The sequence below is a fragment of the Gymnoscopelus microlampas genome, assembly GCF_963454915.1.
Source record: "Gymnoscopelus microlampas genome assembly, chromosome: 6".
Classification (NCBI taxonomy): Eukaryota; Metazoa; Chordata; class Actinopteri; order Myctophiformes; family Myctophidae; genus Gymnoscopelus; species Gymnoscopelus microlampas.
In genome coordinates this window covers 32,397,703-32,541,881 of record NC_139943.1, presented here as the reverse complement: position 1 = coordinate 32,541,881, position 144,179 = coordinate 32,397,703, and the positions used below count along the sequence as shown (strand labels likewise).

At 41.8% G+C, this 144,179-nt stretch overlaps 1 protein-coding gene across 1 annotated transcript; it reads right to left on the bottom strand.

Moving 5' to 3' along the window:
• Positions 1-28,039: 28,039 nt before the first annotated feature.
• LOC311046656 (protein O-mannosyl-transferase TMTC2-like) lies at positions 28,040-142,793 on the bottom strand. The gene is made up of 12 exons (XM_084059137.1): positions 142,369-142,793; positions 91,785-92,361; positions 67,909-68,746; positions 65,651-65,765; positions 64,577-64,662; positions 61,517-61,701; positions 60,793-60,871; positions 56,746-56,867; positions 50,589-50,670; positions 49,102-49,216; positions 42,561-42,624; positions 28,040-32,676 (listed from the first exon to the last, which is right to left on the bottom strand). The coding sequence occupies exons 1-12, from the start codon at positions 142,449-142,451 to the stop codon at positions 32,494-32,496; spliced, it is 2,529 nt and encodes an 842-aa protein (XP_083915263.1). The 5' UTR covers positions 142,452-142,793; the 3' UTR covers positions 28,040-32,493.
• Positions 142,794-144,179: the final 1,386 nt, after the last annotated feature.

The window sequence follows — 144,179 nt, the reverse complement described above, 5'->3', positions numbered from 1 at the left end:
AAGTAACCACTTTAGCCCTATCATATACCTAGGCTATTTGAAAATAGCAGATCTACAAGCTCGCGGCGCATTGTGAGCTTGTAGATCTGCTATTTTCAAACATTTTAGTACTTTTACTTTTGGTACTTTAAAGGAGAATTCCGGTCATTTTAAGTGTTATGTTTGATGTGTGTCAAATCACTTACCAACGTAGAAATGAAAATCGCGTTACTCGACAGATCCCCCTGTCAACCCCCACCGTTGGCATGATACTCCTATCGTGGATAGCCCAAATTCGCCTATTTTAACAAATGCAAAGTCTGTTTTTTTGCTTCTAGTACTCATTGTTGAGTCCCATGATAATGTAACAGGCGCTAAAACTCCCGACAAGCTAACGGCTAATAACAGAACGAGCTAATGCTGGTTGCTGGTTTCTCTCCCGACCTGGCAACCTGGGGCTGCCATGCAGAGAGATAAGCAGCCCCAGCGTTAGCTCGTTCTGTTATTAGCCGTTAGCTTGTCGGGAGTTTTAGCGCCTGTTACGTTATCATGGGACTCCACAATGAGTACTAGGAGAAAAAAACAGACTTTACATTTGTTAAAATAGGCGAATTTGGGCTATCCACGATAGGAGTATCATGGCAACGGTGGGGGTTGACAGGGGGATCTGTCGAGTAACGCGATTTTCATTTCTACGTTGGTAAGTGATTTGACACACATCAAACATAACACTTAAAATGACCGGAATTCTCCTTTAAGCACATTTTGATACCAATACTTTTGCACTTTTATTCAAGTAAACTTCTACATTGCAGTATTGATACTTTTACTTTTACTAAAACATTTGAGTACTTTTTCCACCACTGGAATTCACTTTATTGAAATGATTTATGCCTGATTCAAACTTACTTTAGTAACTAAGTTAACTAAGGCTACTAGGTGTAAACATTTACTTTCTACAACATCAATATGTTAGTCTTTTAATGTACTGTATAGTTCAAAGCCATCTGCAACAGTGCAGCTGCATCTAAAGTCCCTTTCTCCACACCTTCTCGGAGGAAATGACACTCAGACATGTTACTGGGGTAGGACTTGAACCTGTGACTTTCTACTTACCAGGTAGCCACTCTACCCATTCAGCTATGGCTGTCTCTTTAGTCACAGGTTCAAGTCTTCCTCAAAAGGACCCCCAAATTGAGAGAGAGAGAGAGAGATAGATAGATAGATAGATAGATAGATAGATATATAGATATATAGATATATATATATATATATATATATATATATATATATATATATATATATATATATATATATATATATGAGGAAAAAAAAGAGTGTTCCAAATTTGGCAAGATGTTGGGTACACCTTGATACATTGTCAGAACCTGGACTTGCAACCTCCCGTATTATAGGCAGGCGCCATTACTCAGTGAGCCACTGAGCTTTTGTTTAACCCATTAAGACCGAAGACATCTGTTTCATTTTTACAGTTCTTTAGGCTATTCAAAAATAGCAGATCTACTACGAGCTCAGAGTAGATCTGCTATTTTTGTAAAATCGTGACAATCTGTGCAAATCTGTGCAAATATATGAATATATATATATATATATATATATATATATATATATATATATATATATATATATTTATTATTATTATTTTTTTTTTAAAAGCGTTAGGATTTAGAAAACATTTTTTTAATCGGCTAGAACAGCCAAATAGAATAGATTCATCACAAAAAACAGAGGATTTTTTTCCATAAACATTGAAACATCTAAGCTAAACTAAATAATTTGAACTGCATATTTTGATATGTATTTTGTTGCAGTAATTAAGGAAGTGAAGGGACAGTGGAAGTTACAGTGGTTCTTCTTTAATCTGAAGCATGTTTTAAACACCACACTTAAAAGCACTAAAGAAACATGTGGAAATGTGTGGAGGTGCCATAGGCAAGCGAGTTCTGACGTGGATACCTAGGCGACCTTGTAAAAGGCCAAAGCAGGTTCAAGTCCCGCCTAGGCACTGAAGCACATACTCATCGATGTACTCTGTTACCCCCGGTTTACGGGGATGCAGTACAGTGGGGCCGGGGAGCGGTTTAGCTCCCTGGTGTTTCCACGCAGTAAAACTAGGTGGTTATGGCAAAACAAATCACACCTATCTGAACTTTTATGTAACCAAGGTAACAATGACAATTAGGTGAGGTCACTTCCTGAACTGCACTCCTCCCACCTCACTGTACTCCTCCCACCTCACTGTACTCCTCCCACCTCACTGTACTCCTCCCACCTCACTGTTTGATGTCTGTGCTGCTGCCCTGTCTGCTGACTGCTGACTGCTGACTGCTGACTGCTGACTGCTGAGCTTTTCTATAACTAAGCTTTCATTTACGGGGCCGGACCTGTTTTATTGTCTCCTATTGTCCCTGTCGCTGTGAAACTGTGCACACACACTCCCTGGATACCACAGCAGAACCTCTGCCCCACATTTTTCAGATCAGCCCGTCATAGCGCCACCATGAGGCCGACTTTTGCAAAACACATTCTTTGCTAGTACTCCTACAGATTTTGTCCAAAAAACACGCACATCGGTACACAGTATCTCTATAGCCATGTGATCAACACGGATCTGTCTGATTTTCCATATTCCATCCTGATTGGATAAAATTGGCTTCCAAAGTTTACAGGATTGGTTCATTTTTAACAAAATGCCTCAAATCATGAACGCAGCATGCGATTTCCGTGAAATTTTCCACAGAGATTCCCACTTGGCCCAGGAAGAAATGCCACTTTAAAACGTTCAAATCAGCCTTATGGTGGCGCTGTAACAGGCCGATTCACGTTTTTAGCTATAACTGCACCGATCTGCGTGAAACTTTGCACGCACACTCCCTAGAGGCCAAGGAAAAACTTTTGCCCTGCATTTTTCACATATGCCTTTTAGAGCGCCACCAGGAGGCTGAGTTTTGTACATTTTTTGCTCTTACTCCTTCAGATTCTGCCCAAAAATCACGCAAATCGGTCCACAGTATCTCTTTAGTCATGTGATCAAGATGGATGTGTCCGATATTTCATATTCCATCCTACTTGGCTAACATTGGCTTCCAAAGTTTGCAGGATAGGTCCCTTTTGAACAAAATTCCTCAAATCATGAACGCAGTGTGCGATTTCCGTGAATTTTTGCACGCAAATTCCCACTAGCCGAGGAAGAAATGCCACCCTTTTTTCACATTGACTATATAATAGTCTCCATATATTGTATGGGTATGTTAGGTTTGTGACGCCTACCGTCCACCATCCACCCACAGAGAGATTTTTATTAAAAAAAGGATAAGGATAAGCAAACAAATAAATAATAATAAAAACATTTTTTTTATCAAGTAGCCTATAGACACATGATCTTTAACATGGTCTACTTAAATCCTATTCCAAAAGTAAAAAAAATAGCCAATTTACAAGCTCAATGCGTTATTTTTGAAAGTTTCTGAAAACTTTAGAAGATGTCCACCTATTATGATGTGCCCAAAATAAGGACTCCAGGTTGAAAGTTCGTAAAAATCAGGCCACATAATTGCCAATTTCGCTAAATGGTTCAAAGTTAAATAACAGCCGATATATCCGCCAGACTGATATATCAGTCAGGCTCTAGCCTACAGTATACTACAGTATCAACACTGACAGAGGCAATAATTAGACATTTTAATGTTTTATCCAGTTAGATTTTTTTTGTTTTATATGTGTGCCAGGTTTGTGCTTTAGTGTTTGGACTGGCTGGCTGGCTGGCAGTGGAGTGAACAAAATATGATGGAATATTTCAACATATGATTAGATTTGAAGTGAGAGCTTTCGGCGTGTGGCATGGATCGCAGGTAACCTGGCTCCATGCCACCACCGTCTGTGAACGTTCATTGGAAATGACAAACCAAGATGTGTTTTGGTTGCAAAGGCGAGAGGGTGTTTAAAAGCCACATCCTCGTTGGTGTACAGTTTCATCAATAAAGGAGGGCCCTTTCCTCGTCAGTCGTCACCTCTCTCGTAGCAAATTAACAAGCATTTCATTGACCCCGCAGTCTTTCAGATGGTTTTGACTTCTGGTATCAATAGAGACTTTGTTCGTTTCAGCCTGCATGTAGCATGATATAGAACAGAAGATCTTTCTGGTGTTTTCTACTTGTGTGACGAAGAGGTCTCTCTGGTCTCAACCTGCTTGCAGGGATGATTATAGCAAATCAGTTGTACTGAAGCAACTGAGTGCAGTTATGCATGCATGGAGACAATCAGGATTGTTTGAAATAGGACTGCTTTGTGAAATCACTCTAGGCCTGTGCCTTTGTTTTATAATGTGACGGAAGGAACTTGTGCGTGTGACTGGTGCAAACTTCAGAGATTTCATGCAGCTGTCTTAAGACTTTATTTAAGCTGCTTAAACAAATGGAGAAAAACATGCTGCGTTTGGCAAACAATGAATCAATCTATAGTTCTGTGTTAATTGTTTTCACAGCTCAGAATGTATTTCATCCAAATAAACACTTCATCAGTGTCGCACATCTAATCTAAGAGGTGCTCTGGACTTCTTCAACTTGATTTTTTAAAGTCAAATGGTTTGCATATGCTCAGGTTCCTATAGAAGCACAATCAAAGGTCTTATCAAGACTGTTGCCAGGTGAGGAACAGGTGAGATGTAAAAAACTGAAAAACTCATAAAAGAAAATGACTGATTTCACTTGAACGGTTTCCTATAAAGAAACACATCAGCCTACATGCATATCCTTTCATTGAATGCCCTACTAAGCGTATGGTTTCTAATGGCTGGATTAGTGTTCTTAAACTTAACTACATGTTTAAATAGTAGCCTAGCCATGGAATGAATATATTTGTGGCGCCGAAGGGGAGGTGCTAACCATCTTGTTGGTCTGAATTTATATACCCTGAGTAGAGCATCTGGATGTCCCAATTGGAAAACCACAGCAAACTAAACAACTCAGCTGACAATCAATCAATCGCTGTCCCTACAAAAGTAGAATATAGGGTGGGTGATGGCTGATAATCAGTCAAACCTGGCTTGTCAAACAAATTAGACTCTGAGCTGGGTGTGATGACCAATGCTGGGCAAACAAACACTATACTTGAAATTAATATTCACTACTTCTATACAGTATTCTGTTTCTGTGGCATACGTATAGTCCACACCTACTTCAGAGCACAGCCTGCTTCTGATTGTCTGCACAGCGGCAGTGGCAAAGTTGAACTTTTCTCAAAAAACGGAGAACGCTCCTCTCCATACAGATTTTTTTAACAGAATTCTTACTTGGCATTGCACACCCCCAAGTCATTTCATCTGTGACACGCACGGCAAGTTTGAGGTGAAACAGTCAGACCCGAGTGCCCTAGTTATGCCAGGTAGGCCTACCGTATAGACGCACGCACGCACGCACGCACGCACGCACGCACGCACGCACGCACGCACGCACGCACACACACACACACACGCACGTACACATGGCACACGCACGCACACACACACACACACAGAACCACATTGGAAATAACTTGTATTACACGTATGTGTATCCTGGGTTTAAATTGTATTGTGTTGAACTTCTATGATTCTTTCAATCAATCAATCAATCAACGCATTTTAAAAAAATGTATAGATAGATTATATTAATTACTTATATACACTTCTTGACCACTTTAACACTGAATTTTAATGCATGATTTTTAATAAACAAATGAAAATTGATGAGTTGAATATTTTAAAGAGTGCCATTTTTTTTACATCCCTACTTAATATGCAGCAGCACAAGTGGATTCCCTGACAGCAGATGTATTAGAGAAGGAAACATAGCCTAGCCTGTTGATATCAGGATGATCTTCTGCCTCCAGCATCTCCCTGGATCAGAACCAGGCCCATTGGTAGCTGTCCAAACCTCAGCACAGCCAGGTTTTCCATTGGAATTCATATCAGACCTGCCAGGGGCCCCCAGTACACTCTGGAACCCCTGGTGCTTGCTGTTCCACAGACGTTTTTTGCAAACGACGTCCTTCACTAGAGACCGAGGTACAACTAGAGGCGTCGCAATTCAGGGCAATTGCAAAGTGTGGTTGCGCCGTCGCCGGTCGCGGGTCGCTGCCGCCGGGACGCGAGAAATACGCCGGGAGGAATACCATCGGAGGCTGCGCCAATTATTACATTGTCACGTCACTCCTGAGATCACTTGCGTTTCATTTTGAGAGGATTGATCCCCCCCAAAATAATGTTTTTGCATCAAACGGTTACAATTTGTGCATTTGTGGCACCCCTATGGATCAAAGTGGAAATGCTTTTGCGTTAAGTAAACCACCCTTGACATGTGATTCAAATTTGGGATTGACCGAACGTTTCGTTTGTTATTCTTGGCCTTTTTTGTAAAACAGGCCCCTCCCGCTAACTTTGGAAGCCATTTACGGATCGGTAATGACTATCAAAATTCCGCTTGGAGATGTTTATCGCATGGGTTCAGAGATCGTGTGTAGGCTACCGATTCTTGTGAAATTTGGACAAAATATGTGGGAGGAGGAGCCAAAAGTGTGTTTTGAAGAAAATTCAAAATGGCGGAAAATCTATCCTGACGCAAATGGGCGGGGCCTATATGGGGAGTTGCGTCATGACCCAAGGAATCTAGGGAATTTTTTTTTTTGATTCTACGACCTACGGTTCAAGAGTTAAAGGCCAAAACGTAAAGTGGGCTTTTATAGCGCCACCATGAGTCTGCCTGGTATAATTCTTTTTAAAATAATTTTGCAATAATCTATGAACCTCCCCTCCCAGTCTTGTAACTCTAGCCCTTACGGTATCTGAGAAAAAAATACTTGAATTGGAGGTTTTTCATTTTACCATTAAAGTGGATGGGGAAATTTAATGCACTAATAAATCAATATCAATGAAACTATGTAACAAATCTCTTAGCAAAATGATAGCCATCGATTCCCGGTGAGGCCGGTCATTTTGACATATGGAACTAAATTGGGAGAAATAAATTGTGGGAGGAATAGCAGCCCGAAATAAAGTTTATCTATAAATAAATAAAGAATAAAGTTCATCTATAACAATAATAATAAGAACCTCTGTGGTGCAGTGGTTTAGATACAGGACTTGCAACCAGAAGGTTCCCAGTTCAAATTCAACCAGGACAATTTCCCAACTTTTATCTGACTCCTGTGGTCTGTATCTAATCTTTCAGTGAAAAGCCTGCAAGAGACCAGAGTAACTATGAACCATGGTGGAGCAGTGGATAGGATACAGGCCTTGCACACAGAAGGTTCTGAGTTCAAATCCAACAAGGAAAATTTTACAACTTTTACGTGGCTGTTTCACCTTTATCTAACCTTTCAATGAAGAACATGATGTGAACAGAATTAGGATGAATTACAGTGTTACAGTGGTGCAGTGATTGAGATACAGGACTTATAACCAGAAGGTTGCTGGTTCAAATCCAACAAGGGCATTTTTTGAACTTTTACCTGACTCCTGCACCTTTATCTAATCTTTTAGAGAAGAACACGCAAGTGAACAAGGTCAGTAAGAATCACTGTGGTGCAGTGGTTAAGATACAGGGCTTACAACCGGAAGGTTCCCAATTCAAATCCAACTTGGACATTTTTCCAACTTTTACCTGATTTGCCATTTCCAGGATTTGATTTCCAGGATTTGAGCCTTGAGTACCAAGACTCAAGACCCAAAAGAGTCTTGAGTTGGAGATATTTAACTTTAAGCGCCCAATGCGTTGTCAATGCGGCAATGGACATTTAAAAGCAGGCTTACAACTACATACTTACGCCTAGTAACCTCATTCATACTTTAAAATGTTCATCTTACTCTGGACATGTTTGCCTGAAAAGGAATCTTTGAAATGTTTAATAGTTTTAGAATTGTACTCCTTTAAAAGTTCAGAGATTTATAATGGAGGTCGATGGACGAATTTGGGACCTCAAAAAAACACTTTCACCTAGAAACTCCATTCACAGTTCAAAAATTCCACCTTACTGTGGACATGCATGCTTGAGATTTTTTCTTTTGAAATCATTTGTAGTTTTGGAGATATTTAACTTTAAGCGCCCCATTCATTGTCGATGCGGCAATGGACATTTAAAGGCAGGCTTACAACTACATACTTACGTCTAGTAACCTCATTAATACTTTAAAATGTTGATCTTACTCTGGACATGTTTGCCTGAAAAAGAATCTTTGAAATGTTGCATAGTTTTAGAATTGTACTCCTTTAAAAGTTCAGAGATTTAGAATGGAGGCGGATGGAAGGTTAGGGTTAGGGTATAGGGACCTCAAAAAAACACGTTCACCTAGAAACTCCATTCACAGTTCAAAAATTCCACCTTACTGTGGACATGCATGCTTGAGATTTTTTCTTTTGAAATCATTTGTAGTTTTGGAGATATTTAACTTTAAGCGCCCCATTCATTGTCGATGCGGCAATGGACATTTAAAGGCAGGCTTACAACTACATACTTACGTCTAGTAACCTCATTCATACTTTAAAATGTTGATCTTACTCTGGACATGTTTGCCTGAAAAGGAATCTTTGAAATGTTGCATAGTTTTAGAATTGTACTCCTTTAAAAGTTCAGAGATTTAGAATGGAGGCGGATGGAAGGTAAGGGTTAGGGTATAGGGACCTCAAAAAAACACGTTCACCTAGAAACTCCATTCACAGTTCAAAAATTCCACCTTACTGTGGACATGCATGCTTGAGATTTTTTCTTTTGAAATCATTTGTAGTTTTGGAGATATTTAACTTTAAGCGCCCCATTCATTGTCGATGCGGCAATGGACATTTAAAGGCAGGCTTACAACTACATACTTACGCCTAGTAACCTCATTCATACTTTAAAATATTCATCTTACTCTGGACATGTTTGCCTGAAAAGGAATCTTTGAAATGTTTAATAGTTTTAGAATTGTACTCCTTTAAAAGTTCAGAGATTTATAATGGAGGTCGATGGACGAATTTGGGACCTCAAAAAAACACTTTCACCTAGAAACTCCATTCACAGTTCAAAAATTCCACCTTACTGTGGACATGCATGCTTGAGATTTTTTCTTTTGAAATCATTTGTAGTTTTGGAGATATTTAACTTTAAGCGCCCCATTCATTGTCGATGCGGCAATGGACATTTAAAGGCAGGCTTACAACTACATACTTACGCCTAGTAACCTCATTCATACTTTAAAATGTTCATCTTACTCTGGACATGTTTGCCTGAAAAGGAATCTTTGAAATGTTGCATAGTTTTAGAATTGTACTCCTTTAAAAGTTCAGAGATTTAGAATGGAGGCGGATGGAAGGTTTTGGGACCTCAAAAAAACACTTTCACCTAGAAACTCCATTCACAGTTGAAAAATCCCCCCTTACTGTGGACATGCATCCTTGAGATGTTTTACCTTGTAAAGATTTGTAGTTTTTGAAATATTTAACTTTAAGCGCCTAATGCATTGTCAATGGCAATGGATATTTAAAGGGAAAAGGGTACAAAGTTTTGAAGGCTAAGTTAACAGAACAAGTCAGAACCTCTGTGGTGCAGTGGTTTAGTTACAGGACCTGCAACCAGAAGGTTACTGGTTCGAATCCAACCAGGACAGGTTTCCAACGAATACCTGACTCTTGCACCTTTATCTGATCTTTCACTGAACAGCGTGTAAGACACCATAGAAAGTATGTACCATGATGGAGCAGTGGTTAAGATTCAGGCCTTACACACTGAAGGTCCTGAGTTCAAATCTCGCAAGGACATCTTTCTAACTTTTACCTGGGGCTTTTACCTTTATATAATCTTTCAGACAAATTACGCGCAAGTCAACAGAACATGTAAGGACCTCTGTGGTGCAGTGGTTTAGATACAGGACTTGCAACCAGAAGATTCCTGGTTCAAATTCAACTGGCACACTTTTTTTTTTCCCCAAGACTCAAGACCCAAAAGAAGGTGAACTGACTGTAATGATTCAAAATGTCATATATAGAATAGAAACCCCATTCAAACTTTAAAATGTTCATCTTACTGTGGACATGTTTGCCTGAAAGGGAATCTTTGAAATGTTTAATAGTTTTAGAATTGTACTCCTTTAAAAGTTCAGAGATTTATAATGGAGGTCGATGGACGAATTTGGGACCTCAAAAAAACACTTTCACCTAGAAACTCCATTCACAGTTCAAAAATTCCACCTTACTGTGGACATGCATGCTTGCGATTTTTTCTTTTGAAATCATTTGTAGTTTTGGAGATATTTAACTTTAAGCGCCCCATTCATTGTCGATGCGGCAATGGACATTTAAAGGCAGGCTTACAACTAGTAACCTCATTCATACTTTAAAATGTTCATCTTACTCTGGACATGTTTGCCTGAAAAGGAATCTTTGAAATGTTGCATAGTTTTAGAATTGTACTCCTTTAAAAGTTCAGAGATTTAGAATGGAGGCGGATGGAAGGTTAGGGTTAGGGTATAGGGACCTCAAAAAAACACGTTCACCTAGAAACTCCATTCACAGTTCAAAAATTCCACCTTTCTGTGGACATGCATGCTTGAGATTTTTTCTTTTGAAATCATTTGCAGTTTTGGAGATATTTAACTTTAAGCGCCCCATTCATTGTCGATGCGGCAATGGACATTTAAAGGCAGGCTTACAACTACATACTTACGTCTAGTAACCTCATTCATACTTTAAAATGTTGATCTTACTCTGGACATGTTTGCCTGAAAAAGAATCTTTGAAATGTTGCATAGTTTTAGAATTGTACTCCTTTAAAAGTTCAGAGATTTAGAATGGAGGCGGATGGAAGGTTAGGGTTAGGGTATAGGGAACTCAAAAAAACACGTTCACCTAGAAACTCCATTCACAGTTCAAAAATTCCACCTTACTGTGGACATGCATGCTTGATATATTTTTTTTTTAAATCATTTGTAGTTTTGGAGATATTTAACTTTAAGCGCCCCATTCATTGTCGATGCGGCAATGGACATTTAAAGGCAGGCTTACAACTACATACTTACGTCTAGTAACCTCATTCATACTTTAAAATGTTGATCTTACTCTGGACATGTTTGCCTGAAAAGGAATCTTTGAAATGTTGCATAGTTTTAGAATTGTACTCCTTTAAAAGTTCAGAGATTTATAATGGAGGCGGATGGAAGGTTAGGGTTAGGGTATAGGGACCTCAAAAAAACACGTTCACCTAGAAACTCCATTCACAGTTCAAAAATTCCACCTTACTGTGGACATGCATGCTTGAGATGTTTTCTTTTGAAATCATTTGTAGTTTTGGAGATATTTAACTTTAAGCGCCCCATTCATTGTCGATGCGGCAATGGACATTTAAAGGCAGGCTTACAACTACATACTTACGTCTAGTAACCTCATTAATACTTTAAAATGTTGATCTTACTCTGGACATGTTTGCCTGAAAAAGAATCTTTGAAATGTTGCATAGTTTTAGAATTGTACTCCTTTAAAAGTTCAGAGATTTAGAATGGAGGCGGATGGAAGGTTAGGGTTAGGGTATAGGGACCTCAAAAAAACACGTTCACCTAGAAACTCCATTCACAGTTCAACAATTCCACCTTACTGTGGACATGCATGCTTGAGATTTTTTCTTTTGAAATCATTTGTAGTTTTGGAGATATTTAACTTTAAGCGCCCCATTCATTGTCGATGCGGCAATGGACATTTAAAGGCAGGCTTACAACTACATACTTACGTCTAGTAACCTCATTCATACTTTACAATGTTCATCTTACTGTGGACATGTTTGCCTGAAAAGGAATCTTTGAAATGTTGCATAGTTTTAGAATTGTACTCCTTTAAAAGTTCAGAGATTTATAATGGAGGCGGATGGAAGGTTTTGGGACCTCAAAAAAACACTTTCACCTAGAAACTCCATTCACAGTTCAAAAATTCCACCTTACTGTGGACATGCATGCTTGAGATTTTTTCTTTGAAATCATTTGTAGTTTTGGAGATATTTAACTTTAAGCGCCCAATACATTGTCAATGCGGTCAATGGCAATACATTTTTCCAACTTTTACCTGACTCTTGCACCTTTATCTAATCTTTCACAGAAGAATGTGCAAGAGACCTAAAAAAGTATTAACCATGGTGGAGCAGTGGTTAAGACACAGGCCTTGCACACAGATGGTCCTGAGTTCAAAACCAGCAAGGACATCTTTCCAACTTTTACCTGGGGCTTTTACCTTTATCTAATCTTTTAGTGAATACCACGCAAGTTAACAGAATAATAAGAACCTCTGTGGTGCAGTGGTTTAGATACAGGGCTTGCAACCAGAAGGTTCCCGGTTCAAATTCAACTAGGACAATTTCCCAACTTTTATCTGACTCCTGTGGTCTGTATCTAATCTTTCAGTGAACAGCCTGCAAGAGACCAGAGAAACTATGAACCATGGTGGAGCAGTGGATAGGATACAGGCCTTGCACACAGAATGTTCTGAGTTCAAATCCAACAAGGAATATTTTACAACTTTTACGTGGCTGTTTCACCTTTATCTAACCTTTCAATGAAGAATATGCATGTGAACAGAATTAGGATGAATTACAGTGGTGCAGTGATTGAGATACAGGACTTATAACCAGAAGGTTGCTGGTTCAAATCCAACAGGGGCATTTTTTGAACTTTTACCTGACTCCTGCACCTTTATCTAATCTTTTCGTGAAGAACACGCATGTGAACAAGCTCATAAGGAATCACTGTGGTGCAGTGGTTAAGATACAAGGCTTACAACCGGAATGTTCCCAGTTCAAATCCAACTTGGACATTTTTCCAACTTTTACCTGACTCTTATACCTTCAAATCCCACACATGCTGATTTGCCATTTCCAGGATTTGATTTACAGGATTTTAGTCTTGAGTCCCAAGACTCAAGACCCAAAAGAGTCTTGAGTCGAACCAATCACTCCCGCGGAGAAATCAAAATTCTCTTTTGGGCCTTGAGTCCCAATACTCAAGGCCCAAAAGAGAAATTTGATTTCTCCGCGGGAGTAATTGGTTCGACTCAAGACCCAAAAGAAGGTGAACTGACTGTAATGATTCAAAATGTCATATATAGAATAGAAACCCCATTCAAACTTTAAAATGTTCATCTTAACGTCGACATGTTTGCCTGAAAAGTAATCTTTGAAATGTTGCATAGTTTTAGAATTGTACTCCTTTAAAAGTTCAGAGATTTATAATGGAGGCGGATGGAAGGTTTTGGGACCTCAAAAAAACACTTTCACCTAGAAACTCCATTCAAAGTTAGAAAATTCCACCCTACTGTGGACATGCATGCTTGAGATTTTTTCTTTGAAATAATTTGTAGTTTTGGAGATAGTTAACTTTAAGCGCCCAATGCGTTGTCAATGCGGCAATGGACATTTAAAAGCAGGCTTACAAACTACATAATTACGCCTAGTAACCTCATCCATACTTTAAAATGTTCATCTTACTGTGGACATGTTTGCCTGAAAGGGAATCTTTGAAATGTTTAATAGTTTTAGAATTGTACTCCTTTAAAAGTTCAGGGATTTATAATGGAGGTCGATGGACGATTTTGGGACCTCAGAAAAACACTTTCACCTAGAAACTCCATTCACAGTTCAAAAATTCCACCCTACTGTGGACATGCATGCTTGAGATTTTTTCGTTGAAATCATTTGTAGTTTTGGAGATAGTTAACTTTAAGCGCCCAATGCGTTGTCAATGCGGCAATGGACATTTAAAAGCAGGCTTACAAACTACATACTTACGCCTAGTAACCTCATCCATACTTTAAAATGTTCATCTTACTGTGGACATGTTTGCCTGAAAAGGAATCTTTGAAATGTTGCATAGTTTTAGAATTGTACTCCTTTAAAAGTTCAGAGATTTATAATGGAGGCGGATGGAAGGTTTTGGGACCTCAAAAAAACACTTTCACCTAGAAACTCCATTCACAGTTCAAAAATTCCACCTTACTGTGGACATGCATGCTTGAGATTTTTTCTTTGAAATCATTTGTAGTTTTGGAGATATTTAACTTTAAGCGCCCAATACATTGTCAATGCGGCAAATGGACATTTAAAGGCAGGCTTACAACTACATACTTACGCCTAGTAACCTCATTCATACTTTAAAATGTTCATCTTACTGTGGACATGTTTGCCTGAAAAGGAATCTTTGAAATGTTGCATAGTTTTAGAATTGTACTCCTTTAAAAGTTCAGAGATTTATAATGGAGGCGGATGGAAGGTTAGGGTTAGGGTTAAGGGACCTAAAAAAAACACTTTCACCTAGAAACTCCATTTACAGTTCAAAAATTCCACCTTACTGTGGACATGCATGCTTGAGATTTTTGTCTTTGAAATCATTTGTAGTTTTGGAGATATTTAACTTTAAGCGCCCAATACATTGTCATGCGGCAAATGGACATTTAAAGGCAGGCTTACAACTACATACTTACGCCTAGTAACCTCATTCATACTTTAAAATGTTCATCTTACTGTGGACATGTTTGCCTGAAAAGGAATCTTTGAAATGTTGCATAGTTTTAGAATTGTACTCCTTTAAAAGTTCAGAGATTTATAATGGAGGCGGATGGAAGGTTTTGGGACCTCAAAAAAACACTTTCACCTAGAAACTCCATTCACAGTTCAAACATTCCACCTTAGTGTGGACATGCATGCTTGAGATGACATTTTTGACATTTTTAGTTTTGGAGATATTTAACTTTAAGCGCACCATAACTAGACGCGTCGCAATTCAGGGCAATTGCAGAGTGTGGTTGCGCCGACGCGAGTCGCGGGTCGCTGCCGTCGGGACTCGAGGAATACCGTCAGAGGCTGCGCCAATTACATTGTCACGTAACTCCTGAGATCACTTGCGTTTCATTTTGAGAGGATTGATCCCCCCAACATAAGGTTTTTGCATCAAAAGGTTACATTTTGAGCATTTGTGGCACCCCCTATGGATCAAAGTGGAAATGCTTTTGGGGATTTGTTGAGTAAACCACTCTTGACATTTGATTCAAATTTGTGATTGACCGAACATTTCGTTTGTGATTTGTGGCCCTTTTTGTAACTTTCGCTAACTTCCGTGGCGGAAAATGTGTCCTGACGCAAATGGGCGTGGTCTATATGGAGAATTGCTTTATGACCCAAGAAATCTAGGGAAAAAGGGATTTTTATTGTACAACCTACGGTTCAAGAGTTATATGCCAAAACGTAAAGTGGGCTGTTATAGCGCCACCATGAGGCCGAATGGTGTAATTATTGTTTTAATAATTTCGGACTAAATCATAAACCACCCCTCCAAGTCTTGTAACTCTAGCCCTTACGGTTTATGAGAAAAAAAATACTTGAATGGGAGTTTTTTCTTTTTCCCATTAAAGTGGATGGGGAAATTTAATGCACTAATAAATCAATATCAATTAAACTATGTAACCAATCTCTTAGCAAAATGGATGCACACAATTCCCGGTGAAGCCGGTCATTTTGACATATGGCACAAAATTGGGAAAAATAAACTGTGGGAGGAATAACGCGCCAAAATAAGTTTATCTAGAATAATAAAGTGGGACTATTACTATAGTCTGGTTGCCTTGTTAGGGCAACCACACTAATAAAGTGTATAGAGTGCAATAGTCTGGTTGCAACCACACTAACTAGACGCGTCACAATTCTGGGAAAATTGCAAAGTGTGGTCGCCGGTCGCGGACGCCGGGACTCGAGGGATACGGCGGGAGGAATATCGTCGGAGGCCGTGCGACGTGCCATTCGAATCGGGTGCCGATCGGATCCTGCCTTCGTGATACGTGCCGTTTTGATTTTAGGACATAGGCCCCTCCCACTAAATAAATAGGCACCTCCCACAAATGTAACGGGTCAATCATATTGTCACGTCACTCCTGATATCACTTTTATTTCATTTTGAGAGGAATGATCCCCCCAAAAATCTTGTTTTTGCATCAAACGGTTACGTTTTGTGCATTTGTGGCGCCCCCTATGGGTCAAAGTGGAAATGCTTTTGGGGATTGGTTGAGTAAACCACCCTCGATATGTGATTTAAATTTGGGATTGACCGGATGTTTCGTTCGTGATTTCTGGCATTTTTTGTAAAACGGGCCCCTCCCGCTAACTTTGGAAGCCAATTACAATCAAGATTCCGCTTGGAGATGTTCATCGCATGGGTCCAGAGTATGGCGATTTTTATGAAATTTGGATAAAATATGTGGGAGGAGGAGCTAAAAGTGTTTTGAAGAAAAATCCATGAGGCCACCTGGTATAATTACTTTTAAAATAATTTTGCAATAATCTATGAACCTCCCCTGCAAGTCTTGTAACTCTAGCCCTTACGGTTTCTGAGAAAAAAATACTTGAATTGGAGTTTTTTTATATTACCGTTAAAGTGGAAGGGGAAATTTAATGCACTAATAAATAAATATCAATTAAACTATGTAACCAATCTCTTAGCAAAATGATAGCACACGATTCCCGGTGAGGCCAGTCATTTTGACATATGGCACAAAATTGGGAAAAATAAACTGTGGGAGGAGTAGCGCGCCAAATTAAGTTTATCTAGAATAATAAAGTGTATAGAGTACTATAGTCTGGTTGCCCTGTTAGGGCAACCACACTAATAAATTGTATAGAGTACTATAGTCTGGTTGCCCTGTTAGGGCAACCACACTAATAACACCCAGCAGCACCCGATAACACCTTCTCTGCCCCAGACCGGAAGACCTGGTTTAGCTAGTGCAGTTGTTCTCAAACGTTTTCATGGCAGGAACGCCTAATTGAAAATATTTTGTGCCAGGGACCCCATAAAAGATAGTTGTTTTTAGAATCTTTCAAAGATTTTTGTGAGCACTAGCTCTTGTAAATTCAAACAGCAGATTTATAAGATAGGTTTAGACCCCCGTGGGTCCCCGGACCCCACTTTGAGAACCACTGAGCTACTGCAGTAAGCAAAGGCAGTGAGCAGAGCCAGGAGGTGTCAAAGCCAGCAGCTAAACCCAACTCTTTCTGAAACCAGACCTGTTTGTACCCTCCACACCCACACGCTTGGGTCCCGTTTCTGTGGATGTTTCCACAGTAATAAAGAACAGATTTCTTTGTAATTCTGACACCAGGCTACAATAATAATACAGACTCGAGTAGACTCATGTTCTCAAAAATGTTCACGTCAAGGTCCCCCAAATAGATACGTATTTTGCTGCGGACCCCCAGCTGATTTTTTTTCCAGGGACCCCCATAAGAGAACATTTGCTAAACAAAATCAGTATTATATAACATTCTTTCACATTTTTGAATAGCCTAAGTAAAAGTGCTTAAACATAATTTTTACCTCCTGGAACCCCATCAAGGACCTCTGGGGGTCCCCGGACCCCACTTTGAGAACCACTGGTGTATGGTATCCATGTTCCACATTTGCATGATGGATGATAGCAGCAGCTGAGTGGGACAGGCTGTCTTTGTTAATGGCTCTCTGAGGAACATAACCAGCCTCGTGCGCTAAGGATAAATAACAATCTGGGGGGCTCCGCTCTGGGGATGGGGGGGGTGATCAGTGGCACCTTGGTACGAAATAGCGAGAGACCCCTTTTGCATGGCGATGTGCTTAATTTAATGTGGAGTGAAGGCAGAGAGCCATAGAACGCGTGCTCTTAAAAATACCTCAAGATTTTCAAGATCGTGGCCTACATGTCAGAGTGTGTATGTTAGAAATGCATGATGAAAGGTTATGTAAGGCAGGGGTTCTCAGCCTTTCCTGAGCTCTGGACCACTAGCATATTTTGAACAATTCTCAAGGTGTGTGTGTGTGTGTGTATATATATATACACAGTGTATATATATATATATATATATATATATATATATATATATATATATATATATATATATATATATATATATATATATATATATATATATATATATATATATATATATATATATATATATATATATATATATATATATATATTTATATATATATTTATATATATATACATTGGGGGGGGGGGTATAAATGAGAGGGAGGGGAATATCATGTCAGTGACCACAAGACAGGTGGGAAAACAGCCCAGATGTGACCGGATGTTTAATGGTCTCCTTATCGCTCTGCACTGCATTTGTCTCCACACAAACAATAATAACGAGCTTCTAATCCCACCTGATAACACACATGTACACATACACGCACGCACAAACGTATGCACACACGCATACGCACACGCACGCACGCACGCACGCACGCACACACACACACACACACACACACACACACACACACACACACACACACACACACACTGTCTTGCAGTGAGGGGTCTGAATGGTGTTCCAGCTGTGTTGTTTTGACAGTACACACTGCAGGATGCTCACATCCCGTGTCTCTCTCTCTGGAACTAATCAATCTTGACGCACCGATATGCTCACAACACACCTGCTGTGTCTCTGACTGACACTCGGAACACACGCACAGTCGCACACACATGCTGCATACAATCACACAAAGTACTGCATGTTCATATAGGCTACGCCACTGTTTCCCAAACATGACCCCTTTTGGATCATGGTCATTCAGTATTTTTACCATCCTATTTATTTATTTATTTGTTTGTTAGTTTTTTTGTTTGTTTGTTTGTGTGTTTGTTCTTTTCCCCCAAAAACCTCAAGATGAAATATAAAATCTGAAATTGCTCCGGAAAACAAAGTGTAAATGTGTTTTGTATCTAAAAGCTCACAACGTGTTGCATTGTGAGGCGTTGTGAGTTTGTACAGTAGATCAGCTATTTTCACCATTTTTGAAAAAGGGCTACTAATTCATAATGTATTTTTTGTACATTTGGGTACCAGGGGAGACACAAAATTTCTCTTGTGGGTCTTGAGCTGAAAAAGTTTGGGAACACCTGGGCTTCGTACACCCCTGCACATTTATGTACACAGCGTGTAAGCATGCACACAGACGCGTCTGCACGCCATAATGTACTGACGCTGCAGTCAGCTCACACGGCCTCAGTGAGTTCCAAGAAGTGACTAAGTGCATCCTGTGGACAGAAAAGAGGGCGTCATTTCTTGAGAAGCACAGGTTCCATTTGCCAAAAATAAACCTCTAGGGTTTGGCCCTGCAAACCGTGGAACTGTCTCAAAGGTGGCCATTTTGGGCTAACTCTGTGCTGTGTCTCACAGCACCTATTTCATGTTAACATCGTAATACTGTACTGGCACACAAAGCTCATATTGTAGCAAAGTAGACCTGCAGGAAGCCCAGAAGCCTAAGGTCTCCATTGGCTATGGGGGATTCCCCTTTGAATGACCGGTAGTTGTTTGGGTTCCCATGCAAGAGACTAGGATTTGAATCCAGGTGGTTAGTTTGGGGGCTCGTCAGTGGGGTCGGTAAATGTATCTCTGCCCAAAGATCAGGATCTCCTTGTCCATGAGGGATTTCCCTTTGACTGAGAAGTATATTTAAAATGTTTTGGTTTCCCATGCTCGGGTCGCAGGTTCAAATCCAGGTGGTCAAGGAAGGTACAAAAAACTACCAAACAGAGACAATATTTCCTCAATTCGATAGTATAGTATCCCTTCTAACCTTCTATGGTGTCTGAGGAATAACTAGACTCCCATGGTGTAGTACAGTAAGTCAATACATTTATTTAATGTCAAAGCTGGAATACCATAACACACCAGAGAATCACATATCACATAATCTCAGCTTCAAAATTTTCACCAGACATTTTCTCGGCACATAGTTTGCGTATGTTTTAGTCACTAGGCTGCTATGAATGTTCCAAGCCAAATATGGAGTGAAAAAAGTGTTGATAGTGGGAAATAAGGTAACGGATGATGAAGTACTATCTGATTAAAGTATGTTTCCTGTGTTGTACCAGAGGTTCACAAACACACACTCAATTGCAATTGAGCACATGCAGTGTTTCCATTAAGGTGTACATATACTACTATAGATTTTATTAATGATATCATTTCGGCAGAGTTTTATAACGTTGCATGTCTATTGTAAATAAAGTCCTGCAGGGTAGTGAGTGAGAGTGTCATTATAATGAAATTATTGACTCGGAATGCTTCAATATACATACTGTAAGATTCATGATAGTGGAGGAAGAGGATTGCATTTTTCAAACTGATACTGTTGGCATCTAATGCTCAAACATGAAGTTTGACATGAAGTTGATCTGTCAGAAGTATTTGTCACTGTCATACTGTATATAGATGGACGGCCATGGATTGAGATTAAATCAATGTCGGTCTAAAATTAGACTAATCTGCAAAAAAAATAAAGAAAAGAAAAAACATGGAGAAATGTGCATAAAATAACTGAACTTTAGGTTAAATGCAAATGCTCGCCAGAGCTGATCAGTGTTCAGACCCTGCAACTAGTCGTCACTTCCCTATATCTACCACACTTGCCTTCACTCATTAGCCACTCCCCATTCACGATCAACTGCATCCACTACACCAGCCTCCACTCACCACAGCCAATGCTCGTTGCAATCAGTATAAATACACCTGCCATCTCTCGGCCAGTTGGTTCTGCTTCACAGCAGACCAAACATGGGTTGTGAATATTGCGCTTGTAGATCGGCTATTTCTGCATTTCATTGCTTACAATTCGTCATCCACCTCCACCCCAACCTCCTCTTTCCTTCTCGATTCTCGCTCTCCTTCCTTCCGTTTTTTTTAATTCTTTAGGAATCCAGGTGGGGCAGTGACAGAGCAGAGACGACCGACCGCCCCTAAGTAGAGCAACGATGGCCGTCAGCTCCTGAGACTACGCCCCCACCCTGAGTCTCGCCCTAACCTTGGGTTCCTCATCCCATTCCACATTCATCTCATTTCGTTTTAATAAACTGTTAAACTTAAGTAGAGGTGTGGTCTCTTACTAGTGAAAGTGTGTTTAGTCAGAATGCTATGCTGGCCATGTTCGATGGAGAAAATGGTTATGGGATGTTTTTTGGACTTCGTTTGAAACGTCCAATTCGCTTCGCAATTTGAAAACACGGAAACAGCTGTTTGTATGTGTGAGTGGAAATGATCGGATACAGTAGGCGGGATCTAAACCCAGACTGAACGGTAAGCAGAATGCTCTGTTTAAACTGCGGGCATACTGCTACTTATCAGTGTGACGTTGTCTTGTAAGCCGTCTATTTGATTGATGAATGGCCCAAGCAACACAGTTTACTGAGACCACCCCTCCCCCACCTGACAATGTTGTCAGCGCTCTGTCTGATACAATAGCCTAGTTCAATTATTAGATCAGTAGAAACTCTGCGCTTGAGTCAGTATTATATTACATAAAAATGGATAGCTTAATAAGAATCACATTCGCTATGTCTCTGAAACAGTGTTGACAGTACTTTAGAAGGGGTTTAGCTTGTTGCGAGCTGATATATATGACTGTGTCATTTCTTGTTTATTCATTATCTACAGGTATCTCCTCCACAGTATTGACTGTATCAACTCACATTGCATCACTGTACTGGCTAAACTAAACTAAGTTCATGTCGATTCATTTGAACGGACATAAGTAATCCCATCACACCTTTGGTAATCTATTGCGACAACCTTGGCCATGGCTAATTTTGTTATTCCAAAAGGTTTGGCAATTCTCTGCTCTGAGAAACAGATTTATTTAACTTTAGGGAAATACTGTCCACAAACGGTTAAGCAGATGGGTTTTAGTCATGGAGCTACAGTAAGTTTTGAGCCCAGCTTGTAAAGCATAGTGTATAGAGGTGTGCAGTTTTGCTATAGTGATTAAGAACTACAGAATGTGACTTATAAAACAAACATAACCTAGTATATTGATCTACTGTATAGAGGACAATTTACAATTTAGACATATAGCAGACGCTTTTATCCAGACCAACTTTACAAGTGTGAGATTGAAATAAGCTAAGCATGAACTCTAGTCAATAAACAACAAGGTAAATAGTCACATAAGTAGAGTGCAGAGAGAAGAATGTAAAGTCTATAAAAAACTAGGACACCAAGTAAACAATTAACCTAGCATCTGTCTAAACAACAAAATAACATTCTTAACAAATGTTGTGGTCAACAAAAAAACGAATCTACTGGATGTAATAAAACATGGCACGATCCATATTTCACCTTTCAACCTTTACACCGCACAACATTAATTTAGGCAGAAACTGAGTAGTAAAAGCTCTAGAATCACCTTCCTGGTGAACTTTGGTAACTTTGCTGAGGGATTCACAATGTTATTTTTATCCTCAGTTTTGACAGCAGTAGCTACAGAAGGCTATGGTAGTTATGAAAGAGATTGCATTGAACTGAAAGGCCAAAGAAAGGCAATTTCCTTTGTGATCATGAAAAGCCCTTGAAGAATGTGAAGCAGAGTCCTGAAGAGGCACTGTAGATGCCCCAGTGTAGAACCAAGCTTCTCCTATAAAATCCTCATTCGAATAGGCCTATGTCTTCTATCAAGTAATAACACATGTTATTGAGTCCAGAAGAGACGACTTATCAACTTCACGCACAGACATTCATTCTTAAGATACCAGCTGTTCACTCCCAGTGGTGGAAAGTACACTTACTCAAGTACTTACAGTAAGTACAACTTTGTGATACTTTTCTTGAGTATTTCCATTTTTCAATACTTTAAACTTCTACTCCACTACATCGCAGAGGGAAATATTGTACTTTTTATTCCACTGCAATTATTTGAAAACTTAAGTTACTAGTTAATTTGATTTTGATTATTATTACAAAACATACATTAACCACTTTAGCCTTATTTTGTGAGATTGTAGATCTGCTATTTTCAAAGATTTTTACACACTAGAGGTTCAGGCCGCTACACAGCCCTCACACCTACGTCGGACTGCTGATCCGACCAGCATGTCTGAGTCATAGTGTCGGGGGCTCTCTCAGAGTGCCCGTTGTACCCGTCTGTCTTAGTCTCTTTTGTGCCCATATATGGAGATGTCTGTTTCTGTTTTTCTACCTGTGACCCTTTTATGCCCATATACTGTATAGGAGATATCTGTATCTGTCAGAGAGACTGATGTCATCAGTATTTGCCCATATATTGGAATGCCCATATATGGGCATGTTGGTTGGATCGGTGGTTCTGGACAACAGGATATCCGAACTACTCGACGGCGGGCACCGCACTCCCTCGTGTCCTTGCCGCTGCACACACCGAGTTTGAAGTCATGGGCATAGCGGTCGGATCTGTAGCTCTGGACAACCGGATATCTGTATCTCTCAGTGTTTGTCCCTTTTATGCCCATATATAGAGATCGCTGATGTCATCAGTATATGACCATATATGGGCATGCCCCCTTTTGCGCCCATATATGGAGCTGTCAGTCAGAGTGACATCAGAGGTCCACCTGCCCGCCCACCGGCCAGCCGGCCCTCCCATTAGCCACTTAATATAATATTTTGATATCTTTTGGGGTGGAGGGGGGGAACTTGTGAAATGGGCTATTTACTACTTTTGATACTTTAGGTATATGCCAATACTCAATAACATTTTCAGGTACAGGACATTTACGTGTAACAGAGTATTCTACATTGTGGTAATGTGACTTTTACTTGAATACTTCTTCCACTGTTCAGTGTTCACTCCCAGTGCCTGGCTCATGCTGTTCAGATCAAAGCAGTGATAGATTGTGTGCACATACCACAAGAAATATTTACCTGATAACAACTGGCAGATTTGTTATATCACAACCTAATAAGAAAAAGACCGCCATGAGGAACCAGAAAGCTCATCTTTTCCAGCGTATGCTCCCGTGAATGTAAGAGGCAATATTATAACTTGATGAAGTAGGTCATGAAAATGGAAGACAGATGTTATTTGTTTCCCTGGTGCTGGACAGGGGGAATCCATGACTTAATGTGTAATGCAATGATAGAAATGTGCATATTTCAATATAAGAGCAGGAAATCAAGTTGCATGAGATGTGATCTTGTGCAAGGAAAAATATTGCAGTGAATGCAGAATTCAAAGCCCTGTTGTGGTCAAATCACTTAAAATATTGTATATCTCCGTTGATTCTGCAATGGCATGCATGCTGAAAGCAATTCACTTTCCTGTTTAGTCTGTTTTTCAAGGTATGCCACACACTAAGGCATACATTAAAATAGTGTGTGTGTGTGTGTGTGTGTGTGTGTGTGTGTGTGTGTGTGTGTGTGTGTGTGCGTGCGTGCGTGCGTGCGTGCGTGCGTGCGTGCGTGTATGATTTTGTCTTTATTTTGCCATTTATCATCTTTACATCTCTACCACGCAGTGGTTCTCAAACATTTTAAATTTGTCAAGATTTGTCCAAATGTTTTTGAAAATAACAAATCTACAAGTTCACAACGCGTCACAGATCGGCATTTTCAATTAGCTGAAGAATGAAACAGCGTTTAAGTCTTTTAAACTCGTCCTCATTTTGCCGCCTGGGGTCCCTGGACCCCACTTTGAGAACCACTGTTCTAACGTAGCTACCACATTATTATTATAATCAGAATCAGAATCAGAATCAGCTTTATTGTCACATCACAGGTTTAAAGAAGTAAAAAATTAAGAAATAATTTCGTAAGAAATTCATTTTCGTGCATATATCCCATCGTATCGTTATTCCCATTTAGAAAAAAAGAAAGGGAAGAAGAAGAAGGGTGGGGGGGGGGGCAAGGGGGAAAGGAGATCAAATAAGAGAACAAAAAAATCAAGCTATCTACATATTTACACACGTACCTGAGATATAATATAAAGGTGCCGTGAGCATAGCAGCAGATGTATACTGTGCTATAATGTGTTGATGGAGACAGAGGAGTGAGAAACTCATCAGATCTAGATTTATCACTATACCCTTCTAAGTCAGGCTGTATTAATGATGACTGACAAATTGACTGGGCTTCATAAACACTAAGTGTTGACAGATAAAGAGCCTAACAAGGACACATTATGATACAGGAAATATGACTGTGTGTTTAATAAACACTGACGTGTGTCTGCTTCTCTCCTCTCAGGAAGATTAGTGTGACACTTTTTTGGCAGAATTGAGATGGATTAACATTGTTGAATTAATTTGGAGACTTGAGTGGAAGGAGTGGGGAAGACATTAACCACATACAGTACAGTGTCCTTGACCTTGAGCAAGGAAGGAGTCAGCAGCAGTCTGCTGATGGAAGAGCTGCAGTTTTCAGAATCAGAATTTAATATAGCTATGTTTGTACATGTGAGGAATTTGTCTCACTGAGCAACATCATTGCATGAAACTATAATAAAATAATAGCAACAACTAGAAAAAGTGCTCCTCGAAGCAAAGGTCTCCCCGAGGTCAGGTAGGTTATTGTGGCCCCTGGTGGCGCTATAATAGGCCAATGTGAAAAGGATGCCATTCGTTCTTAGGCCTTTCACGGCAAGCAGGCACTAGTACTGCATTCATGATTTGAGGCATTTTGTTCCCAAAAATTGTTTTTCTAAATTAGACCTGCTGGTTGCGCTATAACAGGCTAATGTGAAAAGGGGGGCATTTATTCCTTGGCCTAGTGGGAATGTGCGTGCACAATTTCATGGAAATTGCATGCTGCTTTCATGAAATATTGGACAGATCCGTCATGATCACATGACTATAGAGATACCGATTTGCGTGATTTTGCGGACGGACAGGGTGCAAAACATACTCTCTCGCCATGCCTTTCGGCCTGGTGGAGACAACTAGAGATTTGCACTCCTCTGAGCACAAATCTCTGCCAGGATGGTATGCCTACCCAGGGCTGTGTCAGTCGTGGGGTGCAGCTGACAGCGCACGAGGAAGCTGCAAGGGGGGAAATAGAGTTTGTACCACAGATGGTGCAACTGAAATTGCTTTTGGCTCTGCGTTGTTCAAAGGCACCTCAATGTGTGATTCAAATTTGGGGCAGTTCCCAATGCTGCTTTCTGCTGAACCGAAACCCCAATCAACCTGTAGGAGTTACTAATGTAGCAAAAATATAACTCCATCTCTTGCCAGCTTCCCAACAATGAACATGGCTAATTGTGTTTACTGCATGGCCAACTAAGCCGGAGGCACTACAGAGGAATTGAACCACAGTTTCTAATGGTGGTGGACAGGAACTTTACCCCTGCGCCACCCGTATTCAATCATTGTAGTTGCAGTATTATTTACACAGAAGGTCATAGTATATACAGTATGCACTGCACTTTGTAACAGGCACACTAATAGTAAAACACAAGGAGAATGCTATAGTAATTGCTGTTTTTTTTCCTTTATTTCTTTTTTGCTTTTGATTAATTACTTATGTTGTCATTCTGCTTCACAGTGAGGCTGTATAGGAATGTCAGTGCTAGACAAATACTTAAGGAGAGGAATCATGAACATCCTGACCAAAATGTGTTTTTTTCTTGTAAAGTTTTATAGAGGAAAAACAGTCTTGGACAATGAAAGTCCATGTCGATGAAATTAACGACACTTTCGACACTTTCCAGTTGGGTCTTAAAACAACCGCTGGAAATCTAAACGACTCTTAGCCGCTAGGCTATCGCCATATGCATTGATGTATGATGTCAAAGTCCTCTATATGCCATAATGGTTAAAATAAGATAAGGCAAAAAACACCAACAGAGATAATTGAAAGCACACCAGCTCTGTAGCGTGACTCCGTGGCTACCAATCCAACTGGTTCCATCACTATTTGTCAAGATAAGGGAGGTATAGCCGTGTTAGAAAAAGCAAGATTCAAACTGAACTGGACAGCCTCTGAACATTCCAAGTAATGACCGCTGGGCACTGTGGTGAGCTCCCATCATGGAGCCAGACCTTCTAGAGCAGCGGCTCCCAAACCTTTTAGGTTGAGACCCCAAAAGAGAAATTTGATGTCTCCCCGGGGACCCAAATGTACAAAAATACATTATGAATGAACCATGTATACTGTAAGCCCTATTTAACAGTGAAAAAAAAACATCTGCAAGCTCACAGCACGTCGGAATGCAGTGCGTTGTGAGCTTGTAGATCTGCATTTTTTAATGTATGAATTTATTTATTTTCTTGGGAGATTATTTCTTCAAAATATTACAATTTCTTTCTTCATTTTCTATCTTTTTAAATAATACAGGACCCCCTGGAACCCCCTCAAAGACCACTGGGGGTCCCCGGCCCCACTTTGAGAACCACTGTTCTTAAGCATATGTGAGATACATCATGAGGCAGACTCCATCGTTCTCATGGAAGGGGTCTTTACTTGTCAGCAGGGTCTGAGTCGCGGGGGCAGGTTAGAATCAAGACACACCGACCAGATGTGAACACTGTGCTACTACCCGTTCCATATGGGAATATTTACAGCTTTTTTTCCCCCTTTTCTTTTTTAGGTTTCCCAAAGATGAAAGTGTTGGAGATCCGTTGGAGCAGATTTTATGACACGCTTTAGCAAATTTGCAGGGGGAAAACTTTAAAATGCCCTGTAAAACGTGCTCCACAGCGTGCACGGCCACCCCATTAAGTCTGATGTCCCACACCAATATGAGGGAATTGGACACATTGTAGAGTCAGTGAGTGTATGCAGTGGTGGAAAGTAACTAAGTACATTTAGTCAAGTACAATACAATACAATTTTGAAGTACTTTATTTAAAAATGTTCATACTTTATACTGCATCTATCTCAGAGGCAGATGTTGTACTTTTTACTCCACTACAGAGTTATTATTTTGGTATTACGGTGCTTCCCTGTCATCTATCGTGCTTCCTAAGGTTCCTCCTGTCATCTATGGTGCTTCCTATGGTGCCCCCCTGTAATCTATGGTGCTTCCTATGGTGCCTCCCTGTCATCTATGGTCAGGCACAGACTGGGCCTGTAAATCAGGCCGGGGGTGATACACCCTTCATCCAAATACTAGGCTACATGAACACGAACGCGCCTGCCACCCGCACTCCGGCCATCACTTTTCAATACTGCACAAAGTTTGGATACTGCTAAATGTTGAGGATCTAATATGACATGCATGAGGTCATATCATATGGAATGTCATCTTGATAAATGCATAGGGACAAAAACGAAAGCAGAACACCATCCATTTATTGTGGAAAAAAGCAAACATTGGGAAAGAAAACAAGTCGATTCTGGCACATTGTTCATTCTTATATTACAAAAAAGAGGAGCGGCTACAAATCTTGATAATTTATACAAATACAACAACTTTCAAAAATAAATTCTTTTAATTTAGTAAACTCTCTGTGAACACATTTCTGCAATAACCCACCACTTGAGATCCCTGAGCAGAGACACAGAGTGAAACACACATTTCTTCCCCCCCCCATCTTCACTCACGTAAGAACAATGATAAGTGTATGTAAACACTTTATACACAGGAGGATATCATCAGCATAGAGCAGTTTTTCCCAACCTTTTCTGGATCAGGGCCCACTTCGAAAATCTCGAAAGCATTCGCAGTCTACACATCTGATCACTTAATGGTCAGCTGGGCATTTTGAGCATGTTTATTTTAATAATCAATCAATTGATTATGTTCCAACATGGATCAACGAAAGTAACAGAGTATACTTTGTTATTATTTATCGGTTTCACAATGAGAACTCATGTATTGATGTTATTTTATAATACAAATCTGAAGGGTGAATTTTTGAGGGCCCACTTGCAATATCCTCATAGTCCACAGTGAGCCCCGGCCCACAGGTTGGGAATCGCTGGCATAGTGTACCAGAATCCTGACATCAAAACCACAACCCCTGCGTCATGAAGATTTTTTCCCATTCAAAAATCCCATAGATTTTTTTTTAAATCATGGGAATATAATAACGTTCCAAAAACAGAAAAATTACTCCTGGCTTTTTACTATGGTTGCGAAGAATCAACTGATTCGTACTCAGGCTTAGAAATGACCTAATAACATCTTTCATTGCTCATGCCTTAGGGCTTTACTATGTTTTTATCCTCTGTGATATTGTGTGTTGTTGTCATTTCAGGAAGTGCTGATGTGCCCTTTCGTTTCATCACCAAATAAATTCAATCAATCAATCAAGCCTCCCAGCGCCACTGGCGCTCATAAGCGACGTCACGTCCTGTTGCATTGGATATTTTCTTTCTGTAGGAGGGTAGCGTTGTCAATTCTCAGTTGTTTCATCAACCAAACAAAAATGTTAACACCCACTGTCATAATTTGTCATGAAATCTAAGGAATCTGTGGAGTGTTTTTGACAGGGTGTGGCGTGCTTCAGTGGAGAAAGTGATCTCCTACTGAAGCTTTCCAACGCTACTTCTGGGTATCACGCAGTATTAATTCAACTTTATCTTTCTCTTCTTTTTTTTTTTACACCGTTTTTATATTATGTGATTCTAAAAAAAAGTCTATGGTTTTGAAAGGGAAAAAAGTTGTGGTTTTTCATGTCTTTCTTCGGTCCTCTATAACCGTTGACTGCAGGGAGTGAAAGGTGTGATGGAGGAACAGGTTTTGTGACCATCTTAGTGTACATCCACAGTTATAGTGAGCACCATCGCCAAAATACAGATCAGTGTTGACTCACATCAGGACCAGTAACCATGACACCAGCCAGTAAACATTAACATCCGACTGTTTGTTCAAACAGCCAGTAATCACACAGATGCCCAGTTGTGTTGTGACTTCAACCAGTGGTTCACAAATGATCAATTTGTACACTCTCAGAGTAACAGACCGGTAAGGGTCCATTTGTTCCCTAACTACTATATATCAATCATTTCGAACCCCATCACGCACCCCTGGGGGTCCCTGGACGCCCCTTTGAGAACCACTGACTTAAACACACATTTAAATATCACGTACCGTGGTGTGGGAAATACTGACACGTTCCTTCTGTTGGTGAAAGAACAAGGCAACTATCATAATATTATCTCCATATAAAGCATATTGACCTTGGGAGCTAAGGGGAAGGTGCATGTGTACGAGAAAGGGAAATATAGCAAATCACTGCCTATATTCAGTCTTATTCTGTATCAGTATTTATGGGTAATGGGTATTGTGTACAATACATACAGTATAACCTTATTTTTCAGTCGTGAGAAGAGTGAGACGTGAGCACATCACATCAACTAAAGTTCTGTCACTATACACATGAAACACAGTGCCAGCTGTTTCTGTTGCCAATGTAACACAAAGAAATAACTTAAAACTAACAACACAGATAATCGGTGAGCGTTTTGTGTAATAACATGACAACATTTTTTTTTACTTTCACAAAATATATATCTTCTTCTTACGCGTGGAAAGGTGCTGTCGGACACTGCCCGTTAAGTTGATGACAGCAAACAATGTTAATGACACAGAATATTTACATCATGGAGCCATTGTTTGAAACTAATAGGAGAGGAGTGATGAGGTGGTGTTGTTTTTTTTATAAGAGGAAATACTTGACTTCAGTGGTTCCCAACCTTTTCTGGATCAGGGCCCACTTGGAAATCTTGAAAGCGTTCGCAGCCCACCCATCTGACCACATAATAGCCCAATGCATGTGTTAAATGGTCAGATGGGTGGGCCGCGTACATTATCAGATTATGTTTATTGTATGGATCAGTCAATCGATTGCGTTCCAACTTGGATCAATGGAACTAATGTAGTACACTTTAAGTTCCTATTTATCTGTATCACAATGAAGGTTTTCAAGGTTTTAAAGAAGAAATACTGTGACCGTTATATTATGAGTAAAATCATAGTGTTTTACCAATTATTTGGGGGCCCACTTGCGCCACAGGTTGGGAATCGCTGCTTCACTTCATCCAACACATTGGAACTTGCAGGGAACGGAGCTTCTGTTAGAAGCAACGAGCCTGGCTACTCTGCTGCTGCTTGATTTACCGATTAATGTACACGACGTTGCTATATATTAAGATTCATTTTATACAAACACAAAGAAAATGAACATTTAAAAAAACTGATGAGACATTTTAACAAATCCCTCAGCTGTTCCATGGAAGTGCTGTTGTTAGTTGATCCACAAGACGCACAAATGACGTTTCCATGACCACTGTGTAGAAGCAGGAAGTCATGGTGCCTGAGATGTACTCCATACCATTGCGTGAACAAGAATCCAGTTGAGACGTAACGGATTCCAGAGACACCGGCATGCTACACTGATGGAGATTCCGAGACAAACACTGAAACTAAATACATTAGCACAGTGGTTCTCAAACTTTTTAATATCAAGGATCCCCATAACTCTCAGAGTTACAGACCTGCGAGGATGTATTTGGGCTACCCTGAGGGTCCCTGGACCCCAGTTTGAGAACCACTGCATTAGCACTTCCTTTGAACAATACTGTGGCTTCCTGGCCCCCAAAAAACCTGACAAGGTTGCACTTTGAACAGCCGGTTGGTGTTGAAATGTGTAGTGGCTTCACCCATCTTAAGAAAAGTTCAACCAGTTGATTCCCTTTTTCTAATTTCTCCGAAGTTTTCAAAAAGCTCTGCTACATCTGGTTTACAATAATAGCGTTATTATTCATACTGTATCTCAATGATGCTTTCTACATCAGAGTTTGTGTAATCTCATTAGCAAAGAAAACAAACAAGTGAGCACCTGAAAAGAATACACAAACAAGTAAAAAGACAGTTTGGAAATGTCAAAATGTAACTGCATGGATTCCCCTTCATTGTGTCAAATTGGACAAAACAAACAAACAAACAAACAAAAAAGAACAACTCCGTTAATAAAACCATAACCACGATTCCCATCATGTACAGACTTCAGTGATTATAAGGCCTAATTCAGACCAAAGATTCGCAACGAGACGAAACCGTTTTAAGCCCGATTTATACTTTGTCGTACAACGGTATCACACGCTGAAAATAGTAGACCTTCAAGCTCACAACGCATCGCATCCGCGATGCATTGTGTATGTCTGCTAATTTCCGTCATGCGACGGAGCATAAATGTAACCATAGGACGCTGCAGTGAAAAATCACAGCAGTCTGAATTACACTTAAATTTTCATTAGATCAAGAGCTTCATTAAAATGGTTGGTGAAAACGCTTGTGCACTGACCTGCTTCTTAGTACGATGCTCTGGGATGTCATTCTATCCCCTCTCATTATTTTTCTTGCACAGGCCTCGAACAAATTCCAACCCTAAAATACGACTTTTAAGCCACGGTTGCTCATTTAAAACAAACCCGAATTTGCCACAATCCTTCATTGCTGTACCTATGGCCTCACTCCAGGTTTAAGTGCTCTATTTAAAATTTAAATTAAAACATGGTGCCTGTGAAAGCACACATTTCGGAGCGAATTGGAGAAAATCCAAATAGTGTGTGGTAATGTCAGTGGATCCTCAGAGGAGAGAGGCTGGCCTGAAGTGCAGGACTCTGCAGTCATTAGAAGAGCTGCTGCACAGTATATAGGCATGTCTCCCCTGAACAAACAATCTCCTTCATATCCATACATCCCCTCTGGTCAGGGGTGGCGTGGCGTGTCCTTTCCCCCGGCCTGGCACACAGATGGTGGGGCAGGTGGTACTGGGGAGCTCAGGGCGCTGTGGTGATCCTCAAGCCCTGCTTCTCCATGATGTTCCACAGCTTGCGCAGGTTGGACTGGGTGATGGCGTCGTCCGGCTTCAGCTGAAGCGCTCGAAGGTAATTGGCCTCCGCCTCGTGCAGTTTGCCGTTGAGGTGGAGGATGGCTCCGAGGTTCATCAGCGCTGCGGGGTACTGCGGACCACAGGACAGATAAGGGTCATTTTCAGAACTTACGTTACTCATTACATTGTAAAATGATCAATGGTGCATTTTTATAGCGCTTTTATCCAAAGCACTTTACATAGATGTTGCATTACATTCACATCGATGGCGGAGGAAACCATGCAAGGCACCAACCTGCTCATCGGGAGCAATTAGGGGTTCAGCGTCTTGCTCAAGGACACTTCGACACTAACTCTGGGGGAGCCCGGGATCGAACTGGGAACCTCACTGAGCCACTGCCGCCCCATTTATATGTCACAGGGAAATTGGAGAACCAGGGAAATTGAAAACGGTGCGCTCGTTTTTAGGCGCGGGGCTTCGGGGCGAGGCAGGGCTTTTCGAGGCAGGGTTTTTTACGCGAGGCTCGCGAGGAGGAGGAGTAGGAGGAGGAGGAGGACGCGGCGCCGCGAGGCAGAGCTTTGATGCGGGGCTTTGATGCGAGGCGGACCTGGCTTTTGTTGTTCCCCCCACATAGCAACCAGGAAGCTACGCTAGCGGAACGCTGAACACGCGTTCACACGTACACGCACGTGATAATAGTTATTGTCCATGACGGAGGCGCGCCGACTATGGCAGCTAAATCATTTTTATGCTTTCAATTTGGTTTATCAATAAACTAAATTGAAAGCATGAGCGCATGTGTGTGCGCACGTGCGTGTGTGTGTGTGTGTGTGGTCGGGGCCATATATGTTAGTGCACTGTGGTTGGGAAGCCTCGCGGCTTGCATTGCCCTCTAGTGTTGGTTCTACAGAATTGCCTTGGGGGGCGGTGAAAATGGCGCTCCTTCCAAGTGACGCGCTGTGAGCTTGTATATCTGTTATTTTTGATAGCCAACGTTTAAAATGTGGATAAAGGGGCTCAAATGATTGTGATGCTGTATTAACACATTTTGCTCGGGACCCCCTGGAACCCCCTCAAGGACCGCTGGGGGTCCTCCGGACCCCACTTTGGGAACCACTGGTATACACTGTATTAGTACGTGTCATGCTATCATAAGGGACCATGTCCAAAGAAATTGTTTTTGAGCTGCCACTGGCTTGGTGCCATGCATTTCTATGGTAAAGACGTGCTGGAGTGCTCCTCTTCCCAGTGCTGAGCATTGCGTTTCAGTATACTCTCAAGCATTTTTTGGCGGAGTGCCCTTGGCGCTTCAAGCAGAAAATAGTTCAACTTTTGGAGAGGGGCGCCCCTCATCACTGTCACGTTTGATCCTCCTGGCTGTGTCTGACAACCTGGTCATTTACAGTATGAGCTGACTTTGAATCGTTACCAAGACCATGAGTCCATGTCTACCGTTATTTCACCTAGGGCCTAGGCCAAGGGTTCCCAAACTTTTCAGGCCACCACCCCCCAAAATAATAATTATTTGAACTGGGGACCCCCCACCCTGACAAGCACTTGGAATTGTAGGCTATACATTTAGTTTGACTTGGTTCCGCAGATAAATGTTGTGAAAATAGCCGAACTACAAGCTCACAACGCCTCACACTGCCAGGCGTTGTGAGCTTTTAGTTAGGATATTTTCACAATGTTTGCCTGTTTTTTTTTTTTTTTTTTTTTTAAGATATTTTTTGGGCTTTTATGCCTTTATTTGGACAGGACAGTAGGCTGACAGCAAAGGTCGTCGGGAACGCGAGTTGAACCCGTGACACGCTGTCAAGCTGGATTACCAGCATGTGGTATGCGCCTGGACCACTAGTCCAGCAGACGCCCCGCCTGTTTCTTATGTAATATTTGACAATTTGGCCAATTTGGTATTAAAAAGGTCTTAAAAGCCATTAAATTACTTTAGAAATGTGCAGATACCCTGAATAAACTTATATTGTATGTTGGTTTGTTTACTGTTGAGTGAGAAAACAATGTTGCACATTAAAGATAATCATCTGGGGACCCCCCAAAATAATTTGGGGACCCCCCCTGGTCAAATTGATATGCATTAGGCAAAAGACTACGATTTTGTGCCAGGGACTGCCATAAGAGGAGATTTGTTTGAAATATTTTCAAGATTATTATATATTTTTCTAAATTCTTAGATTTTTCAACTAAATTATAAAATATCCTCGCAAAGCATTGTGAGCTTATAGAATAGCTATTCCTGAATAGCTGAACTATAAAATAGGGTTAATTGGTTAGACTGATTATTAACCAATTTCGCTGGGGACCCCCTGGAACCCCCTCAAGGACCCCACTTTGCTGTAGATTCACTGTGCCCTGATTTGACGAATAGTAGAAGAAAATAAAGCAAGGTAGTGACGTTCAGCAGTGATTTAGCTGCATAACAGACAGCAGGTCTTAACTGCTGAAATATGTAAAATAATTGCATGAAAAATTCCCATTTCTTCTCTTTTCTTTTTTTTTTTTTTTTACAACATACGGAGGCTGAGAATTCACATGCTGTGGATGAGTGAAGAGATGAATTATGTAAATGATACCATAAGTGCTTTTACAGTACAGTATGTGTGGACCCAGCAACACATTGGAATCATTGTGTTTTTTATGCTTCCAATTCCAAAGTGTTGCTGGATCCAGAGAGGCTGCATGATGAATGCAGTCACTGAAGCCATTCACTGTTAATGACATAACACTTCTATTTTAATTTTCAACTAAGTTAATTAAATACAGAAATAGGGAAATATTTTTGTCATTTCTGTAGGAAGGTGAAAAGGTCTTCTTTAAAAGCTCAATAATAGAAAGATTTCTGTTTTTTTGTACACAGCATGATTTCAACTAAACCAATTGCCACATGACCATTGTTCCCCAACTGTGGACAAAATATCAGCGCGGGTTAATTTCTTACATAAACCAACAGAATAAGTAGTCATTTTGGGACACTTGACATGAAACAGTGGCTGCAGTAGAGGATTGTTTCATGTAGAGGATTGTTTCATCTACTGAGACTATGCAGCATTCCTTGTGTGACATGCTATTGTTGGGGCTAGATGGTCAGATCCTCCAGACTGTGGGACAGTGTTTTTTGGGGGTCGTGGTCCTCTGTGTGTCCCTGCATCCTGTCGGGAGCCACAGATGTCTTTGAAGTGGTTCCTAGATTAGTACGAAACCCAAACCGGGACCTATAACCACTAAGCCCTATTTAAAAAATAGTGAAAATAGCCGATCAGCTCCTGCGACATGTGATCTTGTAGATCTGCTAGTGTTTTGCTAATTGGATTTTTGGCAACAGAACAAAACATGATAAACGTCCATGTAAGTGCTCAAAATAAGTATTATTATCTTAATTGTGGTGAAAACCAGGACAATTTGGTAATGATTGTTGATTGAATACATGCCACACTATATCCGGGAGTGGCCACATCGGATCCCCATTTTAGAAAAACCTGAGTAGACATTTACACTTTTAGGGTGCGGTCGCAAAAAACTTTGATTCTGCCTATATGCGGGCGGATTCTGCCAATGCTTTTCAATGGGGACGGAGCGGTTTGTTGCCATTCGAGGAATTCCGCCAAAAAACGCTCCGTTCCCATTGAAAAGCATTGGCAGTATCCGCCCGCATAGGCAGAATTAAAGTTCGGTGTGACCACACCCTTAGAGGGAAATTAACACTCAGGACATTGCTGTGTAGTAAAGCTGCTATTGCCTGATGATTTCACAATAAATGCAGGAGCTGTACTGAGAACATGCCAATTGCTGTGTTATGAATGTGGAATGATCAAAATGGGACCTTTTCCAATAATTGTGAATTTATATGGGGCCGTGCTCACTGTCACATGAAATGTCACATGATTATGGCATCTTGACATTTACCAGTGTAACACCAGTCTTCACTGCTCTTTAACCAATCATCAGTTCACTGTGTGCACAGTCTGCACAGTTTCTTTCTGTGCAGACAGGAAGAAAATGTCAGAACTGAGCTTGCAGATCTGCCATTTTTGCTAAATGTTAACTTATTTCCACAAAATGTTCACCTATTATGACATAGCCAGCACAGGGACGCTATCATTCTAGTGAATAATAAAAAAAGCACTCTTTATAATTTAACTTAATGAACGAATTAATAAATTAATAAATAAGCATGTGCATAGTAATAATATGCTATGATATGTAATAATAAGCTTGATTGAGCAGATGACTATTTGACCCATTCATGCATTATATTGTATATTTCATAGTGAAGGTTCAGTCATCAATATGGTACAAGGGAGTTCTCACGTAGCGAGAACATTCATCTTGCTTTCTCCACACAGAGAGCTGTGGCCGCGCTCTGTCCTGCCCCGGTCCACTCCCATCATCTCTGTTTTCACACTGTCAACTTTAGATGACTGATGCTCCATGCATGAGGATTTCAATGGGAAAAACTACGCACAATAGTGCTTCTCCTCTCATAGGGGAAATTAAATTGATTCATAAATCAAAACAGACTCTGCAGAATAATCCCCTTGTCTCTTAGAGGGAGGCCGTCCGTCCCTCAACACACATAACACAAATATATTCACTACAGATACCGTGGCCAAAGTAAAGGCTGACACCACCAATACTCCCTGTCTTGCTGACTGAGTTCAAGTGTGTTAAAGCATTTAATTGCTAGATGGAAAACCACTTGCCATTTCATCTTAAAGCAGGGTTCTAATGTAACCACAGACGTGCTCTCTCAGTCTCACACAGGCTGCATATCTACACTTAAACCTTTTCTGCGTGTTTGACTTAGTGTTCACAGGAGGAGCCAGGATTCCTGACTTCAGTCGTTAAGAGGCATTCTGGGACCATTTAAGTAATAAACTTCCATCTAGTTGACCTGTGATTGAGGGTCAAACCACAAAACAAGGTTCCAGAATACATTTTCCGAGGTGTTTTATTTTCCTTTTCTTTGTTTTAACCTTAGAAAAAATGCAACCCAAAAGTATAGACCAACATGTAGGGGTACGACTTTAAAAAAAAAACTAATCAAATTGAATAAAATAATTGATTTTAGAAAATGCAGGAAATAGTAGATGTACAAGCTAAAAATACGTACGCAATGCGAAATACTGTGAGCTTGTAGATCAGCTATTTATGCACGACACTGTTCTACAACGAAGAATAGTGTAGGGGTTAAGTAGTTAATCAGGCTAATTGATGTACAGTAGTCGCTGATAGAATTTAAAAAATATATATTTTGTGTTGATTCGTTGATATATTAAAATGTTTTAAACAAATATATATATATATATATATATATATATATATATATATATATATATATATATATATATATATATACATACATACATATGAACGTATTTGTGTGTATGTATGTATATACTGTGTATATATATATATATATATATATATATATATATATATATATATATATATATATATATGGTTTTGAGCCATATATGAATCATGTGTTATTGTTCCTTCAATGGCCTTGGAGAGGTTCCTAGCGTGTGTGAGGGGGTATTCCCCAGACATCACTAATAGGGCGACCCAAGGACACTGGTCTGCAGAGATATGCGGTTTAGCAGCCATGCAGTCCAGCCACAGAGGAACCTGATTCATCATGGATGGAGTCACTCTAACCACAAAGAACAAACAGCCTCATGGTGGCTGGCTACTGTTTCAGCACTCTGACACACAGAAGGTAACACCCTGCTCGCCATGGGAACATATAGCAGTGATTCTCAACCTTTTTCATTTCGAGGACCCCCAGTTTGATATGCATTAGGCCCAACTTGTCTTTTTCTCAGCGTTAATTTAACTCTTACATTACCGTCCGACGTCCGACCTAGTGTGGATAGGGTAGGTTATAACTACAAAATGACGTCAACACTAAGTTATTATGGGCAGTCTCAGAACCTTCGAAGGTTGCTCATGCACACCTAGATGTCTTTACTGTCCTAACTTCTTACAGTAAATACATCTGTTTCATCAGCACTGTTTCCCATGGCAGAAATATAGGTTGTCAAAGGGAAAATGCCTGTTAAAGAAATATACAGTATATACTGTATCTTGTACCTTTGTTAAATCTATCAAAAGTATGTTTAAATAATATCTCATCATTCCATCCAATTTAAGAAACCTTTTAAATGAATACACGTAGTGTAGGGACAAGCGTGAAATGAAATATTGACTGTTAAGGGCTTCTCATGCACCGAAAATAGCATACAGTATCTCCAAGCTCTGTAGATCAGGGTGCAACACTGGCATGCAACTAGATATAAATCCGGTTTTAAGATCAGTAACGTTAAATAGTATTATTATTAATATTATTATTGTTGTATATAAATGATATGGCTTCTTACTAAATCTATACATATTGTTGTGGGGAGGCGGGGTCCTTAAGGATTGAAATATGCTAGTATACCAGAGCTAAAAAAAAAGAAAAGAAACCTTGAGAAGCACTGATCTTGTCTATGTTTTATATCAAATGAATCTGCTATCAGATTTTTAGATTGCTGGCAAATGGATGGTGAAATAAATGTATTTGTGCACACAGCATGCTCTTTCTTTGTTTAGTTTCAGATCTTGTTTAGACTAGTAAAGGTCTTTGCACAAAACAGGTTCACATTTTTGTTAGGCTTTTTTTGTTTTTATCCATTGTCAAGGATATTGACCTACCAATCCTATACAAACTTACTGCAAATGCAGAGAAACTGCAACTATTACGGAGATAATTTTGACCAGACTGTCACAGTACAAAACATGAGCTTTAAAGTGCAAAATGTTTTTGGATGAAAGATACGGACTTGGCGTGCACAAGTCATAAAGCAGGCTTTATTATTACAGAATAGATGAGATGTGGTACAGACATTGTGTATAAACACATCTCTGGGGTGAATTTAGTTCGACTGTCTTGAAGAGACAAATGCAAACCATCTGTACTGCTTGTTAAGAGAGATGAATCAGGGATGGAAGTCAATGAGGGAGGCAGACCTTGGGTTCTTTGGCTTAACGAAGGGAAACACCATCGTGTTGCTAAACAAAGCTCTCTCTCAGATCCTCCGGAATCAATCAATTAGTTTATTTCAATCGTCTTTGAACAGTGCACATGAGACATTACACAGACTCATAGAGCATTGTTTTCAATATATATAGTCTACTCCGGTGGTTCTCAAAAATGTTCATGTCAAAGACCCCCAAATTAAATATGCATTTGGGCGCAGACCCCCATCTGAAAATATTTAGTGCCAGGGAACCCCGTACAAGATTTGTTGTTGTTAAAATGTTTCCAAAAATATTCAATATTTTATTTTATTTTACTTTTAGAAGATAGCAGATCTACAAGCTCACACCATTGTGAGCTTGTAGATCGGCTATTTTTAAATCGCAGACGTATATACTGTAGGGTTAAAGCGGTTAAACCTATTTTGATGCTATGCCCCTGGGGGTCCCTGAACCCCACTTTGAGAACCGCTGGTCTACTGTATTTTAACAGGAGAGGAGAGGGGAGGGGAACACATGTGGCGTGGAGCGTAGATTCCTTCTGCATAGGAATTCAACAGACTCCTGGTTTTCCTCTCAGCGCAGCTGTAGCAAAGCTTCAAAAGCTCTGCCCCCCCCCTTTCTCTCTCCGCCCATGTGGACCTCTCACCTCCCTCGTCTTGCTTTCCCTCCTCTACTCTCACAAGCTTCCAGCTTTCATTGCTCCACCCCACCCCACCCACCGCCCACCACCACCAGTCCAGTGTTCTCTTGTGAGGCTCAACTCAGTTATCACCCCCGTCGCTGCACTCTTCAACATTCTACTGCCTTTTCCTGCAACAGCTTTCATCTGCAACACTCAGCGTTCCTCAGTTTTTACCATTCTTGTCACTCCGTGACCCTCCAGCCTCCATACCCTTCCCAAAGCTGGCAAGTAGCAGTGGGGACGCAGCAAGATGTGAAGTATATTAGCCAGGCGTATAAAGGAACAGAGGCTATAAAACACAGGATTCACACACACAGGTTGGGTTATGGAATGACACGGTCGTAAGTCTACATAATGGCACAAAATAGACATTTAGGCGAAGCCTGTCTAATTGGAAGGGCAGGCGTTCATGCTACAGATGGTACACCTTGTGAGGAGCGACCGCTGTAGACCATGATGCATCTGATAGGATTTAGCTCCTCTGGTTAGGCGGAATAGGACTAAATAGGGCTGGGCAATTAACCGCAAATATATCAAAACTGACATTTAGAACCAAACCGAATAATCAAGAAGAAAGTTTTTTTTTTAAATACGTTTTTTTATGGATTTCTTAAAATAGACTAAATCGATTAACCACATAATGTGATATTATACTTGTCGATCTGCTACTCTTCACTTTTTTATAATTGTTCGTTAATCGTAATCGAGACAAATGTTTGAAATAATCGTGACATTGATTTGAAGTCATATCGCTTAGCCCTAGGACTACATCAGCAAATTCCTCAAATGGAGGCAATTGTCCGCTCGTTCCCGGAGATTAAATACAACAGTTTGATTGTATTGTGTTTTATTGTGTATCATGTGTCCAGATACACACCGGCCATTAATACTGAAAAGACTTCTTCTAATCAGAATAAAGGAACAAACAGAACAGCTGCAGGTCAAACATATTTTACTCCCAACCTCAGACCCCACTTCAACCAACACAAGTCCTGGCTGTCAAGAGTCCTGGAATACTGGCCGCTGTTCATTTCATTGCCAAAGCCCTGTGACTAAGTGTTATTATCATTATTCTTTTCAATCCACCCGCCCTCAAAATTGCCCTGGCCTCTCCTTTGAAGTCGCTGATGGATGCTGCACAAACAAACCTCTGCAGCTTAGAAAAAAAGTATAGGCCACGTCTCTCTGCGAACCCCACCGACAATGGCAGCCAGTGTGAGTAGATAGACAGGGGTAGTAATATGGAGGGGATGATTGGCCAGAAAAAGCACCCAGGTTGTGATTCCTTAAACCAGTGTTTCCCAGGATTACATAGACAATTGGCACTGGGTGTAAAAAATGGGTTTACAAAATCGTGGGATAAAAATTTAAGAAAAAAAACAAACAAAAAAACTGTGTTTCCCAACCCTGGGGTCCAGCAGGCCCCTTTTCGGGGGGTGCCATGGGGGGATAGGGGGCTGATGTCTGTTTGGAGGTTTGTTACACAAAATCATAACTTGCTTTCATCCACTTTTTCAAAAATAGCTCATCTACAAGCTCATGCTGTTTTCACTATTCGTCGTATGAGAAGTACAGTGTGTTTAAGTGTGTGTGTGTGTGTGTGTGTGTGTGTGTGTGTGTGTGTGTGTGTGTGTGTGTGTGTGTGTGTGTGTGTGTGTGTGTGTGTGTGTGTAAGTGTGTGTGTAAGTGTGTGTGTGTGTGTGTGTGTGGGGGGGGGGGGGTCTCAGCTTTTGTCAGGTGTAAGAAGGGGGGCCCCCAAGACAAAATGTTGGGAACCACTGCCTTAAAGGACCATACCGGTGGTCTGTCATGTTAAGCACATTGACTATGACTCACCCTACACTTGACATTACTGCCAAACACTTTACAAAGAATAACATAGTTTGTTTGCCATTGGATTCCATACATTTCAGTAGGGTATTAAAAAAAAAACTTGCAACTTGAGAGAAAAGATTCATTAAATGAAGAATAGTCTGACAAAACATAAACCGGGTTGGTATAGCGCCAACATGAGGCCGATAAAAGGGGGGGAGCGGTAATGACTTATTTGGCCTATAGGTTGCATATACAAAAAATATGGCACTGATCGGTCACGTGGTTTGCGAGATTAGCTCCAGAATCACGCACAAACAGACAGACAGACAGACAGACAGACAGACAGACAGACAGACAGACACAGAGGCAAAAACATAATCTACATCCCCGGGCCTTTGGCCTGGCGGAGATAATAAGTCCCTTCATGGTGAATAATAATAGGGCTGATTAGCCTGCAGGGGGCAGTAATACTCACATCAGGTCTCAGACTCGCTGCTTGTCCATAGTACTTCTCTGCGGCTTCGTTTAGACTGGCTTGCCTGCAAAGGGAAAACAGAGGAGGGGTGATCATCACTCATCTTTATTGCTCCAACTTCAGACAGGGCCTTGAGCCCTTGTGTTTACTGGGGCTCAGGGGTCACTGAGAAAATAAGGGTGAGCTGATGGCGCTGCAGGGAGAATGAGAGCCAATCCCAATTGGCTGTCCATCTCTCACACTAGAGGATTGGTTCTCAAACTTTGTAATTTCAAGGACCCCCATAACTCTGAGAGAGTACAAATGGAACCTAATGGACCTGTGGATCATTTGTATAAATGAGGACACATTACGGGATTTTGATGAGCAGCAGACTTTTGTTTTCCCTGACTCCTGACATCATTATATTGTTTTATTCCTGCTACTCCCGTATGGTCACGCACATTCAGTTTGCGCACAAGCAGATCTGTTTATTCAGCAGAACTGTGTTTGCTTCTCTTTCAAAATTGCCCAATGCATCATTTAAACAGACATTCACCAAGGTGCATGCATACCTAATTCATACATTCAGTAGGAGATGACACTCTGATTGGTTTAATTCATGTTATGCAGAACACAAATCTCTTGATTAATTAAGAGACTAAATACAACCCTTTTGTGCCTTGACCCTTGTTTTTCACCCAGATTATGCACCGTTTAACTAGCAAAAATGGAGTTGGACAGGAAAATGTAACTTGTGTCTGGTCTTCAGTCTGAGGAGTTGAGGATGTACAAGCAATATTTGACTCATACTGGAACAAAAAACAAACAAACAACCTTTACGCATAATCATGAAGTCGGGACCAGACAAGAGTGTGGAAAGGCAGAAATAGACAAAAAATATGTTACATAAGCCATACTGCAAGGTAAAGGGACAGCAGGACAAGCCTGCACAGATCCCTGGAGACCTGAAGTATTTAGTGCCTGTGGTCATAAAACCTGCAGTCAACACAAGAATGTTTTCCATTATACTTTGTTTGCATCTTTGTTCACAATTCACTGTTCTGCCTCCATTATTATGCTATACATTAAGCTGACTGTTCCCCTTGGCTTTCATGTTTATTAATACTTTGGTAAATCAGAAATGACCTTCACGACCTGCAGCTGCATGCATTTCACTGATGGTAACAATTGTCTCACTGCAAACAGTTTATCTTTGACAATGTCAAGGACAGAGTTGCGATGGCTGGCTGAGGGGCCCTTAGGGAGGGGCCCTTAGGTCCTATTGATGAAAGAGAGCAAGGCCTTCAGAACTGCAGGTTCATTAAGGTTGTCTCGACATATTAAGGGATCAGCATCCACGACAAAGGAGAAGCTTTCAATACAGGTCAACCAGATCACCGTAAATGCTGGCTTTGTATGTAATCGTTAGCATATGTCATGAATAAACGTCCTTGTATAGTCAATAGCTAGAATCAGTGTTTTCAAAAAAGTTTTTTTTATCATCGCCATGTATCTGCGATGATGATGAAGATTTACTATCTTATATTCGACACCTGGAGATTCTTTAGAGGCTTAAATATCAATCGGTAGTAAGCAAGTCCTCTATTTCAAATGCAGAAAAGCATGTGCAGAAACCACAGATATCCACAGCAGACATAAAACAAATTACTCCCAAGAAGTGACACATGATACTGTTGTTGCGTTTTCAAAACAAATGAGCCATTTAAGCTCCATATGTGGGCACATTTGCAGCCGAACCTCAATGCTATTGGCTGGTCAAGAGAAGCGTGTACGTGGATGCTTTACCCCTGAAGTCACAAGAGTTGGACAGAAGTAATACTATATATATATATGTGTATATGTGTATATGTGTATATGTGTGTATGTATGTATGTATGTATGTATGTATGTATGTATGTATGTATGTATGTATGTATGTATGTATGTATGTATGTATGTATGTATACATACATATACACATACATATACACATACATACATACATATATATATATATATATACATACACATATGTGTGTGTGTGTGTGTGTGTGTGTGTGTGTGTGTGTGTGTGTGTGTGTGTGTGTGTGTGTGTGTGTGTGTGTGTGTGTGTGTGAACTTCACCGATTTCTCTGATGTGCTTTCCACTTCTACACTATACATGACAGTTGGCATTTATTTACTTTATGTGTCTGTAAGTTCCATAAGTCCTTACTGAAAAATCTTTTCATGGTCAAAAACTAAACAAAAATCGAGATCATAAGAAGAATTCCTCTGGGGAGCATGAGTAAATTCGATGGCAATCTTTTGTTGTTGTTGTTTGGGAACAAAGTGTCAGACTAATTGGATGGAATGCCAATGTCATAGTTAGTGCTTTGCTGCTAGCAGAGATAAATATTTAAACATGAACTTGAGTTGCTGAATTTGTTGCTTTGACAGTGAAGTTCTTGTGTCCAGTGAAAGTACATATATATTCATTTTCAGAAATGAAATAATCTAACGTGAAAATATTATTCTCACATTTGAACCCACCATTCGCCTCACCAGTATCATCAGAGCTGCAACGCCTCCTATGAAAGTCTGAATGGGGGTAACTTTGCAAAAATAGCCGATCTGCAACTCATAACGGACACGATGTGAGCTTGCAGATGAGCCATTTTTGGCTAAGATATTTAGAGTAGAGCGACAACGGGAGGGGACCTAGTATAGAGCCCTTAGGAATATGGTCAACTAAGTATAGGGTGAGTAAGTGGTTAATGTGGTGGTTAAAGTGTAAAATGGACCCTTATAGGTCCTGCTTTTAAGTTAACCCGCTTTGACTGTGGCTAATGGGAACCCAGAGGACAATGAAATGCAGCAACATAAACCAGTGTCGGGGTGTGAACCCAGAGCTCTGGAGAAACAGCTGCAAGGAAAATTGCATGACTACAAGACGTTGCTGTTGGTCAGAAACCTTGTATCTCCATATTTCAACTCTTTATTTTATTTGTATTTTTTTCATAAATGAATGCCTTACTTCATTGTACAAGAGTGCAATGCAAAAGTAGCGGTAACACTTTACTTAAAGGTTGGTTCTATAATGCATTATAAGCTCAGTGGAACAGCACATTAAAACTACCATAACTTAGTTTGTTATAAGTTGTTATGCATAACTATAACCATTTATGACACTTACACTTGAAAGTGTTATGGAGCCTTACAAGTGCATTATAATGCATTATAAATGTGATTATAATACATTATAGACACAACCTTCAAGTAAGTGATGCCTGGTAGTTATAATGTGCTGTTCCGCTGAGCTTATAATGCATTATGACCAGCACTTATAATACTTCATAAACCTTGTTATAAGTTGTTATGCATGATTATAAACAATAATGCCTTATAAGCACATAAAATGCATTCTGAATGTGATTATAATGCATTATATACCGACCTTAATATACAGTCTTAACAAAATAGCTAAAGTAAAAAAGTAAAGTAAAGTGAAATTGGTTTAGTCTTTCCATTGGTTTTATAAATATTTAACGAACAAAAAGTGTCAACAAGAGCTTGTGATTAAATAAGAAGTTCCATATCCTGAAAAGCGACACTTTTGGATATACAAGGTTTGCACCCGACAGCAACGAAGAGCAGTGGGAGGACGAGACAGATGGAAAATAAAATAAGCATCTTGAGTGAATCAAAACAACTCCCTGGATGAAACGCACTCGACCGTATTTCAAATCAGCGACCCAGCCACCGTTCTTCCTGCCCTGACGTCTAGTAATCGCAGGATGCTTTATTAACCCCACAGCAGATGCACACACGCACAAATCATCGACAGCGTCGCTCAGGCCAGACGTTACTCAGGACATAATAATGCCTAAATGAGAAAACTGTATTTTAAAACAACAATCAGATATTTGCATGGCAGCTGGAGCTGTGCAATCTGCTGTCCAAACAGCAAGAAAAAGTACAGGGGAAAGAAAACCTTCTGAACAACAGCATTCACAATACTTGCAGGGGCAGGACTAAATTGCAAGAGATGCCATCAGTCTCTCTGGATTACTGCTGACATTACAAAGTTAGCCATTTTTTAATCATAGAGTTTGTGGTCTGCACAGACAGATTATGTAATCATCAGGGCTAAAATCATGACAGGCTACTATAATACACTTCACCAACGATGACATTAAAACCATGTCTTGGAAAGGAAGGGACAAACACAGATGAAGAGTCTGGAACTGGTCTTCTACGGTCTATTGATGCCCTTTTCTTGCTTTATGCGCATTTATGGACTGTGTGAAAAGTGTCATGACATCCTAGTCTATATTTTTCCGGCTCAAATGGATTTAAACCCTTAAAGGAAAGCATTAGAACGTTCCCTTGGGCTTTAACTCTGAGCCTGCCTTCCTTGTCCCACCTCTGGCCTACAGGCAAGACCCGCTTTGACATAATATGCTGATTGTTTAAAGAAGAGGGGGTGCAAGGAAGCAAACCTGTCAGTGACGAAAGGCCCCAAAGGGCAATAAGAGACGTTTTGCACATCTGAGGGGTCTCTGCCCCTCCTTTTAATCTCTCTCCTTCCCCCGTGCAGATTCACTTGCTTCCCCAACAACCCAGGGTCTTCCCGTGTCCGTGTCCAAGACAAACACATAAAGAACATGAGCTGCGAAGATGTGAGACCCCATGCCAGGCAGTGGAGAGGGGCCAGAGGCCTCTCTTTATCTGCCGGGGGGTCTGGAGCACTGGAAGGGGACTCTCTATAGCAGAGCTTCCCAACCTTTTCTGGATCAGGGCCCACTTGAAAATGTTGAAAGCATTCACGGCCCACCTATCTGACCACTTAACACAGCAGCCTTAATGGTCAGGTGGTAATTTTCAAGGTTTTACCATGACTCTTTATTTTAATGTTATAGTTTCTTTAAACCATTTACAAAATCCTATGCGGTCCGCAGGTTGAGAATCGCTGCTCTGTAGAGAAGATTGTGAATAGGAACAAACGGTGTTAGGAGGACAGGGAAATGCTGCAGCAACAACAACTACTACGACTACTCTACGACAGTGGTTCTCAACCAGTGGTCCGGGGACCACCAGTGGTCCTTGAGGGGGTTCCAGGTGGTCCCCAGCTAAATGATGGGAGAGTTGGTAGCCAAATGGACCCTTATGTAGATCTTTAACTCTTGAGAAGGTAAAATGAAACATTTGGTTTCATCTTACGCTCTCAAGAGTTAAATTATTGTTAAACATCTGCATTACTTAATTTACAAGAAGTCTACACAATTAGAGAATGTAGAAGAATTGTTATTTTGATCAAGTTTGCCTGTTATCTCTCCTATTGTACCAGCATCAATACAGCATGGAACTGGGGACAAAATCTTATCCAACGAAAACAAAACATTATAAGTCTTGGGTCGGAGAGGCTAAATCTAATCAAATGGTGGTCCGTGGCTCATATGCCATGATATGAAAAAGGTTGAAAACCACTGCTCTACGACCGCTATTACTACTACTACTATTACTACTACAACTTACTACTTAGAAAATAACCGATCTACAAGCTCACAAAAAGTGTTTAAACTGTTCCTCATTTTGCTGGGGGCCGCCTGGGGGTCCCCGGCCCACACTGTGAGAACCACCAGTCTAGTAGTAAACATACAAGACAGACACAAGACAGTCGTGGTTCAGGACACCGAATCAAGCTGTTTCCTCTCTACAGGCAGCTGATGTTCTGAAACTGTAAACCATCATCACATTTAAATTACGGAACGGCTCTCAATATAATCACATCGCCGCTGATTTGTCTTTCAGTCAGTCTGTGTGGCAGCGTGCTGTGAAGTGGTACATGGCCGTATGCGCACATTTCCACTCTTGGCCTCGTGTTCCCAAGGAACACAAGGGTTTGCGGGTTACAAGAAGCACTCATACTAAGACTTCCACTCAGCTGAACCTTGTTGTGATTTGGAAACAGACTTCCACAGAGGAGCCAGAAATAGCATGGTGAGAGAGATGGAGAGGAGGGAGGGATGAAGTATGAGAGAGCGAGAGAGACAGAGAGAGAGGGAGAGAGAAAACATACACGACCATGTGCAGTAGCAGCATTAACCAATAAACCCAATACTTTGTTGACCAGATTCCCAAGTGCTTCATACTAGGACCCTTATATCTTCGCTGAAAATAGCCGATCTACAAGCTGCAAATCGGCTATTTCCACTGAGCGGTAGCCCTAGAATAGGGCTGCTAGGGCAGACAAGCAGCTCCCTGGCAGCACTGCAGCATGAGGGGAGGATTACAAGGAACGTCCAGTAAATCATGGGCTGTGGAGTGCTGAAAGCCCCCAGGATAAAACGTACAGACAACAAACCTCCCTTCCTCAAGCTCTACCACCCTCCCCAACAACCCCCACCCAGGAAGGCATGGAAAACTGTGTGGCCCATCCATTTAATCTATTCTACACAATAGTCATCCATAATGTGTCTTTGTGCAGGTGCGGGAGGAGGCGAAGGAAGTTCGTACATTAGTTTTCTTAAAAGGAGAAACCTCTGGAGTTGGTCGGTGTCTCGTCAGATACACTCACCTGAGCATGTGGGCCGCGCTGAAGACCACATCAAACTCCCCGCCATCGAGGTGGGCCGCTTTCTCCGCCATCTCTGCCGCTTCCCGCGGCCGCGACTCTTCCAACAGAAACTGACCTGGCGGGGCCGAGGGGAGAGAACGACATCACTGTTAGTGATCCCTGGAGCATTGGTGGAAAGTAACAAGTACAGTACATTTACTCAAGTACAGTACTCAAGTACAATTTTGAGGTACTTTTAATTTCCATTTTTCGATACTTTATACTTTTGGTCCATAAAATATTGTACTTTTTATTACACTACAATTATTTGACATCTTTAGTTACTAGTTACTTTGCAGATTTAGATTGTAATAAAAAACACACATTAACCACCTAACGGCTATTTTATATTTCGGCTATTAGCCGATCTACTGAGTATTTCTACTTGTTGTAAATCAGAGTAGGTCTACTCCTTCCACCTCTGATCACCGTTCGAAATAATGCGGGATCCGCATGGAGGAGAGGAGGGAGTGTTGTCTTTGGCCCAGGTGGATGTGCAGCCTCGTCTGTCCTCGTAATGATTCAGTGAAACACTAGATATGAACGCTGTGCTCCATCGCTCCTTGACCATCACTCAACCCCCCATTTGTTCAAATTAGTTCATCTTGATAGGAATGTTTCTTTAAGGAGAATATGGCTTGGAATGTCTGAGGAAGGGCGTGGCTGGCTGTCATGGTGGACCTTTGTAGACCCTGCTAATGAGATGGGATTACGGAGCCCTTACAGGGCCCTGAACCCCGGGCAGACCTCTTGGAAAAGGCCAGGTTTAGAAAGGAATTAACACCGTGTTGATTTTGGTTAGCCTCACCACTGTACCAGGCTCCCAAACCAGCGAGCGAGACTAAGCATATTTTCCTTAATAACTGTGGATGAAATGGAAGCCGTGGCTGCAGGCCTTTAGACCGGAGAGAGAGACTTCAAACCGTGACTTCTGCACGCAGCAGCTCCACGTTACGGGTTGTACTGAGACTGGAGATACTCAACTTACAAGTTCTAATGGAATTGATTCTGACACATAAAAGTTATTCCTTGAATCGTATAGCAAAACATTCACCGACATTGATAAAAATGTTGGTTCCACTCATTTTACTGGTAAAATTGAATAAGAATTTCAACTTGGGTGATTTGCTGAACAGGAGGAAATGTTTCACTCAGACAGTCTGTGTATACATTTTATATTAACCGTGAAATTGTTTATCATCTAACATCATGGATCTTAAAGGATTCTTGTTGGTATTTATAGAAGTAGCTCTCATCAATGTTTTAGTCTATTTCTGAGCACAGCAAAAAGCATAAAGACAGATCGGCATAGGTAGATGCTTTTTAAACCAGTATATCTCAATCTGATAATCAGCTGTCACTAAATTATTGATTGCATCAATGCTATGTATATCCTGCACAAATGCAAAACATTAATAAAATTACTAAACACACTGATCAACACTTACCGTAATGCATGTAACAATTGCCTTTCGTTGGATCTAGTTGGATGGCTTTCAGAAAGTATTTTTCTGCTTCCGTCTTCTGCCCCTGAGAGACGAGAATCAGACATTTTGTCATTATTGTTTCAATAAGTTCTGCAGAATTCTCTCCACACAAAAATATCTCATTTACCTCACACATAAAGATGTTCTCCAAGGCACAGACCCTATCTAACATTAAATTATAATCTATAATCCATAAACCACAAACATGAGACACTGGTGGTATTCCTTCAACTTCATGTGTCTTCCTGTCAAAGTGTAAATGTCCTGCTGGTCAAGGCTGACTGGGCAGGACAAGCACTCATTCATTACACACAGTTTATATGTGTAGAAATAACAGTCCTACAGAATGCACCACAGACTGGCTGTGTGTGGCCTGACCGCAACGGGGAAAAGGAGAGAAGTCATGGAACTGGAGAAAAAAGGTAAAGAATAGATAGAGAACAGATGAGAGAGAAAGACCAGAGAGAATTAAATCTCCAAAACATTATCTCATATTGCTATGGAAAGACTGATGCACGTGCAACTGCAGATTGCCTGAATACATTCTATAATCAATTTAGTGATTCATTTCTTTCAATTCAGGCTTGAAATGACTATTTTCTACCCCTGGAGAAGTAAACCTGCCTTGATATTAATGCATTTACTTCATATTTACACACCACTTTCAGTTTTTACTTTTAAGTGAGGGATGCAGTGTGTGAAGATTCTAAATTTGTATTTAACTCCTATCTACTGCATAATGGGTCACATATGCTACCCACCTCCTTGTAGAAATCAATGCCTAGCGTATAGAGAAATGTTACACATTTTAAGCATGTTTGTGCACCAGCATCTACACCCTCACATGCTTAGTAAACATAAGCAGAGTTTGGAGCTTGTGTTAAAAAACAATATAGCCTAGAGAGGGACAGAGGTGGAGTGTCTCTGTCAGGCTGCCGAAGACAACGGTCTGTCAACAATAAAAGGTGTGCTGCTGCGCTATGACCGTGGCCATGATGTTTCATATCATCATATTATGTTTAGACTCAACATGACGAAACTATTCATAAGGTCAGTGTAACATTTGATGTGGTCAGTTATAGTTGATTAATGTATGTAAACTTACCACAGTAGGAATAGCGGTTACAGAAACATAACATAACCATGTGCATGCACGCAGCATGCATCAGATGTGTTCCGGTACTTAACGAGACAGCTGTCTACAAGCACCACAGACAGCTCTCTTATAAGGGGAGGGACACAGTAAAATGGTTGCATTGTAATGCACTTGACTGATCTCGGTAGAAAACAAAAAGATAACAAAATCCGGACTAGACCGGACTTGAGAGTCCCAGATCAGACTCGAGTACTACAGCCCTATTGTGTGTGCAGCAGTTTCTTTAACCTTTTTAGAGAAAGAGAGACACATTGCTCTGTCCTGGGAGAATGGAGGTATGTTGCATGTAGCTTGATGAGCGACAGCAGCAGACGGAAAGACAGTGGACTTCTAGGGGCTTTGCAGCTTGACCAATCACAGCTCAAAGAGATTAGAGCAACCGACCAGCATAGCCACCAGCTCGGGTTCACTACAACAGATCTAAACTCCAGCTGCGCATCAGGAGTCCTCTGATCAGCAATCAACTCCATTATAAAAGTTCATGTTTGATCGTATGATTAGTAAAGTAATGTAAAATGTTTTCTGAAAGATAATGCCTTACATGAATTATATATAAAAAGAAAATAACGGTAAAGAGTTGAACTACAATGCAATGCCATGGCTTTACAAAGAGAGGAAATAACCATTCCATATTACATGAGCTTGTTAAATAATGCTTAAACATAAAACAAATATCTCACTCTTTGAAGCACAGGGTTTCACCCAATAATCACAATCTAGCATAAATGACTGTATACTTCAGCAGGCACATTCATTTTCAAATGTCTTGGTTCAATGGCTTGACAATTTTCTAATGTAAATATTTGAGCGTGGGATGCCTTGATGCAAAGGAAAATCAAGCAAGTGTTAAATACGTACGAGCTGAAGGTGTCCAAGAGGCAGTAATAGCTCCAACCTGAAAGGCATCATTTCTATGTGTTTTCACACTCTACTTTGCGGATGGAGCAAAGTTTACATTTGCGGAGCAGCTGGATTTATAATAACATCAGCGCCATTTCTATTTACTCTACTTCAGCCAAGAGCGTTGGTGCATTGGAATGAGTTGCAGTTGTGAGTGGATTGATGATATGAATTACAACACGTCAGAGAATATTCATTGAGAATGTGGGTATAGGCTCCATGTTATGGTAGCTAACATAAAGTACTTGTTGGTGTGAATAACAGTGCTTTCTGCAACGTGGGTAAATCCACGTAATCATAGACAGTGGCTCTCCAAGTATGGTCCGGGGACCCCCTGGGGTCCTTAGCAAAACTTGTTTAACCACTTAAGCTCTAGCTAATTCTAAAATAGTGGAAAGAGATGATAAGCTACAATCGTATCGCACTGTGAGCTTGAAGAGATGCTATTTTTGAACAAATTTAGCCTATGACGTGCACAAGGGACACCAGGTTGAAAGATGTTAATGTCACTATAATATCACCAGCTAGGAGGTAATCCAATGAGAGAATGTACTGTATAACTATTCAGATCATAGAGACTGGCTGTAGAATTCAGTACAAAATGTAAACTACAGTATCAACCAAGATCTTCTCTTATGGGGTCCCTGGCAACAATATTTTCAAATTGGGGGTCCATGACATGAAAATGTTTGAGAAGCACAGAGAAACAAAATGTCAGTCCTCACACCCACATGCTGATTTAACAAAAACACTAAAACAATCAAATTTCCCAGAGCTCTATAACCACCCCCCCTCCACAACCCCCCACCACACACACACACACACACACACACACGCTGACAAGTGCAAAAAATAGAAAAATAAATCCAGGAATATTTCTTAAGACACAGCCTGTGTCCTGAGACATCAGTGTGGAGAGTAGACACATGATCCTCCTTTCACACACTGAGCTTATTGTTGGTGTGCGGTGGTTGACCCCCATGAATCTCCCAGCAACAATCTCCCGACACACTGCAGATGTATTCCTGGCTCCGTGGTGGTCGGCGTGGTGATTACTGTATGAATGTGGGGCCTGCGTCTTGTTAGCTGCAGGAGATGACATGTGAATGACGGAAACCAATAACACGAGCATCACTGCCGCTGTTCTGCGTCCATCACTGACCCCGGGGCGTAAAGCGAGAGGCCGGCACATCCCGAACCCCCTGGTGGGTCGGCGGAGGTGCGCCGGGGTCTGCGCCACATGGGGCCGGGGGTTACTGCGATACTAATCTCTGCACATAACCTGAGATTCACTCTCTCCACCCCCTTCCTTCATCTCACTCCTCAAAGAAACTTTTGTCAGCGATATATAACGCTGTTCTCCCCTCCTCAGCTACCAATGTACCTCCAGTGTGCCCTCCTGTCAACCTCCCTGTCACCCTGCTCCTGTGCTGTCTCTCCTAGCCCCCCCCCCCCCCTCCTCCTATCTCAATCTAAACCTTCCAGCATCATATTATCCTCATTCCACCTCCAGCCCACTTCTCCTGCTGGGATCTGAACCCAGTGACCCAGAGAGGGTTTGAAATCCTCGTCTTACACAGTGGAGACGGGATGGGAATTCAGAGGGAGTAGGTGGAGGTAGAGGTAGTAGTGGGGGGCCGGCGAGTAGAGAAGGGGGTGGTTTTTGATCAGGTCTAAATTCTACCAAGGCCTAACAACTTAAACACTCTAGACTTAGTATACTGGACCTGAGTTGGCTCTGTACTTGCATGTACCACTTTTTACCATCTACACCAAATCTCTTTGCCCCAAAATAGCTGATCTACAACTACAATGCCTCGCAACACGTAGCGTTGAGCTTATAGTTTGGCTATAGTTTGGCAAATGTTCCCCCCAGAATATGGATGCTGGGATTCAAGTGGTTATGCCTACTTTCTGCCGCATCCTACTACCCTGACACTCGACAGAAATGATGTCGACTGACAGCGTTGTGCAACCTAAGATCAATTCGCCTTAAGTCACAGTAGAAGGATCATAGATGTGACACATTTACATCCCCATAAATAGAACAGGCAGCAGCCTAAGGAGCTCAGGTTTTAACACAAACATTTAAAGGAAGTGAGCTAGTGAGGACACAGTTTTCACCCCTAAAACTTAGGCACAAAGTCACAAACTTGCGGACACATTTCACAATAACCCTCCACTCTTGAGTCTTAATACCTGAGGATAAAGAGTATTTTATGCTTGTCAAAGTAACTCTGATAGGGTTATCCTCTGGGATAGTGTCTAAAAACCCTCCTCCATCCATCACGTTGGGATATCTAGAGGGATTCACCACAGAAGGTTCAAACTCAGCTTTTCTCCCAAATCAATAACATCAACTTAAGTGAAATGAGTTTTTCTTTACGGTCCAGTGAGTGCTTTTCCTATTCATTACATCAAGTCAGAAAGCTTCTCTATAGTGGACTCTGTTGCATCCCACCACAACCACCCCAGAGTGTCTTCGCTGACAGAACTTCATTTCACAGAATCCCTCAAGTCCAGGGGCTTTTGTTCAGAAAACAATTCATGTCACCAAGGGACATTTATGTGTTAAAGGCTGCATTAAATATTCTTTAACCTGACCAAGACTCTTTTAGTACCAATGGAGAAATCAATTTGACATTGTTCTCTGGTCTAAGACAATTATAGACAAACACAAAGAAAATGTAAAGATATCCACAACCCATACTGAAGGTAGGGCCTATAGCGGCAGAATAGAGTTACAAAGAAAACAAAGACTTTCTGTTCACTAAACCAGTGTAGTACATGAAAGACTTTTAACATTCCAGACCCAGTGCTATTACAAAAAAACTCTGCTTTTCAGCAAAATGACCAATCATTAAAAAAAAGAAGAAACTTTCAGTTAAGTCGTATCCTTTAAATTTACTATCCACTGTAAAGTGCACGCATCAATTATGATGCCCGCCAACTCATGATTTAGGAGAGACTCTTTAAATGAAAAGGACTTGAAACGGACTCTGTTGCTGTAACAGAAATGAGAAGTGGCATGCAAAGGAAGGAGCTGGTCGTTTTCCTCAGTTCCTGAGTCCATCCTGGGTCTTTGAACATGTTTATGTCTTGACATAAAGTGTAGAGAGAGAGAGAGAGAGAGAGAGAGAGAGAGAGAGAGAGAGAGAGAGAGAGAGAGAGACAGAGAGAGAGAGAGAGAGAGCGAGAGAGACTTTCTACTGACCTTCTCCTGCCCAACCCTCCTCTCACATGTGGCACTCTGATCTCACCGTCTCCATTTAGATCTGACCTACACTCCTATCTGATCCACTGGGATCCTATCTGGTCTTCTAGTCCAGTGGTTCTCAAACTTTTTCATGTCAAGGACCCCCAAATTGATATGTATTTGGCCGCGGACCCCCATCTGAAAATGTTTTGTGCCAGGGACCCCCAGAAGAGAAGATTTTACTTTCAAGATTTAAAAAAAAATAGCAGATGTACAAGCCTGCAGCGTGGCACGAAGTGGCGTGCTGTGAGCTTGTACATCTGCTATTTTTAAATACCCACGGTAACACATTTTACTGGGGACCCCATGGAACCATTCAATTACAATTTAGGCGTTTAGTAGCCGCTCTTATCCAGAGCAAATTACAAGTGCAAAATTGGAATAAGCAGAATAAACATGAACTCTTGTGAGCATGGAGACATTTCTTCTGTAATGCCTTAAATTAATATTTTAAAAAGTATTCCAATCATGACCAAAATGGTTTTGTGATTCATGTACTAGGTGACAAAAGTTATACCCTCACAGAATACCCGACCGTTAACCCCACTGGGAAATCCTGCTGCAACAGATCAGGATCCGGTTCAAACAAACACAGCTGATCATACCTCCGTGTTGACTCAATAGCGCTGTCTCACCGAAATCAACCATGTTAAAACGTATATAGTTTGAGGACCGGGATCCCCCAGAGCATTACAATATCCTCTTTGCCTCTACACCAAAACTCTTAGTGAAAATAGTCATTCTACAAGAGAGAGCGAGAGAGACAGAGAGGGAGAGAGAGAGACAGAGAGGGAGTGTCATCTTACCGTGATGGCCAGCAGTTTGCCATAGGTGAGATGTGCTGGAATGTGGTCTGGCTTGGCTTTCAGTGACTCTTGGTACCAGTGCTCTGCCTCGGCTAGCTTGTTCAGTCTCATGTAGGCCTCTCCTGTGACAGGAAAGGAACGACTCAGGTCAGGGGTTAAAATGACCGTCCTATTGACCATCCTATTGTTTTACTGAGGCATTCAATTGACCTTTGACCCCAGCGGATTGTAAAGCTCAAACACAGTGTTTATCATTCAAAAGGCACAACAAAATCCAGAGTATCGGAGTGTGTAAAAATGTACCCGTTATGGGTCCATTCTGGGGGTCTGTTCTCCTTAAACTCGCTTTGACCGTAGAGGATTCCAAGGAGCGGGTTAAATTCGGCAAATTGCAAAGGCCCGTATTTGTTTTCGAATGTTTAGATCTCGCCCAGCAGAAGTGTCTTAGGAACAAAGATAGACGGCTCTCGATTACCAAAAGCAAACAGTTCACACGTGTTCAACAACGGACATATAAAAATAATCAGCACAGATGTTTGGGTTTCTGAGGTGTTTGAGAGAGTTCACAGGGAGGCTCACAGGAAAACATCAAGCGATTCAATCACAGATGTGATCACCACACTTCTCTGGTGTTGTGATGTGAAGCTGATGACACAAGTATCAACACTCTGGGAGCCCGATGCCATATTTTTGGATCCAAAGCGATCCTGATTTTGGAGAGTAGTAGACCACCGATTACTGATGATTACCGATATTTTGTACGAAAAAGTGCAAAATCATGAAATCACTCGGAAAAACTTGGATTGGATTTTTTTTTTGTATAAGCAAACAAAATTATAGAGAAAAAAAACTCATATTTGGATAGATGAAGTATATTACCTTCAATATATTAAAAGAACATCTAACTTTAATTACAGTGAACAAGAATACATGTAAATATAAAATACACATAAACTGAACTTATTGTCTAATTTAACTAACTCATTTATTTAATTTAACCAGCAGCCCTATTAAAAAAAAAATATATATATAGCAATCTAAAAGCTCCATCAATCACATTGCATAGCAACATGATGTGTTTTGAACTTGAAGGTCAGCAATTTCAATAATCTCCACGATGTTTCAAACATTAATCTGAAACCCTCCTCCTCCTCCTCCTCCTCTCACAGCATAGAAACTCTGCCTGCCAACACCTGAAACAACAATGACTTCCCTTTGATAGCCCTCCCTTACAGTCCTGCTATTACAAGAATTCCACAACATATAGGCCAGTAATTATAATAGGCACAACATTGCAAAAACAATATTTGAACGGTAATTAAGGAAGGGGCGACTAATGCACTGGGTACGTGACAAACGCATTAACATTTAACGTGAACTCGTAACACGGTTTATGAAGCCTAGTAGACCAGCAAATTAAACAATATTTCAGCTAGACTAGAGTGCACTCACACGAATTCTCAAGAGGATTAGGAGTGAGTGTTTCCCCGATAATAATCTTTGGTAAGCAACAGGTTGCCAGTGACTAATCACCATTTGCTGACCTATGGTGATGTGAAAACAACCGCCTTGCCTTATTATGAATGGCTGGTGGAACACTGTGTAATAATGTCTGTGAACACATGTCACACAGACATGTAAGTGGTGTCAAATTTAAATCCCCACTTCCTCTTTTGCTGGACAAGATTAGACTGATGATGACATCATTCAGGTCACAGCCAAGTCAAATATAACGGCCATTATTTGACCCGTAGGATGACATTGGTATCAGCAATCATGCAGTTGTGTCATGCAATTGTGTCCCAATTTTAACCTTTCAAATTTGGTTAAATAAAATCACGTTTATGTGTATTTTCATTTACTTGTTTACTTGTTCATTGAATAATTAAAGTTAACCTGAACTACTAGTTGGTTCAAATATTCAGTAATCAGCGGACTCTCCACAATCGGAATTGGCATCCGACCCATCTGGCACGGGTCGGGCTCTAATGATCACTCGGTGTGATTGTACAACGACAAAACCAGACGTTGGACTGTTCCGTTTAACCCTTAAGACCGAGAACACATTTGTGTCATTTTAGAATTTAACCATTATTTTACACTTTGGCTATACAAAAATAGCAGATATACAAGCTCATAGCGCGGCGTAGATCTGCAATTTTTTTTTAAATCAACATTTTGTGCAAATCTTTGAATATATATATTTTCAAAGCCAACATTTGTAACTAAAATCTTTGCTTCTGGGCGTCCCTGGAACTAAATATTTTGAGATGGGGGTCCGCGGCCAAATACATATAATTTGGGGGGTCCTTGACATGAAAAAGTTTGAAAACCACCGATATTATATGCGACATAATTGTTTCAGAAAACTGTTAGGATTTAGAAGACATTTTGTAGAACCGGCCTCAGGTCTTAACGGGTTAAGATGAGGCGTTGCTTCCCTCCACCTGATAACTGCTGATGGGGAATAAAGCAGACATACAGTACAGTATGCAGCCGTTTCACAGCGTTCCCATCAGAGCTCTGTATGAGAGGAGTAAAAACAGTGCTGTACAATTAGAAGTGACACCGACTCCCGGCGGGCCAAAAAAAACTCCCTCTGTAACAGAACACGGCCCACCAGAGAGTGCGGGAGATAGACCACCACCCAGCTCCTCTCCTGATGAATGGTTCTGCTCCTTGGATTCTGACAAACTCTGCACAGGAAGCAGTGGTGGTCTGTAATGAAGCACATTTACCTGGGTACTTGAGTACTTGAGTATCTATTTATATTTTTCTTTTGGTAAGCTTATGACTTTCCTCCACTACATTTCAAAGATAAATATTTATACTTTTGACTCTAGATTTCTAGGAAGGGACCCCAGGACACAAACGCAAGCGATGCGACGTGTTGTAGATCTGCTAGTTTCACTATTTTATTTTGTTTTTAATTATTTTGGAAAAGTTCTAAATTTAAACACAGCAATGCATTGATATTAAAAAGGAAATGCACTTTCGTACTTTTGAATAATTGAGTTTTAATTGTATTTATTTCTAAATTAAGCAAGCACTCCAGTACTTTAACTCAAGTACAAATTTGACTGAGCAACTTTCACTTGTAGTGGAGTTCTATTTGACCAGGAGTATCGATATCTTGACTCAAGTACATGGATTGAGTACTTTGTCCACCACAGGGTTGGAACGAGATATGAGCAGGTGTTGCAAACATGCAGTTCAGTGGAGAAAGCACGCTCTGCCGCTGCAAGAATCCCAGACCTCTGGTCAGAACGTCTCCCTTCCCACAGACAGAGCTGTGAAACCAGTTCACATCTGGTCGACATTTGGACATAATCTGAACACCTCTGTCAAACTGCATTTGCCTGCAAACTAGTGAGTCCCATTGTATAGGAGAACATAGAATACAACCTCCCACAACAGTGTTTGTGAATGTACTGTACGAGAGAGAGAGAGAGTCTGACATTTGAATGACATGATTCAGTGAGTGGAACTCGGGTCAGTTGAAATGGATATTGTTTTTAAAAATCAAAAAGTCAAAACTCTGCAGCTGTTTTCTCACAGCTGTCATGTGAGGTGTGAGATTATTCTTGTAGCGAGAGCAAATTAACTCTTAACACACTGCTGAAAGTTCAGCGCCTGGGGCAGAAACACTGTGTGGAATGGTATTGAAGGGCGCATATCTGTATATTTACATACATACATACATACATACATACATACATACATATATATATATATATATATATACATATATAGAGAGAGAGAGAGAGAGAGAGAGATCTGAACTTGCACACAGGCATTGACCATTGGCATATTAAGAGAGTGATGAAGCCATTTTTTTCACAGGCCGTTTTTGTGAACGGTCCTTGCAGACTATGGCATCGGTAGTCGTGCATGGTTACAGTCCCATAGCCTGGATGGACAGTGGGCGGACATGACGGGTATGGACTAGTTATTCTGCATTCAGAAGTAATTTAGCTTTTGTGTTTGCAGCCTTAGAGGTGGACAAACCAACACAACACAACACAACACAACACAAAAAGCACTTACCTATCATGTTGTAGAGGCTCTGAGGTGCAAATTGTCTTGGCATTTTCTGTATTGCTTCTTTATACACAGAGAGGGCCTCCTGCAAATGAAAAGCAAAGGAGAGGTCTTTCAATACAGAACAGAAAGAGGCTAGTTTCAACCCTGTACAGAACACTGACACTCACTGAATACACAGCGTGGAATCAGGGGGTCAGCTCTCTAAAAGGGTGGCTAATACAGAGCATGGAAGAAAGGTTCTATCCTCATTAGCTAGAGCAGTGCTTCTCAAACGTTTTCATGCCAAGGGAACCCATACTGAAAAGATGTTGTGGCCAGGACACCCATAAGAGAAAAAAGTTGTCCAAACTTGTTTAAAAAACAGCAGATCTCCAAGCTCCCAACACGTGTAGATAAAATGGGGCTTAAGTGTTTAAACTGTTCCTTATTTTGTTGGTGACCACCTGTGACCCCTTCAAGGACCCCTGGGCGTCCCCTGACCCTACTTTGAGAACAACTGAACTAGAGCAGTGTCACACGTGGCTTCTATAGAACAGAGGTCCTCTAACTAGGGGTCGAGACCCTGATTGGGGTCACGGGAGGGTGACAGTGGGGTCGCACAACTGAAAAAAGAGACAATTTTATGTCTTTTTTAAAAGCATGGAATGCATTTCCTTAATTATTTTACTCGTGACCCATAACAACATGGTTTCCAACCCGTGCATGTGCATGTGCATGTGACTGTTACCTCCTGGTGTCCCTGCTCGTGCAGCAGTTTGCCCAGGTTGTACAGACAGCTAGTGACGGAGCTCTTGTGCGCGTGCGGGTCCTTCAGGTTCTCGTCAGGAATGTCGGCACAGGTCAGGAAGGTGCGTTTGGCTTCATCCAGTCGACCCTGGTTCATGAGGATGATGCCTGTATTCAAGTAGGCCGCTGTGACAAGAACCAAAGAGAAAGACATCGTGAGGGGAAAGCCTGGAGTAATTACCATTTTTTATGAAGAATAAAAAGACCTTAAGAAATAGACGACAATAGTCCGGCAATGAGACTTTTCATACTGCATTTTGTTCAGACCAGGGGTCTTCAATGTTTTCAGGCCAAGGACCCCCTAGCTGAGAGAGAGATGAAGCAGGGACCCCCTCTATATTGTATACAATTTTTGAGTGGTGCCAACCACTCCTACATTTGACTTTGTCCGTGTGTCCGTATGTCCGTCCGTCCGTATGTCCGTCCGTATGTTTGAGCACGGCTGATTGGTCAAGCTTCACATGACACGTGACAATATGTTGTCACGTGTCACGTGACAACATACACAAGGATGCAACCAGTTACACTTTCAAAGGCACCACTCTCTTCACACTGGGTGTGATTTTTAAATTTAAAATTAAAATTTTGTTTCAGATAAACGTTTGCTGCTCTTTTTTCCCTCTACACCTATAACTCTTTGCCAAAAATAGCCGATCTACAAGCTCACAACGCCTCGCAGCGTGAGGCGTTGTGAGCTTGTAGATCTGCTATTTTTGGCTAAAGTTCTCCCCAGAAAAGGGATGCTAGGGTTCAAGTGGTTAATGTAAAAAAAAAAATCATATCATACAAAGATTTTGTGGACCCCCTGTAGTAACTCTGAGGACCCCTTGTTGAAGACCCCTGGTTTAGACCTTCACCAACATTCTGTGTCAAACTGTGGATCAACTCCACTCAACTCAACTTTATTGTTACATCACATGTTTACAGGTGGAAAGTTTCGAGAAAGGTGAGGTGAGATAGAGTAAGAAAGAAACAGACAAACAGATATCAAACTGGCAGTGTGAAATTTAGACGATATTTATGATCTATACATATCGTGCTTGGTAAAAATAGCAATGGGTTGATGCAGTAAATATAGCAGCAGATGCGATGACAGATGTAATAACAGATAACGTCACTGTTGGCTGTTTTGTTATTCATAAATGAATACCCTATTCTATACTTCATCGTATGACAGTGTCTTGGAAAAGTAGCGAAAATAGCCCATCTGCAAGCTCACAATTCATTGCGATGTAAAGCATTGTGAGCTTGTTGATGGACTATTTTCGGAAAAATGTATATGTATGTACTTTTCCTTTCTTTTTTTGCTGACATGGCCAAAATAGGGGTGCCAAGTGGTTAAGCCTGTCTGTGGGTTTTATAAATATTTAACGAAAGAAAAGTAACAAGTGACTAAATAATAACTCATTGGATCCATTAAATCACAGTTTTTTTTTTTACCATTTCCTGAAAACTAGCCATTGGACATTTAAGGTTTCAACCAGACTGAAACCTACTTTACACCACAAGTAATGATCAATAGAGTTCGAAAGGTAATTAGGCTCTGTGGACCTGGCTCTTGAAATGCTCTTGGTCAAGATTGACTAGTGGACAGGCTGTTAGAATAAATTGTCTTTTCCCAGTCAATCAATATGGAGGGATCTCTCACAGGACGATGATAAATATTCAAGAGGCAGACGGAGAAATTGCACCATGTCGAGTTTTGTGAAATGGAAGACAGACACCGTGTGAGCGACTGTCATCATAAATCTGACAAACAAGTCGTCTCCTTCCCACTGCTTCTTTCCCTCTGGGTTTACCTCTCAAAAACAAATGTACCTGTACATTTGTGAGATACGAATCCACTAACAACGCGTGGGAAATAGGGGAGCTAAAATAAACCCACAAAGAGAGAACAGCAGCTATTTCCAGCTCCAGCAGCCTGACACAAGGTTCTCTCTGCCCCGTGTGCCAACACTGTGAGGCGAATCGATGAAACTTTATCGCGAAGCGATGTGGCTTCTGCATTTTTAATAACCACACTCTGGTTTTGCACAAGCTAGCCGTCAATTAGGCAGTGAATAATGGTGCGACCTTGAAAGAAAGGTTCTCAATCGTCACGTTGCGATTCAGTCATTACCATTTCCAGGGCTGATTAATTAACCTCGTTATCAGCTCTGTAATGGATTGTATAATTGCACACTGAAAGAAAATTACAGCCTAACGGTGATCTCGTTCAGGTCTATAATTAATCTGAGTAGGCAATAAAGAGGAATTTAAGACGGTTCTGTTTATCTGTCATTGGTTGACACCCGGAACAACAGGGAGCTAATTTATTGCATGATAAGCTAGGACTGTGCATGATTTATATTCATCAGGGAATGACAGCTGATCATAATCACCTAGACTTTGCTCAAGGCAGCAGCGGCTCAGGAGATAAGAGTGGCTGCTTAGGAATTGTAAGGTTCCGGGTCCACCCCTGATTCCTCCTGGGTTAGTGTCGAAGTGTCCTTGAGCAAGATATTGAAACCTTGCTGCTCCCAATGAGCTGGTTCGTGCCTTGCATGGTTTCCTCCGCCGTTGGTGTTTGAATGTGTGTGCGTGTGCGTGTGCGTGTGCGTGTGCCTGTGCGTGTGTGTGTGTGTGTGTGTGTGTGTGTGTGTGTGTGTGAATGGGTGAATGTCATACATTGTAAAGCGGTTTGGATAAATATACCATTTACCATTTAAGGTACAGCAAGCCCACCATGCATTTGTATGGAACTTAACCCATTAAAACCGGGAACACATCTCTGTCATTTTAGATTATAGCTCAGCCCTCGGTGCTGAGCTACTGTATGAGCTTGTATATCTGCTATTTTTGAATAGCCAAAGTGTAAAATAATGGTTACAGCTAAAATCTAAAATTACACAGATGCGTTCCCGGATTGAATCGGTTAAGTTACTTGGACTTAAGTTCCCACCACCATCACCATAGCAATGGCATGTATTGTCAATAAAAAGAGGAGCTGTGCTGTACTTACAAGCCAGAGTTGGCCGGCTTCCAATGGCCAGCTTATAGTAGTGGAGCGCTTCAGAGAACTTCTTGTTCTCCTGCAGTAGCAAACCGCTGCATGGGAAAGACCAGAATACATTAAGTCATGGATATGCTAAAGCAGTGGTTCTCGAAACTTTTTAATTTCAAGGACCGGATAGTGTACAAATGGAACCAAAATGTACCGTAAGGGTCCATTAACACATTGGGTGCCAGGTTTTTTTTAAAACAGAGTACACTGAGTGCCAGGACTTTTTAACCATTTTTTAGGAGCCGAGATACAGGATTTTGAAGTCATAAGTTAACCAGAAAGTGGATTGGAGTCATAATCTTCGGAAAATGATATCTCCTGGTGCTTAGAAGGTAAAAAAAAAAAAAAAATTGGAAAAAAATGTTTTTGAAAAAAAATTTTTTTTTTCAAAAACCGTATATATACGGTTTTGGCACTCCGTGTAAGTATTGCAAAAGTTTGGCACCCAATGTGTTAAGTTCTATTTGTACACTCTCAGAGTTATTTTGAAACCCTCTCAATGAACCCTGAGGGTCCCTGGACCCCACTTTGAGAACCACTGTGCTACAGCTTCACATGCAATAGAACAGGTGTTCATGGCCTCTTTAAAGCAGTGCTTCGCAAACCTTTTTAATGTCAAGGTAAGGACTCCCAAACTGATATGTATTTGGCTGCATGGGGACCTCCATTTGAAAAGGGTTTAAGCCAGGGACCCCCATAAGAGAAGTTTTGTGAAGATTTGCAAACATGTATCGAAAATAGCAAATCTACTGCATTGTGATGCACTGTGACTCGTGAGCTTGTAGATCTGGTATATGACTGCCCATATTGGACTTTACAGTCCATTTACGCTACTTGTATTTCATTTTTGTTCAATTAACTGTTGCACCCCTATAAGGTGAATAATCGATAGTTGTAGCCCTAAATCAGAGCAAGCAAAATGTGTGTATGTATTTGTTTATGTTTTTAAAAGGGTTAGCCATGTTTCAGAACATAATTGTGTAATTACAAAGAAAGCGTGGAAAGGAGGATGGTCATAATGTAAACACTCACAGGTTATACAGCATGTCAGCCATGTTCCTGCGGTAATAGAGGGCATTCCTGTACGCCTGCTCTGCCTCCTCCATCTTGCCCTGGTTCTTCAGGACGTTACCCAGGTTACCCCATGCTGACATGGCAGGAAAAACAAAGGATCAGTCCAAGAGATTATGTGGAACATTTTCTCGAATAAAGACAGAAGTGCTGAGCACCGTGACGCAAGTGGGTGCTTTAATTCTTCATAGTTGTTGTTTTTTTGCCACATGCAATAGATTAAGAGGTTTGTTTTTCTACCGTGCCCAGAGGTCAACTAAGTATTAGTTTAAGTATAGAGGGTTTAAGTGGTTAAACACTGACATCTATAGAGAAATTAATACAGACAGGAAAATACACCACTAATATATAATCTTAGTAGAAGGAGGAGAATTGATGACATTTTAATATCTAGTTGTCAATAGCCATTTCTATGTCAAAGACACATCTTTATCGGCTAGCTTTTTAGCTTTGATAGTGATAGAGAAACTTGACTAAATCAATTATTTCATAGCGTCCAATATTATTATGCGTGGCAGGTATGTTAAACAGATCAATACTACTAACTTGACATAGACAGCCAGGATCAATCATACAAATGTGAATGAATAACTTGGACAAACTGCATGTAAATAAAAACAATGGCCCTCATTTATCAACGCGGTGCAGACCAAATAATGGGCGTACGGCGAGATCACCGCAACTTTCGGCATTTATCAATATATCCTGACGTTGGATTCGTCCTACCGTACGCTGAGATCTCAAGTCTGGTCGAGACCAGTTGTTGACGTTGGCTGCGCCCGTTTATTCCATGCGGAGCAGCATTGTCTGACTGTCTGACAGGCATTTGGACACATAATCCACTCCAAAATGTGTATATCTACACTAATAAATAATCGCTGTGAAAATATATAATTTTATAAACGAATTTAAACAAACTGCTTTAACAGTCATTCGGTTAAGCTTGCAGATCTGGCTGCATTGGCTATTTGAAAATAGCAGATCTACAAGCTCACAACAGGTCGCATCGCGACGCGTTGTGAGCTTGTAGATCTGCTATTTTCAAAATATACAAGCGCTTCTGTGAGAGAATTTTCGGGAGTCCCGACCACTCTTTCTTATTGGCTTTTCAATGACAAATGACGCTCGTTTTCCGACCTGAGGTTCGCTAGGATCGGCTGTATAGGATCCTTTGATAAATGTGACTTCGACGTTGGTGTACGGCCGAATATATGGAAAAATATAAGCTGTTTTTTACGCTCCGTTGATAAATGAGGGCCACTGTGTCTTCCTGTGTCTCCTGTGACAGTATCCACAAGTTTCCTAGGCTGTGTGGGCATCACTTCCTGTCGATTTCATTGGATATCATTGGATTTCATTGGATTTCATTGGATCAAATCGACAGGAAGTGATGCCCACACAGCCTAGGAAACTTGTGGATAGGGCAAAGATAAATTGTGACTTAACCCAGCTGTACCAACTAATGTAAAAAAGTAGGGATGTCCGATTTTATCGGCCTCCCGATATTATCGGCCGATATTAGCATAAAAATTGATATCGGGAAAATATCGGTATCGGTTTTTGAAAAAAAAAAAAATTTTTTTTTTTTTTTTTTTTTTTTTTTGCTTTATAAATAAGTTACAGGAGTTCTTACTGTATATGGGGTGTGTGATATTAAATTTGAACTTACCCTAATCACAATAATCCCCGCATATATCGGTATCGGTTGATATCGGTATCGGTAATTAAGAGTTGGACAATATCGGTATATCGGTTATCGGTAAAAAAGCCAATATCGGACAACCCTATAAAAAAGAGTGTTGATTTAAATCAGATCCTGATGGGGGTCTGTTTTTACACTCCCAGAGTTCTGCTTGAAAGTGTTGCTTACATGTGCTTAAAGGGTTATAATGTCCGCTTCACTCTTGAGCTCGACATCTGTGAAACTACAAAATTCTAACTGAAGGAGCACAGAGTTGAACCTGTGAATGTTTCTATGTTTGGAGTCAAGAAGCGAAGATTTTTTTTTTGAAAGTTCACACTGAATTATTCAGTGCTGAAACAGTCTGGAAGGACTGATGCACATTGTCACATCCAACAGAGGGAGAGGGAGAGGGAGAGGGAGAGAGAGAGAGAGAGAGGGAGAGAGAGAGAGAGATAGAGAGAGAGAGAGAGAGAGAGAGAGAGAGATGGAGAGAGAGACGCAGAGAGAGAGAGACAGAGAGAGAGATTGGCATTACCTTTAGCAGGATTGACATAAATCCCTGACTTGTAGAGCATCTCTTCATTCTGCCAGTCCTGGTTCCTCAGAACCGTTTTCACCCCGAACATGAGCACCAGGGCGGCACCACAGTACACCAACATGGCCCTGGACGACTTGCGCTGTACGCGGACGTACAGGCACCTCATGCCCACTGCCGCCAGCAAGCAGAAGCCCATGCTGGGGATGTACAGTACCCTCTCCGCTATCACAAAGCCCACGTAGAAAAACAGGTTGGTGGCGGGCAGGAAAGGGATTGCTAGCATGCCCAGCGAGAACAACGCCACCGTTTCGCTGGCAGGCAGTGGAGTCCTTGCCTCACAGGTGCCGTTTTGCACACCAGAACCGTGAGGTTCCACATGGGAGTCGTCCGCGTGCTCCCGGTCGCCGTGAGTGTAGCTGTGTCCGTTGGCGTTCCCGTTCTTCCCGTTGGCGACATGGTGCACTTTACCGTTGGTGTCCTTGTGTTTGGGCGCCTGGCGTATCCGGAGACCAAACCAAGCCAGGAGCAGGAACCCCAAATAAAAGGCCGCCGTGTGGAGGTTCCTCCAGTCCGCCAGGCCCCTGACGAGAGGCACAGCGTCCATGGACCAGTCAAAGCTGAGCGTGTCGGGACAGAGGAAGAGCCAGACGTTGGCGGCAGGCAGGTAGAGGAAGGTGAGCGTCCGGGTGAGGAGCGAGGGGGAGTCGGCCGCCGGGTTGTCCGAGTTGGAGAAGTTGGGAGGTTTGTTGCCCATCCAGTAGAGGCGAGCGGCCAGCAGAACAGCTCCCCAGGTCGCCAATAGCAACACACTCAGCAGCAGGTGGACATTCTTCCTCTGAAAGGCAGAGAAAACACAAAAACATGAGTCAAGCTTTCAAATCGACTGGAAAGGAAAGTGGAGCAAGGAAGGAAGAAAAACTAATAATATTATGAGAGCGTCAAGCCAAAGTCAGTTTTCTGGTTGGTTTGTGACGCTTGGAGTTTTGGGCTCTCTGCGTTTGATTTCCATCCAGACCGTGTAAGTAAATTGACCATAGGATTGAATGGAATGTTGATTTGTGACCTCACTTCAACTGGAACAACAACTCGAGAATGAAAACTGTTAGTGAATGGAAAAGGGGAAAACATAGCAGAATTATGTAACACAATCCGAAAACAAAAGCTGTGTTCATGCACAATTTAATCGACGAAGTGTTACTTAGTAGCTGCTTTGAGAGCTAATTCAGCGAGAGGGAAATGTAACAGCTTTTATAGTTTTGGCTGCAATGAGAGCTTTTTATGAACCAACTGAGTAGAAGAAAAAAGCTAAATGCCACAGTGACTATCTTTTATTAAAGCCAGAATGATCATTCATTGTGACTCAGTATTCATTGAGTGCCTGGGAACAAAGGTGACCTTCTTACATCATCATTTTCAATTAGTGTGCATAATTCTTCTGGCAGTACACCTGGTCTCCACAGGCTTATCAAAATAAACAAATACATGAGACCTTCAGCATCCAATTCATCATTTTACAGAGTTGATATTAAACACTTTCCACAATCCCACATGGAAATACTTGTGAAGTATTTATAGCGTGTTTGAATCTTTTATACACACACAAAAAAGGGAGGGGGGGAGAACAAAAACAAAACAAAAAACCTGGGCATATTCCCCAATGGAATACGTTCCACTATTAAGATCAACTGATGTTTCTTATAGTGTTTTTGTTGGAAAACCCAACTCCTGCTAAAAACCTTTATAGCTTCCTTTCTACAATATCTGGCTGATATTGTACATGCAGCGCAACATCCACTGGCGGCCTCACTGCCCTACAGCGCTGATTCATTTTCAAGGAAAGACTGACCTCATACCTGTGCCTTATTGACGCTGTAACATAGTGTTAATAGGGGTGCAACAGTTAATTAAACTAATTGATTGAATCGATTATTTAAAATGTATATATTTGAATAAAATAATCAATGATCAAAATTCTTGCCATATTCTTTGAATGCCACTTAGCATGGATCCATCTCTGAACACTAAGGGGGACTAAGCAGACCACATCTATGATCATACATTTCATAATAGCACTGGTTTGGGGGTGTACTATTGATGTCCTCCTGTGTCCATTGTAATTTTCAGTGGCAATTGAGTGTCTCATCCAATCAGGGTGCTTGGGTGGCGCAGTGGTAAAGTAAACCTGACCAACAAAGGCCGCAGAGGATTCGGATCCACCGTGGTGTATTCGGCTTTGTTGAGGTCTATACTATACGAACACAATTGGCCTGTGTTCGGGGGAGGGAAGCCGGACGGGGAAGGTGGTATTTGTCACTGCATGTACAGTACTCCTAAGGGCTGGGGCTCCTCACTGGCAGTAAGTGGCGGGTTACAGCCCCCAGGACCCGTTGAAACTGCTGGACTAAAGAGCAATTATACAACACTAGACCATACCCGTCGGGGGATATGAGCACCCACGCTTGTTTCACGCACATGATTTGGCAACCCGGGAGCCAGCGAACACAAAAACGCTAATAAACAGCTGAAAGCAGGCACACACTAGAACAGAGACCCCTCAACATGTGATTCCAATTTGGGGTTGCGGTTTTCATTCATGATATATGTTGTTTTTGGTAAGAAATAGCCCCCTCTACCCAGGCCAGTAAACCAACTATTAACATGTCCACCTTCATTTGTCTACTTCAACTTGAAAGCCATCAGTGTGACCTTGGTTGTATAATTTGATGTCCCAGGTCAAAACAAACAGGACTTCACCAGTGCCACTGAATATGAATTCCCAGAATGCGACACTCGCATCAAGACAATGTAAGCACTGGTGCCATGGTCTCTGTGAACCTTCCTGTCATGTGGACATTCAAAATGATTGATTTAAGACCAGCGTGTCAGTTCCAAGTCAAAGGCCAGAGGAGGAGGCTCATGGGTCACTGTGGAACAAACAAGCTTCACACAGACCAGTGAACGTACGCAGGTTAGCAGCACTGGGGTCAGATTTAAGGCCCACTTCCTGTGGAACAAAGGTTAATACCACGGCAATGCATCACTATTATTAGCAGTCAGTGACATGGTGGAATGTGACCTGTATGTTTTAGCTGAATGCTGGATCAGCCATCGAGCTGCTTCAAAGGATTTATTTTAGTCAAAAATAAACAGATGAACAAGGGGGATTAGAGCTCAATCATTTCATCAACCAATCCACCAGCAGGTCTGTCATCTGCATGAAATAGATTCTACTACACAGTTTAATACTAACCATGACCCCACCTTGAGATGTACTGTGGAGAAGGAGACACACCATGTATCACTTTAAGGAGCTTAGAAGCAAAGACTCTTTCGCAATGGATCTCTGGTGTACTGTTGGCTATTGACAGTAGTGACAGTAGCCAACGGTCATGACAACGGTAAATATGGAACAGGTTGATTTAATGGCGACCACAGGCACAGGCTGCTTGGGCGTGCCAGGTTACTGCTTGACCACAAAATGCATCATGGGAAATGTAGGAACACAGAGAAAGGCTCAAACAATTTGAGGTTGTGAAAGGGGAATTTTCTCTTGTGAAAATTTGTTGTATTGTCAACATCGTTTCTATAGACTATGGTAAACATCCACAGTGAACTGAAACCCACATCAACCGCATGCATGTCCCTTTAAGAAAGTTATAAATAAACCCCAAGGTGGTACGCTTTTACAAGCATTTTTTGGGGCGAAGTGACACTGAGCCAAAATGCACCAATGTGTTTCAGAATGAAGTAACTCTGCAGAAACAGTGTTGTATTACTTGAAATATGACAGGCATAAAATAAAAGACAAAGAAAGAGAAGATTTATGCTTTTCAGCAGATGTAAATCACGGAGAATCTTGGTGGTGATGGAATCAATTGCTCTAGCGCACAACTTCGCTATTGTATCCCCTCGGCCCACACTCGTCTGAACTGCATATGAACTCCTCAAACTAACACAAATCTCACCATGGTTTACACACGCTCAATCCATCCATAAAATGATTATAGCAGCACGGGGGAAAGCGATGTATCCTCTCCACTTCTGAATATAAACAAGTGGGCAGACGCTGCGAACAAGGACAGTGTGGACTCAGCAGTTCTGTGAGGCCTGCAGGCTGTTCGCCGGAGGCCGTGCCAGAGAGGTCAGTGGTGAGGTGTTAATACGTCCTGACCGCCGCTGCTGCAAGGGGATCCAGCGTTGGATTTACGAGGCTCGTCGACACAGGCTCCCACACCTCTACACACAAGGGGTTTAAGGAGACACCACCTCTGTGTTTAGGGAAGGGTTAGTGTTAGGTAGAACACTGTGCACAGGGGGGAGAGGTTGGACAACGGCACTTTTGAACAGGACTAGTTGTCCTAGACCAGGTGTTTGGGATGGGGTAGGCCTGTCACAGTTATTACATCATCGGCTGATCGCAATTATTCGAGATAATCGAAATATTTTCAAATATTTTTAAATATATTTAAAAAAAAAAATTGTAGATCTGCTATCCCCACTATTAAAAAGAAATTGAAAGTATATTAAATATGTCAGACATTTATTATTATTGTAAGTTTTGCTTACGAAGCCTAAAAGCCAAACAAAAATGTAATTTGCATTTATATGTTCCGATGTTCAAGGCCAAAAACACATAATCGTTAATCGCAATTATTTGTATGACAATTAATCGTCAAGTAAAACGTCATGATCGTGACAGTCCTAGGATGGGGTGGCCAGTCAACCCCCCCCCACACACACACACACTATGACACACCCCGTCTTTTGCCGAGCTGAGTTGCACAGCAAAAAAAAGGCCCGTAAAGGTCTGGGGTATTTTGAAGTGGGGTTTGTGCAGCACTGCCTAATGTAGGTACCCCCCCCCCCTTCCATTCCTTTGATTCTGCCAAGTAGATTTATCCCTGCTGTGATGAGACCACCCTCCAGTAGGCAGGTGTGTGTGGTTGTGTGTGTGTGTGTGTGTGTGTGTGTGTGTGTGTGTGTGTGTGTGTGTGTGTGTGTGTGTGTGTGTGTGTGTGTGTGTGTGTGTGTGTGTGTGTGTGTGTGTGTGTGGTGCGCGTATGGAAGTCCTTTCTGCATTGGACGCTGTTGAAGGCCAGTTGGCCTAGCGACAAACAAATATGTCACCCTGACTCTCTGCAGACGCGGCACGCAGTCCGACATCACCACCCTAACCGCATCCATATGTGAGCGTGCGTGCGTGTGTGAGTGTGCCCATTTTTTTTCTCCATCGTAACCCAATGCCTTTCGAACAGCGTCAACAATGTGAATCGATCCTTTGAGCACAGTTCAAATCACTCTGGTCCCTGGTCGCTCTCCACGCGATGGAGAAAACAATTAACAAAGCAAAGAAAGAAAAAAAAAGGAACCCGTCTAACCTAACAAGCAAGCGAGAAATGCTTCAGTCAGCTTTGGAAATATTCTAGGGGGTAAACTCAGTAACAGATAACATGAAGCTCCATCTCGATTATCTCTTGAGTAAACAAACACGTGCATCCTCCCCTAATATGCCTGCGGTTAAAATCTGTGCCTCTCAAAAGCTTAAGTTCAATTAATGGCAAGGCGAGGGCTCCCCGAGTGCTGCAGCTCTATTACACCCACAGCCAAGGCATTCCAGCTTTGTCTCTTTTGTGTATAATCCAGTTTAGCTTGAAATAAGTGGTTTAGCACAACCCCGTAGGAGGCATGAGGGCGGGTTTTTCTCTCCCTTTCCCTTTTTTGTGTCTCAGGCTCAATCAGTTCAGAACTGAAACAATTTAGCCTTTATGAGGCAAGCATGTGAAGAAAATATCCTTGGAGATGAAATGCAAAAACAGGCCAATTACGGACTCTCTGAATGTGCCTGTGCAAGTGCTTTTTCTCCTCGACACTTGGGTTGGAAATGAGCAGGCTGAAAATGCAATCTAAAAGGTTTTTGTTTTTTGTTTTTTTTTAACAGCAGCCGATGTTTTGTGAAAGACGTGGCGAGGTGAAATGAACCGGACTGCTTTCGCACGGTAATGAAATTAAGTTCAGGAGAAAAGGACTACTTTCTGTTCGCAAGTACAGGCCTTTTTGTGTGATAGCCTGATGCACACTACAGCGCCTTTTGAGAAAATGTCATCTCCTGTCATGCAATCTGGGAACCCATTCGGTAACAAAAAAGGAATATAATGTGTTGTTTTTGCCTCTGGGGGGGGGGGGCACCACCTCCTTTTTTGTGTAGAAACAGGAACGTGGTTTGGCTCCACCCCTTTCTTAGTCCAGTCTGGTGCTTCTGTATTTATACCTACTAACAACAACACTAAATGTTTAGGGCAGTGGTGCAGAATCTGTCTTGAGAGATTACATGTCATGTAACAAAACCTCTGTGAACAACTTCATACATTAAAGTAGAGAGTTAATAAAGAGTTAAATGAACACTCTGGATTTTACTGTGTACTGTAGCTACACTGTAGCCCTTCTCCACCTCTGCAGTGTATGTGATCTCCTCCTGTCCATTAGTGAAACATTTGGGCTGTGATCTCCCACTCTATCCGTTACTGACACATTTTGGCTGTGATCTCCCTCCCTATGTTAGTAGAGCATTTTGGCTGTGATCTTCCCCTATGCGTTAGTGAAGCATTTTAGCGTGTACAAACCTGATTGTTAGCAGGTGATACAAGATAAGAGCACAGCTTTTACACTTACAAACAAGGTGTTCTGGATTATCAATACCTGGGTCATGTTTAAAAAATATATAATGGTTTAACTAGTGTGTGACATTTTAGCTTTCTGAGAAGCCAAACAATCTTACTTTGTTCAAATCGGTGCTATCACATGTCCATACTCATATTGCTTCATGGAATAACGATGGATACTGGATGGTGCTGCGCGTCGAAAAAGAATGACGCTTCACCGGCGCGTTTCAATGTTGTAGCGCTCCTTTAGCAGCCCTGCTTCTACATTTCGGCGCTCTTCGTCATTTTCTTTTTTTTTTTCTCACGCCGTTTGGTGCCCCCCCCCCCCCAAGGTTGGTGCCCTGTGCTTCAGCACCTCAAGCCCGTTGGATAAGCCACCACTGCCCCGGCACCATGCATGGGGAGTCGGTGGACATCGTGGACACCTTGAGGTTTTACATTGACACACAGACGGTGCTCGATCCACTAGTAACATCCATTCCGAGGACTGTCACTTGCACAGATACTGTATTCTACAGTTATTGTCTCCGCCAGGCCGAAGGCATGGCGAGAGAGTATGTTTTACCCTCCGTCCGTCCGTCCGTCCGTCCGTCCGTGTGTGTGTCCGTCCGTCCTTCTGTCTGTTACCAGCTAATCTCCGCCACCGTTGCCCCAGTCGCTGTGAAACTGCACACACACACTCCCTCGATGCCACAGCAGAACCTCTGCCCCATTTTTCACATGGGCCTGTTATAGCGCCACCAGGAGGCCGATTTGTGCAAAACACATTTTTGGATATTACTCCTACAGATTTTATCCAAATATCACGCAAATCGGTACACAGTACCTCTATAGTCATGTGATCAAGACGGATCTGTCCGATATTTCATATTACATCCTGATTGGCTAAGGTTGGCTTCCAAAGTTGGTAGGATTGGCCCGTTTTGAACAAAATGTCTCAAATTATGAACGCAGCGTGTGATTTCCGTGAAAATTTGCACACACATTCCCACTAGGCCAAGGACGCAATGACCCCCTTTTCACATTGCCCTGTTATAGCGCCACCAGCAGGTCTAATTTAGCAAAACACATTTTTGCAACAAAATGCCTCAAATCATGAATGCACGCTCATTCCCACTAGGCAGAGGAAGAAATGCCACCCTTTTCACATTGTCCTATTATAGCGCCACCAGGAGGCCACAATAACGACGTGACCTGGCGGAGACCTGTGCTCCGAGGAGCACTTTTTCTAGTTAGTGTATTCTTTCCTCAATGACACTGTATACTGTGGTTACTGTACTGATGTATTTGAATTGATACTGAATTGATTGCGATTGTATTGATATTTTTTTCCTTCACTGATACTGTACAGTGCGGATATCTCTTCACTTTTTGCATGTTTGTTTTGTTTTTCATCTCTAGAATTATTCTTAGTCACTTTTCGATAACCTTATAGCTGTTTCCCCTGCGTGACCAATAAAGGTCAATCTATCTATCTAGATCTCTAGTAAACACTCACACAGAGCAATAGTGAACACAAGACTCTATAGTGTCTTCAGTGGCAGCATTTGATGCTCACAAAGATGACAGGCGAGAAGAGAGAAACTACTAGGACTACTTCAAGAGCTCAAACTATGCACACTAATTTTATGGCAACTTATAAAACCATCTAAAGAAGTGCTGTAAAGATACTATATGACGCTGTCATCACCTCTGTGTAGATCTACTCAGACCTATGACAGTGTGTGAACATAGAACATAGTTGACCCAAAGTCATGAGGGCCACCGCTGGGCTGTCACAGCAGCGTTTGCAGGCCCCATGGTAAGAGAGGTCACGTAGTCAAACCCCACAGAGGTCCTGTCTAGTGGAGGACATGATCAAAGCATTTAACCCGTGTGAACCCAGAGTCAGATGCTGTAGAAAGACAGGGGAAGAGAATATGTCTCAGAAACAGCAGAGATCCTGGAAACAAACCAGTGATGAACACAAGACCAACCAAACATGTATTGACTGTGAAACATTAAAGATAACGGAATTAAAAACATGTGCTTGCCAGTGGTTAGGGAGATGCCTGCGATGCTAAGAAACCCAGCATTCCTACACATGCTATTGGAGAATATAAATCTAAAAGCATACCGACACCACATTAATACAGGCTGCCTATCTGGATGAGAACCACAGACAAGTTAAATGTCTGCACTGATGTTTGGTGCAATCAATCCTTTCTACTTTAAAGGACCATACTAGCATCAATACATGTCATTGTCTATTCACAGATTATATCATACATAAACATAGACCATTTACATTTTTTGCCATACTCATTAAGACGTTCCGGAACTTAGCTTAAATGAGTCAATGTTTGGCTAAACATCACAGTGCAGAATTTCACTCGTAAATCAATCTTTTCTCAGGAGACTATTTTTGGCTTTTCGGACCAATCAGTGCTTTGACGGAAATATTCGGCAAAGTGAAATTCAGTGTGTTGGACTGCATCTCAAGCAAGTTTAATGTCTTTGCAAGTTGATTTTAATACTGTACTGAAATGACTGGAATCCAAAGGCAATTCCTATAAATTCAAACAAACCACGTTATGCTTTTCAAAATGGTCGTCAGTCATGTCAAGTATACCGAGAGTTGTAGTCAATGAACCAAACATGTCAGACCACGGGTGATCCTAACTGGGCTGATCCTCATGTCCTCCGGTGGAAAAACTATTAGATGGAACCTTAGGTGATGAGAATAAATAGTTCCTGCAAAGTTTTCCTTGAACAAGATGTCTTATGAAATGCCAGCTCATGTTCTGTTGGTCAACCAGAGCCACTGAACCAACAGAAGATCCATTATCCTCTGAGCTTCACTGAACATTCCAGCTCTTCCCGACCCAGTCGCTCGTCTCTCATTCTAACTCAGACTCTGTTTGATGCGCTGCCATTGGCTGTCAATCATCCATTCAGAAGAAACCATCCAACGACCACACACGCGCACGCACACACACACACACACACGCACACGCACACGCACACGCACACGCGCACACACACACACACACACACACACACACACACACAAAGTGAAATATCTTCTCTTAATGCTGATGCCAGATGACCCTGGTTTAGGAGTGTCTGCACAGCTCTTTTTTCTTCCTGTGCCATAATCAGCACACCATCCATTTTCTTCTCATCAGCAGCAATCAGCCATGGCAATCTGCAGTCCCTCAATGGAGGTGCAGGGAACACGCATCTCGTTCTCTGCAGTCAGAGGTTGGTTGCCTCCACAGGGGCTGAAATGTGAACTTAAGTAAAGAGGGATAAGTATGTAGGTGGGCAGGGAGGGAATCTGCTTTGTTGGAGCACGATCACTGCTGTCACAAGCCCTGATCAAGATCACTGCTGTCACAATGATCAAGGAGGCTCCCTGACACTGGCCTGAGGCCTAAAGAATATAAACAGCTAATCAATGGGAAATCCTCCAGCTTGCTGAGTTATGGCTGTAGCACGTTAACTTCAGTTCATATACTGTAGGATGTAATGAAAGAGCGAACAAGAACTTTTCATTACATTTTCCCAGAGTAATGAAAATATTTTGCCAAGGGAATGCCAATCAAGGGCCAATTCATTGTTTGATTTTTAAGAGTCGCTGCAGAGGAGCAATCTAATTGTTGAAGAATTTCTGCCTGCTCTTATTCATAATCTATGTGCTAGACCACCATCTGTCCACAGTCAAAGCAAGATCATTTTGAGCAACAATTTGAGAGCTACAGGCCAAGAATAATAACTCATAATACAATGTATCTTCCTTAGATGTAACAATTGACAACATATTCTCCACTGTGAAAAGGATTAAGCTGACCAAACAAAAAAGAACCTAACCACAATGTGAAACCAACATCTACACAAACCCTTACCATGAAAGAAAACCAGAAAAGGTCTTGAGTGCGCAGAAGTTCAAATACTTGATGAAGGTGATCTTTGGTACAGAAGTTCAACAAAACATAAAGATCCAAGGCACTTGTCAGGAAAAAGTATAAAGGCCTTCATTAATATGGCTATTTCATGGTGAAATTCTTCAAAATATGGACAATAAATGTGCAAGTTAAAACAGAACTGGGTTAGGCCTACATCCAATTCAGAGCAGCACAAACAGACTTCTTCAGGCCTTACCTAACAACATTGACATTTACGTTGGGACATATTTAGTGAGTGAAACCACAGCCGTATTTGTAGAGAGATGTCCAAACTCCATGGCTGTGACAAGATGCTGAATCAGGCATTATGGAGAATATGGTGGGAAAAGGGGTGGAGGAAAGGGGTTTGATACTAATTCAAAAATACATGAAATTCCCTGTATGCATTTACAATTTCAGAAACGCTGCATGTTCCGCTGTCCGGAATAGCTTTGTCCTGTCTAAAGGCTCTTGCACACTGAATCCGTTTTTACCCTCCGAAATGGTCTCACATGAACAAATAAATACAACCTCACGTCACATTTACAGAGAGAGAGAGAGAGAGAGAGAGAGAGAGAGAAACCTTTGCTGCTGTCATAAAGTATTCTGGTCATGTCTGACTCCTTTTCTTCAGTCTGTCAAGCTCCACGTGTTTCCATCCAACCTTGGACTTAAACCAGGGTCTAATAACTCAATTCTGTCCCCACACACCTCACGTATCTTGTTGTTGAGATTACCAATGAGTGTGGAGTTTAAGGGAAGAATTCTCACCTCAATGACATCACTGGGTTACAATATGTGAATGTGAAAACTACAACACTTACTTATGTTTTTTAGCCGCTAGCCTGTGACATTGTACTTCCTCACTGTGTTTACAGCAAAACAGCGACCTTGACTTCATAAAATATGAATCAGGTTGATGTAATACCGTATGGGCGTGGCCGGCCGATGCTTGCTCATGAAATGCATCATGAGAAACAAATAGAAAGGCACATATTCCGTCAATATGGAGTGTATAATCTGTACTACTATAGAAGAACACTGTTGATTACATCACGTGTTATACGTTCGCTGCACAGCGAGTAAACAGCTTGAACCTTTGATCAAGTAGGAAAAGGGATTTTAATCAACAGGAGTTTTAATGCTGTTGAAATTGCGGTTAACAGATCCCATTGTGGGTGTGGGGGGGGGGGGGGGGGGGGGTCTTTCCAGATGGTGTCCATGGTTACAACAGGCAGATTGTCCAGTGTGGCTTTGCTAAACCAGTGTGCTAATCACTCAAACGTGTCACAATGAGGAATGAGTGTGGCCAGAGTTGTCAGAGAGCTTGTAGAACTGCTATTTTCACAGAACGTTTGCCCCAGAATAGGAACGCGAGGGTTCATGTGGTTAATGAGCTCACTGCCCATGTGACTTACAATATTATACCTTTATGTAAATTGTGAGGCCCTCTAATGCAGCTATATGAAAAATGGAGTATGGTTAAGTGTCTCTTTCCCTCCCTCCCTCTCTTCTCTTTTAGTTGCTGAGTTGCAGGTTCTTGTGTCCTTAAACTTTCAGTCAACCATTTGGACCTCACCAATCAACCATACATTATTATATACTAGTCCATACCCGGGGATGTGTGCAGTCAAAGTATTAACAGACTTTGAGTTATGTGCTGTGCTGTACAGCAATAGTCCCAAACCTTTTTGGGCCCAAGAAGGACCCCATCCAATATATATATGGAGATGATATCCAAAGTGGCCTCTCGCTCTTAAAACACAGTGTGAGTGTACACGGCCCGTAAATGAAAGTCCTTTATAAGTTTGCAGCATTCTCTGTCTAACAGTGGCCGTGCACAGTTTGTCTGTCTAGCAACTGGCCGTGCGCGTTCATCCCATAGCTTAGGGGGCCGTAACCATGGCGATGATAGCTCCCATATGAATTCTGTTACATAAAAACGCTAATAAATAACTTACATTTTGGGAAAGTGAAAAACGGGCATCGCTGTTTGGTGCATATGCTAATGATCAATGCCCGTGTTCAAATTCAGATCAATTGGTCCAGCCACTGAGGAGAACCGTTTCCTGCTCTATACTCTACCTCAATCCTCTCTCTTCTCATGCAAACTAAAACATGACTGAGGGCACAAGAAAATAATATAATAATTCACCCACGTCTTTACACCTGTAAACCTGTGATGTGACAATAAAGTTGATTATGATTCGGATGGAGCATCACTGTGGTAGTCTATCCATGTGATGTAGAGATCTGTGTAGGAGAGTGAGGGAGAATCACTCAGTATTTCACAACTACAGCAGAAAGACTGAATCTTAATGGAGATTAGTATTATAGCTTCTGCTCTGTTTGCAATTTCACTGCTAAACTATCATTTCCCAAGAGTATCCTCTCAAGAGGCATTATGCCACACTATTTAATTTTCCTTGTTTTCATTTCCATAGAGCTGTTTTAAATAGTGAGTGGAGTGAGTGTCTCCAGACACAACTTTTTTCAAGTTAGCTATATTTAATTGTAAAATACAGTTTTGTACAATTATGCACAATTAATGAGCTTTATCTTTTAGTGAGGTGCACTGCAGAGCAAACAGTATTAAAGCTGAGCGATTCGGAAGATAAATGTTTGAAAACCACATTAATTTCAAAGAATTACACTGAGTGTTAATACATTTCTGAGGTCTTGCTGGTAGACAGTTCAATTGAGTTCAGCTGGCAGTTCTGGCTGACTGGTTTTACATGCCTGTTCATTTATAGTCCTCACTACACCAACCATAATAAGTAATTGAAACAAGACCCAAACTCTATCACTGCATTAGAAAAGATGAGTTGCAAACAATAAGTGCCTACATTTTAAATATCAATTAACCTTAGGGCATCTTGAGAGAAAAAGCATTCCAATTTTCTCTTAAAGCTGTCAAATTAAAAGAATGGATGGGGAAAATTACAACTGAAACACAGTTCACAGTTAATTAAACTGAGATTCACGTCATTGCGCCGACTGGGATTAATTTTGGCCTTCCAGTCTGTGAATTAAACATCCCGTGTGAGAGCTTAATGGTCACGGATGAAACACTCCGACCTACAAAGTCTCTCCACTTCAAATGTGTCCCTCAGTACAAAGGTGTCCCCAGTACAAATGTGTATCCAGTACAATGTGTCCCCAGTACAAATGTGTCCCCCAGTACAAATGTGTCCCCTAGTACAAAACTGTCCCCAGTACAAATGTGTCTCCAATACAAAAAATTATGTCCTCAGAAATGTGTCTCCACTAAAAATGTGTCCCCACTAAAAATGTGTCCCCACTAAAAATGTGTTCCCAGAAATGTGTCTCCACTACAAATGTGTCCCCTTGCACAAAAGTGTCCCCAGTACAAATGTGCCTTCACAAAAAATGTGCCCCCGAGTACAAATGTGTCCCCAGAAATGTGTCCCCTTGTACAAAAGTGTCCCCAGTACAAATGTGTCTTCACTACAAATGTGTGCCCCAGTACAAATGTGTCCCCCAGTACAAATGTGTTCCCAGCACACCAAATTACTGGATCTGCTTGACTGATAGTGAATGACATCACATCCAGGTCCATGCCTCTGGGGAATGAGAACACAACCCATGAAGAGGTTCCTCTTCCCCATTAAAATTCACACGGCTTGACTATAAAAATAATCTCCCATGAGCAGGGAGGGAGGATTTGTGCGTGTGCGCGTGCATGCGTGCGTGCATGAGTGTCTGTGTGCTATTTCAGGCAGCATGCCGTTGGATAGGGGGACTTATATATTCTTTTCATAACAATAATGAGAGTTCATTGTAGAAATGTTCATATTCCCTCTCGCCACAGGGAGAGACAGGGTCACAGCGCTGGCTGTCCCTGGCACTGTGCCTGTCAGGTTCTCTTACACCTGATGAATAACGAGCGGGTCGAGGCCACCAGAGCTCCGGGCACTTTCTATCAGCACGGGACCTTGCACTTACTGCCATGCCCCGAAGCTAGGGTATTATGGGTAATGTGAAAGGCCCATTCATAACAAGGCATGTCCCCGTCATAATCCCCAAGTGTAACATCACCTTTAGAAAGCCACCGGAAGGCGCTCAGGTGGCGCAGTGGTAAAGTAGCTGCCCACCAACGCAGAGTCTGGGGGTTCGAATCCACCGCGGTGCTTCCGGCTTTGTCGAGTGTCTACACGAACACAATTGGCCCGTGTTCGGGGGAGGGAAGCCAGGTGGGTAGGGTGATTTGTCATTACACATACTCCTAAGGGCTGTGGCAGCACCTGTCAGCGGATAGTGTTGGGCGCAGGGGTGTACTGTGGATTATTTAGCTATTGGAGCGCTACGTCACGTGTGCACGTGCTCGCACATCCATGCGCACGTGAGCGTTTGCCGATTGAAATAACCTCTTTAATGTGTAGGCCTATTTATTAACCCACAATATACTGTATATCTATTTACTTGCATAATGGGGACACTTAAGTGTTGTCATATGCATATACCTTGCAGACGTCACCTCTGTAATTGAATTAGCTCATGATTCCATCAGCCACTGCTTTCCAAACGTTCTCTTTTGACTGCTTCAGACAGAACATCTGACAGTAGCCTATACACGTATACACAAGTATAGGCTACTTAGCGGGTCACACAATGGACCACTGATATGCATCCAGCCAGGTCGGTCATTCCTGTTAATTCTAACTGTTGACACTCAGCGTCAGCAGCTTTTGCAAGTGAGGTGTAAAAAAACTGCGAATGGTTGTTTTTGATCGATACCCGAGGAAGACGCACGCGGGTACGCACGTGCATGTCCGTGCATGTGCGGGCGCACGTGCACCTTCAGTGCTAGTGGAGCAGCGCTCCACTTCGCCCCACCGGCAGTACACCCCTGGTTGTACTGCCGGTGCAAAGGCACTATTTCCTCCCGGTGGGGGCTCCTCACTGGCAGGTGAGCCAGTACGATGCAGCAGTGACAACACACATAAATGTGTGTGGGGAGGAATCAATTAAAAACTACATTGGGGAGAAAAAAGGGGTGAAAAAAAGAAGAAAAGAAAACCACCGGGGGAATGAAGTCTATGTTGGTGAGCTTGAAAATAATTTCCGTACAGCTCCGATAAGCAAATCGACATAAGTGTGTGCTGCCTGGATACAGCAGAACATCTCTGTACCAGTGGTGTGTCCTGTATTCCCTGGTGGGAGACAGGTGGACGAGGGCACCAGACTCTCTCCATCACCCAGTAACAGCAGCCATTAGAGCATAACAGAGCCATCTGTGGACCCCCAGGTAACAATGTTCAGAGCGGGGGGCGTGTTTACACTGTCAGAGTTAAAGTCGCTGCTTCTGGTTCTCCAGTTCCTCCGAGGGCCCAAAGCAGACCCAGTGTCATCGCCTGGGGACAGCTACCCACCTGCCTCCACCAACCAGAACCCTCCAACTCTGGCAGATGGGGCTCCTCATCAGCCTCGACAACACCTGAGCTCAGCCAAAGTCCATGTAGGTAATCCCTGCCGGTTCTGTCAAGGACCAAGCAGTGTCACAGAGCACCGTTAGCATTGACCTTGTGATAATAGTGACATCAGGAGGACAGGGAAGTAGTGGACAGATGATAAGAGTGAGGTAGCTGCACATTCAACAGACTATCTGGGTCTTGTCCTAGATTTGGAAGCGATTTTCCAAAATCTGGTTATTGAATGTTGCCAGACAGAGGTAAAAAATAAAAAGCCTATACAGAGGAGACTTCCCCACCAGAGAGGGATGAGTTGTATTTTCCTCCAGTACACAAGATGTATTGGTGGGTGGATCATGTGGTAGCTATGTGGAGAGGATGATCTAACCATCATGCAAGGGGCCGTCAGCTGACATGTCACAACACCACGATAACATTACTTCATACAGCAGAGAGTGGGGATTTAACATATTTCTGTACTACGTGTTCAAAGCAGTCTTGTTCATGGTCAAGCTCAGGGCACACTGGCTCCTTACATGCAGAGCTACGTTGTCTCACCAAAAGTTATAAGAACACGGTGACACAGTCCCTCCTCTGCTTTCCTGTCAAGACGGAGCGTACCATTATGTGGGCAGCGGCTGTCAACATTCACAAACAGCAGAACAATGGGCCTTTGCTTTGTTCACTAAACAAAAGAGAAAACCACACATCAAAGGAAAAGTATGCTAGATTGTATTCAAGAAAATGTTTACAGAAAGATCACGGAGCTAACCAGGTCATTTTGTCTTTCTTACCCTGTTTCTCCCATTGCATTGCGAGAGCTGGCGTGTTGGCCAAACTCACTGTCACACAGTTGTCCAAACATTTACTTTAATAGCCAAACAGCAAAGCAATTTGTGTTGTGGAAAAAAACACAACTAATGCCAAGTCCCCGGGACAGACAATTTATCACAAAATGCTATGGAATAAACAACGTGAGATCACAAAATCACTCCATCCTGCTGCCAAAGTAGGTGCTCTAATTATGTCTGACTTTAGTATCTCTCTTTGAAAATGAGCCCATTCACTAGTGTGCTGGAGAAAACATATAAAAAGCAGTTTTTTTCCACATAAACATAGATTGGTTACACCACACACTGACTGCCAACAACCTTAAATTTGGATGCCATAAACTATTTTGTTATAGAGTAGCTTCACACATGCTAGCATGAATAAATGCTATAATCAAGGACAGAGCTAACTTGACAAAAATCCCAACTGTAAATATTTGCCTGAGTGAACAACACTATTTCATGTTTATCGACTGTACAACTCTCAGGAAGGAACACATTAGAACATGCTCAATCTAATCTGCCAGCTCCCTCCAGAGCTGGAATAGACATCTTGCACAGAATTGGTATAGTTCGATGCAATGCGAGAGTGCGGACTAGCCAAGTTCACTTTCTTCCACCATGGCTGCTTTTAACAATTGGTAATCACTTTCAAAAGAACCTACCTAATTTCTGTGCAGTGGTACAGTAGGTAAAATAAATTTGCCCCATCAGCATAATTTATACTTTTTAGGTGAGCTACACCTTTTCCATGGGGCCTTATTGAAGAAAAGAAAATATGTTATTTAGACGAAAAATAATAACATCTCATTGTGCACTGATGGTTGACTTGACTGATTGGCTGTAGAAGCACTGAGGGATGACTTTGATTGGCTTTAGGAGCACTGATGGGTGACTTTGATTGACTGTAGAAGCACTGACGGGTGACTTTGATTGGCTGTAGGAGCACTGACATGTGATTTTGATTGGCTGTAGGGGTTCTGTGTTCTCCGAAAAGGGGGCAAGAGAAAGAGAAAGTATCAGAGAGTTCTAGCAGGTCTTTGAATAAAAACCTTCCCCAGCGTCTGAATATGAGAGGTTGCCAAGACCTCTCACTTCAGCCTCACTGCTAATCCAACATGTGCTGATTCACTTACTGTATCGTTGCTTTCTCTCTCTTTCTGACTTTATTGAAAGCACTGCCTCCTCAGGCATTATTCTCACTAGTTAACTCATAAGCATTCCCTTAATTGTAATGTTTGCTAAGACAAATATTGTAAAATAACAAAAGGAAGACAATTTGTTAAATTGATTACCTCATGAGCTGGTGCTTCTGTAAATGCATTTACTTACACAAACAAATCTTGACAAACTAAACTACCTCTCACGCGCAATTATTCTACTGAAGGAGATGCTGCACTGTATAAGGATTTGTTTTAATCAAACACCTAAAGCCATCATTTGCATTGGCACTTGGCAGCAGACAATAATTAAGGTAAACCCTGAATCGGAATAAAATCCATTACCCATGTCATTTTTGGTTTCGACGTTTCAAATAGCTATTATTAATTAATTGTCAAAGTGGATGAGATGCTGCATAAACCATAATCTTTTAGAAAATGACAATGAAAATTGGGTATATTGGGCAGAAAGAGAGAGAGAGAGAGAGAGAGAGAGAGAGAGAGAGAGAGCGAGAGAGAGAGCGAGAGCGAGAGCCAACAACAGCAGTATGCATGTTTGTGCATGTATACATGGGATGGGAATGTCTTTATAGTGACATCCCATGGAGAACAAAGGGACAGCAGGTATTTCAGTACCATGGACAGCAGCCCTTCAATCCAATGGGTGGTGGACCTGCCTGGACTCACCTGTTGACAGTCCTAAACACACACTGCTGCTTCAATATCTAGGACACGGCACAGCCAGTTCTTCTGGGCTGTTGTACAGTAATGATGTGTGAAAACATGCTTTGTTAAAGTGATTAACTGCAACAATGGGTAGTTTGTTGGACTAAGCCGTTTCAAAAGATTGCGAATAAAACCCATTTTTCTTATCCCTCACTTTCCTTACTTTAAAGCAAGATTTTAAACAACTTTCTCTGCATCCATCTCTTGTCCCTAATGCACATAGCTCCGCTAATTGTTACAGTTATGGGAGCCGTACTCTTTGTTGGATTTAGCAGACCAGTGTGGTCAGAATAAGAATAGGAATGCAGGCCATAGACCACAGACCATAGCTAGTCTCCTGCTGTGAAGTGGGCTGCTGTGTATGTAATGGGCAGCGTCTTAGCCAGACAGAGATGTCAAACAGTAAAAAGTTCTGAATACCTGTGGTCAGTTGGACAGGTTGTAGCTCTGCACCAAGACTATATAAGCTGTGCTAAATGCACGGGCATCCTGGTCTAAGAATAACATGTATTTGTCATATCTCTGTCTAATAGATTTTTGTTGTTTGGCCTTAAACCTAATGAATCAGGACTGTTAAAAATGCCATTCAAGCTTAGAAGCTTAAAGCACAGAGATGAAAGCTTGCTGGAAATACTGTGCAAGTATCAGGCACAAATTACACATAATCACTCTAATTAAGACACCAGCGTGCTCTGAGCTGAATTACACATTAAATTAACATCAAAATGGGGATATTTGATATTATGCCATTTTCAATTTTAGACAGACACAGAAGCTAAAGCTCTGGAAGGAGTGTGTGGCTCCCGGTCCTCACTGTGCACAGCCTTCAAAACCACACACAGAAGCCATAATGACACAATGGGAGATTTACAGCAGATATAAAACTCTTAATGTAATTGACTGAGAGCCACAATCAGATAAGCAGGGCCATTCCAACAGTTGAACGCTAAATGTCAAATGACTTCAGCAGAGTGGAGAGCACTCTGATAAAACCCAGTTCAGTCTCACTGTGTCCTGTCACGCAACAAACAAGACACCTCTGCATAAAATGAATAAAGAAAATGCAGTGGTACGACAATGCGGCTCCTTTTCAGCACCGTAACACCTCGAGGATAATCTTATTATAGAAGTTTTACGAGTTCATATACACTGTATATCAACTCGTTAATATATTATACAGTATGACTTCCTACTTCTGCAGATGTTCACGTTTGCACACTTAACTCAAAACGTTCTGCATCACAAGGCTCAAGGACCGAGTTTTCAGCACCTGATACATCTCAAGTACGGACTGAAGGAAAGACTAACAGTTATTTGCAGTGTGTTGACTCCACTTTCATACACGGTTTAATGCTAACAGAGCGGTGCAAGGCTCTCGACAACCTGCCCCGAGGTCTGGCTTTCTGTGATTACCATCAGTCAAAGTGACCGCCTCTCCACCAAACAGGGAGGGATGGATACTTAAAGAGTAGAGAGAGAGAGAGAGAGAGAGAGAGGGGGGAAGAGAGTCTGTGTGTGTCTGTCTGTCTGTCTGTCTGTCTGTCTGTCTGTCTGTCTGTGTCCCTTTTATGCCCATGTATGGAGAGATCCCTGATGTCATGAATATGTCCTCATATACTGTACTGACGTCCAAGTATAATATTATGATAATGGATACTACTGCACAAAGTAACTCTGACAACGGGTACAACAGGTACAATGGGTATAGCCTAACCGGAGGGGCAAGCGTTCCCAACAGCCATTGTTCCCAGCAGCCCACACGCCCTAGTGTGTATAACAAGGTTATAATAACAATGCAATGTTATTACTTCAACAGGGTATAATATTGAATGAATGAATCCTCTGGGGTCGCAGATCAAAATGTGGTAACACTGCAAAGAGGGAGTTGCATTGTCAATGATGACAGCCATCTTTCAACAGTCCCTGTTTATGTTGTCGGTGGGGAGGCTAAATGACATGCTATGATAATGACACCTGTCATCTGAAAACTCCATGGTAGGATTATCAAGCCAATTGTGGCAGCCACATTTCACCAAAACATGCTATTTTAGAGAATTTTCAAACGGAACAAAAACAGTCATGAGTTTCCCAGAGGCTAGTCCCAAGAATATTTTGTTGTAATGTTTTTTTTCTCCAAAAGTCAGTATTCTTCCATAAAGACAAAAAACATATCCTGCAACCAAAACTGTTTTGGAGTAACAAAGTAGCTTAGAAAAGTTCAATCTGTTCTGCAATGCATATTGCATATATCTAGTTTTAATAATGCAACCCCTCTTGCTCATTTTATAATTTAATAATGCATAAAATTCACCATTATTAATGTCCATGGGGCCTAAGTATCCATGTATATATATTTATATACTACTAGAATAGTCTACATGTGCAATGCAGTGCTGTGGTATTCACCTGCATGCCTTTTGCAAAGTAATTGTAACAGGGCAAAAATGATTCACATATGGAGCTTATTCAAGGCTGATGCCGTATTTAAACTCTAAGAATTCATAAGAGTTCATGATCAAGATGTGTTTCAATATATCAAAAAGAAAGAAAACAGAACTCTGTGGAATTTAGTTGACAAGAAGCTAAACTAGATTTTCCATGACGTATATGGCATGCGTTGCACATAGCCCTGAGGGATGCAGCGTGCAAAGGTATGTAAAAAAATTCTAATCATGTGGATCTCGGGATCCACATGGGAACGGCGAGGCTCCAATGTGGATAGCAGACTTCATGAGGCCACTATGGGACGTCAGTCATCTATGACGTCAGGCTCGTTCTTGTAGGACATATCTATGACGTGTGATATTTGGGCAAGGTTTCAGTCCGATCCAAGCGTCATTGTCTTCAATTATAAATGATGATCAAAGTTAAACATATCAAAAGTATAAAACATATGTGGGAAAAAATACTCTGAACACGTGCACACACACACGCACACACACACACACACACACACACACACACACACACACACACACACACACACACACACACACACACACACACACACACACACACACACACACACACACACACACACACACACACACACACACACACACACACACACACACACACACACACAGACCCTCTTATAGATGGCTAGCCTCCTACAGAGCAACGTCGTAAAAACACCATGGTAAACCATGATAAAAAAGCATGGCCTCTGTGTTTGAGGCTCACGCACAGAATGTAACTACTGTTGTATCAGCTAATTTATTTTCTTATTTAGCGTCTTATTGTACTTTATTTTCAAGAAGCTGCAAAGATGTCAACGATGAGGCATTATCTCCTTCAGCCCCTCTTGGCTCCTTTTCCTTGCTCTCCTTGCCATGCCTGACAAGCTATTAGAAGAGCTGTCTGCCAGCATCAATGGATGGGTCACACTCCAAGTGACACAAAGACTCAGATGAGACTTAAATCACCGGCGCACCACATAAAGACGAAGGCAGCGAGAGAGAGAGCACTCACTCTTCATTTCCACACAGCGCTGAGCACTAACAGGAAGGGGCTGAAATGATCTCTCTCTCTCTCTCTTTGCCATTCCATTATGATCTCTCTCACTTTCTCTCTCTCTCTCTCTCCCTCTCTAAATGGTAAATGGACTGCATTTATATAGCGCCTTTCTCCAAAGCACTTTAAAAGGTATTTCACATTCACCCATTCATACATACATTCGCACACCGATGACAGGGGAAACCATACAAGGGTAGGCACCAACCTGCCCATTGGGAGCAGTTGGGGGTCCAGTGTCTTGCTCAAGGACACTTCAACTTGCAGCCAGGAGGAACCAGGGATCAAAATGGGAACCTTCGCATTCCAAGGCGTCCGCTCAACCTCCTGAGCCACTGCCTTATTTATCCCTGTCCCCAAGCCCCTTCTCTGTCTCTCCCCTCTCTGTCTCTCTCTCTCTCTCTCTCTCTGTCTCTCTCTCTCTCTCTGTGCATGTGTCCTTGTCACCTTGTCACAACGTATCTCTCAGGAAGTCCTTGTCTACCATCCGGATGCATTAAAGAGCTACGTTCACTTTGTCCCCTCCTTCTCCGGAGTCTTTTTGTCACATTTGTTCACATGTCTTGTTGAATTTGCACTGATGGGATGAGACTTGTGAATGTCACGGTGACTAGACCGCAAGCGGTAAACACTTCTGACAAGGAGCTTTTGGGGAAAAAAGGTTACGGCTCGGTGGTCTAATAAAAAACAAAACAAGGACAAATAGGAAACAGCCATTGCTTTTCCATATTTTTTCTCCCAGTATGCAAAGAAATACACACATGCACACTCAAACACACACACACACACACACACACACACACACACACACACACACACACACACAAAGCATGGTAATTCATACTCCCACTTGTCATGCTGTACCGCAAACATACTTCCTCATCATTATGTTTCATTGAGACATCATTAATCTCAATATCAAACGCAATATAATGAGAAGATGGGCAATTTAACTAACCATTCTTAAAGTGAGTTTGTTTTTTTATTCAATTGGCTAATTGGCTTTTAATTAGGTTTTCGTAAAACAAATGCTGATCCAAAGGGAGACAACCATTTATATTCACACCGCTTTAATGATGTCTTTATTGTATTGTTATGTGGTGTTATGTTGTGCCCTATGTGTTGTCATGCTTGTTGTGTATCTTCTACCTTTTTGTTTAATACAAATATTGAAACAGAAGATGGAAGGTCGGAACACGTGTTATTGAGACTAAGTGAGCATCAGGGATGTTTTTTTCTTGAACCAACCACAATAAGCCTAGATACTAACTCAGTTCGGGTCCATGGCTCAAATGATTTAAGAACTGGACAATGGAAATTTACTTTTCAATTACCATATTAGCAGGCAAGAAGCCACCATGAAGCCTATACTATAATACGCCTTCCCTTACATTTCCGTTGCAACAAATTGCATGTGAATGCATGTGTGCTGGAATGAGTAGGAAAAAAAACATTTATGTACATAACTAAACAAATACAATGTTGTATACTTTCCTGTTTCCTATCAGCCTATACCGGATTACATTGGCAAGTTGTTTTTCAAAACATCTCTAGAGTTTTGTGCAGGTTTTGAGAGTGCAGGAAATCAGATCCATGTGAACAAACAGCACAAACAGTAAGTGTTTACCTTGTAGAGGAGCATGACGATGTGCCACAGCTTCATCCTGTGAAAGACGCACACGTCGTAGAGCGCAGACACCGCCAGGACCGTGACACCCTGCTCCTTCCACAGCATGCTGCAGGCGGCGCACGCCAGGCTGCCCAGGAGCCAGGCCCCGAGCCGGCAGGGGCCCGCGTGGCCCCTCAGCCTGCAGTGATGCACGTAACACAGCAGGGACAGCAGAAAGAACAAGGCGGCGCCCGCATCGGCCCGCCCCACCACGCCCGCTACCGCCTCCGTGTGGACGGGGTGAGAGGCGAACAGCAAGCCTGCCAGCAGGCTCCACAGACCCTCCCCCAGCAGCAGGCGTGCCAGCCGGGTGAAGAGGCCCGTCACGGCGCCGTGGAAGGCCACGTTAACCAGGTGGTAGCCCCAGGGGTCCAGTCCGCCGAGGGCGTGGTTGAGACGGAAGGAGAGCGTGCAGAGAGGCCGGTATGACTTGTGGCTGCCACTGTGGGTGAGCAGGGTGCCCCAGAAGTCGTCATAGAAGATGTTGGTCCAGGGCGTCTCTGGAAGCAGGTCCTGGTTGGTCTTGATCGCACGGCTGTGAATGAGAAGAAAAGCAACATTAAAGAGGATCTTTTTGGGTCTGTTGTCGATTGTTATCCTTGTCTAGTCTATAGAAACAACAGTATCTAAGTATTTGATTGTTATCTACCAACAGTATCTACCATGCAGCCAATTCTGACACAGAAAATCAACCCTTTCTATCTATTTCAGCGTTTCTCTTTGTTCCTACAGTTCCCATGTTGCACTTTTTGGGCAAGCATTGTCCTGGGCACATCTATGTGGTCTATGGCCGCAACTGATCAACCAAATTCATAAACAAGTCAAGATCGCTGTTTGGCAGTAAACACGGCGAACAAGCACAACATCACAACCACCATGGGTAGCGGCTAAAAGCAGTAAGTAAGAGTCGTTTTCACATCCATGGATTTTACTCCAGTGACATCACTGGGATAAACATTTCAGCTTAACATTTTCAGATAAACTTAACCAGTATTTCAGAGAATGAAGACTGCTCACTGTGTTCCATTATGGCTGATAATGGAACACAGGGTTTGAATTGCAGTTTTTCCTACTAGGCACTTGATGTGTATCAACATGAATGAATACGCTGAATTGCAGACATAATATGATACATGTCGATCGATATGATACAGCTTTACTATGCAGCAACATTCAATACAGGTGCTAGGTCTGAAAACAATGTTTTCCCAAGTACATTTCCCACAGGAAACACGCTGCACATTCTCCTGGGGGCTCATAGCTATTCTTTTCCAGTGCAGATTAAGCACAACATATAGCTTGCTAAGAACTGAAACTTGAATTTGCTTACAGCTTCCCCTAGAGATGTGGCCATGTGACATTTATACAAACATAAAATCAGAGGGTGAGCTTGAAGCTGGGAGCTCTTTTACCACCATGGCCGCCCCATACAGCTGGGGACTCAACAGATTAAACAAGAGCGCCACACCCTTCACCACAAACAAACACAGGCACTTGGTCCGGGCAATTAACCAAAAATATATCCAAACCGATATTTAGAACAGAATAGCAGACTTAATCTTGCTCACGTAGGTTAATCGTATAATTGAGAACGTTTCTTTTATTATTATATCAACGAATCGACACAAGAAAATTATAATTTGATTACCTGTAGTCTGATTAACCACTTAACCCTGTATTATACTTCGTTAAACTTCAAAAATATCCAATCTACAACACCACATCGCAACACATTGTGAGCTTGTAGATCTGCTATTTTCACCATATACAGTATGTATTTTTTTTAAATAATCGTTCATTAATCGTAATCGAACCCAGCCCTAACAGGCACACAAAGAGGTTGCCATGTTGAAGGAAGAATACATTAGCTTTCAAACCGGTGGAGACCATGGCATCGAGCAAAGTTACATCATGTATGAGGGCATGTCCAATCATAATCTTTGTGTCATGACACTAGTAAATGTAGGTCCATCCCCGCTGGCAGCCCTGAGTGGGTACCCGGCCTACAGTATATCAACTCTGAACCCTCTCTACCATACGCAGGGAAGAAAGGAAAACAAAGACTTTCTTTTCTTCATTGTGATGGTGCTAATGGGGTGAGGAAGGTGATATACAGTATATCGTTGCTGTCAGGTGGAAACCTTGTAAGCACAAAACTTTTCAGGAAATCCCCAAAAAGTGTTCTAATTGATTCAATGTAGTTATTATTTTGTCACAAGCTCTTGTTAATACTTTTCATTGGTTCAATAAAGCAGATCTACAAGCGCCTATTTGTGCTACTTTTGTGTGACACTGTTACACGATGAAGTAGGACAAGGAAATATGGAGATACAGGGTTTCTGCCCGACAGTCAGCAACCGCATATTAAATCTCCTTTGGAAGGAGGCGCTTAGCAACGTTTATTCAACAACATTTATTTGCTTTATTGCAAGGTTGGGCCGTAGAGGCATCGTAATTAAAATGCATGATGGATGAGGAATGGCACATGAGATAACAAGACAAGAGCACCGGGTTGTAATTAGTCCTCGTGACAGTCACAATTAACACAAACAATGAGTCTGGGTGACAGAGGGAGGAGAGCCAGAAATACAATTTAAATGTCAATGAAAATAACAGATTTTTAAATGAAATACGCTGACAATCAGTTATTTTGCAAGTATAATTTAGCCATTAACATGAGGAAACAATCAACTTATTTTCTTTTTTTTACCTCTAAATCTGAATTAGGAACATCTACATGTATGAATAAATAAATAAATGAACTTAAAGACAAATGACTCGAGGGTACTCATCTCCCTTACTGCTTAGCCACCAACATACCCCTCATTAACATACCAGGAAGCAGGTGGGAAGCCGTGGCGTATATTGCAGCACACAACAAATAACGAAATAAAGCAGCTCTGACAGCAGCCTTGACAGGGGGGGTGAGCAGAAAATCACCCTTCATTTGACGAATGAAAGAAAATTGTAAAAAGGGGGAGGGGAGTGTACTGATACCGGAGGGGAAATTACTGACGGCCATTAGACAGCAGAGGATAGGTGGAGAACCTGACACAATGGTGCCAGGAGAACAACCTGCATGGCCCTCAACGTCGACAAGACCAAAGAGCTGATTGTGCGCTACAGGAAGTCGGGCAGAGAGCATACCTGCATCTACATATATGGCACCGCAGTGGAGAGCATCAGTGACTTCAAATGTCCCATCACTGAGAAACTCACCTGGGACGTACACACCAACCAAGTGGTGTGGAAGGCACTACAATGCCTACATTATCACAGGCGACTGAAGAAGTTTGGGGCCCAAGGTCCTACAGGCCTTCTACAGAGGTAAGACTGAGAGCACCCTGACTGCCTGGGAACTGTATTGACCTCAACTACGAAGCAATACAGAGGGTCATGTGGACAGCCAAGCTCATCAGTGGATGTGGGCTTCCCTCCATCCAGGACATAAACAATAGATGTGTCGGAAAAGCTCACAGGATCAATTAATAATGTAGGCATCCCACCGGCTGACTGTTTCAGATGCTGTCACGTGGAAAGTGGCTTGCTACTTCCCCCAGACAATCGGGCTTGTGAATGATTGAACAGATCACGGAAAATGTTTAAAAACGCTGGAAACGCTCCCCTGATTGTCTGTCAGACACAACCTGAGTGAGGAACAATGCCAAGGACACTGGCACAGATACATGTTTATAGCTTAGCAGTAAGAACCCTGCACACAGAACCTTCAAGCTCCTTAAGTGCTAAGACCATTGGACAATTGGACTATTCTTTGATTCTGATTATTATTATTTGTTGTTGTTGTTGTTATTGTTGTTGTTTTCCACTGTACAGTATATGTTTATTATTACTATTATTGCTGCTACAATGTCTGAGGAAACCAGAACAAATTATTTTACTCTTATGCACACAAGATGTAACAATGAAAAAAAAGAAAACCTTTAGCCTACTGAGCCACTGCCGCCCTACGGGAAATGAATCCTCTAGGCCACCTAGCCTCAGAATGTTGCGAGGTAGGTGGAGTTTTGGTTTCTTTGACCTCCCAGTCAGACGGACTGGAGGCTCCAGCCTTCCTCATCGGCAGGCTTAAGAGCCGGTAGCCCTGATTCTACACCCCATGACTCAGACGTGCCAGTATATTCTCTCCAGCCCATTTGTCAAGTGAGATCTTCGTTCTGCTGTGAGATATGCGCGTAAGAGACATTACGGTCCAATTACATCTCTAAGCTGTTTTGGAGACAAGTGCGCACTCTCTTTCCATTGCACACTGCGGTGAAGCCAGAGAGCAGATACAGTATATATTGCCTCAAAACCACACCGGCTTCACTCCTCTGGCAGCAACAACGGATGAAAAGCCAATGCCATTCAGTCACAAAACCCATACGGTTACAGCCCTGGCTTCGTAAGTCACCTCTCATGTTGTCTCCTTCTTGTATGTCATAGAGAGAGGTAAGCACCTAAAGTGCTGTGCTTGACAATCGCTCATGCAAATCAAAAATCGAGGAATGTAGATTGAGAAGGAAGGAGTGACCTTTGAACCTACTCAGCCACAGCTACGCAAGAGCAGATGAATGGGGCGCACGTATGGTAGAATTAACACATTTGCATGACAGTCCACCTAACCATGGCCAGTCTCCAGCGCATTGCATTAATCCTCCTCTCAGCCAACATGCCCTGACCGTCAAGGCTGCTCCACTACTGGCTGTCGGAGTAGAAAGATTGGGTTTCAGTGGCTGGCCAGGCCCCATCTTTCTCTGTGGTGCTGCTGGCAGCACACAGGACCTCTCTATGCACTGTAAACCTTTTCCAGCCGGGAGCACATTCTTCAACCCGACCGCACGCCTGGATGCCAACACCAGAGGAGCAATGGGATCATGTGGCCACTAACGAGGAACCCCCCCCCCCGCTCCCAACCAGTCACCCCCTCCCTCATCTCGTCCTCGTCCCCCCACCCCCCCCGACCTCGGTCCCAGCCAAACCGAATCTACATCCAAAGTGTCGCATGGCTCAGTCTGCCACAGTTTGTTTCCTTATCATGATGTGGACTGAAATTGCATGTGCTATGGTGACAGTGAGAATTAAATCACTAAACCGTCCTCTGCAGCGGAGGGGCTGAACATTCGTCTACAGACAATACTTGCCTAATAGCGCCACTAGCAAGTGTGGTGGACTCTGGATAACCAAGTGCAATGGTGTTAATAACATTCCCCCAACCTCAATGTTTTCACACGAGCGCTACATGACTGCAACACAACAAAGTCATGCGATCCTACGGGGGGGGGGGGGGGGGGGGGGGGGGGGAGAGTGCACAAAGCCAGCACTGAGTCTGGTAGTCACATCAAAGGCATGACTAACTTTACTCACGGCTTCCAAATCCTCACACGGAGGATCACTTTCTATACCAACACCACTTCTGAAAGGAGAGACAAGACACTGGAAAATGGTTCTTAACGCAGTTCCCGGTCATTCAAAAAGCTGTCGGATATGACAGTAATTCTTTGTCCATAATTTGTTCAGGCGCACACACAGCCAGCCATGTACCAAACAGCCTAGGTGGCACAGGCTGAAATGGAGAAAAGATAATCCTTGCGATGTTATAGGCCTCCAGGCAAAAGATCACGTTTTAATTGGTTGTGTCAAACTTATCTATAAAACTAATACATTTACCAAGATACTGTGAAAGCCAACTCCTAGCCCACTTTCCGAATTAAAATGCTACTAACTACTCATGCATATGAGAAATGAGCGTGTGATTGCTGGGAGCTCTGTATCCGTAAAAACATTTTACCTTATAATAAGCCAGCAGGTTGGAAGCAATAACCCTCTGCATATAACTAGCAGCCTACATGAAAACGCCATCAAAAACTGAAGATTGATTTGGTTTTCCATCTGGTCTCAGGACTCACTGGGTCCCAGTAGCGGTCACACACAGGAGATTAAAAATGACATTGAAAACCACTGACATTATAATCACCATTTTACTTTTGTAGATCATCCATGAATTTGAGATGAGACGTTAAATCAAAGAGAGCTGCATGGCCAGAAATAGTATTTTAGAAAAAGATGCAGTAAAACAGCTGTTCCTACTTATTAAAATAACTGGTATTGTATTATTTTCCAAGGCCTCACCTTTTGTCCCCTTACCCGGTCCATACCAGCAAGGACTACCCTTACCCGTCCAGGGTTCCTATCTTAACATGTATAAAAGTTGGCATAGATATAAAGATCATTCCTTTCTTTATAGAACCTGCAAGAAATTGGACCCAAAAAAAGAAAGAAAATAAATCACTCTCCCGCTAGAATACACAGCAATGTGCACATTGCTGTGTTTCTTCTTTCCAAAACAAATCACGGCAGAGATAATGTATGGATAGTTTCAAAATGACAGCATCTCACGTGGCAGAAAACCAAGGAATAAATTGAACACTATCCAGTATATAGGAGACTAGAGACCTATACCTGCACAGTTTGGCAATCAGTCAAAGACTGCAGAGAGGCAAACAAAAGGGTGGCGGTCATTGTAGAACAATACAGACAGCATGTGAAAAGAGGATTGGCTTTGGGAGCTTGGGGGAAAGTGATCAGGGTTCCAAGTATGTGTCATCACCCTGCTTTAATATCTGGAAGAAGCGCAACAATATTTTTGGAATGCCCACAGAGACCTCTGGGTAGCCTCACTGCTTTTTTCCCCAGCCAGCTCTTTTGTCTAATGTTTGTTCCCATGGGAATGCTAGCAGGTCAGTAATGACATACAGTACCTTTCATGGTGCCTGTGGAAAATCCTCTCCGTTTGTAAAAGGGACTCAGTATACAACAGTATGCGTAAGCAATAATGATACAGTGGATATCTTATCTAGAACCTCTGGGCCATTGTGATATTGAAAGGCATTCTGTGGAATCAAGCAATCCAATGCAATTTGGGTTTTTTTAATATAACTTTTTCATTTGTGATATTGGTATCTCGACCTTCAGTTATCGATCGGCATTAGTTCTACAGTGGTATCTGCATTTGGATGTCACTTTGCCACGGAGGCGACTTCAACAGAACTGCAGTTACAAAGTAGCCCAAAGAGTCAAAGCCACAAGTTACTGCTTTGCACTGACCTTTCATTAATTCTTGTCACCAGCAAAGCAGCTCTCATTCACGTGCTACTGTATATAGAGAGGCTACTGGATCACGTAACACATGCTGAACCTTCTGGTATGGCTACAAGCATTTACACTACATGATGTTTCCCGCTACAACAGATTAGATTATTTTTGTGTGCCAGGGTTTTTGTTCAGCCAGTATCAGTATCAAAACCTGTTAAGTATCGGATTAGCACATTCTGTATACATCAATTATTCATGTTGAAATCAATGACGATGAAAAGGACAAGAAGCAAATTGGCAGAGGAACGAAGAAAAATACTATTTGAGAGGATTGTTACAAATTGTGACTAATTGAATATTAAGGGCACATTCAAGCCACAAATATGCAGATTATTAGGCAATTCAACCATGTCCTACAGTCCATTCTGCATCATCACAAAGGGACAAGAGTTGGAGCCAGCAGCCGTCAGAAAGGGAACATGAACAAAATGCAGTCAAAATAGACTTGGTTTTAATCCAACACCTTGGCCAGCACTTAAAACGAACCACAATGCCAGAGAGCTTTCAGTACTCTGGTTCTGTAACATCTGGATAAACCCTAATTGTTCTCTTTCTCCATCCAATCTGACCCACATTACAGCAAATGTCAGCCAGTGGTGACATTTGAGTTTATAAGGACAGGGGAGGGGGGGACAGAGGAGAAAAGGGACTGAAGTCATCCATCCAGCCAGCTAGCCAGGACAAACAGAGAGGGTCATTGTGGTGTAGCTCATTGTAGCAACACACCACTGCTGAGGCCACCGTAAAATCCCTATTGTCAGGAATGAATGCTGCTCTATTCCAGTTGACATGTGTGATTAGTAAGCTCAGAATAAAAGAAAGCAGCCCTCAGGGCGCCCTGAGAAGAAGCCTCCAGCAGCCTTTAGGGGTGTGATTTTTGCACAAACGTACGTTGTACAAAAATACATTATGAACGAATTACTTATTCATTCATTAACTTAAGCCATATTTCAAAATAATGAAAATCTACAAGCTCAACACGTCGCAATGTAATCAGTTTGAAAATAAATTACCCCAAAAATGTATTACTCAAATTATTTAGTTTTTTTACCCCCAAAAAGTATGAAGTTACTCGCAATCGATTTACTCTGTCCAGCGACCCACTTTGGGATGGCATCTGGTGTTTGTTGAGACGAGATAAGAAAAACAAGTTTTTTCAAATGATTGATGAATTACCGAGGCAAACGTGGTCCGGAAAATAACCCCCAGTGTGACAAAACATCCACAGGTGTCCTTTAGAGAGAAATACTGTAACGTTTACGCATATATTTTGACTTCCTTCTAAACCAGCCTGCGGCACATTGTAGCCTTGAACAATTTGTCCATAATTTGATTTGATCAGAAGATTCTGGTATTTGACTGGCTCTGTACCGCAGGAAGGGCCCAGTCACTTAGTATTTTCCGTTATAGATTTTCTCTCCCTGAAAGGCCAGTAAATGAAGTGAAGAGGGTGCTGGGATAACATGAACACATGATGTCTTCCTCCATCACAGTAATGAATGGAAAGCAAGATGGAAGACAAGCTGGTGGTGGACAACTGGGATAAAGGTCAAGCACTTGGGGGAATTAAGGGCTGGAAGTATCTCATTGGTTCTCAAACATTTTCATGTCGAGGACCCCCCCAATTAACATGTATCTGCCCGCGGACCCCCATACAAGATTCGTGCTGTTAACACGTTTCAAAGACATTCCAAATGTTTCCAAGATTATTCTTTTTTAAACAGCAGAACTACAAGCTGACAACACGAAACATCATGACACGTTGTGAGCTTGTAGATCGGCTATTTTCAAATAGCCAATGTACTGTATGTAGGTTTAAAGTGGTTAAACAAATGTTGATCCTATATAAACAAATTTAGCTGGGGAACCCACTCAAAGACCCCTGGGGGTCCCAGGACCCCACTTTGAGAAAAAACACCGCTCTAAAGGAACATTTAGGAACATGATGCCTTGTGATAAAACCCAACATTGAAGATTCCACAAAATCACACAACCGGCAGAATAATATCAATAGACATCAAAGCGGTTTCTCTTCCCCTAACTGTGTCTAATTCATTCTGCAGCTTTCTCTTATTCAGTGGAATATAAGGTCCAACTTATTATGGTCTGCTGGCACAATCATATGGTTTCACTCCATTCATGGCACAGTAGACAAGTAAACACTGGCACACTGAGATGCTGAGTGTGGAGCAGGGCAGGCTACTCAAGCAGCGCAGTGTGTTTTAGCTCGCTGAATACACTTCTGCCTGCTGCCTAGCATCACTGATCAGCCCTTTGTGCTGCAGGGGGACGAACAAAGTATGGTGTGACCTGAATTTTAATCACTAGCTTACCAGCTAGCGAGCCAGACAGATGTAGGCGACTTGCCAAGCAACCAGCACCATACCGGACACAGGGAAACTCAACAGTCTAATGTCACCAGTTATGGAAGAAGTACTCACATTTTTTACTTAGTAAAAGTATCAATATCCTATTGTAGAAATACTCTGTTACAAGTCCGGTATGAAACATTTACTTGAGTAAAAGTACAAAGGTATTGGCATCAAAATATACTTAAAGTAGCAGTACAAGTACTCATTATGCAGAAGGTCCAATTTCACAAGTTTTCAAAATGCATAAAAAAACTTTTGAAAATAGCGATCTACAAGCTCACAAGGTTGTCGCTATGCGACACATTGTGAGCTTGTAGATCGGCTATTTTCAAATAGCAGTATACTGTATATTAGGGCTAAAGTGGTTAATGTATGTTTTGTGATAATAATGACAATCCAGTAAGTAACTAGAAACAAAAGCTTTCAAATAATTGTAGTGGGAGTAAAATGTACAATCCTTGACTTGAAATGGAGTAGAAGTAAAAGTATTGAAAATTGTAAATACTCCAGTAAACTCAAAAGTGTACTCGAGTACAGTACTTGAGTAAATGTACTTAGTTACTTTCCACCACTGCCAGCACCATATCGGACCCAGGGAAACTCAACTGTGTAATGTCACCATATCAGTGAAATCCAGAATGAAATTCCACCAGAGCCTGTGTGACGGTTATGTTGCATCATTCAAAGCACAGTAGAGCTCAGTCTAATGATAGACTGAGCTGTACTGGCTAAAAGCCGTACTGTCTCCACTATATGGCTTTAAACACGCTAATAATGGTGATTTTTAACACTTGCTTAAAACAGCACCACAAAAGTGACACAAGTTGCGTTGAGGGATATGAGTTGTTGGAATCTTACAAAAGGAAATCTTCAATTTATTGTTTTTGTGAGACGCTTGCGCCATTAAAGTTTGAGCATCATAAAAAAAAAAGACCGAGTGTCTTTCCGAGGGCAGATTTGAAGTTGTGCCGTGGTTTATATACTGTATAGCGAGCTCCAGGTGTGAGAGCCAATTACAGGAGCTGCCAGTGCTGAGCGAAGCGGTGTGATATACACTCTGATTATTACATCCAATAAATCTGTCAACATGTGCTGGGCTGAGCAGCTGGGTCACCCCTCTATTGCATTGGTCTCCATCTTCACACTCACTCGCTCATGCACTCACTCACTCACTCACTCTTTGCTCTCTCTCTCGGACATGCTTTCTCCCACAACTCTCACCTCATTGCTGTGGTGCTTTAGTGGAGGAAGAGGTATGGGCATTCAACTGTCCAGTGTCATACAGGTTGTGTGTGTGTGTGTGTGTGTGTGTGTGTGTGTGTGTGTGTGTGTGTGTGTGTGTGTGTGTGTGTGTGTGTGTGTGTGTGTTCGTGCGCACGTGCATACTGTATGTGTGTGTGTGTGTGTGTGTGTGTGTGTGTGTGTGTGTGTGTGTGTGTGTGTGTGTGTGCTCGCGCGCGCATATATGTGTGTGGTGGGGGGATAGTAACTCAAATGTGGGCCCCAGACTCACTGACAGACAAGCACCTGTCTGCGTTAGTTACACAGCTGCTGGATGGTAAGACATTTTAATGCAGCGTTTGCAGAAAAGTTTGAGACGAGTGTGGGAGAGAAACTCACTGTGACTTCTACATAAAACTATGGGGTAAAAACACAACACAAACACCCCTGATTATACCCTCACAATACCAGTATTGGTATTGGACCTTAGGAACAATTCAGCCATTCTACAAGTGGCTCAATCTAAGTGTTAGAGAGACTGGTAAGCCCTCAATTAGGGTCTAAAGTGGAAAATTCAACCTTATTAAAGAACCATCATGCACCAACAAGGATCAAGAACAAGGTCGCCGTCCTTCTGAAAAGGCTAAACCAGTCCTCTCTCCTTCTCTCCCTGCAGTCTGACCCGTGTCTAATGCTGCCGTAGACAACCAGGCTCTGTTTGGGAGGCCCCGGGCCCCCTGGTCCACTGCACTCCTCCTCACAACAGGAGGCCTTTTGTCACGCTCCGACCTCCTCGACCACGCAGTAATAAATATGTTTGATTTGTTCTTCCTCTTGTGTTTTGGAGAGCTCTCTCTCTCTCTCCAATGGACTGGGAGATAAATGCAGGGGAGAGGGAGGGAGGGAGGGAGAGAGAGAGAGAGAGAGAGAGAGAGAGAGAGAGAGAGAGAGAGAGAGAGAGAGAGAGAGAGAGAGAGAGAGAGAGAGAGAGAGAGAGAGAGAGAGAGAGAGAGAGAGAGAGAGAGAGAGAGAGAGAGAGAGAGAGAGAGAGAGAGAGAGAGAGAGAGAGAGAGAGAGAGAGAGAGAGAGAGAGAGAGAGAGAGAGAGAGAGAGAGAGAGAGAGAGAGAGAGAGAGAGAGAGAGAGAGAGAGAGAGAGAGACAGAGAGACAGAGAGACAGAGAGAGAGTCTCCCAGGGTTGTCTATACATCGTTCTGGATCTTGGGTCGGTATTGCGTGCGAGGCCCATCCTGCCTGGCCCCAGCCACCGTGGGGCTGTTTTATCATTTGGGTTCGGGGCCTGGAGGGTTGTTGACCCAGCGGAAGGGTTCAAGGACGGAACAGACCCCCGCCAGATGGATGGGACGAACAGGGTGGGGTAGGAAAACACCACACAGGGTCAATGCTCTGAATCCCAGGCGGGGAAGAAGGCAAGCTGGCAAAAACATGTGGGTTAAGGGTGGGCCTGTTCTGACCTTGCTCTTTCCCAGAAGCCCCAGCATGTAGAGGCTTTACGAGTAGAGTAGATGCCAGATTTTTGGGTCCCATGCTGATCCTGGACAGTCCTGGATCAGAACCCATGCTGATTTTTTTTTAAGTATGAAATAGCGCTATATTCTGATGGTATTCATTGCTATAGAGTGTTTGTTCAGTAACAGGGTTATCCCTGTCTCTCCAGCACTTTATTAAACAGAAAATGCATTTTCAGGTCGGGATACCAATTTTATCCAATCAGGATAGAGAACTAGGTCAGGATACAGATTAAACAAGTGAAATTGGAAGTGATGACACAAAGACATTAGCTGACAAAATTGGAACTGGATCACTATAAAAAATGAAGCTAATAATAGCTGATTGGCTGAAATGTTGTCACCCACCTTTATTTTCTATTTATTAAAGAGCTTTATTGGAGAGACAGGGAGAATCCTGTTACTGGACAAACACATTTTTGTTTTAACCACAAAATATACCCTAACTTTAACTTTAATTATACAATTAACAAGCAAACAAATAAATACACAATATACACAAACTGAACTTGACAATTTTATTTAATGATGTAAAATGTAAAGATTACCGAACAACAAGCTCACAATGTGACGCGATGTGGTATGAGTTTGTAGACTGACTATTTTTTTAAAGATGTAACAGGCAAAAAATTGTGACACATTGACTGCATTATTCCTGATACCGATGTTGTCAAAAAACTCTAATAATCGACAGTTTGGCCAGACCGATATGGTTGGCCTCTATTTATGAGCCAGCAGTGGCCACGCTGGACCAGGTTGCATCATGGCACGCAATGAGGAGGAGACCTCCTTCAAGAGATGTTTATAACGTTGTGGGGGTTTAAAAGCAGGAAGAGTCACTGGGGGTGGCAGCGGAGCAGAAAGGAGAAGACATCTTTAGTGCTCTGACCGCTTCAGGCACTGGCTGCCTTATATCTGTGGCATTCAAAACAGCTGTGTTCTGTCATGTCGTTCCTTCTGGAAGAGGCTCCCGTGTACACAGTCAAGTCCAGACTTTTAATTTAATGTAAAACTTATACAATTTCAGAGTTCAATTAAAATGTCAGTTACCTTATTGTGTCCACTACAAACAATGAGACAAATGTTGTTTTGAAAGCACACCTTAAACTAACACTTATGCCATATCATGATATTACGATGTCCAAATCCAAGACGATATCTATCAGATTGATAAAATATCAATATACTGCCCTGCCCTATGATCACCTGACTCCTGAAGAACCCTGTGCAATCTATCAAGGTGAGAGCAACTGTGAAGGGAAATCAATCTGCTAAAGATCACCAGAGCACAGGGTAAAAGGACGAGCGAAGAGGCAAAGAGGAAGAGAGAGAGCAATCAATTTCCTTTACGTCACTTAATTTATTCTGTCTTTAGAGTACAAAAAAACAGAGTAGAGTAGACGTGTCCACAATCTCTCTGCATTGCAGCTAGTAAAGACCAGCATGATAGCATATGGGATTAATTGGCATCACTCACTCACTCACACATACACGCACACACACACACACACACACTCACTCACTCACTCTTCTCGTTAATGACTGATGCAGCACTGTGTGATCTCATTAGGAACTATCACAACACACCCATGTTCACATGTGCTTCCCAGCATACCTTGTTCCTTATTGCTTTCCCATTACAGCTCTCTGTTCCAGGCCTTAATTGAAGGCACATGTAGCTTACTAAATATGGAGGAGACTAGAGCCCTCCGTGTCCTGTGTGGAGGCCCTCGGTGTTAGGGCGGTGGGCCTATCAGGGCTTTGGTTAGGGTCTCCCTGTCCCCATGGAAGACTAGGCTAGACCAATGGTTCTCAAACATATATATTTCAAGGTCTCCCCTTGAAACTCTGACCCTAACGGGTCCATTTGGTCACATTTGAATTATTGGTTTACATTTGCATTATTATTATCATTAAATCGATTACTTTTTTGATTAATCGAATAATCGAGAAGTCTGTTTTATATATATTGTGTGTGTGTGTGTGTGTGTGTGTGTGTGTATAAAACGATTATTAGACTGATTAACCACTTAAGCTATTGTATATGTGGTTGTACCACATATACAATATACAATACCGGAGTTGAACAGTGTCGGTAACGGAAATTTACATCACTAAATGCAGTGTGCAGTGTATGCGGTGTGCTTAAAAAAGGAAAATATTCAACTTTTGTTAAACTGATTAGTTTCATTAAAGCTGATTAAAACCTTTTAGAAAGAATAGAATAATAAATAACCAGTCACCAAAAACCAGTATGATATGACAAAGAATAATACTACAATAACGTATTTTAACCAGTAGCAAATCCTGATTGGTTAGGTGCTCCTGGGCACCATGATTTCTGGACCAATGACAGAGCTGCTCACAGATAATGGAATAGTTTGGAAGCAGACTGTGGTCCCTAGAGGTGTCACAGAGACTAGATTTTTTTTGGGGAGCATCTAACCCATTGTAAACCGTCTGAATATAAGGAAATACAATTTTAAAATAAAATATAAAAATCATGCATATATCAGCTTTAATTGTTGCAGCCCTAGTGACCTGCTATGCAAACATACAGAGACCAAAGAGGGAACATCTGTTAAGGTGTGACGTATGTAATGTGGGATTTATTTGAACTTAAATAGGATATCATGACAAAACTAAACTATGGGTTGTGGGGAGTTGATGTTATGTTAGTTCATCCCAAAAGGACATGGGACACTGAAAATGTCTAATCAAATAAAGTCGCGTTGGATGGAGGCAAACCAATTTAAAGCAGAAAAATAAATGAAGTAAAACATTTTGATCAAGTCCATGATCTCTGAACGCAGAAGCACCCAAACATCTCCAGTGTTGTTTGTCCCTAACATTGCGTGACACGGTGGAGCCTGGTAACTCTATAAACATGGCTGAGACCAACCCAAACAGCCACAGACGTGTTTTTAGGTGCTTTTGTTTTCCACATGGTGTCAATTTGCATTTTTGTGAAGGAGCTCATTTACGCGTTTTAAACTTAACAGCCACCAAATCACACAAACCACACTGACTTCCTGGTGAGCGTTCGTGCTTTTATGGCCCCTTGCTTTGAATCCTTTATTTTTCCATTTATAAAACAACACATTTCTTTAGGCTAAAATTTGTCGAAATTAATGCAAATAAACAACATGTTGCTTTGGCAGATTATTGAACGTGTTAAACCACTATGGCATCAGCTGCATAGTGTTGACCCAAGAAAACTAATGTTAGAGTGGAGCATAAATTAATGATAATTAACACAATGAATCCTTTTAAATAGCGGAATGTATTTTGTCAGGCTGCACTTCTCATCATTTTAAACAGTTTCGCCATCATTCCTGTCCTTGCCAGACATTGAAAAGACAGTGAAGCGATGTCCCCACCTCATTGTTCTCCACTGTTCAATAAGAGACTTACAGTTGATCATCTATTTTCATGAGTCGATAACATTCTTGAGCACAGTTCCTGTAGTGGGAGAGAAAATCCAATCACACACTGAGGTGTACTGTCGCCTACTGCAGCGGTCAGCGCTATTGGATTTTACACAACCGTTTCTACAGCAGAGACACTGATGGCCGTTTAGCCCCTAAACATGGTTGTTTTAGTACATAGGATAAAAACACATTCTACAGCCGATTCACAATGTATCTCACAATGTAGCCTGGTACTGAGACCATCCATGTCATGCGAGATCAGATGCACACAGAAGATGAGAGAGCAGAGAGGTTGGTGAGGCTATTTAATCAATTATTGATTGAATTGAGTTGAATTATCATGGGGTTGAAGAGAACAAAATCGATGGGATAATGTGATCTGCAATCAATGTGTTTGTCTGATTCTGTTCCTCTGAGAACAGGAACCACACAATTAGAAACTACGGTAACTCTGTCCTGGGGGGGGGGTAACCCTGATTGACAAACCGATAGAGAGGGTTGTTGTTTTCTTTTTCCTAATTGGTTAGCGAAAACCAGCAGGGTCACATGATTCTACATGGAGAGTAGCTTGTTTTCGATTAGTTTCCTGAAAGGACAGAATATGAAGTTAATATCAGAGCTTGTCTTTCAAAACAGAGGATTTCTCTTAGTGCTGCATCAGGAAATACAATGGCTCTTTCTCTGCCTATCCCTTAGAGACAATGAAATTTGGGCAACACATACACATACTTTACAAGAGAGATTTCCTGGTTTTGGAGCTTGTAATTTCTTGATGAGGGGTTATAAAAGTGTAGCATAGATCTGATGTTCCACAGAAAGAAAAACAAGTTACAATAAAACAACGCTAAATTAAGTTGTTCTGAAATCTTCGTCTCAAGTTTTCAGCCCATTGATACCTGGGGAATTTAGTTGCCATTTGTTAAACTATGTCACATAAACACATAGGCTACAGCGCAATTCTCTGAGCATTCAAATAAAAGCACTTGTGCACATTTTCAAGGGGCTCAGGCAGACGCTCATGTGAAAGAGAGACGTTTCTCTTTGACAAAACAAAAGAGAAGTTATTGTGTGCATGGACCGGAATTACCCATTACAGACAATACTTTAGTTTGATCACTTCTATAACTGTGTGGTCCATGCGTGGCAGCACTGATAAATCAGAGGGATTTTTAGGGGAAATATGAGAGGGTACTGGTAACTAACTTTGTATTATAAAGGAAAATCCTAGTTAATCAAAGATGGTTGGTGATGTTATTAAACTGACATCATATCTATCCTACATGCCTCATGTTAACAGAGCGGGGCATTGAACTGTCGCTCCGAGGGCTCAACAGAAGTTTTCTGAATTAGCATGGCCTCCAGAGTCATGAAAGAAAGAAGAAAGCAGGCTCCCCAGCATGTGTGTCACATCAAAAAGATCCTTTCTTACAGAAAAAAGCCCATAATAAGTCACATGAATGTAAGGATTTATGGGTGAAAAGTTAGCCATGTTGGCGGAACGGGAGATTGAGGGGCATGTATTATGTTGCAGACGTGTTTATTACAATATCCAGACTCTTTAATCCAGTCAGAGCAGGAGAATAAGAGCCCAGATGCAGACTTGATCAAAACACAACTCAGCCCTTTCTGGGATTCTTGTGGTCTGTGATGGAGGGTCTCGCCTGCCGGCTGGTGGGAATGCAGGGTTGAGGTCTGGTCGGTATTGTTGAGGTGTCTGTCGTGCAAGAATGCACAAGTTTTGAAAACATAGCTATGTGTTGTCTTTAATTTGGACCAAATGACCAAAATTACACACAGTAAACTTCGTCACTCAGCGAGAGGGACAATTACCGGTGTGAGAGGGAAGAATCTCTTATCTGTGGTAGTTAAAGTATAGGAATGCTGGAATTCCTTCGTATCCCAACGACGTATCCACATCATCAGCTTAACTCGTTGCACTACCTAGTTATGCATCAGCACAAAAAAGCAGCATGAAATCAAATGTCCCCTTTGTCCCCTCTTCACTCCAGCACATTCACATTGATAAACGTAACATAATATGGTCTCCACTCCTTTGGGGTATTTTTTGTCACAGTACATGTGCACATACAGTACGTAAAATCAGCATTTACCCATCCTAACTATTAGGAGCAGTGGACGGCATAAATACAGCGCCAGGGTTGCTTTTGGGGGTTAAGTGTCTTGCTCAGGGACACTTCGACACATAGCCCAGGCCTGTGGGGGCCTACCGGGGACCTTCTGATTCCCAGATGGCCTCTCTACCCATTCAGCTATGGCCGCCCCTGCATTCACTGCATTTTTCGAATACTTGTTGGTGGCACATTGTAGGGTGTGAACAAAGCGTAGAGCAGGGACATGGAGGGACCGGCCCCTCGGGCTGGAGACAAAAGAACCAGGCAGAGCTCTCTGGCCCACAAGCTGACGATGTGAACGAATCGGACAAAGAGCTCATGTGGGCCGGAGGAGGGAGAATCGTTAGAGCCGGGCCTGTGGCCTTAGAGAGCCACTGGAGCAGGACCATGTGTGGTCTATTATCACACCCAGCAAGCAGGGCTCCACTCCCCTTTAAATAAGAAGACGGATGCCCCTTGCTGATTGACCAACACCCCTGATAAAAAAAAAGGCAGCAGGGAACAAAAGGCAGCAGCCCCCGTCGAAAGAGACGAAGAACAACGGCCATTATTGAAAAGGCCGGTAGGAGCACGCCTGCGTGGGCTTCCTCTCCTTCAGCGATGGACAATGGAACTGACAGCTGCTGGAGGACAGAGCTGGGATGAAGCGATGGAGGGTCAGAGTGTGGAGGAGGTGGACGGTTCATATCAAGGAGAAGAGAGAAGCTCCTACGAAAGCAAACCGGCTTCCTGTTGAGAACACTGCAGGAATGTATGTGCCACATTAAGGAGTCGGGCTTGTTCATTTGACCAAAACAAACAATGGAAACCCCACCGGGTAAACACAGCCATGTGTAATCAGTAAACAGCTTTTCAGACAGCGGAACGGCCTATTGTTTATGTTTATTTATTCGTAATGGCGCGCCGCCCCTCAGATTCGTAATGCAAACACGTCGTTTTCTCCACTGTCACGCACTCGAAATGGAACACACGTCACGACACACGTCACGACGCCAGAACACATGGCTCCGATTGTTCACTCGTCTTCATCGTTTCGACTCCAAGTGTTGTCCTTGGCGTCAGGAAATAGACCGGAGCTGCGTCCTTCATTTGATCAGCGAAGGTGGCTCAGACCGTCTACCTTCCGCCAGACCGTTCCTCCAAACACATGGATCCTGTCTGCGTCATTCTCGCCGTTTCCAGGTCAGCCACCGAGAGGAACAGGGAGCGAGGGGGGAAAGGCAAACCTCGACTTAACCCATTCAATCCGGGAACGCATCTGTGTCATTGTAGATTTGAGCTACAGTATAACCATTATTTTATACTTTGGGTATTTTTTTTTAAATCGTGAAAATGTGTGCAAATCTTTGAATATATATATATTTTAAAGTGAACATTTGTAACTCAAATCTTTGTTTCTGGGGGTTCTGGAACTAAATATTTTGAGATGGGGGTCGGTGGCCAAATACATATAATTTTGGGGGTCCTTGACATGAAAAGGTTTGAGCACCACTGATATTTCAACATACGTTTTTCAGAAACCACTTATGATTTAAAAGACATTTGTAGATGGATTGAACGGGTTAAGAGATCAGGGTCAGTTGCTCTGCCTCAGGGGGGGGGCTACTCCTCAGGAGCAGAGATCAGATGGGAAAAAGACAGGAAGAACGGGGGGTACACTCACGTCACTCCTCTTCTTCTCCCATCCCCTCCAGAGGCCCCCCTCCTCTGACCTGTCACCCAGAGAAGATCTCTTACGCAACGAGCCTTGGACCTGCATTGTCTGTTCGCTGAGAGCGGATGAGCACTTGAGGAAAGGGGGGTCACTAGGTTCGTGGACACACTCTGCAGTATATCAGAGCTATGGCTGCGGAGTCCTGCAGCGCTGAGCGTTAACCCATTTAATCCCTTAACGCGTCAACAAATGCCTTCTAAATCCTAACAGTTTTTTTTTTAAAATACTATGTTTCTATATCAGTGGTTCTCAAATCTCTTCATGTCAAAGACCCCCAAAATTGTATGTATTTTATTTGGTCGCGGACCCTAATCTCAAAATATTGTGTTCCAGGGACCCCTAGAAGCAAATATTTAAGTTAAAAAAAACGTTTTAAATGTATATATAGATTTGCAAACATTTTTCAAAAATAGTAGATCTACAAGCTCAAGATGAGCTTGTTTATCTGCTATTTTTGAATAGCCAACGTATAAAATAATGGTTATAGCTAAAATTTTAAATGACACAGATGCGTTCCCGGATTGAATGGATTTAACATTCTTACACACGAAATGCTGCTCAACAGCTTGTTAGAGCTTGGTCATGGAAGGTGACTGACACCTGGTTGGATGTGCTGGAGAGTTCTCAAAGTGGGGTCCGGGGACCCCCAGGGGTCCTTGGGGGGGTTTCGGGGGGTCCCCAGCACAATTTGTTAACAGCATCACAGTCATTTGAACCGCATTACCAATATTGTATACGTTGTCTATTCAAAAATAGCAGATGTACAAGATCACAACGTGTCACTTTGTGCCGCGCTGCCAGCTTAGCTTGTACATCTGCTATTTTTGAAAATGTGTGCGAAATATTGAAAATATTTGGACATTTTTGAATAACTTTGACGTTTTTTTTAACACAAATCTTCTCTCCTGGGGGTCCCAGGCAAAAACTTCAGATGGGGGATCCACGGCCAAATATATATCAATTTGGGGGTCCTTGGTACGAAAATGTTTGAGAACCACTGGCTTAGACAATGCATGTCCCCATTGTAAAATACTGATGGCCAATGCAAGGTTACTGTAAAATGCACAACAATAAATGATCATTTAAAGATGAGGATTAGGGTCTCATGTCGTGTGGTGGACGAATTAAACTGAAGTCCAAGAATAGAGGAGTTGCAGGAGGTGATTATTAGACCATTTGGAAAGGAAAATATCAGCAGAAAAGCAACCAATTACTCATGACATGTGTTTTGCTGTGAGGTCAGCCAGTAAAAGCCATGAAAAGTCAAAATGACCCTACTGTGTTGGATATCTGTTTGATATCTTGTGGTTGTGAAAGGAAAGGAATGAGGCTCAGTCCAAATCACACACAGTAAAAGCACTTTTTTTGCAACTTGATTGCATGGCAAAGTCCAGAGTCTGGAGACTCGGTTGTAAATGAGACTTTGATCAACAATAAGGAACTGGGCAATATTACAAATTTGTCCACATGTTCAACAACGGCAAAACAATCAAACCCATGTGCTCTGTGATAGAGAATGAGATAATCAAACAACAATGTGACATAATCTTTTATCACCAGGCTGAGAACAACTGCAGAAACAGAAACTTATTATAAGACATCAGATCATTTCCAAATGGCTGGAACACGTGAGGACGAACAATGAAACCAACTGTGACAAGAAACATGATTGGACTTTATCCTTTTCCAGCTACTCAACTATGGTTCTACCTTCACTACATATTTAAAATCCCAGGCCTTGTTTCTGAAGGGGATTATTTCTAGGGAATAAGAGAAGATTTATGTTTGTCAAAATGATTCCAAATGTCCCACACTTTTTATCTACAAGCGTGTCGCGGTGCATTGCAAGGTTGTAGATCAGCATTTTTTTTTATATAAGTATAAAATAGTGTTAAATGAGTTAAACTGTTCCTCATTTTGATAAAAGAGGAAAAATATGAATACTCAAATAAAGTACAGATACTAAAAAAATATATTTAAGTACAGTACTCAAGTAAATGTACTTTGTTAATGTCCACCACTGGACCTTAGTGATTAGTCCATCCATATTCAGCCAGCCTCACATAGTCTCCTTCACTCATAATCTCTCCACTCCCACCCCTCTACAGATTCAAGTTAAGACATCAAGATAGAAACCAAACCACCACATCAAAGTCGTTTAAAGTGAGCTTTGCCAGAAATACCACACAGAGGTGAAAGTTGCTCTCCAAGCATTTATCCACGTAATGAACTGTCATATCTGGTATGTGCTACTGAATAGAATTGGTTTGGAAGCCCCATAGTCGTAGGAGTGGATTTTCCAGTGTCACACCTCCAGTAATATTTCTCTCTCACACTCACACACACACACACACACACACACACACACACACACACACGGGCATATGTTTAATATTAATAAAAATCATCATGGAGTGTTGTTTTTGTAGGCCTTCTAATCACTGGGGAGTAATTTGTTATTGCAGGTGGCTCCTCTCAGCCCAGTCCTCCCCTCGGGTGTCTTGAAAAAAACTAAACAAACAAAACAAAACAAAGGTTTCGCAATCTTAGCTACATAACACTCCTCTCTTCTGTTAGATACAGTGTAAATACAGAAAGCACTTGGACTATTTCGCAGATAAAGATTGCGTCAATGACACACATACTTTCAGGGAACCAGATTCATCTATGTCATTCTAATGGGTGTGTTGGCATGGGGGGAAGATTTCTGGGTCAACCTTGGTTGTTATGCCGTGGTCACACAGGCAGCTAGAAAGCTACAGGCTAACATTCATTTTCAATGGAAGCCAGCTACTTTAAGATAAAAAGTAAATGCCGTTTTGTTGTTGCTGCTAAAAAGATCTACAAAGCTACAATCCAAGTTAAGGCCCGTTCAAAGTCCCTAGATGGGTCTGAAACGTGCGTCAGGGGGTGAGGGATTCCGTCCGTTCTTTACGGACACATGCATGGTCTGGCTTCTACTGCAGCTACAAAGCTACAAAATGACCTGTGTTGTTTAATCAATTCCACTCACCTTCTCTCTCTCTCCACACAATTCCTGCTTTTAAATCTAATTATTTCCGCCAGCCAACTCCCTGTTCTTTTTAACCCCAGGCTTAATATTTTCCTTTATATTTTTCTCACTCACCGAACGCATGCTTGATGTCAACAATCAACACTTCAACAGCGACAAATACTGTGTGCCCTGTTGCTTTTGTATGTTTTGTAGCTGCTAGTGTGAAGACAGCACTAGGCTCTACGCTAGCCGTCTAGGACTGTGTGTGTGTGTGTGTGTGTGTGTGTGTGTGTGTGTGTGTGTGTGTGTGTGTGTGTGTGTGTGTGTGTGTGTGTGTGTGTGCGTGCGTGCGTGCGTGCGTGCGTGCGTGCGTGCGTGCGTGCGTGCGTGCGTGCGTGCGTGCGTGCGTGCGTCCGTCCGTCTGTCTGTCTGTGCGTCCAGAGCTAATCTTGCAAACTGCTGGACTGATCAGCACCAAACTTTATGCACACCACAGACCTTCACCATTTATTTACTTTTTCACATATGTTTATACTTTGGGAAATATTTAATGTTCTTCATCTGTACTCTTAAAAAAGGTGCAGCGATGAAAGCCTGTGATGGTTCAGCCAGACAAGCGAACGAGGCATCCACGCTTTATCACCGCCACCCCTCCCCCAACTCCCCAACATCCTCCCCGAGACCGACCAGGAACAAACTGTGATGTCACAGTGACCTACAAACACACAGCCCCCCCCTCCCTCCCCCCACAGGAATTATTCACAAGCTTTCAAATCACATTCCGTTAAAAGTCAACTGCAGGAGCAGGAGGCATTGAACTGTCATAACACCTCCCATCTATACATTGTTCAATGAGCTACAGTTCCTCCACAGCAACATTATTAAACATATGAACATTGTTTAATGAGCTTCTTCCACAACAACATTAAATATAAGAACAGTGTTTAATGAGCTACACTAGACTACCTCCACAACAAAACTAAATATATGAACATTGTTTAATAATAAACAGAATCCAGGAAGTCTTGCATGATTGTTGTCCTTAAGTGGTGCAGACAACCATGGGGGTCGGGGGGAGGGGATATGGCAACTAAGGCACGATGCCTTCAGGGGAAACAATATAGTGAATAACTATTGGAGCATAGGCAATGAAGCAGACAAAATACAGATTGACGTACTCTAAATCTTCATCAGGGTCTCTCTGGCCCTGAATAAAATATTCAGAGTTTTTTTTTAAAAGACAACGCCCTCATCAGGTAAAACAAAAAAGGTCACATTATATAATGCATCACAACGCAATGTCTTGTTTAAAAATTCATGTTGATTGCAGATGTAATTAGTGTTAAAAAAATGTAATACATAAATAATGTTTTATGCAGAATACCCACTCTATTAGTGAAGGCACTTACTGTAGATGTCACATGAGCAAAGAGCTGTCTACCAAGATAAATTCCCTGACACGCTGCACTGTTTTAAGTGTTTCGTGATTAGAATCAATTTATGCATGCTCTTGGCAATCCCATGAATATGTTTATGCGCTATTTTCATTGCATATAGGGCTTGAATCCAATTACAACTAATCCAATTCATATAGAAATGGACTCCAGTTCCACTCCAAGATGCCATTCCTCTGTGACGAACAGCAGGTGTTTTGTATAATACTTCCTCATTTACTTGTATTGTGAATATACAATTGTTACACCTCACAGAACCATTACCACTGTGTTTGATCTATGAACTCAGTATTTTATCAGTTTGTTCCCCTTTTCTTTCGTGCAAGCGTTGCATGAAACAGAGCTCACATACAGCTAACATAAAAAGCGGCATATTTATTTAACTGAGCTCAAAACACTTCCTGTCCGAGGGACCAGCCTATCTTTGAATGTATAAATATCAGAGTGTGTTGGAAACATCAGATTTGAAAGGTGCTACATATAAGTTTGTAGCTTGTTCAATGCAATTGAATGGGGAGACAAAAAATATGAATACCCTCCTGTTCATCAAAGAGGCATGGAGTCTTGAGCTGTGTTTTCAGTCACTACAATGTCAGAATGTTTCCAGCAAAAAAGTTTGCATAACTTGCTGGAATGGTGAGTCCATTTCTATGTATTGGATACGTTAGTTTGTTAACTAGATTTCAAGCCGTAAATTCAACGATGGGGAAAATAATGCTTTAATAAAATATATAAGAGTTCACATCATCATAGAGATGAAACAATACATTGGGGCAGGGCTGAATGCTAGATTTATTCAGCATGAATCATTTTATAAATTTAATAAGGTAAAGGTACTAGCATTGTCAGCTAAGAGTAACATGAAACTATTTTTTTTATGTGGCTCCCTTCAAAGTCTGGGTTGACTGACTGCTGTACATTCAGTAAAAGAAAGTAGCTTCCTCTGTGGAACAGCGGGAGAGGAGGCTGCTGGATTTAAAGATATAATATATACATAATAAATGCATGTTGTGCACAATGTGCATGCTGGAGGGGCTACTACTGGAATACATTAAAAACTTGTACTGATGTTTTTCATTCCAGCAGTACTGTGATGTACAGTACACCCTGTTTTATGAACTATTGAAAATGGGATCATGAAACAAAGCCAACAGCAATCATTCTCACTAGCGGAATTCAATTGATGTAGGAAATGACAGCACCCAATTTATAATTGAATGAGTTATTACAGTAAGACTATCTTTGATGTGTTAAAGGGCTCACATGTCACATCAGAAGTACCTCGGGTCTAGATGTCATCTACACAATGTTAAATGAGGCAGTAGTTGTGACAGTGGGATATGACTCCAACACACTGAATTGACTGAATGTCCTCCGTGGGGGGGGAAGTAGCAGCGTTGCTGTATAAACATCCTCTCTACAAAGCTAATGAACATCCTGCATTGCAAACAGACTGTACTCTCATTCTCCTTTCTCTCGGTGTTCAGAGGGACCACCTGTTAGACAGTGATGCTCATTACGCCCAAGACTGGGAGGTCTCTGTGGAACGGTTCTGTGAAGCTCTCACACTCATCCTGCTGGAATCCAGCAGTAAAATGCACTAAACAAGCTTATAAAACACATAGACGCACACTCACATGCTTTTACCCACACATGCTGTCTTTACGTGCAGGCAGCAGGCATGTGTGTGTGCATGCAGGCACGCATGTGTGCACACACACACACACAAAAAAAACGCACTCACTCAAATGCCATTTTTGGTAAGTGAATGTAAAACGCTCTCTGCAGAACACAGAAGCAAGCAATCACTATCAGCATTCAGGACGGGATTATCTCAAGTGTGGGGTTCTGTGTTTCGGTGGCCCCAGCTTGACAGGCTGTTGGTGCAAATAGATTATCTATTCAGGGAGCAAAGAATTGTTTCCTTTATCGCACACTAAACACTGACTTGTAAACAGCGTGCAGACCAATCCTTTTGATAGTGTCTGTCATCAAAGGAAACGTGATCTCTCAGAGGCTGATAATGAAGCAGCGATTACCCATAAATACTATACATGCAGTAGACAACAACACGATGATAATGTTAACTCTCTGAAAACAATCCTCATCTTCTGTCCTCCACAAAACACTCCCCACCTCAATAACTTGGTGGAGAGAGGCGTAGCTAAAACGCAGAGATAGCAATAGCAACAGTGCAGAGAAACTCTCCCTCAATTACCCATAATCCCTGTCATTACAGAACAATACATGACGTTAAGCTCACATCTTGTAGGATATTTACGAACATTGAATGCTCTTGGGATGTTTGCTTATGTGGTCTGATCTCCCACAGGAACAAAAAGAAAGAATCCTTCCACACCATGAGATGTCATATTGTTCACTCAACTTTGATAAATCCTCCCTTAAACATCATCTGCAGTCTCCACGTCACGCTACAATGTTATAGCTCCAGTGAACAACATGGAAAGTTCAAGTTTGTCCAAGGATAATAATGAGGCTCTATTCTAACCTAGTACACTCAGCAACCGCCCCAAGGACAGATAAAAGAGCATAAAGTATTAAGGTTGGTACTGTAAGTACAATAAGGTAAGTATTATAAGTATTAAGGTTGCTTATAGGCATTGGATCTCAAAGTGGGGACTCCAGGGGTCCTTGAGAGGGTTCCAGGGGGTCCCCAGCAGAATTTGTTAATACAGCATCTCAATAATTTTAAGCACTTTATCCATATTCTATACATTGGCTATTCAAAAATAGCAGATATACAAGCTTGTACATCTGCTATTTTTTAACATTTTGAAAAATCTCGAAAGTGTCTCTGGCACAAAACATTTTCAGATGGGGGTCCGCAGCCAAATATATCAATTTGGGGGTCCTTGGCACGAAAAAGTTTGAGAACTACTGGCTTCACTGTGTCAAAGATGTTGTCAAGCATCTAAGCTGTGTCATTTGATTATGATAGGATAGTAAATAAAAAATAGAGTAAAAAGAGTATTACCCTTGTGTTATAAAGTAAAAAGATCATAAAGTGTCATAATACTAGGCCAGCTTAAAGAAAGATTAAAGAAGACTACTGTAGATGGTGTATGTGATCAGAATGCTAATGCTGCATACGACTAGTCATTTAACATTTAAAAAGTAACACATTATGTGGAAACATAGAAACACAATGGCTCCAATGTGGATTTCAGATTGAGTCATATACTGTATGACGTCTGTCATCGAAGACAATTTTTCTCAACCTATGGGTGGGGACCCCACATCATTTTGGGGGGTCCCCAGATGACAATAAAGTGACAATTTAAGGACTTTTAAGACCTTTTTAATACCTAAAAAAGAAAAGAAATGAAAAAATACCATTACTTCATCAATAGTAATCAACAACCTATACTAAAAACTGGTCAAACATTGGCCAAATTGTCAAATAATATAAGAAAGAGACAAAAATGTGGAAAATAGCGAGGCGTTGTGAGCTTGTAGATCGGCTAATATCACATAATATCTAATATCTAAAATCTAATAATAATAATAATAGCTAATCTCATAGGCAATTTTACACAGAGGTGGCCAGTGTGTCATGTGTCATGGACTGATTTAGGCAAAAATATCATTTTCCTCAAATGAGGTTAGTCGAATAATCGAGAAGCAGCGTTTTTTGTGATAATGATTATCAACAAATCGACACAAAAAAATTGAACAGATTTGTTTATAATGACTCGATTAGTCTGATTAACCACTTTGATTATACTTCGTTGTACAATGTTGGCGTGCATTAATAGTGACAATAGCCGATCTATAAGCTTGTAGATCTGCAATTTTCACGATAATGTATTTTTAATAATCGTTCATTAATCATAATCGAGGCAACAGTTTCGTGAATAATCGTGATATTGATTTGAAGTCATATTGCCCAGCCCCATGACTGAATAATGTAGCATTAATTCTGAGCATGACATCATCGTGACATCTAGCCTGAAGGCTATTTGTGGAACAGTCTCTTTAACTCCACTAAGCTAAGGTGCTCTGCAAAGCCCACGCTATCAGCTCAATCAGGCTTACAACGCTCTTTGTCTCTGCGCTAAGTGTCTGTCTGTGTGTGTGTGTGTGTGTGTTTGTGTCTGTGTGTCTGTGTGTCTGTGTGTGTGTGTGTGTGTGTGTGTGTGTGTGTGTGTGTGTGTGTGTGTGTGTGTGTGTGTGTGTGTGTGTGTGTGTGTGTGTGTGTGTGTGTGTGTCTGTATGTGTGTGCGTGCGTGCGTGTGCACTTTAGACTATCTGTCATCTCCAGCAAGAAGTCTGAACAACCCAGTGACTGAGCCCCTAATTCACTGATGTACTTAATTAGCCGCAAACTGTATGCTTAATGAATGAGTTACTCAGAGCAGGAGAGAGAGAGAGAGGGAGAACGAGCGAGAGAGAGAGAGAAAGAGGGAAATGGAAATGGAAATATCTAAGAAAGTGCTGCTCATGTTTCAGTACAAAAGGGGAAAATGCTATTTAACCTCTTTTGAAGTTAGATCTATCAATTTGACTTTGGCTTCTGATTCCAATCTCCAATGGTCAAACAAATGACTTCATACAACATATCTCCTGTAATTATACTGAGATACACATCAGTTTGTAAGACGAAACACAATGGTTTTCATGAAAATGTAAGGGTTAGGGTTATTATTAATTTGAATTAATTAATTTAGCAGTTATTAGATTTACAATTTCTCCAACGTCACTAAAACCTAAGCAAACGTACCTAAATAACTAAGTCAATGTTGCCTAAAGCTCACTTTGCGGTTACGAAGTCATGGCTCTTTGAATCAATCTTTTGTCTTTAAACTTTGAAAAAAAGTGTGACTGTGTTATAAGCACATTTCTATGGAATTTAGACTGAAAAAATGTGCACCACTAAAATCAGTGAGCATCATCGGACAACTCTCTGTACGGCCATTTGAAAAGGAGATCATTCCTGGAGTGGAGCTCAACAGAATATGAAAAATTCAAGTCACGCAAACTGGGTTAAAACAGCAGCACAGAGCGCACATTCATTTCGGCGCAGTAGCCAGCGGCTCAGGCCAGACGCTTGGGTTTGTGGTGAAGGGAGAGGATAAAATGAATACACAGTTTAGCACTCTGGAGTGTCAACTGGCAGCTGTGTTCCGACCGGGGAGCCAGCAGGAAAAGGATTGCACAGCTCCCACTACCCATGAGGAGAGAGAGAGAGAGAGAGAGAGAGAGAGAGAGAGAGAGAGAGAGAGAGAGTGAGAGTGAGAGTGAGAGTGAGAGTGAGAGAGAGAGAGGGAGACACACACAGACAGACAGACAGACAGACAGACAGACAGACAGAGAGAGGGGGGGTGTATGCATTCCTGAAGACCTGTCATCTGCATTACGTTTAGCGTGTTCCAAAGTGACGGAGCGAAGGAGAGACAATCAAACACGCATTCATGCAGTTGTGTGGAAGTATACTTACAGGGGCCCCGCAAAAACATAGGAGCCCTGGACCCTACTCCTACCACTTCTGACAGGGCTCCTTACAGGGGCCCCGCTCCACCATGTCTAACAAGATGCCTTAAAAGGGGCCCTGGCCTGGCCCCTGCTACACCACTTCTAACAGGGGCCCAGCCAGGTGGACTGCACTGGGTGCAAACGAGGCCCCTTAACAAAGCGAGAGCCCCTCAGCAGCTGATGTTGAGGTACACTCTCAGGTTTTTATGAGGTGTAAAGTGTTCTTTTATTCATTCCAACTTCTACTTGCCTTCCTAAAGGCAAAGAATTCTTTCAAAAAAACAAAAGACCCAAGAAAAATATATCTGTATGGATTTTTTACAACTTGAAAAGTGTCTGTGCAATTGACCAATCCTCCGGTGCTGGCTCAGAAAAGCTGTGCTAGAAGGCATTGCTGCCAAATATACAGTAAGTACCGTGTGGTTTGCTCACAGTACTATACTGTATAATATGCATACAGTATATACACATGCATATACTGTATATAATACAGTACAGATAATTATATACATATACAGTACAGTACCATGTGGTGTGATTAAAGGGGGTGGGGTGTGATAGTCTTTTGTTAAAATAATGCTAAAAAGCTCTATATCACTACCATAGTAATCATTGTAGAGTGTTTGTTCATTATAACAGGGGACTCCCTGTCTCTCCAGCTCTTTAGTAAACAGAAAAAAAATGTTCAAGTTGGAATACCAATTTCATCCGATCAAATGAGAGTACTCATACAGGATAAAGGATAAACAATTGAAATTTGAAGTAATGAGACAATATATATATATATAAATTAAAAAGTGCACTGTCACGTTACTATAGAAACCTAGATCAATGGTCGAAGAAGGACTGGGGAGCTGTTCTCGTGTGAATTGCTTTTCTTGACAGACAGACAGATGGGGTGTAAACATTACCTCCTCCATGATGGAGATAATGAAACCCGAAAAATACAGATGGTTTAGAAGTTAGCAACACAATGCACAGTGCGCAAAATCCTGAGTGTTATTATAATTTCACTGGATGGACCGGCAGTGTGCATGGGTAAACTAGAGTAAAGTTCCTAAATAAAAGTGAACGTTATTTTTATGATTATTGCCTTTGTATTATTCATGTTGTATGTTCAGCAGATACAGTATGTTAGAACTGATGGACATTAAAACAAACAATACCAGTTCATAAAACAGCCAACTGCAATCAAGACTACACGCTGTAGATATGAGGTCACTTCTGTTGCATTGGGGGACTCCCAGCACAGGAGAACTGGGGCTATTAGTCTCCATAATGGCTTCTAAGGGGGTCTTAAACCACAAAGAGTACAGCCAGAGTGCGTCAAGTGTCCCTCCCCTAATAGTGGGATTGCATATTGTCACAGTCAGTAGGAAACCTTGTATGTCCAAAACAGATACTTTTCAGGAAAAGGAAAAAAGAACCTGTGTTCCATTTGATCCAATGCAGTTATTATTTAGTCTCAAGCTCTTCATAAATGGCAGATCTACAAGCTCACAACGTGTTGCGATGTGTCGTGTTGTGAGCTTGTAGAGCGGCTATTTTTTCTATGTGACTCTGTAGTATGATGATGTAGGGCATTCATTTACAAAAGAAAACATACATATGGAGATGCAAGTTTTCTGCCTGACAGCAACGATATCATAGTAGACATTAACAGTCCTTGGGTGGGATTCATGTTTCATATCCTTGATATCTCCTAAAATGACGGACAGTTAAAAGGAAATATCTCTGCGCCTGTGGTATGGAAAAACCACACGGTCAAATATATTGGCCAGTAAAAGCAAATGTCCTGCGTCACTAAAGTATGGTCCCATAGTAATAATTTCACCCCTCCAAAAACTTCATGAAAGCCAGTTTGCTGATAGCAAAGACTTGAACGCTGCAACAATGTTCAATGACAGTGACAGCGTGTCCATCGTCATGCAGCGCTGAGTGTATAAGAGCCACAGGGCCCTCCACCCATCACATCCCGTCGACTCCCCACCATGTCTGTAGATGACATCTAATTCCCGGCTCAGTGGGGTGGAGCTCCATCACATCAATTTCCAGCCTGTCACTGACTGCAGGACGCCTCCACCTCTGTTCTATTCTAGTCAGCTCACATAGCACTCTGCTCCACCCAGATGAACCCACAAAACAACATCACCTTATGACTACAACCACCGACCGTCAGTCTGTGACACTGAAAACTACATCCCCTTATGACTAAAACCACCAACTTTCTGTCTGTGACACTGAAAACAACATTACCTCATGACTAAACTACTGACTAAGAAGCAAAGATGAACACGGCCCTCTATGCAAAAGAAAATAATGTTTACCTTTGAAAGGGAACCACCAGGGACAGCATCAGGACCATATAAAAGGAGAGAAGAAATAAATATATTAGTGGATGACAACACGAAGCAACAACAATAAACACCTCAACTTTTCAATCCTGCACATTTAAATGGGCACAATTACACGTCAAGGTTCATCAGGGTTCTTCCACATAATGTTCACTTTTTAGTTGTTAAAGAAACAAAGAAACAAAAAAATGTGTTTGCTATCGAAATGCTATTATAGGAGTATGTTAAAGAAAATTGGAGTTGTGGTGAGAATGGGCGAAGGCCTCTAAAAACTAAATGTATTATCTGACCGTTTTTAATATTCCCATTCATACTTTCCACAGGAACCTTGAACTAATGCCCTCATTAGATGATGAGGCCCCAGCCCCACCCCTCAGTGTACAATATAAATTACAGGAACTGAAACAGACATATGTATGTACGACTTTTGCTTCTTGCACATTTGATACTGCAGCTAAATATATCATACCTGTCTTAAGAGGTTTATCATAACTGCACTGTTCTACCTGTACTTTTCTTCTTTTTTTTACTTTAGTCTGTCCAGTATCATTCATTAATTTGATGTTTATCTTGTTGTTATATTGCATTGTTGTACTAGCAAAATCTCTGCAGAACATGTCCCACCAACATTCTGCTGCTTAAGTGCCTGTGGGAGTAAGAGACAAATCCCTCTTGATTCTCTTGACTCTTAATCTCTCAAGAACAGATTCCGACCTGCGGTGGAATCTGTCGGAGCGGTTCGTCCTAACCAGTGCGCATTGGCTAAAAGTGGGCGTGCCTTCAGATCAGGAAGTGGGCCGCGCTTTACCCAATCAAATGTAGTGGGCGGGATTCACGTGTCCATCCACCATGATCCACCCTCCCCCCCTCGAAACTAGCCGAAACTAATTTAACAATAGCGTCCTCGGAGCGGACAAAACCACGGAAAGATATTCACATTTTAAATTACTCTTTCATCATAGAAACAAGTGGGCTTATAACCAAAACCATCCATGTTCTCTGGGAGAAGTGGTGTTAGTGTTCCGTGTAGAAATATTGTTAGTGGGAATGAAAACATGGTCGCACCAACCGGAAGTGATGCGCTATAGGCAGACATGAAACCGGTGTTTCCCTGCGCTCTAGTCTAACATTATACTCCTGCCAGACTCCACAGAATATCAGAAAAGCAGAGGTCGCTGTTTTTCATTTTCTGTGGGGTCTGGCTACGCGAGACTACTTGACTCTAGACAAATATAATATACGCCTGCACAATACTAGCAGTAAGCTCTTTGCAATCAATGTCTAACTCCACTGTAGGGTCTGAGGAAGCTTCTTGCGTTTCAACAACAATAACCAAAACAGTGTTTTCATGGAAAAGACATCATCTTAAAAAAAACAAGTCTGATCCCGTTTCAGATCACTCATAACTGTGGACTATTTGACACAGCCCACCAGAGTAAATCCTCTGTTCCTCAGTGTACTGAGTGTGACAAATGTGTTCTTGCTTGCATTCTCCTCAGCAGCCTGCATCTTTCCATCTCACAGATGTGTTTGTCACTGTTATCCCAGTGTTTATTTGAAGGGGATTTAAAGCTGTTTGTTTAGGACTACAGTCTAAGCTCTTGCGCTTTTTTTGCAGGGTAGGCCCATGGTCAAATAATGAGGAGATTTGTGATTTATTTACAGAGTGAAAACACCAGTTTATTACAGCGTCCTGCCATTTGGCACTTGATATTTTAAAGCATAACCAGTATTTATTGGTACAGACTATCTCTATAACTTCTCCTGCAGAAGCAAATGTATGAATGTCTTCCTCATGTGTTTCTGTTTGTCCTCAACAAAGATGTAGGCTATAGGCCATTGCATTGAAGGCTCTCAAGTCAAAAGGTGAACATCTGCAGACATGACAGGTGCTGGACAATCTAATGCAGCTAAGGCTAAGGTTTCCCTGAGCTTACCAACACGCAACATATCCGTGTGGTAATGTTTACACTGTGCCTGTACTGACATGAAAAATGAAGACTGCTTTTCTTTTAGGATTAGAAGACTGTATCTTAATTCTATGATCAAACCCACAACTTTGTGGAGATGCTCAGCTTTTTAACCTGGACATAGCTTTGACCCGTCATTAATTTAAACTTTATTATGCTGGCTTTTATTATTATTAGCCTGTGGCTCTTGCACTAAGGCAGAAACACGGTATGCACCCATGCAAGAAATCCCTAGATGGAGGAGTACGGACTTTAAGTGAGCTTTAAGAACTCACTCAACCTGCATGGCATAAAAGCTTTTAACTCTTAATCTGGTTTAGACTGAGGGGGGCTATGACTGCAGCAGCTGTCTACACCCCTGGGAGTCCTTTGAGAGTCACTCACAAAGTCTACAGACAAAATCTCCTAAGTCCGACATATCTGACAAACTTTGGTTGGACTCATGATCTGTTTGCTTTTTTAACTCCATGAATCGTGCCATCCCTATATTCTTGGGTGAAATTTCTTCAAAACTGCTGTGGCAGATCTACAAGCTAACAACGTGCCATGTTGTGAGCTTGTAGATCAGCTATTTTTGCATAAGATATTTGGTGTAGAATGAAAAGTGATGCATGGCAGGTTATTGTAATCGTTCAGTCAGTCCGTCTGTTTCTTTGTTATTAAGATAACTTCAGAAGTGATGGACAGATTTAAATAAAACGTGTAGGGAATGATTAGCAGGCTGTACCAAAGAAATGATTACGGTAACTTTTGGGACAAAATGATCAAAGGTCAAGGTCACAAACAATGTCAAGAAAAGAAAATTCATTGCATTTGTTTAATTTGGTAATAGCAGCATGGTTCCCATTGAGGGATGTGTTCTTTATGACACTGCAATGCTGCTGAGGGGAAATAGTAAATGCTGCACTTCTATGTTCACCCATTCACACACCGATGGCGGAGGAAATCATGGAAATCCTAGCAGTTCAGTGTATTGCCCATGGGCACTAACTAACACAGGGGGAGTCAGTTACTGAACCAGGGACTGAACCGGGAACCTTCGGATTCCCAAGGGGCCACTCTACTCTACCTCCTGAGCCCCTGCTGCCCCAACGGTTATGGTTAACACACATCCAACCAGGCAGCTCATTGCAGTCACTGAAGCAGCAGCACATCTTCAATCCTACTCATGTTTCTACCAGACACAGACACTACCCTCCCCACACACACTCCAAACCAGACCCACAACACTATAATGATTAAATGTCTTTTAATGGTGCCCAACTAAGTTTTATTAAACTATGACAATTTGACCCACAAGAGAGGAAATGTAATCCTGTGAAAAACCATGAACTTTGATGGCTTCTGAGGATCTATGTTTCAAGAGCAGCTGCTAATCCAAACATCTCTTCCCATCGTTCATCAAAATGTGGAGACTGAAGGGAAAGCAGAGATAGTTCCAGAAGAAAACCAGAAGAACTCTTAATAACTGACATGAGATCATTCCAAATTCAAAATGATGATGATGTGATTATGACAGAGGATGTTCACTTTCCCACAGCACATTTACTAAGATATTACATTGTAAAGCTATTAGACCTTGCCTATAGAGTACAGGAGTCCTGACGTCACTCGTTCATCCCCTGGTTCGCGGAAGTAATTTCTCTATGGAGAATAACATTGGGTCATCTTAGAGTTGTCTCAAATAAGAATTGTGGTCCAAAAATAAACAAACTGTCTCTGCGATATTGTCAGGGAGGAGGCTCTGTATCGTTTATGATAGTCAGTCACTCATATTTGATACAGTCTGTTTCTGGCGAAAATTTAACTAATTCGGTGGAAGTAACATTAGCGTTTTCTCATCGTTAGTTGATGCTTCATATCCATAAGAGTCAAACCGCCGGGATCATTTGTTTATTTTTAGAACACAGTTCTTATTTGACGCGATATTAAACACGTCTATGGGAATTCAGAATGGGGGAAAACAAAACCCGACCCAGGTAGGATGCGTAAATTAAGTCAGACTTTGGTGCTCTACAGTATATGCAGGAATACAGCCAGGTCAAAGCAGAAATAGGCCATTAAGGACACGATTTACGACAATCTATAGCATTGTTCAAAATAAATATTTCATATTATTGACCCAACACCCGTGCTTGGCTAACGTTAATCATATCTTTTAGTTTAAAATGTCTAATCACACCACTCAGCTGAACAACTTTAATTGCATGAGGTTAAAGCAAGTTTGTAATTTATTGTAAAACTGCCCATGAAAACAATATCTAATTGTCCTGAGGTACAACAACAAAACAGTGTAAGTGGGATCATTTCAAGGTGAATGTCAAGTACACAAAACTGTCAAAATGGCCAATCAAGAGTTCATTGACTAAATAAGCATGTAACATCCAAAAGGGAGAAAGGAGGATATCATTTGACTGATTAGTGTCTACCAGCAAGAAGTCTGCTGCCTTAAATAATTTCTTTATTATCTCCCCCAGGGTGAACGTCAGGGATGGAGATAATGTTTCCGCCTGTGAGTGTGAGTGTGTGTGTGTGTGTGTGTGTGTGTGTGTGCGCGCGCGCTTGCATTTATTTATTGTGTGTGCAAGATGTATATATATGTATATATTAATGTACATTACACATTTTAAATGTATCTACAGCCTACATCACGTGCACTTAGAAGAACTGCAATCAATATCGTATAATATCACAAACATTTGGCCGGTCTACCTCATGAAATTACTTTTTGGGCATTGCCCAAGCCAAGTGCAATGCACAATAATAACAGTAATCCACTGTGTCACTGTAGCCAAGAGACTCCATTATGCATAATAACCACTGATTGTCTGTCTGTTCTAGTGCAATGAGAGCATAGAGACAAACATCAAATCGTTACTCACTTGAATAAGAACATCTGTGCACTCACTTGGGAAACTATGAAATATTGTTCCTTCAGTGAAATCTATAATCTCGCAATGAGCTGCCAAGCGATAGACAGTAGCTCCATGATTGCGGTCATAAGTCCCGGTGAGAGATGACAGCGAGGGCACAAAGAGCCTTATTAGATGGTGTTGACATCGTCAGAATGCCCAATCTAAAACTGATTATCTCCAAAACAACAGCGCTGCCACCCAAATAAACCAGTGATCTTTGTACCTGAGGCCAGCCTGACTCACTCCAGCTGTCATGTTAAGCTAGTATTCAGACCAATCAATCAAAGATGATGGCCTCATTGCATTAAGAGAGAGGGAGGGAGGGAGGGGGAGAGAGAGAGAGAGAGAGAGACAGAGACAGAGACAGAGAGAGAGACAGAGACATAGAGAGAGAGAGAGAGAGAGAGAGAGAGAGAGAGAGAGAGAGAGAGAGAGAGAGAGAGAGACAGAGACAGAGACAGAGACAGAGACATAGAGAGAGAGAGAGAGAGAGAGAGAGAGAGAGAGAGAGAGAGAGAGAGAGAGAGAGAGAGAGAGAGCAAGCCAAGAAGTGAAAAAGATTGCAGGGCCCTGTGGAAGTTTTTAGTGAAAGACGATTTATTGGGCCTCGTGCATCTGATGGCTAAGGCCTTCGACCTTTTACAGCAGTCACTCACACAAAGGAAAACAAAGCTTTGAACCCGGCAGTGAAGACGATGGATTTACTTAAACTGCTTCTAATTAAAGCTGCCGCTGATGTCTCTACCATGTGGTGTCGAGAAGGGGGGGGCGGGGGCGAGAATAAAAACACTGAAGTACCTGCTAGCTAGAGCAAACTACAGGCTGGATGAAGGGCCACCTGGGGGATCTGGCGGGGAGGTGGAATTTCTAACATCTCATCAAGTAGATGTTGTACGGGAAGACCTGACGGCAGCATGAGTTCATGGTCAGGACACCACTGTGAGGTCACTTACATGCTGAAACTGATTGCCCATTTATACTACAACACTTAAACAAGCAAGGAACAGACTTCTATCTAATACATAATATGTTCTCCTCATCTATCTCCCTCTCTCTCTCTCTTCCTACCTCTCTCTCTCTCATAATTCTCTCTGCTTCTCTCTATCTCACACCATTTATTTCTCTCTACCGATATTTATTTTTCTTGAGGGAGCACATTTAGGAAGTCTCATTATTCCGTCAGAGTAGCTGACAGCACTTCGATCCAGCTCCTTAAAACCCACAAGGGGCCAGGAACGGGAAAAACAGTTGTACACTTTATCTCAACACAAACTTCCTTCTCCGACCAAAAATAAACCTCCGCCAGTTGCATATGACTCTCTCCTGCCCAAGAGGAAGATCTCACTTGGCTGGATTATCCAGAGCGGGGAAAGTCACACATGTGAAGGTCTAGGATGAAGAGTAAACATTACTGCAACAGATACCAGGGTGGGGGTGGGGGTCAGTGCATAGCCAAAATATACAACGGAAATCGAACCTGTTAACCATCGTGATTCCATCAATCACTCGCCTTTGAGAGAGAGAGAGAGAGAGAGAGAGAGAGAGAGAGAGAGAGAGTGAGAGTGTGTTGGCTGGATATGTGAAACACAATACGGCATGAGCGGTTCCCCATCTGGCGAGATGTCAGACTCATCTGCCTCATCGAGTCGTGACGAGCAGAATTAGAACCACTCCATTTGCACCAGATTTAATTGTGCTGCAGTATCGTGATAATTGCTACAGTACGTCTAGGTCTCAGAACAAAAGCTAAACTAATGTAGAGGGCACAAAATGCAGAACAAAGTTTAATCGATCATCATTCTGAATGTTTGGAATTTGAAATAGGTAGCACGCAAAGTCAGCTCCTGTAGTGGTGACTTGCCATTGTAACAGCATTCAATTTCCTACCACATCTACCGGTAACAAAATAGAAAGCGTAGTAAAAAGTAGTAAAGCTTGCTCTTGCTTGATTTGATTGACTGCCTGGGCCAAGTGTGACATTGATTCCATGGACTGTGCTGAAAAGTGGAGAATATATAAACTTTTATCTGATGGTTTTGCTGGTGTCTCAGTGTGATCGCCCCTTGAGCACCAGGTTAGCCACAGTAGCTTCACTGACCAGACCACAGGCTGCTCTGTGCTGCGTTTGACTCACTTAACCACACTTGGGAAAAAATCTGATACTGTGCTGTAATCATATTTGAAAACCACTTCAACCACAATAATAACAGAATGTCAGAGAAACTTCAACATGTTGTTTTGAAGAGCTGGATGAATTGCACTTCAGCATGGTTGGCTTTGCAAAGCAGAACTCACACTGGCTACTTTTGAATTACTTTAAACTGACTGTGTGACACCTGGCAAACAGAAAATATGCTGATTGACCTCTGTTTGAATGAATGATGTGACATGCAGCTGAACATCAAGTCCAACAGGTCTAAACCGCAGGGCTAATCAGTTAATCGAAAGTAATGGAGAATCATTATGTAATGATGAAACTTGACAACTAATTTAAACATAATGATCTGGTCAGGCCTAGCATATTTACCCTCGTCTCCACATTGTTACAGGAGGATTAATAAGCAGAACATTGTACAACTAATCTCCCCATCCATCAAGCTCACAGAGGCACAATACTCACAGAGGCCATTTGGCCAATGGCATCACATCAATGAGCACAATGAGCAACCAAGGCATAAACAAAGTGATAATCTTTTCCACCACAAATCATTATTATCTATAATCATGATCACAAGCTAATTGTGATCATGATTTCAGGAATAACCGTGCAGCCCTATCACAGCGTGATACAATTAGTATCAAAATAAGAATATTTAATGAAGTATATTAAACAGCTGACATGCAGTACTGCTGGTCTATAGTCCCCCTGAGAACATAAAATGGCACATCGTCTTTACACTGGCATGCTTCCCCAAGCACTGAGTTGGCAAGTTTACTTGGCATATTCATAACACAATACAGCTACTGTTAGCACACTCAGTGAATCCTATGTCCACTTCCTTCCTTCCTTTCCCACTCCAGGACACTAACCGCGGCATGCACCCACAATCCAGCTGACCCCATTGGTTTTGACAGGTTGGTCTTCAAAGCTGCCAGTTTTTTGTTTGTTTTTTGTTCAAACACAGAGGTCCTGCTTCTTTGTCCTTCACAAACAACAGACCAACAGAACCAGGACCTTAATTACCCTCCATTTCAGGGTAAATGGCCTCCTTCATTGGGTCTAGAGAGAATAGAGGGACCACACAGACCCTTCTTCCCACAATGGACAAAGCCGGTGTCCTGTACCGGCCAACTGGTGTCATAATAACCTTATCTGAAAGGACCAGTGCACCGTGTCGGAGAACGAGGCCGTGGAGATGGACAGACCCTCATAAGAGGGAACCTTTCTCTTCCTCCTCATTGAAAACGACAAAATATAGCGTCCCCCTCGGATATTGTGGACAGGGGAGTTTTTGTTTCTAATGGCTTGGGGTTCTCTGCTTACAACCTCCCCCCCTCTCATCCACAGGCCTGTTAATCCCATTAATATGAAGAGGGGCCGAGAGACTGAAGCTGGACACAGCTTAAGATCCATCAGCCAACATTAGCTTTTCAAAATCCAAACCCCTGTCTAGACCCATTAACGACTTAGTCCACTTGAATGGAATCATTTGAGACCCATGTCTAATGATGGGTGGATACACTACACCCAACATTACTGAGGGGGAGGAGACCCCCCCCCCCTTCCAAACAGGGTCTTAAGGAATGCACAGAACAGGCACTAGGAGATATATCAGAGATAGTCCTGTCACAATTATTACATAATCGCCTGATCGAGATTACCTATTTGGGATGTATTCTTGACAAATACCTGACAGGTGAAAGCATGGCAACAAAGGTGGTCAAAAGAGTAAACCAGAGAACCAGATTTATGGTCAGAGTTTCCTCTTTTGTCAACCCTCAGGCCCTCAGGAGTCAGGACCCTCTCAGGGGCCCTGATTCAGCCCCTTTTTGACAATGCTTGCTCCTCTTGGTACACCAACACCTCAGTGTCACTGAAGACTAAGCTTCAAACCTCCCAAAACAAACTGATTCGACTACTTCTCGGACTGGGGCCCATGACCCACCTCTCTCCCACTCACTTTGCCAGCCTAGGCTGGCTCAGGGTGGAAGACAGGGTTAAACAACTAAAAATGGGATTGATCTTCAAAATTGTAAATGCAGATTTGCCCGAAATGCCCCCTATACCCGCATATCTGTCTAAATACCTCCAAAAAGTTAGTGACACCCACAGTCACGAAACTAGAGGGAGCGTAAACAACAATATGGTACCACCCACCCATAAAACAAACATGGGCAAATTCTCCTTCTACAGCACGGCCACCAAGGTATGGAATAGTCTAACCCCATCCCTCAAAAAATGCAGTTCGCTGGGCTCATTTAAAACAGCCCTAAAAACTCATCTTTCTGGAGGCCAAAAGAGGAAGTAGTACCAGTTTCCCGTAGACAAACAACCCCCTCCCCTTTTTTTTTGTATATATTTTTTATTTTTCATGCTTTTTTTTTGTACATAGTGGTATTTTTTCTCTGTATTTTTATGTTTGAATATTTGAACTGTTTGGTTGCTACTATATATGTCTATGAAATTAATTCAAGGACCCCAACGGAAACAAGTCCGCAAGGACTTTTTTGGTCGGACCTTTTAGACAAAAGTATTATAAATGTAACTGTGTTGTTTTACATTATTTTGCCTAATAAAAATTTCAATCAATCAATCAATCGCAATTATTTTGCATAATTGTCATCATCATTCCCATGTTGATTTTATTTGGAATTGATGCACTTTATAATATCCATTGTTTTGACTTAAGAACACATCACATTATTGTTGAGTGTTAATTTAACTGGGGGGGAAAATGACACTCTCAGAGATATTTCAGTGTAACTGTGTAACTGTGTGAAGAAAGACAGTTTATTTTATCAGCCTGTCTTCAATTATCTACTATTTCAGTCTAAGGTGATCACGGTTGTTGTTTGTGTGCATGCACGCATGTGTGCGTACACTAGATGTGTGATACAGTAGCCAAGTATGAAGAGATAATCCTTCGCCCGTTAATTATCTTGTGTCCTTGCTTACTGTAAATTGCTCTGGATTAAGAACGTCTGCTAAATGCCTAAACTGTAAACTGTAAAGTTAAACTGCAATTAAGTAGACAGCATGAGGACTGTGAATATGCAAAGAGGTTTCTGATTAAAACAGTAAGCAGCAAAGCAAAGATAACGCCCTCTAAAGCTTCAACCTAAGACCCAGCAGCTAACCCAACAACTACATATGGCCCATTTCTCATCCCTCTGTATAGCAGTCAGGTGATTACAAAGCATCCAGGATCTGATTAATCTCAGAGTAGCTTTGAGGCAGCTCTCTCTCTCTCTCTCTCTCTCTCTCTCAGTGTCTGGCTGTAGCACAACGCAGGCTTTCATCAAGCTTTCAGGCACAGTGACTGATCAGGCTGTCTTGACTCTCGGCCCGGCAATACACTGGCCTATAGCCCTATTACAGTACATCACACATGACGATCATCGTCTGAGGCAGGCAATCCCCGGGGTAATCTAGCACACTACTACACCCTGGAGAGAGACCTATTGGATTTCACTCCGCCGTGGATACAAGTCCACTGCAGCAATCAAAGCTCGGGAGAACCCGATATCCTACACCTCTAACTGCCTGACCACCTCCACATCAAGCCGTCTAAGCTAAGGAGAAACCCACAAAACGTATGCATCATATGCATCTCCAGAACCTTTCGGTCTAGACGCCATCTGGACCACGGTGGTTATGGCTATCTGGTGGCATTGCATGAGCTTGTTCCACATGTAAAATGTCATCGAGGATTAGTGTGGGTGAAAAAAAATCAAAGTTTGACTGGTTGAACTAGGATGCTGCTAAGGCCACCAGCGTTTCGACTGGCTGCTGGTGAAGCAGCACCAATCAATAATGGACATATCACTGTTGGTCACTCTCTTTATGTAACGCATCATTTCTCATTTGCAAACCAATTGCTGCACAACAACTGAAGCATCAACACTTTTTTTTAGAATGGATATAAACAGCGGTTTCTCTATGCGAGTTGTGCTGGAGTGATAAGATTGGCCTCAACAGGACAGGGTCTCACCAGACAATACACAGAGCTGCCATCCCATGCTGTCATACAGTACATGAGTCTGAGGAGCTCATTTACCAGCACTGAGAAACCCACTGACCCACAATAGAGAGATACAGGACAAATCTCCAGAGGACTGTTACTGCGTACTACTGTGTGTCTGTGCGTGTGTGTGTGCGTACGTGTCTCCTAATATTATATTACCAAGCATTGCATCAGGAGAAACCTATTCTCAGGTTCAATAGTATAGTGCAGATTTTCAAAATAATCTGTTTTTAAATCAACGTGAAACTCAGCACCGATTCCTCCTTAAATCTTATTCTGGGCTTGATGACAGCGACCAAAAAAATGAGCATTGCATCTAGTCGAGCCATTTCCCATGACCTAAATATGAACTCACTCTATCCAGGACTCAATTGCTGCAAGTAATTCTGGGTTTTCTGCGGGTAGCAGAAGCAATGCACAAACATATCTGAACCCCTCATTAATAGTATTTTTAGCACCAAGCGTGCTTCTGCCAGCCCGGCTTATCTTGCAATTGTGGCGAGAGTGGAAATAGCATACAATTCCAACCCTCATATCTGTTGGAAATGAAGCATTATGGAGAAGGAGGCCATCTACAGTACTGTATCTGTGGTTGGAACTTGAGATGATCTCTCTGGGCTAGTGAGAAACAGTAGAAATTAAATGCTCCAGAATCATTGATTTCTGTGAAATGAGAACTGCATTTACGTTGTTGTTTGGGTTGCATGGAGGATTGGAGGTAAATCTCTCGTCCATTAATGCAGAGGCCTCAGGTTCGATTTCCAGCAGCCGTGTGTCTGGCTTGGCCAAGACGTCTACCTAGGCATTGCATTGACAAACATCTTCCCATCCAGCTGATGAAGATTCATTCCTTTGCAGCTTTGGGGAACAGATTAAAAAAAGGCAAAGCATCCTCTTTTTGTTTAATCTTTTAAATGCATACAATATTCACCGTGTGAATTATTAGCATTCTATAACCTGTGCAAGTATGTGTCCAATGTTTCACTGATAAAACGTTCTCAGCATTCTTTGTTGACATTGGGACAGTTTCGGACCACAAGAAGAAGAACTCATGACGACATCTTCGGCGACTCCATTAAGCCCCGGCCGTGTGCACGTGCGTGCACATGTGTGTCATCTGGAGGTCTGAGCTGATGTCTCCATCCTGGCAACAACAAACAAAACACACAACATCCTCCTTATGATTCCACCTCAAACCCTACTCTCCAAACTGCAGAGGGTAGAAAAACCCTCAAAATGCTTCCCAAACAAGACCATCTGGAGGCAGCCGTCACATGATGAGAGCTGGAGGCCTCACAGGCTTAGGGGTGGGGGTGGGGGGAGGTGGGGGGTTTGGGAGGAGAGAGAGAGAAACCATTATGGCTGCCATACCGTGCCGTGAGTCCCACTCTGGAGGCAGGGTGGTAATTACAGGGCACTGGTAGAGCGAGCCTGACTGGGGTGGAAGAAGACATGCTCAGACTGCTGGGTTCCGCCCTTGGGCCCTCGACACCACCGCAACGCGAAACAGCCTCCATCCTTCAGTGGAGTCCTAACAGTCACACTGCAGATTACTGGGTGGATAGACGGTACAGAGGCAGGGGCAGCCCTGGACCCAAACAGCACCACAGAGAGTCCACATCAGGCCAACCCTAGGCTATTTACAGGCCTCCCACCTCAAACGGATAACCCAGAGTCATTACGCATTCAACCCAGACTGGACAAGGCTAGAATTATGTCCACAGGATGGCTCATCTTCATATCATCACCCTGTATTCTGTGTCTGTCTTCTTTAAACTGCAACTTTTGCAGTACACACACACACACACACACACACACACACACACACACACACACACACACACACACACACACACACACACACACACACACACACACACACACACACACACACACACACACACACACACACACACACACACACACACACACACACACACACACACACACACACCCCCGTATGCATGCACATATTAAAGTCTCGCTGAAATGGCATTTTGCAAGTATCTAACTTCTGTATTGTGACGCATTTGTGAAACAGGATAGGAAGGTGGGAGCTGTGATGCGCCTCAGCCAATCATAGCGATGGGGGCGGGGTTTTGAGCTCTGGCTTGGGGATCATTAGGACACCAAGGAAGGTGTCCTAATGATCAGGGGCATTGGTGTCCCTGAGCAAGACACGTAACCCCTAACTGTTAGGGCCTAACAGTTCCGCCCGAGCACTCATTCTGAGCAGCCATCAGCTGGGTGAAGCTGACACTGAATTCCTCCCATGGGATTAATACAGGGTACAAAATAAATATTTTCAGAAGCATATTTTACTGTACCGTTATTAAGATTGTTTGTAACGCGGCTACCGCATTGGATACGACAGATCACTGATATAACTCCATACAGCACCGCCCTCTAGTGTATGGAACATAATGAATCGTAGCTGTATGGACGACTGATTGACGGGTGGACGTCATGACATTATTGGTTTGAAATTGGTTGGTACAGTATGTGCTGACGTAAGCCTGCATCATCATATCATTTTTTACAGGAAGCATTCTAAACACAAAAAAATGCCCTTTTCCCTTTTTTGGGCATAAAGACTTGATTTTCAGCTTGACTTTGATGTGCCATTTCACTAATAATGAATAATATTTTTTGATGTCATGCAAACATTAGGCAGTTACTTTATATTTCATAATTTCCAACACTTTCCAAACTTTTTCTACTACAGACTGCACATTATACTTAAGTCACTTCTGAGTCTGACCTGTTTTTGGATTTAAGAGTTTGTACAGTATGATGATCACTATGTTTTCTAAAGCACTGTGTGTGTGTGTGTGTGTGTGTGTGTGTGTGTGTGTGTGTGTGTGTGTGTGTGTGTGTGTGTGTGTGTGTGTGTGTGTGTGTGTGTGTGTGTGTGTGTGTGTGTGTGTGTGTGTGTGTGTGTGTGTGTGTGTGTGTGTGTGTGTGTGTGTGTGTTTCTTCACTTTAGCCATCAGTAGGTGTGAGCTCAGCTTTGCTGTCTGCCCCATCCCTGACCCGCTCTCTCTCTCTCTCTCTGTCTCTCTCTGAGTTATAAATGATGTTTCATATAGTCTGTATCCTTCAGAATAACCCAGGACCTTCATACATCCTCACATAATCGACTTTCCAAAATCATACGTATGTGGGCTGAGAAAGGAGCAGAGGGAAGTTCATCACATCCATCATCTCATGACAGGGAACAATAAAAGCACTCTGTGTGTGGATTAACACTCCCAGCAAAAAGTATACGTCGACTTGAAAATCTCAGCCGTACGACTGTCTTTCTGCAGCAGCCGCATTGTGTGCTATCGAGAATTTACCTAGGTCCTAGAATACCGCGAGAGACGTCTCCTTGCACCAGTAAAATAAACACACTGGTGTTTTTGCGACATCAATTCATTAACCACTTAACCCCTAGTTTGTTGACCGGAGGCTCTCAGGGGTCTATTAAGGCCCCCTCCTTTTTTCTCTCAACACCGAATATCTTTGCCATAAATATCTTATCTACAAGCTCACAACGGGACACTGGTTCATGTGGTTAAACAACAATCAGAGCTAACTAATGTTTAACTACCTGGCCATTTCTGATCTCTCTACGCCACATCGACCTCATCTGCAGGTTCATAGCAAGTCACAAGAATATTGCACAATATGTCTTTCCTGACATTTATCTGGGCTCTCAAGTTCTCATGTGCACGGTACTAACTGTAGATTATAGCAGTGGTAATATGAACTGTGTGACTGACATCATGAGTCCCATATGCCAGCGCAGGTGTCAAGGCTGTGTATACAACAGTAATGATGAGTGTGACCACAGGGGTGACAGGAAATGCCCCCCACGGTGATGTGACAACATGGAACAGGCCACTCATCAAGGCTGTCATATTCATCTAGAAAGGTATTCAAATTAACTGCAAGGTCATAAGGTTGATTTGTAAGGGATAACTTTTTTTATGGCATGGCTCGGCAGGAGGCTAGCCGTGTGTATGTGTGTGTGTGTGTGTGTGTGTGTGTGTGTGTGTGTGTGTGTGTGTGTGTGTGTGTGTGTGTGTGTGTGTGTGTGTGTGTGTGCTAATATCACCCCCCACGCTGCACACTGCAAGGATGTCAAATAAGTACCTCCACCCATTTTTTATACTTTTTGAAATATTTAAGTTTCATTCAATTCAAGTCAATAGGTCTCGGATTGGGCTGAAGTCATACAAGTGACGTCACAGGCTGGCCCCAGAGATCCACATTGGAGCCACGCCGTTCCCATGTGGATCCTGAGATCCACATGATTAGACTTTTTTCCCCCCTTCAGCTTAAAGGCTACTAGGCCAACATTATGAAAACAATGTAAATTCTGTTTTCGGGTAGACGTTCCCTTTAAGCGTGACCTCTGAATGACCTCAGGGTTACGTATGGAATTTGTACAATTTAATCAAATCATTGAGGAACAAGCAGTGTGACAATCCTGCATAGAGGAATTTTTGGCGCCCCCCAAAGAGGTTTTAGCCACCCACAAAGGAAAATCACCAGGACCAAAATTATAGGAATTGCCAGAATAAAATATGTATCCTTAGTGATGAAGTAAGATGGTGCTGTTATTTGCCCATCAACAAATCAATGATTAGGATTGTAGCCAATTACCTGCCCCTTTGAATGGTTTATGGTATTCTATAATGAACCATTCACTCCCCTCCCCTTTCAATGTTCCAATATAAATATAAATAACATTTTTAACCATTTTGTTAATATGGGTTTCATTTACTCAATCATAATAGATAGTTTAGTGTATCAACTGGTCAGAAATAACAGATAATGCATATATTTCTGTCATATAAGGTAACAGGCTCACTGACTTAATAGTGTGTAGACACAACGAGGGCGGATCATGTATACTGTCAAGTGTAGTCACCCCCAAAGGCCCATTCCGAGCCAGGAAAAACCTGCATTAATTATATATAGTCAACCGTCTTGGTTCTTGTAAACACTTTTTACTTAAACAAGCAGACTGGATGGAGGATGGAGATGGATTATAGGATCATTATGTATTCCACTGCCGTCACAACACTGATCCATGATAGCACATCCTCAGGTGTCAGATTTGGCATGCCATCAAATGGGCAGATGTGAGTAAATTGACTATACTAGGGGGCATTTTAAAAGCGTGTTTGCAATATTATCAATATTACAGATATATCACATATTTCACATATTTTTCTAACTGAACCAAATTGTCAAATGAAGCTCTGATTTTACTGTTAAGCTGTTTTTTCTTTCCCTTTTTTTTTCCGGGAGGGGGGGGGTCCCTTAGAGGAGAAAAAGCCCTGAGGTGTGACAAGGTATTTAATTGAATTCCCCTTATCATAAGCCTTCAATGTATAGTTCCCATATGTGTGTGTTGTGTTTAAATGCATGCTGACATGAACTACCAGTTTTCCCTTTTGAAATTAATGTTGTCCTTTGATGTTAGCAACCCTGAAGGAATGTAGATTGTGGTGCAGCAAATTTGAGGAAGTTATCCGAGGGAACTATAAACTATCGCCATGTTCATATTTAAAATAAGCCCTCTCTATTATTCTAAGCTAAGGGGTGTTGGTTTAGACCAAAATTGCAGTTTTATTAACCAGAGGAGAAGCTGCAACGTCATACATTTCACAGCTTTCCAGTCACAAGGTCACATCAGGTCTTTGTTCCAAATACAGATTTAACAAGTCTGTATGTCCCCAGCCATTTCAATTGGTCTCTCTCTCTCTCTCTCTCTCTCATATTGTCCTTAGCCCACGGGGACAGTACTGAGACGCCTGCTAATTACAAGTCTGAACGGAACACAACATGTGCTGCTAAAAACAGATAACGCTGGGTGATATGTAGCCTACAACCAAAAGCATGTCAAAAACAAAATACTTCACGTCGGCTGAGAGGCCAAACTGCTATGTTGAATAAAAAGATAATATTTCCTAATGCAAATGATTAGGCATGCTTTTCTGTCCACGTCGAGGATGGTATACAGTATGAAGAATAAACTCACTTTTCAAAAGGTTCTGTGTGATGTATTCTCTGTAATCTGTGGATCCCCTCGAAAACGAGATGGTACATCTCAAGGGGTTATTTCCAATAAAGAATTTCTATATTCTATATATAGTAACCTGCTAGTGCTTACAGTTAGGTCTATTTGCTGCTATACACTGACTGACTGCTGTGTTTATCATGTTGCTGCTGCAATGTCTGAGGAGCCAAACAAAAGTAAATCTGTACCTGTAGGCTACACAAGACTTAAATAAAGAACCTTAAACCCAACACTTCAAACTGCATAAGCTGAAAGTGCTGATGCATGTTTTGCTTTCACTTTACAACTATGTGGATATTTTTTTTGCATTATCCAACACAACCTACATGTTTCAGTATTAAATGCCATATTTTGCACAAAATGTAAATAGGTTACCATTAGATCTTAAAGGTCTTCATAATGGATACTGTACATGATTTGCTCAGTGATTGTATAGTGTATACTGTACCATTCTGGTCACTACAGTAGAACAATTTTCTGAGTCTAGAGCAATGAAATATCATTATAAAATGCACTAGTGGGAGCATATTTGCTAATAATTTTCTGTTCCTGTGGGGGGGCAAATAAACCACGCTACAGATTACATGATTTATGGTATGAGTATATTTTCATTTTATCTTATGATAAACAATCATTCTGGACGCCTTTGGGTCCCTTATCAATCATCAGTAGCTTTGCAGCCAACAATGTACAAAAATACCTAAATAGCTCATAAAGAATTGTCCAGACCCAATGAAGTTTATCGTCCAAGTAACCTCTATGATAAGTTGGTCATGGTCATATTGTTTATGGACACTGCTAATAGCGGATACAATTTAAGAAATAAAGTAGTGATTGATTGAACTAAACTCAAAGGCATGCAATCTGTAGGGGTCCCAATTTAAAACACCTTATATTTGCCTTATTTATTTATTGTAGTTTAATTAATTATTTATTTCTTACATGGATAAAACCCCACCTTGCAATACGCGTACAGTGTATATATATGCATGCATATTATATACCACGGGCAGCATTCTATTCATTTTGCAGTAGATATACAATGTTGTTATAAAATAGTATATATGTTGGTATAACATAGTTGATACAATGTTATATAACATAGTAGATACAATATTGGTATAACATAGTAGACACAATGTTGGTATAACATAGATGGTATCTACTACAATTATACAATGTTATTACATTAAAGCTAGTGGATACATTGATGTTATAAATAGTGGATAACATGTTGCCTGAAAGTGACAACAAATGTATTGTGCAATTTGTGCTCATCATTGGTGTCGCTGGAGGATATGCCTGCCAGCCAGCATGTCAACGCACCGATCGACACAACACCGCACAAGTCACCCTGCCTGCCGTTTGCCTGCGTTCTGATTCTGGCGGTTCTGTATCTATCTGTATACAACATCATGTTCTAATTGGTTCTGGACTGGCAACGGGACAACAACGATATACTATATATCGAGGCGAGCTACTGTATATTATGGGACATCATTGCAATCAGAGAGGCTTCAGTTCAGATGTCATTCATTCACACACACAAGTACCTGTCATCGTAGCAGAAATCGGCGTCCAGCGTGTTGACATAGAGGAGCAAAGCCACGGCGCTGCTCACCAATTCTGCAAACATTTCTCACAAAAATGAAATAAAATAAGAAAAAAATAAAAAATAAAATAAAACGAAAGAACACCAGCAGCAGAGAGATCAGAATGTGATCTCTATTCTCTGTGTCAGTCAGTCAGTCTCCAGTCTTTGTCAAGAATAAGACGTCTCTTCTCCGAAAACAACATCTCCAGTCATTGATTCCCCTGCTGCTCATCCTCCTCGCAGTAGAAGAAGTGCAGAAAGTGGATAATCCATAGTGATCCATACAGGTCCTCTTTCTAACCCATGTTTGGACGAGAGGGGTGGAAGCTTTCCTCGTTTCACCCGACCGGTGATAATAGACGTCCAGCGTTCACTGGATCTCTGACGGCGGTTGCACGGAGAGCCTGAGTCTGATGCATCATAGCGGCGGCTGCATGAGCGTCGTGATTGAGCCGCGTGTGGGTTTGGATCAGCGTTGCCAAGTTCAGCGAGAGAAACACGCAACCAGGTCTATGAAAACAAGCCCAAATGAGCACTTTGATTGATTGATTACATTATTAACAGTTTGGCAAAAAATGTACAGCTCTTTATAAGGTCTGCCAAAAGGATTAACCAATTTGCATCGGCTATTTGAAAATAGCTGAACTACAAACTCACAACTGTGACCTTGTAGATCTATTTTCAAACCTATTTTCACAAACTCTTGCAATAAAATGTGGAATATTTGGATTTGTTTTTAACATTCTAACAACACAAATTCACCCCTGTGGCACAAAACATTTTCAAATATTTGAGAACCCCTAGTTTAAAAAATAATTACGAAAATTTGGAAGCAACTAAGCAAGCCTAAATAAGCAAGTACACGTTAGAAACCAGCCCCAAAAAACTGCAACCCGCATCTACCAATATCATGCGAATTTACAGAAAAATAAGCCCAAAGTCGCTTATAATACGCAGACATGGCAACACTGATTTGCATCACAGACGCATGCGCGCCACCAGCCCATCCAGTCCTAGACCCAGCCGTACGACGGTGTCGCTGAGTACATGGGGACAATTACCATGCTATGGACATTTATCTGTTGTTGCAGACAGTGGTTCTCAAACCTTTTCATGTCAAAGAACCCCAATTTGTCTGGTATCCTGTTTCCCAAACAGTGGGAACATGCAACATTTTTCATGAATTAGGAACTAATAGATTTTTCAAAATAATTTCATGAATAAATAAAAATGAAATCAAAGAAATTCCAAAAATTAGAAAACAAAAGTTTAAGAAGTAGTGAAAATAGCCGATCTACAAACTGCGATGGGACTTGTTGTGAGCTTGTAGATCTGCTATTTTCACTATAGCATGGGTCCTGGGGAGACATCACATTTATTTTTAATAAGGGTAATAATAATAATAATAATAATAATAATAATAATAATAATAATAATAATAATAATAATAATAATAATAATAATAATAATAATAATAAATGATAATAATAATAAATCGGTTTTTTTTATCAAGATTCTTCAAACTGTTTCGAAAATAGCAGATCTACAAGTTCACAACGTGTCTGCGTTGTGATCTTGTAGATCAGCTATATTTGAATATCCGAAGTAGGGTTAAAGTGTTTCAACTGTTCCTCACTTTGCTGTGTGGACCCCCTGGAACCCTCGCGAGGACCCCTGAGGGTCCCCGGACCCCACTTTGAGAACCACTGCAGGTTGTTGTCATGTTAGCCCATAATAGATGTTATTATCCTCCTTTGACTCAAGTTACTT

What these genes read in the sequence shown, in the direction of transcription:
- LOC311046656 (XM_084059137.1), bottom strand. Translation starts at nt 142,451, where the DNA reads ATGTTTGCAGAATTGGTGAGCAGCGCCGTGGCTTTGCTCCTCTATGTC. An exon ending in TCGTCATGCTCCTCTACAAG is followed by an intron (nt 68,747 to 91,784) that starts GTAAACACTTAC and finishes TCTGCCTTTCAG; the next exon opens with AGGAAGAATGTCCACCTGCT. An exon ending in AAGCCGGCCAACTCTGGCTT is followed by an intron (nt 61,702 to 64,576) that starts GTAAGTACAGCA and finishes TTCTTGTCACAG; the next exon opens with CGGCCTACTTGAATACAGGC.